The 134,862-nt window shown below is 25.0% G+C and overlaps 4 protein-coding genes across 5 annotated transcripts; 3 read left to right on the forward strand and 1 right to left on the reverse strand.

The window, feature by feature from the left end:
* The first annotated feature begins 5,266 nt into the window (after positions 1-5,266).
* On the forward strand, positions 5,267-93,953 carry LOC119677362 (nuclear protein localization protein 4 homolog). Of its 2 annotated transcripts, XM_038088670.1 has the most exons (10): positions 5,267-5,541; positions 5,600-5,724; positions 11,292-11,435; positions 11,511-11,600; positions 11,654-11,820; positions 13,838-14,363; positions 14,443-14,641; positions 14,711-14,871; positions 93,103-93,518; positions 93,599-93,953. In XM_038088670.1, exons 2-10 carry the CDS (start codon positions 5,701-5,703, stop codon positions 93,792-93,794), a joined length of 1,923 nt encoding a protein of 640 aa, XP_037944598.1. In that variant the 5' UTR covers positions 5,267-5,541; positions 5,600-5,700; the 3' UTR covers positions 93,795-93,953. The 2 variants fall into 2 exon arrangements, with proteins under 2 accessions (XP_037944598.1, XP_037944597.1); XM_038088669.1 differs by lacking the exons at positions 5,267-5,541; positions 5,600-5,724 and adding an exon at positions 10,580-10,840.
* On the reverse strand, positions 31,027-33,459 carry LOC119677363 (serine/threonine-protein kinase pakD). The gene is made up of 2 exons (XM_038088671.1): positions 33,169-33,459; positions 31,027-33,087 (listed from the first exon to the last, which is right to left on the reverse strand). Exons 1-2 carry the CDS (start codon positions 33,457-33,459, stop codon positions 31,153-31,155), a joined length of 2,226 nt encoding a protein of 741 aa, XP_037944599.1. The 3' UTR covers positions 31,027-31,152.
* Positions 93,954-102,294: 8,341 nt separating the features above from the next.
* LOC119681046 lies at positions 102,295-112,190 on the forward strand. Its single transcript, XM_038094110.1, has 7 exons — positions 102,295-102,445; positions 109,338-109,419; positions 109,487-109,520; positions 109,585-109,637; positions 111,396-111,484; positions 111,827-111,899; positions 111,967-112,190. The coding sequence occupies exons 2-7, from the start codon at positions 109,342-109,344 to the stop codon at positions 112,054-112,056; spliced, it is 417 nt and encodes a 138-aa protein (XP_037950038.1). The 5' UTR covers positions 102,295-102,445; positions 109,338-109,341; the 3' UTR covers positions 112,057-112,190.
* Positions 112,191-114,972: 2,782 nt separating this feature from the next.
* LOC119675840 lies at positions 114,973-120,589 on the forward strand. The gene is made up of 5 exons (XM_038087056.1): positions 114,973-115,143; positions 117,593-117,695; positions 120,203-120,295; positions 120,368-120,407; positions 120,465-120,589. The coding sequence occupies exons 2-5, from the start codon at positions 117,618-117,620 to the stop codon at positions 120,587-120,589; spliced, it is 336 nt and encodes a 111-aa protein (XP_037942984.1). The 5' UTR covers positions 114,973-115,143; positions 117,593-117,617.
* The last annotated feature ends 14,273 nt before the right edge of the window (positions 120,590-134,862 follow it).

The following is a 134,862-nucleotide window of genomic DNA, read 5'->3' on the forward strand; positions in this document are numbered from 1 at the left end:
AAACATCCTTATGTCACAATTAATCACATTGTGTAAATCAATTCTTTTACTGACCATCGACATTTTATTGTTGCAATTTTAATAATTATATTATGAATATATCATAATGATATATTTTGTTTACAAGGATTTTATAAAAATATTTTTCATCCATTTCTGAAATTGTTCGTTTGTTTTGATACTTAAATTGTTCTAATACTTCCATTTGCGTCTGATTCTTAGTCTTAATTATTTAGCAAACCAATGCCAATATCAACTCTAATCACATCACCACCATTAAAACAGTTAGTTACTCCTTGTAATGTTGCAATTTCACTGTGACTCAGCATAATTGGCCACAAAATGGTCAGTAAATAATATCTGACCTTGTGGTTGAAGATTCAGTGTCTGCCCTGGTGCGTTTATGGTGACAGTGTACGTGCCTTGGCTGCAATCTCGGCATCATCACAACTTGCCACTGACAACTTGCAACAAATCACTTTTAATCAAAACCAAATGAAACGATTTGTGGAGCACTAAAGGGCTGACATTTCTATGTGTGACCATTTCATCCCGCTATCCTGTCCATTGTTCTCGGCGTTGGAGTAGGAAGGGTAAAGGGTGGAGAGACGTTTGTATTGCATTATGTGACACAAATTGAATTTATTTGCATACAAATTCCTTTGCTATTTACTTTTGCAACCATAAATTCAATTGAAAAGTATCTACGCCATTTTGAATTTTATTACCACTGCCATTATGTGTGGGGTATGCACATTCAATTTACATAATATTATATACATATGTACATATAATATAAAATATGGTTATATTGTATATAAAGGTGTATGTTATTGAAAATATTGCAATTAACCCAGTTTTGTGTTAAGTGAGGCTAAGGTCTAATAATTATATTTATAGTCTGCGTCATTGGCGGAGGACTCACGCAGCCCCAATATTGACCCAAATTTAAACGAACTCCAATAATTGATATCCAAAATTTCCAAAATTAAAAAGTGTCATTATTTTGCCAATTTGCGTGTCAATTAATTCAATAAATTAAATTTACAAACCCATTGAGTGGCACAAATGCGCAATTATATATTTCTTATGATTTTTGTTAAAAGAAAAACGAATTTTCTATTTAATAAAATTTATTACTCCAGTTTAGTGTCGTTCTGGCTAGTAACCGGGACACCTGAATCAAGTACACTTAATGGTTTTCTTTTATATATAAAAGAAAATTTTAAAAGCACATTTTTATTCGAAGGTCACTACGGTAATTGGTTTCTCTACTTTAATTGGAACAAATAAACTAATTTTAAGATTGGCAAAGAAATTCATAGGTTAATAGTTATTATGGTCAGTATTTATAAAATATTCATTAATGTACTTTTCATCAATGTACTTTGTCAAATATAACTATAGAACTAGAGATATAGTACTATTTTTGTTGCCAATCCAAATTGTTTAATGCCAGTCCATCAATTTTTTCTGATCTTAAATACAATTCAGAGGCTACTATGATTATTAGATATAAAGTCATCATCATCATTAACATCATCATTATCATCATCATCATCTTCGGTTTTGATCTCATTGAACAAGTTCTTCAATCGACTTGGGTTGTGAGCTGATGTCGTCCAATAAGGTAAACACAGTCTTGAGTGTTCTGCTCTACGCCATTTTTTTAACGTAAAGTTGGTCTATTTGACTGCCGCTTAACATAAAATCTATTACAAAAAGTTTACCGAGCAGGCTTATTATTACTCATACAAGCCAAATAACTGCCAAACTGAATCTACCTAGCTTACTTTTTACAGATTGTGTTTGCGTGTGGTAGTTCGTTCGAAAGTACCCTTCCTCACATATAAAAAGATGATTCCGGAGGTTTTCATAAAAAAAAGTCAGACAAGAAGTCATAACAAGGTCTTAAAATGAGTCGAAGTCAAAATGATCACTTGTTTTACAGAAGAATAAGGACTGGTGGAAAAAATTGTGTATATTTTAAATATTATAATAAGAGACATAACGACCAGACCTAGATTTTAAAATTAGATCTTTAAGGTTGTGCTCACAATCTCTAAGATCTCTATGGTTCAAATAGGAAAAAAAGACTATAGATAAGAATACATATATTTCAAATACTGAGTCGTTTATACAAGTCAAAGATATTATAGACCATGTCATCTCTTTACAATATTGCCAACCATTGAATTTTGAAGTTCTATGCACCTTCAGTTGTTTTTTATTTTCCAATGTTTTCTTTTTTTTTCGAAAGGGAAGAGAATATTTTTGTCGTCTGGAAATTTATTTTTAATATATTCTTTCAGGTGTACTATATGGTGTCAGTTCTCTATTATCTTAAGTGGTTGCTTTAAATTCTTCTAAATTATTGAAAATCAGACAAGCATCTAGAGAAAAAAATTGTATTTTAAAAAGTCAAAAGAAAAAGAAAAATTATATTTAGAAAGTAATGTCAAGATTTCTTGAACTAACTTTACTTAAACTAACCTTACTTGAAGAATTTAACATATATATTTATTTGCTTAAAAATATATATAAAGTGAATTTCATTTTTATTTATGTACCAATATATACTCGTATTATGTCCCACTAATGACAACTAGTCAGATATCAAAAAATATATAACAGACTGTGTTCAAAGGGTACCGCGAATTTCTAAAGCTCGAATGTCTCATGAAAACTATATATGTTATCTATTCTACTACTTTTCGGTAGTAAAAGTCATCTAAAATTTATTTCACGCCTCCACATTTAGTATTAAGTGTGTGTCATTTACTGCCCTCAATAGAAGGTGTCAATCTAGTACCATGGAATACAGTTACCCGCAATACTTTGTTGTCTTGCACATTCAAATGTGCTCAGTAGGGGACCGTAATGGTTCTTGCAGTTGAAACCTGGAGTCATTTAGGTGCAATTGGCTTCACTAAATGTCTAAATGTGGTTAGTATTTTTATCCATATGCTATAACGTACAGAACAGAAAGAGGTTTAACTTCGTCCTCGCTTCTTACACAGGAGAAAGTCATACAGTGCTTCTATTTGTATATGCGGAATTTATTCCAATGGAAAGTTGATCTGCGCATTATACCGGTACGAATGATAAGAAAATTAAGCTATAAATGCAGTTGACCTCATAAATCATTGTAAGCGTTATACCTGTTCTAGGTATATCCGCAATGAAATTCTTTTGAAATGTGCTTAATTCTTAATTCAAATGTGCTTAACATATTAACCATGTCGAAACCAAGAAATCCAAACAGATTTTGTTTTATTGAAATACTAGTCACTCATTTCTATTAAAGGAAATAGAAATTTGTTGATATTTTTGAAATTATTGCTAACAATTTGTCGAATAACTCTTTTTTTTGGACCTCAAGACAGCCGTAAAGTGGGACGTCTTAACAACACATGGAGAAAAACATTGCAAGTGAAAATCGTGGGTCCGGATAAACATGGAACGAGCTGAAGATTTTGGTGACAACAGAACCATGTGGAAGTACGTTATTAAGGCCCTATGCTCCAATAGAAGATGCAGGAATTGATAATAATATTAACTTGCATAGAATTATATTGTTTAAGAAATTGTAAGGTAAAGTTGAAACTCGCACTAAAACCATATACATATATATATACTATTTATATATATATAAACTATTTATATATATATATATATATATATATATATATATATATATGTATATATAAGCTGATTTCGAAACACTTTTGCCTAGCACTCTCTCTGATTTCCGGAGATTAAGTAATATATATATATATATATATACAGTGGCGTCGCTAGGCGTCACCGATGTCGGCGACCGCCGACGGCCTCGCGCCCCAGGGGCCTCGCAAAAAGTTACCGACTGTGGATTCTAAGCACTTAATAAATATTTTGAACAATTTGATTTGATAATGGCATTAACCATATTCGAAATATTTCCGAATGTTTATATAGTAACCAGATTCATGTTCACAGTTCTAGTCAGTATAGCTCCGACGGAAAGAAGCTTTTCAAATTTAAAATTGATTAAGACATACTAGAAAAGTATGATGATCCAAGAGAGACTATCTCCATTCGAAATTCTATAAACTGAAGCGAAAATAGCAGCTGACGCAAATTATGATATAATTTTAAAAAACTTTGAGTAAAGCTAAAAGTAGGAAAATTCATTTATTTTAATTTGTGTTTATTTTAAATTGATTAGCAATAAAACTTTCAATCATGCTTTGTCTTCGAAAAGAAAAAGAAAAGAAAATATTAACTTTGTAGAAGTTAATCGAAAGCAGCTCAAAACGTATTAGCATTTGAAATCATGACGCCGAGTGAAGTAATTGGTTTTATTTCTTTCTTTTTGTTTTTTTTTTATTTTTTAATGATTGCATATTAATGACTGCATATTATAAATACGCAGTAAACCCTACAGAACGGTAGAGTGACGAGAATTGATAAAGAAAACTTTTTATGAGGGACAGAATTATGTTCAATAATCCACCATTCACAACACTGCAAAGCTTAAAGATAATTTATAGAAATCTTGGTACTTCAATTAATTGGTGACTTTCAAAAGCCCCAACGTACGCCTACTAAATCTGTATATGTAGTACTACTTCGTGTTTTACTGAAAATAACAAAGAGAAATCGTTGGATGAATAAAAGGGGCAAAGATCTGACACATATAAGTACAATAATAAAAACTAAATAATGCATTCTCTTTTTGATATATTGTTTCATATTCCATCGTTTCAAAAGGTCGTTTGTATAAAAGTTGAAGGATAAGGTTTTGATTTACATCTCCATTTTGCTTCTTATATTTATTAGTTATTCCAAAGACTATGAAATCAAAACAAAATATAAAAGGAAACTAATTTCCCTTTAAGAAATAAAAATGAAAAGTTCTGTTCATCTTTTCAGAAATTATTTCGCTTTAAGGCTATCAAAATGTTTACTAAGAATATACAAAGATATGCTATTAAAAATGGTTTAATGTTTGCATACAATATTAAAATAAAAAGAGTAATATATTAATAGTAATAAATTCGAAAACAAAAAATGGTACTGAAATTATTCTTTCCACTTTAGTTCAGCTGTTAACTCTTACTAAAGTAAACAATAAATACATAGACAATTCTATGTTTTTGTTCAACATCTGTTTAACAAAGCAGCATTGCTGTCATTTAAATTAAGGCTACCAATAGTCACAGTTTATTCTACTCTCCGCTAGAGCAAACAAAATTTTTAAAAAAATATATTAATTACTTGAGTAACATGTAATAAATGTTTTATTTCGAAACAAAGGATTAATACTAAATTGATAAGTAATCCAATTGATATATAATTTTGGATCAATATTCACTAAATTAAATTTGATTGACGATTCTTTTTGAAAAATGTTTGAAGAAATTATTGATACAGCGCGTACACTGAACACACTCAATTTGACAGTTAAGATTTTGGTGCCGGTGATTTGCAATATTTGTGTGCCCTTAGTTTTTTTTATGGTCGGTACTATTATTTGTTTACGTGTATTATTGCGTCGATGTAAGTGATAATCAATTATATTTAATTTAAAAGCAATATTAAAGTGTGTTTATTTTAGAAAAAGTTCTAAGCTGCATAGAGTGACGTGGATAATTTCACGAAAATCATTTCCAAATTCTGAATATTTAGAAACTCAAATTTGACAACAACAAAAGTGCAATGTCCCAACAAAGCGATAAAATTGTAAGTAAACGTGCTTAAAAAACAAACTCAAATTTCAGGTTTTCTCCATAAAAAACAATTAGTTGCCTAAAATATGGTTTAATGTTTAGAAAAAAATATAAATTGTTTTTTATGGCAATAAATGTGGATGTGAGCGCCTGTTGTACGCAAGGCCACTGCCGGCTGCAATTGTCTGACAATTGCCGGCTGTTAGCGTCACTGTGTGTTGTTATTGTAAATATCAATGATAGTAAAGCAAAAAGGATGAAAACGCATAAAAATGCAAAAAATGATCTACTTTTGTTGTTGCGTGCCTTAAACTCGACCCCAACCAAGCCCGCAGCTTCACACAAGTGCTTAGATTGATTTGTTTACATTGGAGTGCTGGCGAATGGTACTCATAACGTTATGTTATATTTTTTTTTAGCGTTAATTTTAATGAATTCAATGGAATTTGAGAAAAAAACAAATTTCTTAATATTGAAATATGTTTATTTTTGCGTTTGTAATTAAAACCTGCTTGCACAGTTATAAGCAATTAAAAGTGCTGTGGTCAAGTCAATGGAATAGATTGATTTCTTCAGAACTAAAGCAAACCAACTGAATAAATATTTTCACAGCTTAAATGCGCAACATTATTATTGCATTATATTTTATAGTTTTAATTTTTTAAATTTAAAACATTTTTCAATAATCGTAAACCCAGCCATTGTGAAATTGGATAGGAAGAGAACCAACTTCGATGTGAACACTGAATTAGTTAATTTTGGGTCTAGAATGTCATATCATCTTTATTTTCATATCATAATAAGTATTTTCGATATGAATATATTTGTTGTTATAGTAGCTGCACTAATATATAATCCATATTTTCAACAGGACTTTAAGGTTTCTATATAGGTTTTCTAGTAATTCTTGCTACATGTCATTGTGTTGTAAGTCAAAATTCAAAAGAATATCGTTTAAGGTTATTTATTTTTGTATTTTAGAAGTATTGATTAAACATTTTCGAGTAACGGTCTTCAGTCCACTGCTTGCTAGTAAAATTTCTGTAGCACTTAAACATTTCTATATAGGTTTCTAAGTCATTTTTCGTACGTGGCATTGTTCTTATAAGTCGGCAATAGAATGTCGTTTCAGATTATTTGTTTTTTGTATTTTAGAAGTATTGATTAAACATTTTAGGTCCATTGTTTGCTAGTAAAATTACAAGTGCTATTATTATGTAGTTTTGGTATAATGTATTGATCTTATCGATCGTCAGCACGATAATATTTTGGGTTCCTTCATTTTGGAAATGTTAATCAAACATTTTCGGTAAACGGTCTTCAATCCATATTTTGGTAGCAAAATAGTATATTAGCGCTAATACATAAGTAATTTTGTTAAAATATGTTTTTTGAACCGTCGATATAGTCACTGTGATTTAGGATAATGTCGATAGCTTCTGTAAGGAGAAAAATAATGCATTACGAAAAGTTAAGAGATTTACATTAAGACCAGGGAGATTTTGTTTGGGTTAGAATATGGTCAGTTAAAGAAAGTGTGAAATAAATAGGGACGATTGTTAGATTAGTTTCTAAGTAAAGATTATTTTTACTTTCTAAAATTTACTTATTTTATTATATGTAATTTTTTGGATTTCAATAGTATCTTAATGTACAAAAAATAGTCTTATTTTTGCCTGTTACCAAACTAGTTATCATTACACATTATTCTACCTTTAATAATTAAACAGGCTAATCTTTAGCTTTAGTTAGTAGTACTACATAATTTTAAACACACTGACCAACATTTAATAACGAAACTGTACTCTTATATAGCTTTTCAATATTAAAGGTTTGTAATGTTAACGCGTTTTTATTTTTTTAGTTCATTTTTAGAATTCATTTTTGTTCCCGTCCATATGCAAAATGAATAGCAATAAAATATAATTCCTTACCCTCAATACATTCTTACACCTAAATAGTCTCTTGCCGTCTCACTCTACCATCACCTATCTACATTTTATACCATGTATACGTCTTTTCATTTTATTTGTTTTATAGATCTCTGTGAGCTACAACAACAATAGCATTATTTCTCACAATAGAGATATCTCTTTTCTTAACTGATATACTTCAAGCTATATGCTTATATATTTGTTTACATTCTTATACTAAGCCTGATTACTTTACTTAATTTTACATTACGGCTGATCTGCGGCATCAGTTGGGATAAAACGTTGTTTACACAAAAAACAACACCGAGAATCCGTTACAAATATTCGCGGTCTTTTAAAGATATTTATTAATCTCTGCAGCATAGGTTACCAATATCATAATCGGAAAAGCTGACTTGGAAACGATTAATTCTTTCAAATCATAACAGTTTCGTTACCAAAACCTGCATGTAGATATTAACACTATGTCAGATTAATGCTCTTTGCATATCACTCAACTGAATATCGGCCAATCATCTTTAATTTTGGAAAACATTTAATCTCTTCTACACATAAATGTTGGAGAATAAAAAGTGATAAATTGAAAAAAGTAGATGGGATAACGATGGACTTATAGCGGACGAATTCGTTGTCTAATTGCTTGTGCTACATTATTACGATAAACAATAAATTATTATCTTATCTTCTCTATTAACTCTTAACTTCTGTGTTAATATAGCGGCAAAACTAAAGGTAATATTTTAAGTATTATAAATAAGCTCAGATTTTAAATTTATTTTATTTTTTCAGATCAATTGTTGTTGATATAGCCCAAAAGGATGTTTGAAGCAGATATTATCGTGACAAACTATTGCCAAAGAAAGCTTTTGAATTGATATTGAGATCGCATATCACAATGGGATATTACTCTATTTTAACAAAAGAATTTAACGTACATGGAAGGGTACTAAAAATCAACATAGTTTCAAAAATCTTGCCACAATTTGTAAAAAAAATATATGCCTCGACATGCAGACAACTTAAAGTCGTATTTTATTGATATTGGATTTATTATGGAACGTTGGAATAATCACAAGTAGTTATAGCCGTGTTAACAATAACTACAACATATTCTCAGTTGGATATGTTTAAATATCGTTTGTGAATCAAAGAATTGGCATATAAAATTTCTTATTCCACATTTAAACACTTATGACAACAACAATAGCTCAAAAAAATTAAGAAACATATAACAGTAACACAACTATTGGAAATACTTGTTTATCGTGTGGCACTTAAACATAATCGTTGAAATCGTTGCTGTCAGAATATATACATTATGTCGAAATGAAATAGTCAACAGCAAGAATTTGTAGAGTCTACATGAATGTAATAGATATTTGACCAATAACCGCAATTCTACAAACATATTAAATAAGAATAAGTAAGTTGAAAATCGGCTGGGTCTACGACAAAAAAAATGTCGGATCAGAGTGACTGAAACTCAAATGGTATTAAATGCAGTAAAATATTCAAAATATTATTGAAAGTCTTTTTCGACGATGCTATGTCACAACTACACATTTATAAATGATGCAGACAAATTCATGCAGTTCAAGTAGATAACAGCGGTCGGGTGTGCGTGCCAAAACCATTCGTCAATTTCGACAACCAAGTGCCGTTCACCATTCTTAAAAATGGCTATACCAGCAGATCTTCATGGGTCACCACAACCATATGCAAATTTTAAAGTCGGTTTTGTTTTTTTAAGAATTGTAACTTTTATTTCGAGCGTTATTTTTAGTATATTTGTTATTAGTTTATATAACATATTAGGAATTCTTCTGATGAAGGCAAAAGTGAATTTGCCGAAATACTTATAAAAATATACTAAAAATAACGCTCATTAAAAGTTAAAATTCTTAAAAAAAAACAAAACCGACTTTAAAATAGTTTCGACGCAATAACTGGAAAATTAAAAACAAAATTAACAAGCAAATATTGCTCTAACAGTATATGTACGTGTTTTTACCTATGAAAACCTATGAAAAATATGAACAGATTATACTTGATGTAATTATCATTATAGATACTTTTTAACAAATGGGAATGTCATACGGTGAAACAATTTTCACAAATACTTTGGACAAGCATGAATGGTGGTAATAAAATTTTGTTTTAAAATGACAATCTATATCGCGGGATCTATGCTATTCTCCAGAAATGACATCCTGTGACTTCTGTGTATTTTTCATACGGCGAAGCAATTTTTACTATTATTTTGAATAAAAAACAAGAGGCAATTAAATTTCTTCTGAAACGACTGGATTTCGCCGGAAGTACGTAATGCTCGACAAATGTCATGTTGTGGTTTCTTTATATTTTTAAAGCTAAAACGACATTTAAAGGACAGTAGATGAGATAAACGCTAAATCTAGTTGGTCTTCGACTTCAAGCTTTCTATATCTCCAACATCTCTACAACTAACAACGAAAATTTCTTAATTGTTTAGTACGCTTATAAAATCACCATGGTTAATTTTAAAAACATCTATCCATTTTAAAAACATCCATCTGAACTACATAATATATTTTCGATGTTAATGCACTACCGTTGCGTTGGTTTCCTACACTCTAATTTAATTAAGAAACACAATCCTTTTTTATGTATGTATTTTGATGCCACTTTCCATCATCACTGTGTCCTCAGTTATTGAACTTGTTACTCGACATCGTGAATACCATTAATATATTTTGGTATTGCGACTTATTTACTTGTATAAGTTTTTTCCATTTTTTAGTGTAAAATTCGAAAACTTTTTTCGTGTTTCTTAAAATGTAAACAAAATCAATTTAATTTTTTGCTTTTCATTGAAAGAATTGCGCATTTTCCTTTAAACTAAAATGCATTAAAAAAGCTATAACGGAAAATAATTTAGTTTATTGTTGGCTTTGATGATAGCAACAAGTGCATTAATATAAGACAAAAGCCTTACGGCTTTTAGTAGCTTCAAGCTACTTCAAAAAAATGCAATAAATTTATTTATTTCAATTCCCGAAAATTGGCCTATCGAAGTTTGTTTTTATTGAGTTGATAAAATTCTTTAATCCCTAACGAGAAATGGCTTGCATGGAATTAGAACAACTTTTTTACCGGAAACGAAATTTTTTATACTCCTTTGCGCGTCATCGTTTCTTCCTATTATGTAAAAGTTCGGTAAGGGTATTGTTAAAAAAATGTAATATATATAATAATGAAAATTAGTAGTTAAAACTGCTAAGTTGTAAATTATTTCATTATTTCGTTAACTACCATATCATTACTATTGTGTTTCTATGAAGCTGAATCATTACCATTTAAAGTTAATATATTATGTGTTTCTAATTTATTTTTTTATTTAATTTTTTATTTATTTTATTTCCTATTATATTATTACAAAACATGGTGTCACGTGTTTATTTTGGCAATAATTATTTTGTGTCTAATAAAATTGTACATTTGCCAAATAAAAACTTACTTAAAATACACTTAAACAAAGTACAGCAGAGGGAAAATAGAATGACTTCTGTGAAAAAAAGAATTGTAAACTTTCTACTATAACATTTATTTAATAACTGTTCACATTTATATATAAATATTGATTTATAAATTTTATTTTATATTTCAGCTTGTACGTGTCCAATCTGCTGAAGGAATTAAACGTATTGAAGTATCTCCAAATTCAAATATCAGGGAATTCTTTGATATTATACAGAAGAAACTTAAAGTTGATGGATTTGGTATATTTAGAGAACGAAATTTTATTACTGAGGTTAGTTCCTCATTTTTAATTAATTTAATTGTATTTTATTAATTACTTTTTTTTTTATCAATATTCATCTTATAGTTGCATATAAATACACCACAGAAGGTTGGGGCAATTCTCAAACATGGCGATATGGTTTACTTAAAACAAATGGCTGGCAACTCCATGAGGGTAACGAAATAAAATAACTAAATCTTTATTTTTTAATTTCAATTTTAATGTAGAGAACTAGTACAGTTGCTATTGACGATTTTGAAACCTCAACAGCTGATGATGTGCCGACAACAAGTGCTAAAGAATTTAGACCATCAGTAAATATTACTGAAGATGAGGTCGATCTATTGTTAGCAAAAATGGATGGTCTTATTCAACGTGAGCGGGATAGCAAATTGTACGTAAATTGATTTTTTAAATATGTCAAAATCAATACACTCTATATATATCACATTACTACTTAAACGTATACGTATTTTTTTTATAATTTAAAATCATATTTCATATGTTATCATATTAATCATATTTTTATAATTAATGACTTACGTATAATTTATATATTAGATGTGTCCTTTGCCTTTGCCGTATTTATAGTGAACTTTTGTTTTATTCTCGATTACGAAATCTCGAGCAAAATGTATAACACTTGAGATTATTTGTAATAAATTAGATCTATATATTTTGCCAGAGTAGCAAGATTTTCCTAAAATTAATAACTCTTTTATCTGACTTGACAGATAGAGTCTGATTTGATCCATCATATGTGTTTATAAAAAATGTAAATGCTTACAGAAATGTTAAATGTTCTCTAAAAACGTTCGATTAGGCAACAAATTTTTACAGATCGAGAGTAAATATAGATTGAATCCAGATTTACTAATCGAAAACGCCATTTATATGTATATTTCATTATATATTTGTTCATGCATACAATTTATACATACAATACGTATATAGTATATATGTAGTGTATATGTATATTTGTTGTCGTTATGCTTTTATAAAATTAAAAGTGATATATATATTTACACTTTGTTTAAATATTTGTATTTTAAAGTTTACTTATAAATAAACTTTATAAAGATTATATTTAACTAACAATTAAACAGTATATATTAAGCTACAATGTGTATCTGAATTGTATTAAGTTTTTTGATAATGTAATATTTAAAGTTTATACCTTTTGTATATTTAAATCGATATCTTTATACTTTTTTTTATTATTTTTTATATAAACATCTATATAGTTCATTTTTATATATCTTTATATATCTATTTTTCATATGTATTATTTGTATGAATATATTTTATAAACATTTATATAATATTAAATATATTTATTATATATATATTTGTATTATATCTATTTATATTACAAACATTTATATAATAATATTATATATATATATTTATATGTTTATTTATGTTTATTTATATGATATATATTTATATTATGCAGTATGTTATATATATTAATTTATATGCTGGTATGTTATATATAAATAATTTCAATTACCTGAATTATAATTATTTTGTTATTTATTTTTGTGTACCTATTCCATATAATATACTTGAATGCTTCTGATAATTACTGTAACATGTTGTTTATATTATTTATTTTATTTCTAAATTTTTTTTAATACATTATAATTTATTATAAATTTATTATTTATATTGTGTTAGTTATATTTCTTAATTTTAAATTTCAACTGTACTTTTGTCTAATAATTTAGCGTTAACATTAATTTTATTTGTGTTGATAAATTATTTATATATACCACATATATATTATATGTGTATATAATTTATAATTTTTATTATTATTTTTGAGTTAACACTAAAATTTATTTTAAAGTTATCTAAAAATAAGAAACTGGACTACTAATATAGGTCCATCGCCCTGTATATATTTTATATATATCACATATATATATATTGAATATATAATTTTACTTTTTTTTATATTTCTTTATATTACAGTTAAATTATTTTATTTAAATTATTACTTTAATACCATTATTTTAAACAAGTGTTAATATATGAGCGCAGTTCTTAATTTTATTAAAAACTGTGTTTTAGGTATTAATTTTAATTTGACTGTAGGAGGAGTAATTTAGTTATGATAAAAATTATTATCAATTCTTTTGGTATAATAATTTATTTTTATAAATTTTTTATTATATAAAATTATTTAATATTGTTGTTTACTTAATATAATATATTAAATTTATTTATATGCGATATATGTTTTAATATTTTTAGTTAATTTTTATTGTATTTTATAAATTATTATTATATTTATAGATGTGTTCTACTTGGTTATTCAATTTTGTTATATTCCATATCATAAATTTTTTATGCATTATTTTAATGTAGTTTTTTAATTAATGTAACTGTTTTTATTAATATTTAAGATGCCATCATAATGCTAATGGTCGTTGCTTACATTGTTCTCCTCTGGAACCATATGATGAAACCTATTTAAAAGATCATAAAATTAAGCATCTTTCATTTAACTCATATATACGTAAACAAAAATCTGGTATTGATGGTAAATATGTAGCGATGGATGATATTAATTGTCGCATTAAACCTGGCTGTCGTGAACATCCACCATGGCCAAAGGGAATCTGCTCCAAATGTCAGCCGTCAGCTATAACTTTAAATCGTCAAGTTTATAGACACGTTGACAATGTTATGTTTGAAAATACAACAATAGTGGAGCGTTTTTTGAATTACTGGCGTGCAACAGGTCATCAACGCTTGGGGTATCTATATGGTACATACGAGGTACATACCGATGTACCATTAGGCATACGCGCTAAAGTTGCAGCTATTTATGAACCACCACAAGAATCAACTAAAGATTCTATTAAAGTACTACACGACGAAGGTGCTAAAGATGTTGAGGAAGTGGCTGCAGCGTTAGGTTTAAAGAAGGTCTGTATCATTTATAATTTTTCATGTTAATAAATTGAAATAAACTAAAAAATAAATTTATTTTTAATTTGTATTTAAGATTGGATGGATATTTACTGATCTTATTACTGAAGACAGTGCAAACGGTACTGTTAAACAATTGCGTGGCATTGAGACTCATTTCCTAACAGCTCAAGAATGTATAACTGCTGGTGAACTTCAAAATCGTCATCCAAATCCTTGCAAATATTCTTCAAGTGGTTATTTTGGTTCAAAATTTGTTACAGTTTGTGTTACAGGTTTGATTAAAAATTTTAATTCTATAATTGTCTTTAATAACATTAATGTATTTATTTGCTTTGTTATAGGAGATAAAACTAAACAAGTGCATATGGAAGGATATGCAGTTTCTGCACAATGTATGGCTTTAGTGCGCGATAATTGCTTAATACCAACTAAGGATGCTCCTGAACTTGGCTATGTTCGTGAATCATCAGATAAACAATATGTACCGGATGTATACTATAAGGTAAGTGTAGTGAAGTAATTTAGGAGAGATTAAGTTTTTGTAATAATAAATAATTATTAATGATTATTACATTGTTTTTAATTATATTGTGTTGTACAGTATAGGTGTACATTATGATTATTATTTATAATAATTTAAATCATAATTATTTAATATTATTGACACATTTTCATATGTGAAAAACTACAAATTCCCATATTTACAGTAGCTTCTACACATTGATGCTTCTAATTAGAGTGTATATATTTATATATTATATTATACATACTAATATATTATAATATATATATTCATATATTGTATTATATATATTTTTATATGATATTATATATATTTATATATTATATACATATCATATAAATGAGACCTAAATGTAGATTTTAAATTCTGTTTAAGATTCGATACAGCTAAAGCTAACATCTGTACATATTTTAAATTTTTTTTATAAAATCAGGTTTACTTTTTCCGTATATATTTATTTTTTAATATATATGTATTAAAATTTAGAATAAATCTGTCTGTTATCTGGCGCTCCATGACCAGAAACCATCCATTACATAACATACATAACCATTACATATACTTACGAAATACTTTTTGAAGACGGTTTTCTATTGAGTTCTTCTTTTTCAGTGATATAAAAGAGGGGTCTAGTGTTCAGTATAGAAAAATAAAAATATCTGTTCACCTTTAAGGTTGGGAACATAAAAAAGTTTTATTTGCTCTTTATCTTTGAATAGTGTTGCCACACAGTATTTTATACTTATTCATTTACAAGAAAATCTTAATAAAATATATCGGACTATTTTACATTAGATATAATAGATTTTTTTCAATTAAATGTTTTCGTGGGAACTTTGAATTAGTTTTCAAAAATGTGTCTTTAAATTAGTGTGTCCACTCCACTGATCACTCTGCAGTTAAAATGTGATTCCAAAGTATATTATTTATAATATATATATTATATAACAGTGTTATATGTTATATAATAATATCGTTCAATAATGTGTGTGACTAACTATTTAAAACACATTTTTTTTGCCAAAATTCGTTTTTATTCGTTTATATAGTCCCCTTTTAGGGAGATACAATCATTCCAACGCTTTTGCAATCTTTCGATACCGCCTTTGTAAAACGATTTTTCTTTGCCTTCAAAATAGGCGTTAGTTTCGGCGATTACTTCATCATTTGAGCCAAATCTCTTACCACGGAGTATCTTTTTGAGGTCTGCGAAGAGCCAGTAGTCGCTGGAGGCCAGATCTGGAGAATATGGTGGGTGCGGCAGCAATTCGTAGCTCAATTCGTTCAATTTTGCCATCGTTTTCATCGACTTGTGACACGGTGCATTGTCTTGGCGGAACAAAACTGTTTTCTTCGTCATATGAGGTCGTTTCTTTGCGATTTCGTCTTTCAAACGCTCCAATAACGCTATATAATAGTCGCTGTTGATGGTCTTCCCCTTTTGGAGATAGTCGATGAATATTATTCCATGCGCATCCCAAAATACAGACGCCATAACCTTGCCAGCGAACTGCTGCGTCTTTGGTCGCTTTGGGCGGCTTTTACCGCTGCATGCCACTCAGCAGACTGCCGATTTGACTCTGGAGTGAAATGGTGGATCCATGTTTCATCCATCGTGATGTACCGACGCAAAAACTCCGACTTATTGCTCGTAAACATGTCCAAACAGCTCTTTAAATCATCGATTCGTTGTTGGAAAACACATTTTTCATACCCAAATGTTTGTGTATTATGGTGTGTACACTGTCTGCTGATATCTGTAGAATGTCAGCAATCTCCCTCACTTTCATTTTACGGTCGGACATAATGATTTTCAGTGTTTTTTCAACGTTTTCCGGAATAACAGCGTCATTTGGCCGTCCAGTAGATGGAATGTCATCGGTGTCTGTACGATCACGTTTGAATTCGGCATACCAATAACAAATGCTTCTTTTTGATGGAGCAGAGTCCGAATAATGTTTTTCAAGCCATTCCTGGCATTGAAGAGTGTTTTTTTTCATTAAAAAACAATGATAAATCAGCACACGGAATTGCTTTGAATTCATTTTTTTTTTGAAAACTCAAAAGTAGCGTCACTTAAAGCACTGTAACTTGTAAACAAATGGTCGGATTAACATATGATTTTGACAGTAAGCCTAAAAAGGTTGCCACTTTCGAAAAAAAATATTTATTTAGTATTAGTGCCGCCATCTATGTGTCAGTCACACACATTATTGAACGAATTGTTAATTTGGTGTATTTCATTTGTATCGTTCGTTTAATATAATATGTTAGTATTGTTTCTTCTACATATCTATACATTTTTCCAACTTGAGCTGTGTACCTAGGGATTCATACTGAAAAAGTTTGTTTATATATTTTTTGTAATTTATATATATTATATAAATATTATTAATTTTATTCCTTATCAGTTTTCTCTATCTGCTATTCACTTACCAATTTTCCTTTGCTGTTTTCTATTACAAGTGCAAATAAAAGAAAAACGATTTGTGTTGCGTTTGTTTTTTCTTTATTCGTAGTTATACCATCAACATATACATTTATAAATTTAATTATTTAGTAATAACTATTTAGTTTTATTTTTTCATACAATTAATAATTGCGATTTGAATATTATAACATCGAATATTTTATAAATTATTTTTGGTTTACTAAATATAATTTCCATTACTGCCAATTTGTTCAATTTATTTATTTTTTTCTGCGAATTAAAAAGTGGGATAGATAGTTGAAAAAATAAACCCATATATGTATTTTTGTTTAAATTAATAAAGTTTTATATTAATTGAATTTAAATTTAATTTTTTACTTTTTCACATGAATCATATTTCGTTTATTAATTTTTTTAAATTTTATTCATAATTATTTTCTTTAATTTATTTATTTTTTATATTTATTATTAATCTGTCACCAGTTTGCTTAATATCTAAAAATTATTTTCTTCTTATTCCTTCAATCAAATGAAATACATCCAATGTATTTGCTTTGTACCAAATTATCTGCGCTCTGGGATTGTCCATTTCAAAATGTCATAATCCGCAATTGTTTTGTGTAAACTTAATTATATATCAATAATGTTTACTCCAATCCTATTACACATTATTTTAGACATTTAAAAACATTAACATTATTAAATTTGTTGAAGTTTGTTAATCGATTTGTTTTTATATTTTATTTTATTATTTCATATTAATTTAAACGTATTTACATAACACCTAAAGCCTTTGTTATGATTATACTTTTGCTAAATATTTAAAAAATTTGCTAATTATTGTTTTTGTTAAAGTAATTCTTTCTTTGTTTATAATATATATTAAAAAACTAATTTTTAAAAAAATTTAAAAAAAAAATCTGCTTTTTTGTGTAACCAACGCTTACAATTTCAAACTTAAATCAACATCACAAGCCTTTTTTCGATATACTCACACATTTTAATAGTAAAATACAATTAAATAAATACATTTTTTTAAAATAATTTTTAAATTACTTTACTTTGAAAATAATAATTAGTTTTAATTATTTAAAATAAGATTTTAATTTTCTAAAAATTTTAATTTTATTTTAATAATAACATTATATTTGACTATATAGTTTTAAGAGGCAAATTTAAATAAAAATTAAATTCAATTTAAATAATTTTGTTATAAAGAAATTAGTTAACTTATAGTTGTTAATATGTAAACAAACAAATTATTAATTAAATGCACAATAATAATTTTAAAAATAATCATGTCATGTTCAATACTTTTAAATAAAAATATTATTTTCTGTATTTTTGTATTTAACTCTTGACACCTAATCAATCGAATCCAACATATTTTGTATGCAGTGCATTTTTCTTATATGGTTTTTGAGGTTAATTCAAAACTATCTCGCTTTAAGTTTAACTTAACATTTACTAAATTTATCTAAAAATTTTTGCTTTGGCTTCATTTAATTTCTTTCAACTCCCTCGAGTTCTGCTTAAGTATTTCGTTTTGTTATCGTTTATATCAAGTAAATACGTTGACAGTTTCAAATTATTTACAGTTTATGTATTCTACATAAAGTATCTTTTAATACAAATATTGTGTTTTTTATTAGATCAAGATTTTAAAGTTGGTTTGATGTGGGTGGGCTATGTTCTCATGACAGTTATAAACTTCATGCTTTTCTGCATAATTATTCCTGCAATTTGTTTCTTTACTTTTACATATAAATTTCTCCTTTTTTTTTAGTGGGTTAGTTCATTGTTTAATAATATATTAAGTATAATAATGATTTCTCTGTGGGATGTTTGGTAGTTATCTTGTAAAGATTTATTTTGAAATCTTTGCTTATTTTGGGATTTCGGTTTTTCGAATTAAGTTATTTTCTTTATAATCGCAGTTTCTATAATACTTTTTCTTAAATAATTTTTTCCATAATTATTTGGCAGTTTTAGCCACTTGTATAGAGATGTAGTACCAAAATAAATAAGTAATATATATATATATATGTAAAAATGTTTAAATGTTTGTTATTACTAAAAGTAATAATATCTTACTATATTATTTAAAAGTTTAAGGTCTTAGAGCCAATTTTACTTAAGTGTCGATTTGATACTAACGCCGTCTGCGAGTTTAAGTAAATTGAGGTAAAGTAAATTAAAATTTCCTAGGAATTTTTTTGCACTGCACTTATGTAAATATTTATTTATTTATTGCACATATTTATTATTTTTGGTTAAAAGTTTTCAAATTTATTCATTTATAAAACTTCTTTTAAAATGTTCACACTGATAACAGCTAGTTTACCTAATTTTTATCTAATTTATCCTTCTCGAAATTCTGGTAAATATTAACATTCGCTGCCATACCTGCATAATTTACTATTTCCCTCAATTTACCATTAATTTACTCGAACTCGTACACGACCTAAAGTAACATTTATCTAGGTTATTTTATGATACTCTAGTGCATCTTAAAAATGGATTTAGAATACATTAACACAAAGTAAAAAAAAAATTAACGTAGACCTGTTGAAAATTGTGTTGAGATATGATTGTGAAGATCAGAAAGTCTGCTGATATTATACCTTAGTAATTTTTTATCCGTTGCGATAGGAATCGATGTATTAATAATATGAAAACATCTATATAGCAATGGATGCCAACTATTCGATTAAGTATAAACAGTATAGACTCAAATAGTTCCGTATGTGCATAGATTCCACTGGTTCCGTATGTGTTCAGTATCTTTTCTTTATTTTTGTCTCAGGCAACATTGTTATGATCATTTAACCACATTGTTGCGACTCTTTAATGGACTGTATATACCAGTGGCATGTGCGAAAAATTAAACATATTATCAAGTACGACAACCAGGATTTTCGAATTCCTTAATGGAAATAAGGAGTCAAGGAAACCTCTTTAGTTCATAAAGTAAATATGAAAGCCAACAATTTAACTAAAGATAGGTGCAATATATTGAACGTTAATATATTGATAATATTTATATATATTCAAAAATATCCGATGAAATTACACATAGAACGATTTTTGTTGCTAGACTTTTGGATGACTAGAATGTAATTCCTTCAAAGAAAATTTAAAGGAATTGCAAAAAAAATAAAAAAAAACACCGTTCCGATGAAATTACATATAGAATGTACTTGTCGCTAGTTTTTAGATGACTATAATGTAATTTCTTAAAAGAAATTTTGAAGTAATAATGAAAATAAATTCTAAGAATATTCTAACTTAATAATAAACATGAAGTTTATCTGATTTCGTTCTAGAAATCTTTAAAGCTTTAAAGCAATACTATGAACAAATCTAGGAAATGTAAAGAACTCTTAAACATAAAAAATGGTAAAAACGTCCATCTGTCTAAACAGATAGCAGCGGTGGGTGCGATTTGAGAATTATTTAGATTTCGCTATTTTTCTTTATTTACAGCTTTTGCTGTGCTATTTTGTATAGAAGCATTCCATTTGTAGTGCCTTTTTTAGAAAAAGTGTTTCAATATTTATTCATTGCTGCCTCGTTCTCATTTCCTTATAATTGTTTTAATGTTTCAAATTTGCTATGGGATCTTATTTTCGAATTTTTCTATATTTGGGATTTATAAATCTTATGCACAATCTCAACGCTTTTCAGTATCTCTGATCTAATACATCGAAATTCAATTACTTGACATAAGTTAATATCATTATTAGCATTTACTATGCTAATAATTTTGGAACTATAATGTATTGCTGTAGTGGGTAATATCATATATAATATATATTTATGTATTTTAATTTATTTATTGCATCAAAAGCATTTTTGGAAGATCTTGATGCTTTTCTTTCAACTTGCTTAACAGCTTTTAAATAACTATTTTATGAAATAATATGATATATATGCGAAATAACATATTGTTATATATCATACAAACTTATATATGATTCGATAAGAGTTTTTATGATATATCTTACTACTTCCTTAATTTGGTACTACACCATCTTGACTATTGAACACATTAAATGCTGAACACAGCTACTCAATATAAATATCGTGGTTTTAGTACTAATGGCATTTAACTATAAGTTTACATATTTTTAGTACTTTTTTGTGAACCAATCATTATTATACTTTTTGATATTTTTTATCTATAATATCGTGATTATTAGTGTATTAAACTCGCAGTTTCAAATAAATTTTCCCTTTTTAAATTAATTCCGTATTTGTGTTAAACGTTATATGTGTTATTTTAACGTTAAACCTATGTGTTTTGCTTATAGGGAAAACTATTTTTATATACGTATATATTTAATTGCTGCCGCATTTCTAAACGATTTTATACGATTTCTATAAAATATTGTATTTGTTTTCTTATAGAATTTTTTTTTGTATTTCAATTAAAATTTTGTTTTTCACTTGTAAGTCTTTGTGTTAAATAAAAATTAGTTTTTTACGTAACGTTGTATAAATTTCGAGTTTAAAAACATTTCTTTTTCTAAATACGCAAAGAAATTTTTAATACATAAATTTTAATAAAGTTTAATAATAGTTGTGTATAGAATACGATAGAGACGCTAATGGTCGTTTCGAAATATAAATACATATTTTTTATATATACTTATATAAACATTTATAAATAAAAATAAAAATATATCGAAAATTTGATTTACACGCATACGAATACGAATAATAAATACTTTTTTTTTGTTATAGATTTTGCATATTAATTTTAACTATAATTAACGACTTTTAAATACTTGTAAAGCAACGTTTATTAATTTTAATAAATTTTTAATTTACACACACATTAAAAACATCGATATTAAAATTATTATTTAGTTTTGTAAATACTAATGAACATTTTTTTCATTCATATATATTATAATTTTTTAAATTTACTACTAACACATCGATTGTTTGCAATTAATTAATTAATTAATAATTTTCTAATAATAATATACGAGTATATATATTTCATTTTTAACTAAATTACATTTTGACTCTATGATTATATATATGTATATATTTATATTTATTTATATTTATTTGTTTTAGAAAAATATGTACTGTTTTTTCTTTAAATTTGGTGGCTATTTTAGTATTTTTTTATTACAATGTTTAATGTGAGTTTATATGTGTTTTTGCACTTTACTTAATATCGACACTTGCTATATACTATTTCGTATAAAACTATCCACTTTTAAGATTCCTTATAGAAGACACATCATTTTGTTGCTTTAGTTGTTGTTATTGTTTCTCATGTAATTGTTTCATGTTAAAATGTTAATCATTTATTGTATTTGAGTTCAAGTCAAATAGGTACTTTGCTGTTAATCGTGTATTTAATATATATATAATATATGTATATATATTGTATTTTAATAGTTCTATACAGTTGGTTATGCAAAAATATATGTATATGAATTCTTATAATGTAATGTGTTCATATCATAAATATATATCTTTAAAGTTTCGTTTTTTTTTTTGTAATTTAATATTTAAGCTAATACTAATAATAATTATGGAACGGCATTTTACGTTATTGTTTATAAAGTATTTTTTTTTAACGGAAGTTATATTTTTACCAATTTTTTAATTATTATAAAAACTAAGCGTAATATCAGCAAAATATTTAAAATAAACAAATGTCTTGTTGGAACACTGACTAGACAAATAACCGAATAAGTTCTAATTTATGAAATTAATTTTATAATTAAGACTTAAGTTTATACATAAAAGATATCCATACATATTACTTTTGCAAAAAAAAAATAGCAACTGATTGATTGATCGAAATGATAGCATTTCAACTAAGGTTGAGGAACCTTAGTTTTCTTAGTTAAAAAATTAATTATTTCAGAAAATTTGTAATAAAATGTATATTTAACATAGTTTGTATAAATATACTCTTTAATAAAAAATAATAATTTTGCTATATTATATTACAATTATAACATAGTAATTATTAATTACAAAAATTTCATTTTGTAGTTTTAATATGAATTTACTTACGTTCTATATACGATGAAACACAGTATAATGAAAATAATATAATTTATTTTATAATATAGAAGGTAAATTTTGTGTAAAATATGTAGAAATAAAAAAAAGTACAAGAAGAAAGAATTATTAAATTATTAAATTAAATGAATAGAAAAAAATAAAAAAAGAAAGTTTTTTTTAAAAAAAAAACTTAAAATAATATTAAAATGCAAAAACTTTAAATAACTAAAAAAGAAATCAACAAAATATTAAATAATTATAAAAAGCAATAAAAGAAATTAAATAAATATAAAAAATAATAAAAAAAATTAAACAAATATAAAAAATAATAAAAAAATAAATAAATAAATAAAAAAATTAAATAAATAAATAAAATAAATAAAAAAATTAAATAAATAAATGAATAAAAAAAAATAAAAAAAACTAAATAAATATAAAAAATAATAAAAAAAATTAAATAAATATAAAAAAAATCAAAATGCCATTATCTGGATTGAATTTAATAATTTTAAAAAATGAAAAAACACTATGTAATTAAATATAATTATATAAAAAAATCCTAATATAAATACATAGATATAAATTATATATTATATTGGTAAATAAAAGTTATTATAATACTGTTGCAATTTTAAATAACTAGGAAAACAATAAAATAATCAATTTTTAAACCAATAAAAAAAAGTAAAATACATAAATGTATTTTTTGTAAAAAAATATGAAAAAATAACTACACAAATGTGCCAGTAAACAAAAGAATTAAATAAAAAGTAAAGGTAAATATTTGATATTTGAATTTCAAATTAATTATTTAATAAAAAATTGTAATTAAAAAACATTTTAGAAATACGATATAAGACAATAGCAAAAAAATAAATTCCATTTATATTGTATATTAAGCATGTAGTTGGAGTATTTATTTGTATTTAATTAAATAATAAATATATATATAATTAATGAAAAAATAAATCAAACAGTACAAAATAATTTATAGTATCACAAAAAATAAAAAAAAAATTTTAAACCAAAAAAAAAAATGCAGTAAATAGTCACAAAGCATAATAAATAATAAAAAATAGTGAACTATTTTACTATTTTTCTGGTTTCTTTAGATATTTTTGACTGTATCCATAAAGTGTTCCAACAATTCTAGTTTGTATATTCTCATATAAATATATGGTAGCTTCCGTTTCGTAGCTTCACATAGGTCCTAATGGAGTTACTTCCATTGTGATAATACAAAAAAATAAATTTTATCTATTTTTATAGAGTAACATATATCAAATAATAGATTTTGTTACTAAATTATGATTATGAATTTTTTTCTCTTAGAAGAAGCTTCTTAAATTTTAAAAATACAATATTTCGTTATAACTGTTTTTAAACAACATTTAAAGCGTTTCTGTTTTTCAAGTTTTATAAATCTAAATTTTTTTATATAGATTTTAATATATTTAAATTATCTCTAATATTTTATATAATTCCTTTAAATCTAAATATATTTGTTTACATATAAATTACTTGTGTAAATTGCGAAAGTAATTTAGATCTAATTTTTTCTTTGACTTTAAATAAATATTTTGTTTTTAATTTTACTATTTTTAAATTTCCATAATATCAGGATATGTTTATAGATTATGTCTGAGTTAATAAGCGTCTCAATTTTTCATACAACATTAGTAAACGCTTCGCTCTCTTGAAGTTTTATTTTAAATGAAATTTCTTATGTATTCGCATTATTTAATCATTTAAATGTTATATTATTTGTTGAATTGTTTTGCTTTGTTAAGCATCATTTGCAAATTGTTATAGGGTTAAGCACTTTCTCTTTTTTTTTTGTTTTTTTTTTCTTTGAGATAAAGGAGACATTTTTATTCATACGCTTGACCAATATATACTATATATTTTTATAATTTATTTTTTTTTTTTAATATTTAAATCACAATAGAGTAGAAAGTTTAATTTTGTAACGTTCTTCAGATAATTTTATAGTTCTTTAATACTTTTGTTAAATTGTATTTGTTTATAAATTATTTAATTGAAATTGTTATTTATATTGAAGTTGAGTTCTTTGAATAAATAATATTAAAATATTTTTAATTTCAGTTTAATATTAAATATTATTAACTAAAAATATTTTTTGTTTGTGAACAAATAAGAATAATATTGAAGCTATTGTATTATGACTTTGTAAAGGCGGAAACAATGATATATATATACTTTGTATTAAACATAACATATATGTTATGTATATTAATAATTAAGTAATATTGATATTATGTATTTCCATATATAAACTTAGTTAAGGAAAATTAAATAAAATAAATAAATAAATAAAAAAGAACAAGAAATAAATAAAAGAAATAAAATAATTAAATAAGTAATTAAAAAAAAATTAATAAAAGACTTTTTAAAAAAAATAAAATAAACACAAAATTAAATAAAAACAAAAACATAAAAAATATGAAGAAAAAATTTTCAAAAAAATTAATTATCTTTCAAATAAAATCTGTCTTTTAAAAAAATATATAAATAATAAATTAATAAATAAATTTCATAAAAAAATTAAACAATAAATAAATTGAATAAGGAAAAGTTGTTAGTACTAATTACATCGAATGACTGTGTACTAATTGTGGTCAATAATAAAAACGCTATATCTAAAATATAATAAATAATTAATATAGTAGAGAAAACAATGAAAACTAATGCGCAACATACTTGTTATAATGATATAATGCAAAAAGAATATTATTATATTATCAAATATTATGAAAAAAAAACAATATAAATAATAGTAAATAAAAAATATGAATAATAAGAAAATCAAAATTAAAAAGAATCAAAAAAAAATGTAAAATTTTTATATAGGACTCTCGAACTTTTGTTTGTATATATATTCCAAAATATAATGTTATTAGAAGTGTATAACAACTTAAAAATAAAAACTAAATTAGTTAGAAGCTGTATAGATCTGTATAAAAAAAAGAAGAACCAAAACAAAATAATTATGTAGATATCTATATACTGTTATATATATATATCAATTAAATATTTAAAAAACGATTAAGATTTCAATAAAATAAATCTTCTCTATTTTTTTTTTAAATTCTTTAATTTATATCAAATTAAATTTGCAAATGTTTAAATTTAAAACAATTAATTTGTGTTGTATATAGTAGCATCTTATTTTTATCTTGAAAGATTGTTTTTGAGTTTTTTTTAACTGCAGACAGGTACACGTGTAGCGCATATATCAATTACAATTCTTAGAACATTTTTCTATATATTAAATTCAATTTGACTTGTCAGGTTCGTACTGTATATATTTAATAATAAATTATGTAATACTGTTTTATTTTTTTATATCATATAATAAAGTTATTCATTTGGACACAGATTTTAACACACATTTATTATATATAATATTTAATTTATAATTTTTAACATATGGTATGTTTATATGTATATATACTTCTTTAATACATATAAATATTTTTTTAATACATATAAAACTACTTTTATTATATATAAATTTTTTTTTATATATATGCATACATATAAATAATTTTATATATATACATATATATGTATATATATAATTTAATTTACGCACGTTTTAATAAATTTATATATATTTTAAAAACTACACATCGAGATTATATATTCAACGAATAAAATAATTTTTTTTTTCTTAATATGTATAAAGTTAATTTGTATTTTTATAAACGTTTATTTTTTAATATTAAAAATATCTTCTAAAATACTTGTAAAATGTATGTAAGTATTTGAGTGTGAGATTTATTTCACTTACGTTGGTATTAAAATGTTGTTTACGACTCCATGAGTAGAAATTCCCTAGATATTTTCACTTCATTTGTTTTTTAATAAAATTATTATTTTTTAAATATTCCTTATTATTATATATGTCATACAATTTTTGTACATATATATTTAAATTTTATTTTAGATGTTATTTGTTATTTTGAAGACTTAGATATTTTTTTCTTGATTTTACATATGCTAGTGAAATTGATCATAATTTTTTCTAATAAATAAAAAATTTTTATACTAATTTTATTTTTTGTTTAACATTTAAAATTTCATTTTGGCTGACGGTTTTGTTGTGTTCATTGTATTTATAATTTTTTTTTTTTTGAGAAAAAATTGTTATTGTTTGAAAAAAATTATTAATCAAAGGTTTTTTTAGACAGTTGAAATATTTTTTTATTTTGTTTTTAATTTTGATTTAATTATTATTATTATATTAGTTAATTGTTAAACGATTTTCTTTTAAATTTTTGTATGGGAAAAATGTTAAATCTCTGCTTGCAACAAAAATGTATAAGAAAGCAAACATCAATATATTTTTATTAGTATTTCTGATTATTTTTAATTTATTGCTTAATTATATTTCTCTAAAAGAAGTATAATATATAAGAAACTAATTTATTATTAACAAAAAAAAAATTTTTTTTTTGAACTGTGGTTTCAAGAGTTTTATTTGCTTAGTTAAAAAAAATATGAATTTTAAATTAATTTTTTTTTTTGCTAGATTTTAAACTTTTTTGTAGTTATTAATTTTTTGTATTTTTAATTTTTTATGCAAAAACGAACATGAAAAAATTATTTTAAAAATGTCTGTATTTTTTATTTTTTAATTATCACTTAATAAAATCGAAATATATATGTTTAAACATAACATAATTTGTTAAAATAATTTTATATATTTTTTTGCTATTTTCTTTGTTATTTTGATTTAATTTAATTTAGTTTTTCAAAATGGAATTATTTGTATTGAAAAACACATTTGAAAAAAAAAACTATCTAAACTAATTTGTGAAGTTGTAACACTTTTTACATTTTTTTTTTTGCATGTAAACAATTTCCTTATAGTTTTTCAATCTATCTTTAATTTTTTGTCTTTATAATAAAATTTATATATTTCTTTCTTAACTTCTAAACCTGAAGCCAACATATTCGTACTTTAGTTACCATTTGTAATTTTAGTGTGTATTGAGATTGATCCCATTTTATTTCTAAAAATAAGTTATCTGCTTTTCCTTTGTTATCTGTTCTCAGTTTATCTTTTTTTATTTGTACAAATAATTTAGCATATAAAAAATAAATAATTGCAAATGTTAGAAATATTAAAATAATACAAATTTCATAAAAATAATTAAATAAAATATCTAAAATAAGTTATATAAAAATTTATGATATTTTAAACAAGCTGAATATAACCGTTTATACTCGTAGGCAGTAAAAAAAAGAAAACTAATATAAAAAAATATCATCAGAACATGCTATAGATTTTTAGAATTAGTATTGTGATTAAATCGTTATAAGCAAAAGAATATTCTCTGTTCTTTTTCCCTTTGTCTTGTTTTGCAAGTGGGATATCTTCAATAGTGCCCAAGTATTATATAATTCCATTTTTCCATTCTAATAAAGAATGTATAATCCAGGAAATCAATGTCTTTCTTGTAATTCTTTTACTTCAGTTTCTTATAATTTAGCTTATTTCACTCTGTTCTTTCTAACTACACAAATTCTTACTCTGTTCTCTATCGCGGGTTTTTCAGGATATTCTTTTCGATACTGGTATATTTGATTCTATTATTTCTTTGTAACATTTTCTTTCTGCTACATATCTAATTCTTTTCTTTCATTCTCTTTGTCACTTGCTCTGTTCACTTTGTTTTCTTTTTTTAACTATTGTCGCTAATTTGTTTTCCTCCTTTTTTATTCATTTATAACTGTCTCTGTATAATCTCTTTCTATGCTTTCCAGGTTTTGTGTTTTTTTTTTTGAAATGTCGTTCTTTCGACTGAACAATTCTGAAATATATAAAAATTCAAACATATATATGTTTAATACTATAGCATAATAAGTGTAAATAAATAATTAAACAGTGGTTTTGTGTCGTTATTATTTGCTTTTCATCCACTCTTTTACTACTGGTAATCTGTGCATATTTGTATTGTTTTTATATCCTTCCTTTTTCTTGTTACGTCAGTTAAACTGTCTCTTTCTAGTTCCTGATGATTTGTCTATTTCATTATCTTGTTTCCCCAACTCTTTGGCTTAATTTATGTCCTTTTTGTCTAATAAATATATAACAATTAATATTAATTTTTTTTTATTAGTTCTGTCTGCTCTTTTTTATAATTTTTGATCATTAATAAAAAAAACTTAAACGAACTAATATAGTACTTAATATAATATTTCCAATACTAAAATTAATTATGTATTTTATATATAATAAATTGAAAATTTGGTAACATTTCGGTTCCAGCCCAGTTATTTAATAAACTTATTAAATATATGCTATACATATACATTATACATGAGATCAGTATTAATTAAAATATAATAAAATTATATATATAGCTAAATGATTGAGTTTGCTCGTCAAGAAAATATTTGCAATATATTGCCTACATATATATATCACTACCAATTTAACTGGCAGAAAAGGTATACATTTAAAATTTAGAAATTTTATACTATTTAATAAGTTTTTTATATTTAATTATAAATAAAAATGATAAATATTAAAATACTGTTTAAAGATATTTTCTTAATATTATTAAGCAATTTTATATATTGAGTAGGGATTTGAGTAGAGAAATTTCAAATATGAATTTGATAAACAGTGTATGGAGTTCATTATTAAGTTTATATTTTATCCATTGTTCGAAATAATATATTGAAATAAATATAAAAATTAAAATCAATAAATTAAAATTAACTTTAAATAAATAAAAATAAAATAACTAATAATATTTATTATAAAATTAAAAAATAAAAATAAAAAATAAAAATAAAAAAAAAAAAAATTAATAAATAAAATAAAAAATAAATAAAATAAATTAAAAAATAAATAAATAATAAATAAAGATAAAAAAATAAATAAATCAATGAAACAAATATAAATAAATAAAATAATAAAATAAATAAAAAAAATAAAATAAATAATAAATAAAATAAATAAAATAAATAAAATAAATAAAATAAATAAAATAAATAAAATAAATATAATAAATATAATAAATATAATAAATAAAATAAATATAAATAAATCATATAAATATAAATAAATAAATTAAAAACAAATAAATACAAATAAATAAATAAATGAAAATAATAAAAATAATATTCATATACGTTAATTTGGTGTTTACTTAAAAAAAAATCCTCTTTTAAGAGCTTTTTTTTACATTATTAATAACAAAACATTCATGACTGTTAAATTAAAAACAGTCATTAATTAAATTTGTTAGAATGTCAGTGTAACTAAAATTAATTACTGTAATTTAATGGGATATAATTTTGAGAACGTACTCGTAACATTAAATATATATCGTAATCTGATTTGCAGGAACAAATCAATGAATTATGTATGACACTATAAATAACTTTTGTAAGTTCATTAAGCCTCGTTTATAATAGTTGCAATTCGTCTGTTACATTACCAGATTATGTTAGTTATAATTAAAATCAAGGAATTGTTTTACATTTAATAGTTAAATTTCCAATGTTGAAATTTCTCAATGTTTAAATTTACCAATATTTAAATTTACCAATGTTTAAATTTTTCAATACCTATATATTTTGCTCTTTAAATAATATCATTTTAATAATAATAATTTTTTTGTCCATTACAAACTGTGAAATTGTTTACAACTTATAAATTTTTATGTGTTGCTTTTGTTTTTCGTTCCATTTCCGTTTCCGTCTCTGCTTTATCAAATGTACTCGTTTCATTTAATGACATCCCTTACGCACCATTAACCCAACTGATACTTGCCGCAACTAGCAATCACAACACTACTTTGTGGCTTACCAGTTGCATCACCCGTTTGAGATATTTTCTCAACTAGTTCCAACCCCTCAACCACGAATGCGAATATGCCAGTAAAACCACGCATTTCCCTTAAAATTATACGAAACTGTGAACCAACTAAACCCAAATTATCGTGCCGCTTTTGACTACGACGCATGCCAACCGAACCGCGTATTGCCAAAATTTTCGTATCATCAGGCATAAAGTAGCCTTCATCGTATACTGAACGGCCGCCACGTCCATTGTTAAGTTCAAAGTCACCTGTGATAATGCTCTCGTTTTCCCAACACTGAAAGATATGGCAACCTTTATATCCATAGCCCAGCTCGTGTGTTGCTAAGGCATTAAAATTCTTTGCCATTTTCGGTGCCGCATCACTGCGCACCTCAATCAGTATACGTCCGTTGTGTTGGCCATTAATTTCGATGTTGAAGTAGTAGATTGGATAAACGTGCACAGTCGGATTTAGCAGCATTGAAGATTTGGTTTGCTGCTGCTGTTGGGTTTGTGCTTGATGTTGTAAATGCAACAAACTTAAGCCCAAACCACTTAAATCGTTGCCGGCGAAGAGTTGAGACGTGGTATTACGTGCGACCGTTGTGACATTATTGTTTGAGGCTGGCGTCCCGATGGGTGCAAGCTCCGGAAAACCATTGGACGTTTGTTGCTGCTGCTGCTGCTGCTGTTGCTGTTGCAATAATTGTTGATGTTGCTGTTGCTGTTGTTGAGCATGTAAATTCGATTTATTATTTGTTGTGGTGATATCAGCATAACTTTTGGACACAGGGGAATCGTTGTTGTGTGATGGTTGTTGCTGCTGCTGTTGTTGCTGCTGCTGCTGCTGCTGCTGCTGTACTGTTGTGATTGATTGTTGATTCTGTTGCAATGCTTGTGCATATGTGGCATGTGCAAATGAGCTACTAGTGATTGTGCCATTTAAATTCGATGACAGATTATTGTGTGAGATCATTGAAGTGAGTAATCCCTTATTGAGTAATTGCTGTTGTTGTAACTGTTGTTGCTGTTGTTGCGCTTGCTGTTGTTGTTGTTTTAAGACTAACATGTGTCGTGAATATAATTGAGATATGCAATAATTGGCCAGTAATAAAACTGGATTTTGTGGCATCGCATTGACACCATTAAGCCCAACACCGAAACTATCGAAATTTCCTCCATTGACCGCGCAATTGTGCAGCTGTATTAGGGCTTGCTTTATCAAGTCGAAGTCGAAAACAAAGCCAAAATTGCGTATCAAGTCATCGAGCTTACACTGTAAGAAAATTTCTTGATACTTTGCTGTCAAACGCTGCTTTTCAGTATGCAACGTGTTAAAAAGTTTCAATGCCTCGGCTGGTGTTTGCTTGTCACACATTTCCAAGCATAAACGTGCTTTGCTCAAACTCTCATGCATTTCGGCAAACTCCAAAGTCGGTATGTGATTGATTAATTCGCTTTCGATTTGTGTCTTAAGCATAGTGCAACTCTCAAGTATTTTGAGCAAAAAATCACGTTGTTTCAATACCAAGCGCTGCATGTCATTCAACGTATTCTGTATAGTCTTCAACTCGTTTGTGATATCGTTGTGCAGTGCTTCCTTTGCCTCCAACTGATTCTTGACAGCGTGTGAGCGATGCTCCTCAGTGGCAGCACAGGCACGGCATAGCAACATACTGCAGGCATTGCACCATAAAGTATTCGGCATTGCATGGGTCAGACAATTTTCGCCTATCTTCATTTTATCGTTTAGGTTGGTGCTGCTGTTGGCAGTGCAATTCAAATTGCCATTGCTGCCATTTGTGTTGGCGTGCATGTGAATGTTGTTGTTGCTACCAAAACTACCGCCATTCGAGCCATTCGAAGTTATCGACGAGGAACGTTGCTTATCTCCAATAACACCATTGTTGTTGGTGTTATTAGTGCCGTTAGTATTGTTGTTGTTGTTGTTGTTTATGTTATTAACATATTTGATTTTAAAATTAAGCGTATTTAGATTTTGTGTTAAATATAAGATTGGTTTATATGTGCGAAGGTTTTCGGGTTTGGACTCTGGTCCTTGTAAATCGGTGCGATTATAACAGTCGCTACAATAAAGTTCATCGTTACCTTTACGTAGCAGTTGATTGACACATTTGAGACAAAAATAATGGTGACATGTAAGTAATTTCGGTACGGCATCGTGATCGTTAAATGGCAATTTGCAGCTCCTGCATAGTGTTAACTCTTCCAGTTCTGGTGCTACTGAATAGTCCATCTGCAAAAAAAGAAAATTAAAGTTTAAGAGTTAATAATAATGCGATAAAATTGTGTTAGATAATAAATATGGAATAAAATAAGACAAATATGTTACTTAGAAAACTATTAACCTCCTAAGCACTTCAGATATTTTGTGCATATCATATAAATATTTTATTTCTATATACTATATATACAATATTTTATTATTAATTTTTATTTATATTATATATACAATATTTTATATTTTTTATTTATATTAAATTATATTTATATTTAAATTTAATATAAAAGCTGTAATAAGTATAAATAGTTCGTAAGTTGCAAAGATGTTTTTAATGTTAGGAATCCTCCTGATGAAGGTAAGAACGACTTTGCCAAAATACGTATAGATATATACTAAAACAAACGTTCGATATAAAAGTTAAAATCCTAAAAAAACAAGAACGACTTTACTTTATATATGCAATAGTTCAAAATTGTATCATATATTCAAATTTCGTTGCTTCTCTTTTTGATAGAGATATGTTGTACAAATATGGACTTAGCACTGTAACATAATATGAATAAAAAATTTTAGACCTTGTTGCTATCTATCAGATTAAGAGAACTTACTTCTACAAATAATTTTGATTTAATATGCGTCAATTCACTTAAATACCATATATATATGTATAAAAATTATGAATATATAATTGAACTATACATTTATTATTTACTTTTTAATATATTACCATTATTACCATTACCTTACTTTTTAAATATTAATACTTTTATACATCGAAGTTAGTAATTATGTTAATTAAAATTCTTCTTTCTCCTCAAAAGAAAATCACATAATTTTATATTCCTCATGGTTATACTATTATAGTATGAAATTTATAACTGCAAATTTTTTTTTTCAAAAAACATTATAAATATGTTATAAAAAGCAAAGAAAAATATTATGCTTTAAAATCCAAGAAAGTTTTTTTTAATAAGATTAACTTGGCTCCCCTTGTGGGTATTTAAAGTAAATGTAGAAAATATATTTCATTTACAATCATATATATGTTTATTTATATATATTTCTTTATAAAAAGCATAATCAGCGCTAAATAAGTTAATTTCTTAAACGAAAGTAAATATAATGTAATTAGCAAATATTTCATGGAAGCAAAAAAGATCTGTTTGTATTCTAAAGATAATCAAGCTTTTACGGCTAATTATAGCATTACTCCAGCTACTTTTTAATAAAATAATTTGCTTATTAGTTTTTCTTAAAGACTTATTTACTTTTTGATAATTAGGTTGGAGTCGCTTTCATTGACATTTAATACACTTCTGTTTATTAGCATGGCAAAGCAATGGTAAAATTAATTTAAAAAAGGAAAATGCTTAGCTTTTATTTTTTAATTTTATTTATTTTTTAATTAAGTGCAAACTTGCGGAAATTAAAAGGATTTCTACTTCTTCTTCTTGACTTGCAGTCAATATGATTTCGAAGTATCGTAAGAGAAAGAAGTTGAAAGACGATAGTAAAATTATTGAAATATTGCAATATTACAGATTTAATCTTTGTTAAGATTAAAATTTGTTTCAATTAAAAAGGTTGATGAAAAGTGCTATGAAAATTTAATTTAGTATTGAATATAAATAAATAAAGTAAATAGGATTACACTAAAGAATTTTCAAATTTATTTTGAATTATTTAATTTATTTTTATCTTATGTGTTTATTTAAACAGTTTGCTTGTATAGTTTATTTGTTTATTTTATGTACAAAGTAAAGCTAAATTTATAATAATTTACTTTAATTTAACTTTAATTGTCCTTTATGTTATTCAATTTGATTATAGTGATTTGTGTGTAATAATATTAAGTTTTACATAAATTACGAACTCGTACTCTAGAAAATTATGAATTAATTTAAATTGATTTAATAAAATTATAATAATATATATTTATATCAAATTTGATTTCAACGTATGTATGCCGATAGTGACGATATAAACTCGTACTTTAGAAAATTATCAAATAATTTAAATTGATTAAATAATATAATAATAATCTGTAGTTTACAATTAATTAGTAGATACTGACGATAGGAACTGATTAAATTGATTAAATAATATTATAATAATTTATAGTTTATATTAAATTTAATTTTAACGTCAGTTATGACGATAGTAACTATATTACTTTATAGAAACTATTGTGTTTAAAGAGAAGTTTTGAAAAGTTGTGAATTGCAATAAAATTTTATTGCAAGTTTAATAAAATTTTATTATTTTTTATTAATTAAGTTTTTGGCTGATCATACAGCTGTTTTGAGTATTTTCGCTATTAGTACTTGCGGTCTCAAAAAATTATTTACAAATAATTAAATATAAGAAATAGACCACTACTGATGGGTATATGGTAGTACTAGAAATCGTAAACTTAGTAGTATGATTAGCTAAAAATTCAAGTAATAAAAATAAAATTTTGCTGTTGTAAAATGCACTACTGTTCGAAACCTTTCTGATATATAATTTATTAATTTTAAAAAGTTATTTTTTTAATTCGCTGAACGTTTCTATATAAAATATATAAACAGAGTAGCATAAGAATTATTGTTCTGATGACCAATATTATTTACATATTTTTACATGGGCTAATTGGTCAATGTTAAACAAGACACAATCTTTTAAAATAGTTTTAACAAATATATTTTATTGTCATCGATATTTCGACTATAGTCTACAGTTATTTTTAAGGTATTATAGTCGGAATTTCGATTATAGTTTATAGTTATCTTTACGGTACTATAGTCGAAATTACGATTATAGTTTATAGTTATCTTTAGGGTACTATAGTTGAAATTTCGACTATAGTCTATAGTTATCTTTAAGGTACTTTAGTCGAAATTTCAAATATAGTCTATAGTTATCTTTAAGGTACTATAGCCGAAATTTCGATTATAGTCTATTGTTATCTTTAGGGTATTAGAGTCGAAATTTCGACTATAGTCTATATTTATCTTTAGGGTACTATATTCGATATTCCGACTGTAGTCTATAGATATATTTAGGGTATTATGGTTGTAATATCGGTGGCAATAAAATATAAAACTAATGTAAACTAATGTAATGTAATTAATAACAAAATTATAATGTAAGAAGTTGTGTATTATTGATCACTCATTGATTAAGCCGTTCAAAAAATATATAAATATAATTATTTTATGTAATAATTTATTTATTATAAGTTTTATACAAGTTCTATTTTATACAAAGTTCTAATTCTATATCTCATATTATATATACACATAAATCAGAATTTATTGTTCATTCTTTTAAGTTTTTCGTACACAGATTTTTATTAAAATTAAAAACACTCCTGTGGCATTTACAAAACAATTGACACACAATTCAAAACATTTAAGTTAACATAATTTATATGCTTATGCACAACAAACAGACAACTGTACATTAAGTAACCTAAAGACATAAACATGCTGAGCAAAGAAAGAAATGTTATAAGCAAAAAAATAACTGCTTTATTTGTTTTTTCACTTTACATGTGCCTTTTTAAATATTTATAATATTAGCTTATAACAGAAAAAATACTTTTGCCCCTCTTAAACCCTGAAACCCTGAAACCTTTATAGCACAAACACAGAAATACACAAACAGATAAAGCAAAAGTATTACTTGTATCAATGGCACGACACACATAAGGAGCAACAAAGCAACAAAGTTTACATTAACAAAATTAAGCAGTTGAAAGCAACAAAAACAAAATGTTTTCAACTTCTGTTAACAACTTTCTTGCTTTCTTTGTATGTATGCGTAGCAGCATTTTATGCTAATGTTGAGTAAGGTTTACAGTCGTCGGTTGGGATGTGAGTGAACATGCTTTCTTACTTTGGTTTTATTAACTATGCTGATCCTTTTTGGTTTGCTGTTTGAGTTTTTAATTTAATATTTCAATTTTATACGCCTTTTTTGTTTTTTTTTTGTTTCTTTGTTGTGACATGCGTTTTGCATAGTAGTTGATAAAGAAATATTTTTAGTTGACCTTAGTACCTTACACACAATTTAAAGCTTAGCTCCTTATTGCATATAATAGCATTTTCATTTTCTTTTTTTAAACTGTTTGTGTGTGAACTTTATAATGCTTAAAAAAAAGAATAAAAAATAGAAAGAAAATCTCGACACAGAATGTAGTGTATTTTTTGTTTTTACTTTTCTTTGTGGTAACTAAAATAGTATCATGCAAATTTACTTCCTTAAACACTTTTTTTGGCGAACTTTCTCTGTTGTGTTTATGTTCTGCTTGTGTTGTTACAAAAAACAAAAGCTCATAACATATACTTGTATATGTTGATACATATGCTTATACATTTTGCACACTTTGTCACTGTAGTTGGTATTAATTCTTTTGTATATATTTTGTTTTTGCCAGATTTTTTGACATTGTCGCGCAATAAACTTTAAATATACTTTCAGACACTGAATATTAATAAACTTGTATGGTTTTAGTTGTAGTATGTGTGTGTGCGCGTGCATACTGTAGTATGTGTGCACACTATTTCCTACTACATGTTTCATTTACAGTGCTGTTGACATTGCACGATTTATAGTTCATACTTTTGACAAATCAGTTGTCTGTCTGTCTGTCTCCCTGTTAACTCTCTGTTAGCGTATGTATTTCCGTACGTCTATGTATTATAAACTTTGTCGACATATTGTCAAGCAAACAAAACCATAATGCGGCTTAATTACATGGCGCGCGATTATAGTCAGCAATTTAAGTTTATTAATTTAAAATCGTAAAGCGAAATAATTAAAACTTACGTACTGAAATTTTTGGGCGTAATTTCAGTAGGGAAAATTAAATTTGTAGTTTAATTTAATGCAATTAAGTACTGTATGCATATTATTATATTAACAATGTACAATAATTAATATATTTTGTTTTTCTTTTCAGGTGAGTGGCATGTGCTTGTATTTTTTGATATTACTGTGATAGTGAGCTCAAAGTTTTAAAAGTTGTAAGTAAAAGATTAAATATTATAATTAAAGAAAAATTAAAATGTTGAGGATGTTGAATACATTTCTATACTATATGTATAATATAATAACTTGATTTGTTTAGTCTATTTCTTTGCTTTATACATATTTTGTCATAGTATTTTATTGCGGCGTATGTGCCTAAATAAATACTTATTTACAATGAAACGATATGCATAATGAAATATTTGCTGCAACATATGTACCTAAATAAATACTAATTTACAAGGAGATGATATCCATAATGAAACATTTGCTGCGGCGTATGTGATTAAATACATAATATAGTTTCTAATCGGACATTTTAATTATTCTAAGATAATATAGTAGATATTAAAGATCATATTTGAACACATTATATTTACACTTAGACTTATCGAACGTCTTTAGCATAATTCTGTATGAATTTTATATGAAAAAAGACAAATTGCTGCCATTACAATAGCATTATAGGTATGTTATGAATAAAAGTAAATTGGAAATGTTTGAAAGGAATATAATGCGAAATTTTTTTTAAATAGACATTTAGTTTTGAAATTGAAAAATATATTTTTCCAATTAAAAATTAAAATTATCCTTGGTATATTTTCCATAAATATTCAAAAGGTTAAAAAAAATTTGAAAAATAAGAATATGAGTAGCAAAAGCCAACAAATTATACAGATGAGGATTTTTTGAAATTTCGGCAAATTAGATTTCAGGAATACATTAAAGTAAATCACTAGAAGTTTTACTACAGTCCTTTCTGTTCCCTGGTATTTAGGAACTTACGTAGATTCTTTGTAGATGAATAATGGTTTTGGATTTTGACCAAGAACTCTCTATTTGATAAAAATCTAGCTATAAGTTCTATCATTTCAACTATAATATCATGTTTTTTTTTAGTTTGACGAATAAACGATTATTTCACAACTTATGAAATGTCAATATGCCACGATATCAAACAAGACTATTCTAGTAGATTTCATTGAGAGTATTTTTTTTGTAGTTGATTTTTTATTTTTAATTTATGTTAATTATATAAAAAAAAATTTAAAACAACAAACCCTCTAAAAAACTCATAGCCCTCTAAAGTATTTTAAATAATTTGTTTAGCTTTTAAAGCTATATTAAATATAGGTTTATAGTAACATAAAAATTACAAATACTATGTTCATATATGGATTCTTTTCAGTACAAATATGCTTTTTTGTTTGTCGTAATAAATTATTATTTTTATAGTTTCTTTTCATATACAAATTATATAGCAAAAGTTGTTGTGTGCGTACCATATTTTAACATCAACAAATCAAATGCCTGACTACAATTTCTAGTTAATTATCCTTCAAACAAAATACATGACATCCATTTACTTGAATGTTTGTACAATTTTTTACTTCACTTCTGACCTTAATGTATCTATCTACAACGCTTTTTATACACAAATTTGCGTGACCAACATAAAGAGGGAAAAATTAATTATAACACTTTAGCAATAGAAAAGAATAATTCTTTACTACTTTGACTTCTTCAGCAATAATAAAAGCTATTTGGCCAAAAAATACACATAGCTTATATATAAAGCATATAAAGCAAGTCATTAATATTAAAAGTCAAAAACTCGCTTAAATATCCTTCGCAATAGCCAGTATCTAAAGTGTGTTCTTAAATTATTACTGCTTATTTATATACTCATACTTCATACTTATACTGGGTACTTACATTTATCTGAACCAAAATTTATTAATGCTTCTAATCTATTGTTCAGCAGTATTCGTATTATTTAATCGTTAATACCATAAATTATTTGCAATTACTACTAAGCAGTGTTTCTTCATAAATTATTTAAAAAAGCACATCCTTAAAATGACTAAGAAAAAGGGATTGCTGTTGTTGTTGTTGCTTTCGCTGCTGCTCATAACCACAAAATGTCATAAATTACGTCATCATTGTCAACAGCAACACATAGAATTGTGTTGATAAGCGCACAAATGTGACAACAAAACTCATCACTTTAAAGCTGCTGAATGAAGTAAAAGTCACTGAAGGATAACAAAGTTTTCAGTTATGAGGGTCCAAAGGAAAATTATCGATAAATCGATTTGCCAACAAAGCGCAGTGTACTGCGTACGAGCCACAAACAGCAATACGCACCACACTCGAGTGTTTGTAGATTTTGGTCCTGTTTATATTTTATTTAACATAAAAGGATGGTCGATGTCGTCGTACAGGATGGCATAGGATATTTGTTTGGTTCTCCTTTTGTGTGTAGATAAAATTATTGTGTTGAATTTTGTCTCTTGATTGTTGACAATTTTCATCTTAGTATTGTTTTAGTTTTCAGTTATAAAATATAAAATTTCTATTAAAAAAGGTAATACATCATGAGATGTTTACATAAAACATCTCATTTTATTCTATAGGCAATTACGGATATCTAGAAATCTCCAAAAAAAATTTGGTTTTTTAACCGAATTGAGAAGTACAAAAAACAGCATATGCTCATATTTTTAACTGTGTTTTGAGTTTTTCTAACTAAATCCCATCTCATTCTCTTCGACATTCCCTGACAAATGTTCTTTACTTAAGTCAAGTATGACTATTTAGGTGCTTTGAATGAAATTAACTGTTAAGTTATGGATTATGAAAAATGATTAAACGATTTACTTAGAGGAGTAGCTTATATGAAATATTATTAATTTGATATTTCTTAATATAATGAAAACCACAATGAAAAATAATTTAATTTATTGTAGTATAAAATATTATGAAGAACAATATGGCATCACGTTGGACAAACGATTCACATGGCTTAAACATGTTCAACTGAAAAGAATTAGCTGTACCAAAATTCTTCATTACCTCCAACCGCTATTTAGAAAAGAAAACCTCAATGCTAAGAACAGGAAACTGTTATATAACCAAATAATTTGTCCGTCACTTCTATATGGTTGTGTAGCGTTTAGCAAAGCTTCAAACACTACTATTCACCAATTAGAAATTGCACAAAGTCAGGCTCTAAGAAGACTTTTCAAAGTTCCTTGGTATATTAGGAAGAATGACATCCTTAGGGACCTCAAGATTGATCCCATCAAAAAATACATAAAAGATAGAGCCTTGAAATTATTTGCGAAATCTGACAGACTTACTAACACCGCGTGATCAAATCTCAGAATAGTTACAGGCTCCTCGGGGAGGTATGCAGATCTGAGATCAATTATTACTTAGTCTGATGATGAGATAAATAATAATCCAGTCAAGGCACAAAGAGGGGTTTTGAAGAAACCTCGCAGTTAATATAGAGTAAAAGTGCTCAGGTGCACTCTAACTCAACTTTCCTCAACATAATAATAATAATAATATGGCATCACCAGTATGAGTAGTTGTAGTTTGGATGCAGAAATTATGAAGTCATGTGTATAGAGCAGTAATCCTTTTAATCAATCGAGTATTATTTGTTCTTTTAACAATAAAGTATAAAAAAGAACGATAACATATATATATTTATCATACGTCGAAATAAGTTTATGATATTGCCATATCTTAAGTTTTTTGTAAGGACCAATATTTCATATACTAGTACTTTACGAGATATTACCTGTTAACGCAATTTATTGAAGTTGCAAATCTTTTGATTTCTTCTATGTTTCTTGGATTTTCCAAGAGATGACATAGCTCTTATAGTAAACGTTCTTTTACAACGACACTCACGATGCTTTGCAGAGTTGCCATTCCATTTTAAAACGCAATATGTCATTATTTCTGACGTGTAAACAAGATTTGTTTTTATTGTTTGTGAACATGTAGAATTTCACTCTAAAAAAACACTATTTCCGGAAAGGCATAAGAAAAAATACTGGAATAACTATATAAGAAATGCTTCCTAATATTTAAGAAGAAGTATTCAAGCAAGGCTTAACATGCAAACCTTGCTTTGTAATTTTACGAGAAGTATAATCTTCTGCTTTAAACAGTTTTTTTTTTGTAGTTTTATGAAGAATTAAATCTGAGTTAATGACAAATGAGTCATTAACGTAGTCCTTATCAACACCGACTAATTTGAATTTTTTTTACTAAAGCTTGACTTAGAGCAGCAATATTTCATTTTAACCCAAAATTTTAAAAGTTCCAAAGTCTTATTAAACCATTGAAATTCGTACCTTTATTTTAGGTTTCCTTTTTATACTTTATCTTTACTTTTTATACCTAATTTTGCCTAAAAATTGTTGTTTTATGGATATCAATTATCTTATGAACTTATTGAGGTTTGATTTATCGTCATTTCTTTTTCATTTTTAAAGCTTTTTTCTGTTTTCATGCTGTAGAGAAATGGTATGCTGTAGAGAAATAACGACGTCCTGCAGCAGAAAAATTGATTATATTATAAATAAAATTGTCTTGAGAAAATTTTTTTCTAGTATTAATAAGTCTATAAGTTATGAAATCAGTCAGCAGACAAAATGTTAAAATTAGCAAAATAATTGTTTTCTCCGAAATATATTTATATATAATATATATATATAATATATATATATATAATATATTTATATAATATATTTATATAATATATTTATATATAAATATTATATATATATTATATATTCTCTTAAATATATTTTATACATTACATTACTTATACATTACAGTTTTTTTTTTTATCAATGTTTTCTTCTAACTAAAATTGTGTAAAAATAATTGAGTAGAAGTTTATTTGCTGGTAGTAAAAATTTAACACCATTTTTTTTCTTTTGATGTTTAGTTAAGTTAAGTATACGCTATGTAGTCCATACCTGACCACACACAAAAGCATTGATTTTTATTCTTATTCTTTTTGTGATTATATTTGTGTAATACTTTCACTTTTTTTATGTTTTTATTTTCTTATCTTTTTAATTTTTTGAATTTATTATTTATTTATTTATTTATTTTTTACTTTTATTTTGGTTTTGTAGTACATAACATATAACATATATATTGTTTCTTTTCTTTTTTTTTTGGAAGTAAGTTCTTGTTTAAGTTTTGACTTTTACTACGGAATTGCGTGACTGAGCATAGTGATTTGCAAGGATTTTCTAATTTGTTGTTCTTTGTTGTTAAAATGTTTTGCTTTAAATTTTGTTTTGACTCTAGTTTTATGTGTTCTTTGCTATTTATTCTTTATTTTGTGTTTTAAAGTGAATAAATTAATTAAACTTAAAAAAATACATAATTCTTTTAAATAAATATAATGAAAACATTTTTAATAAATTGTTATTATGAACAATTTTCAATACTTTTTTTTATTATTATTGGCGTAGGTCTTTAATTTGACACTGAAAATGGTCTACGAAGAAGTAAACTGAAATATCTATAATACAAATAATTTATTAAAAAAATTAAAATACAATTAAATATTTAACACAAATTTATAAGTGTAATTTTTTATTTAAAAAAAAACAATATTTTTAATTTTTGTGGGTTAAATTAACGGCCTAAGCCCAGTAATAGTAAAAAAAATGTATAATAAAAAATATGAAAAATATGAATAATATAAATATTTTGTCTTTAGTTTTAAAATTCTTAGGATTGTATTTAAGAATAAAAATAATGAGCATTTATTTATTTTATTTTTGGGAACGTTTTATTTATTTAAATACACATATGTAAAAATAAATTCAATTAAAAATAATTTATTCATTGTCAGTTTACCACATACGCTTTAATAATTGCAAACAATGAATATGAAAAAATGAAAATTAAATAAATAATTGATTTAATTTAAAAAGTTAAATATTAATGGTAATTAATTTATAATCCTATTAAAAATAATATTCTGATTAATTGAATAAATATGTCATTTTTAATACTTTGCAGCTGATGAACTTCTGATTATTTTTCAATAATAATGTATTTTTTTATAGTAATATTAAATTAACATATAACACAATAAATTTATAGAAGTTGTCTTAATTACAATTCAGTGAAATAGTGAAATCAAATACCTGTGTATTTTATTTTCTTTAACATTGCTTTTAAAAAAATGACATTTTTACGTGTTATTTTTTCTTTCATTGTTGTTTTGTCGTATTTAAGTTGTTTTGTCGTATTTAGAGGTTTTTTATAATTACAATTATAATATATACAGAGTACATACTAACCATGAATTATGACAATAAAATAACTAAATGCACTTTATATACTCAGATACATTAGAAAACATTAAGTGGTTAGATATATTACTCTAACATCTAAAAAAGTTCTTTAAAGGGAATGAATATTTCACTGTCCTTATACCATATAAATCATTCTTTATGGTTTAAAGAATACTCTTGATCCACGTTGATTATATAATTATATTTGATATGCCAATATCATGATGGAAATCACAATATCTTGTATAAAAGTGGGCACTTTTTTTGCAAAGTTTCATTGGATTGATAGACTGTTTGAATATGTTATCGGGTCACATACAAAACTTTTTTTTTGTCAATTAATTTGCTTATATTAATATGTATGGTTTATAAGTTATCTGACATTAATAGAGACCACGTAAATACTACAAAGATTTCTTCAGTACCCTCTGGTCACTGGCGTATATAAATACACACAAAAAACTCTGTATTAATTTTAATAGTCAAACCAAAAATTGTGGAAAATTGCAGAAGAAAAAAGGATCAATTAAGAGTTTAATCTGCCCTACTTTGGATTTTAGAAAAAATAAAATTTTAGGAAACTACCTGTTTTTGGAATTACAGAAATATTAGAATTACTATCTTTTTAATAAAGAAATTTTTATAGATATTACCACTTTAAATATTTAACCTTTAAAAAAGACGCTTTTTTATTTATGTAAAAAAAATATTAAATCTAATTTCAAAATATCTATGTTCTAAGAACTGTTCAATGGCAGTCAGTAGTATTTTTAATAACTTCTACTATGAAGTAAAATATTTTCTTGAAATAAGAATTAAGTTTTGCTAACCACATTCCAACGCATGAAATTATCTCAAAATGAATTGAAATCTAAAATATTTCATTGTAAAATACTTGCTCTCTGCATAACTAAAGAAACACTGAAAAAGATACAAAAAGAAAAAGATACATATTACAAGTACATATTTCAAAATTTAATTTATTTGCATTTAACAATACATATTGTTTCATTCTATTTTAAATTTCTATTATATACTTAAATACATACATACAATACAATATATAACACATACTTTTTGTGGTATTAGCACCTCTGAATTGTGTAAAGTATTTCCTTTGTTTTCGCTAGTGTTTCATATCAAAGTAAACGTTTTCATCGCATACTTTTAGGTGCAAGAACATATTTGTTTGCGCAATTGAAGGCGTGTTACCTTGTTTGTTTATTTTCTTGCTGAATATACAAAAAATATGCTCAATATACTCAGTAATTAATTTGTGCTTTCTAAGCTTGTTTTCTTTAAAGTACATAAAAAGTATATAAATTTCATGCTGTAACGAGTGTAATAAAATAGGAACAAAAAATAAGTTTCGGTGGTTGTGGCATGTCTACTAATGTTGTAAGGCAAAAGTTCAACATTTTTGCATATTTTGTCGTATAAATTTCAATAAATTTTATTTTAGATTTTATTTTTAAACTTTTGCTGACCTTGTTATTTATTAGGCTTAAGTAACTTTATTCTAAAAGTGACGTAAAATAACAGACCAGAAAATGTGTCAATTTTAATTAGTGCTAATAAAGGAAAGTATTTGCTCAGCAAAAAATAATACTTTGCTCAACTTTTTACAGTGGCAGCTGGCTTTATACGGTTCTAAAAAAGTAAAAGAAGTCAGAAAGTAAAACTTACTGGCTTACAGTTTTTCCCTTGTAAAGTTGAAACTTACAGAAAACGTTTTTCATGTTTCATGCACTTATTTTTTTTCATTTTTGTCTAATTTTAACCTAATTTGACGTTTTCTCTGTGTCATACTGGCACGTGCCTCAAACAGTTTTTGTCTCGTAAGCATGACATTATAGTTAATTTATAAATAAGAAGCTTAATTCATGATGATTTTATATAAATTAAATTAAACTTTAAACTTTATTAAGTAGTCAATTATAACATTATTAAAAATTATTTATTTAAATTAAGCTAAATTAATTTTAACTTTTAAATTTAATTTTTAAAAAGCGCGAATATTAGATTTTTTTGTAAAAATTACTGAAATTTTAAACAAAAATTGTTTAAATTTGGATAAAATTTATTTTGAATTACTTACAAAAATATGCAGTTTCAATATTTTGTTTCAATTATTTTTATACATAGCAGGTATATGCTATCTATATATATAGTTTACTTATATGACATATCACTCTGCACACACACACACACAACAAATATCTGTCTTTATTATTTGTCACTCATGTAACCTCAAATATTCTTCCCCACTTGCCAATTTTCTCAATCAATCTAATTTAACTGCTTAGCTCATTAAGTATTATAAGTTACAATTTATGTGATTTACACTTTGTCACCAAACCCCATCAATTATTACTATGATTGTCCTTGAATATTTATCTTTTATAACTTTTCTTCTAATACACAATCATTCTGTCATTTTGTATCCAAAATCCTGTATAAAATATCTGTGTATGTTTTTTTTTATTTTGTCCTTTTTTTTGACAATAAATTCACTTTTAAAAAATTTTTTTCTTCCTATAACTTTGCCTCAGGATAAGGATAAGGATGCGTCCTTTTATTTTATTTGCACACAAAAGCTTTTATGTATCCGAGATTTCGAGAATTGTTTTAATGTTGCTAACATGTTGGTGATTGTCATTTTGTGGTGCTGTGCCAAGTTGAGTTCCTTCCTGTTTTTCCGATGTCCTTTTAATAAATTAAGGCGCAAAAATAATAAAGAAAAAATAGAGTTTTTGCTGATTTTCATTTTCAACATCAGCAACAACGCATCCATAGGCAATAGACATCAGCTGTAGGATGACAACTTGTATTTTCGGCTATATTGCCTTTAAAATTATTTTTCGTGATTGATATGCTTAATTGACATATTTTTCACTAAAATTAACTAAATTGAAATGTTTTTGAGTAGCAAAATTAATTGGTTGTCCTAAATAAGGATATTGTTAGAATTTTTTTGTAATTTTAATGGATGAGTTATAAGCATATAAATATGTCATGTGTTTATTGATACACGATTAAATTGCAATTAATTTCATACAAAAAAAAAATAATATTGTATTAAATTGTATAAGTTTTGAAGTTTTAATAGTTTCGATTCATTTTTATTATTAAACAATTTTCTAATATCATATTTTGTAATATCATCTACTAAATAAACAATAAAATCATTATAGAATACAGATCGATAAACAAATTTAAAGTTTAATAGACTAATATCATTTATTTACAAAAAATTGTAATTATATGTTGCGATACTCATATAAAGCTACGGTGTAATTAAATAATTAACAATAAAGGCAATAGCATAGCAACTATCTGCAAATATTACTTTCATATATAAACATATTCTTTATTTGAAATTTTTACTGTATATATTTTTTTATAATATGTTTACCATCTGAAATATTTCATTATTTATAAAAAAAAAAAATATGAGTTGTGACAACTTTTAGAACACAGCTTCCAATATAATCCATTTGGTTTCAATAAATTTTGAAGGAAGTAGAAAAAATGATTTGTTTTAAGAAAAGCATTCAAAATAAATAAATATTTAAATCAAACAAATGCAGATTTAGTTCAATTTGTTTGTTTTAGCAAATAGCACTGTAATTTATTTCAAATATGCAACTATTATTAAATAAATATTTTACAGTAATTTTATGCATTGTTTTATTTTTAAACACTCAAAATTTTTTATTTTACATTTTATTTTGAAATATAATAGAAATTTTAAAGATCTGCTTCATAAGTTCTTCATGTAATTTAATCATGTAAATGATTTTAATAAAAGGCATATAAGGTACAAATTTTAAATCACAAATGCTTCTTTACAGAGCCCACAATCTGGTATAAAATAATTAAGTATGTGTTATAAACACTTAAATTAGTATTATTAATTGTTTAAGTAAGATAAGAAATAATTTTACATAAAGTAAAGCTAGTAAATTAATAAATAATTTTATGCTAATGAAGATGGCCATATTTTGTTACTCATACGTCATGTGTAACTTTAATGTAATTAATATGAATTATTAAGATGTTTAAAAAAGATAAATGAAGTTCTTTGTATTATTAAATCATGTATATATAATAGTTAAGCAGTTAAATTTTGAATTTGTTTTTCGAACTATTTTTTTTTATAATGTTTTTATATATAATTTATATTCGGCTTTAGGTCACTTTTTGTTAAAATTAAAATCTCTCAAGAAGATTCGAAATATAGAATATATTGAAAAATATTAAACTAACGCTTAATCTTAATTTAATCTTAATCTTAAAGTAACCTTTAGCCAGATAGAAAATATTTAAAAAATATTAGTTCAGCGAGTATTATTAAATAATGTATTTCATAAGTATATATTAATATTGCATATAATAATAATTAACTTCCGTGTATACAATATATAACAGCGCATATAATATGCTTTTAACATTAATATTACGAAGTTTAGCTAGAACGTAGAGTTTGCAGTTTTAAGTTGGTAAAGTATGAATTTAAAACATAGTACTTGCAGCAATGAAAATTATTTACAAACAATTATACATTCTTTTACATACATATGTATAAAAATTCTATCCATAAAGACCACTGAAGTTTGGTAGTTACAATATTCAAAAAAGGTGCATAATTTTGTTATTGTGATTCACTACTATTCAAAAACCCTGTTCTTCGATACAATAGTTTTTTTGTAATAATTAACTAAAAATTAATATAAAATGCAAAACATTACAATAATTAGATAAAAATATATTTAGATAAAACTTTCATAATTTAAGCTTATAATTATTTTGTTAAAGGTGGTGTCTATGTGCATATATTGCCCTTATTATTTTTATTTTTATTATTTTTTTTATTATATTTTTTTTTTTTGATTTTAAGACAATTACTTTCACTTCAAAGCTCTGTTCAATCTCAGTACATAAAATTATTATTTTTTGGTTGAACCAACAAAAGACACAAAAGAAGATTTATGTGTATTTTACAAAGTAAATAATTCTCTTAGACATACACTTTTGGTATTTCATTTTCATACTGTATTCCTTCCAAAAAAAAATATTAAATGAAATAATAATAAAAAAATAAATAGCAAACATAAAGCAAAATTTAAACATTTTTGATGCAAGCCAGGCAGATAATTTCGTTTTCAGTTTTTACGTAAATATACCACACATATCTGTAAGTTATGTAAAAAATCTCATAAATTTTGTCAGATTTTTTCTGATATATTTCTGTTTGACTATCATTATTTTTTAATTTTTTTTATTTTATGTGTTTTTCATCATTATAACTTGCACATGATTGAATTTCTGTCAGTTTGTATTGAGCGAAAGCAAAAGTAATTTAATAACATATCATAAAACATATATATTCTGTCTTAGGAACGATTGAGCATTGCTGTTTTAAAAATAAATTGCTTTGATTTTTAGAGTAAAAATTCATCAGAAAGTTAATTTATCTGAAACTTATAATATTTATATATTGATTTTCTAAATTGACATGCAGTGCTATAACAAAAATTTTTTGAGTTATTTAATAGAGTTTTCAAGCAATATTGAAACTATTGCATAGTATTATTAAAATTAAAAAAATGTTTGAGAAATATCTGTTGATGAACTGCTTCACCAGTTGCAGTGGCAATAGTTAAAAACAATATTTTGAACATAATAAACATTGATATGTTTATATCAATGTTAAGATAAATATACGTTATTTTATTAGGAAGGGGATAGGTCTGAACATCTTCATAGTAATTTTTTTGAATATCTCCATTACAAAATTTACTGTATTGGATTTGCGGAATATTGGACTTGCGGAATACTCTGAGAATTTTGTCTTCCATATGATATTTTTTGTAAAATCATAAAAAAATTTGATTTGAAAATAATATCGCATGTGTTTTTTTTTCAGGGTAGATAATTGCTTTCTCGTTATCGAGAAACGATGAAAACATTAACCCTAATAATGTGAACTATGAAAGTTACTTTATAAAGTAAAATGTACTTTAACAAAAAGAGAAAAAAGTGAACTGACCTTTTCAATTTATACCTGAATAATAAATCAATTCTAAACTGGAAAAAGAATGCTGTTTGAAAAATAGATATTGAAATGAATGGTTCTAGTCTGTATAAATTATAATAAAACCATTATCTTGTATTACCGAACTGAGAGAACAGTTATCTCTTAGTTATAATTAGAGACTTTCAAGTTTATAGATTTTTCATGGTTCACTTTTATTTGGATGGTGGATCAGTGCTTTTCTGCGTTGCTTGTATGCTAACCATTTCGGTTGCTTTAGGAGTGCTTCTCGTATACATATGTAAAACACTAATTCGTGGTATCAAAATGAGTCATTACATGAGCTCAACCTAACTCAACTATCTTATATCAAAAATTAGATACGTTAAGGATACGTAGGATAAATAATTCTTTTCTTCTCATTACTGTTCTCTCCATACGTCTATATTTTATATTTGTTTCATAATAAATGAATATACAAATAGCAAGTATGTGAATGAATTTTGATTGAAACACTGCTTAGACTTCATAGTTTTATATTCATATGTTTATTTTATAAATTTTTAAAAACCAATTTACTGTACATGTCAAATTTTAAATCAAAATAAAATGCCAACATTAAATTTTTTGATTTCAGAACTAAACTGATATAAATAATTTTATTAATAAGACTTATACTTGCACTTGACTTATAAAAATGATATAAAATATTATAGCTTCCACTTTACACTTTACATTCCAATTTACTCTTATCCTTTACCAAATACCTTAACACTTCAATCTTTTTGAAATATGTCTAAGCCCTTTCAAATTTCACATCCTGCTGGGTTACGTGTGAGTATCCAAGACTAAGCTCAGTTGCTTGTTAAAAGTTTATCCTTTCCATATATATACGTGCCTACGTAATCTGCTTGGCCTTATTAAATTTTTTTTTTGTACATTTCCATATTTAATTTTTATTTTATATATATACATTTTAACTTAAGGGTAAATCTTAAGTGATTTTTTATTTTGCCTTAGACTGACAGCAATAAATGAAGACAACTTTACTTTACTGCCTGACTGCGAAGTACAATTTCTTAAGAGTTGCCGCGCCTCATGAGGGGCTTTAGTTTTGTATCTCAGTAGTAACCCACCCAAACGTGGTACATGCAACAATTCGAGTGACATTAAATCAAAACAATAAATCACTCAATTTTCCTCAAATTTATTTCGTTTATGTATATTTAATATGAATGTGTGTTGTATCTTTAGTTCAGCATGTTCTGTGTGTGCTCGAAAAAAATGGCCTTAATTTCGCCATGAATACCCATACAAATCTGTTAAAAATCCTTTTGGGAAAGAACATTTCTACATATTTGAAGAATGCGTATGGAACAATAAAATTAAAAAGGAATGTTTTTTCCTTTTTTTTTTTTTTGTTTTAAGAAACTTTATTCCACTTTATTTTGTTAATTTAAGTTTTCTTTGTTCTCATTTGTAGTATATTTTTATTTTATATTTATTCTTTTTTTTTTGGTATTTTTCTTATTGTTCTTGATTTTATTTATTTTTTTTCGTTTTACATATAACTTTGTATTTTTCTGTTTTATGTTATTTTTCTTTTTTCTGTATTTTTTTCACTATTATTTTTGTTTTTAAATTTTCATTTAATTTTTATTTTATTCTTGAAGTTATATTTACTTTCTTTAGGGGAATTTATTTGTCTTATTTTGTTTTAAATTTTTTTTTTACCTTTTTTGTTTGTCTTATGTTATTATTTTTTTTTTTATTTATTCCTATAAAGAAATTTGTATTTTGTCAGTTCATAAATTTTTAATCCTTACTTACAACTTTAATATGAAAAATGATTTATTAAATTTCTGCCACAAAAACAATTTTTGTATTAAAAATACATATTTTTTAAAATGAAATTGTTAGGTCGAGTGAACTTAAAAAAAAAAAATAAACGAATTTTTTGTGCAGATCTATAAATTAAAATTCAATAAATAATAATTGTGTTTTTGTTTTGAAGTAAATATGTACAGCAATTGAGCTTAATTTGTTTAAGAAATTAGCTATACCTCATAATTCTCATTGCATTCTCATTCTCTCTGTGAATGCCCGGCTTTGGCGTGCAGAAGTTATAGGTTCTTAGGAAAATACTTCTTTGATAGTTTAGCAGACTATTTATTGGTGAAGACGAAAGACGTATTAAATTACCTAAATTCGGCGGGTTGGATTTAGTCTCTACCCTTCTATATTAGGGTTTTTGTGAGGAATGTGGTAGCAAAACGGCGAAAAATTGCTAATTGAGGTACATGGAAGTAATGTAATGGCCTCCCACTGCAACTATTAGCTATCTTATAATAATAATTATTAGCTGTCCTAATAAGCTGAATATAAGCGTCGATAGTAAACAATGTTTCTTATATTAATATTTTTTCCATTTTCCATATTTTAAACATTGCTCTCTTCCGTATTCTATGCTTTTTTTCCATATATCGATATACATATATATATCAATACGTATTTGTAAGGATAGTATTACACTGACAATCATGGTAAAATCAATTTTGAAATTATAATTGTTTTCAATGTAAACTAAAAATTTCAAACTGAAAGGAAAATGGAGAAATTTCGATTTAAATATAATCGCGGTGACAAGCCTTTTGTGTATCTCGCTTCTTACATTGGTCAAAACAGTGTTGTTCAGTAATAAATGTGCAAAGCAGTAAATATATGTCGCGTTGGTGAAAACAGTGTTGCTCAGTAATAAATTCCAAAAGGAGTACATATGTGTATTTTTATGCGAATATGTATCCATGGAAATAGAATTATCTATTAAATTTAGGCATACAAAAAAACGTGTTGATATGATACCCTATATAATACCGAGCAGAGTGGTGAAATTTTTAATGTTTAAGTATTTTTCATGACGTTGATATAATCAAATTTTTTTAAATAAAAAACTCTACAAAATCACTTAATGGATGTTATATAGTAATTTTTTCTAGAAATGCTATTAACAGCTTCATTTTAATACACTCTTATTCACTTATATATATACACTATGCGTTCCAATAGGAGATATATTTACCTAGCTGGTTTAAACTGATACAGTTCTCTTACTTCACTTAGTATCGCTACGATTAGGTTATTTTTTTATAAGTTTTTCATGTGAAATAAAATTTCATGACTTTTATTTAACATTGTGTGCAGATTTATAATTATAATAATAGAAACAGTTCGCTAACCGAAAAATAATATCAAAAATTCGTAGCTTCGTAATTTAACTAATTAAAATATGTATAATTTCCATTCATTTAATAATACATAAAATCTATTGTGAAATTTCACAATGATTTAGTATTATAGTAGTCATTAGAACTCAATGTAATTGTAATTTGGAGACAGTTTGTTAATTGACCTATTTAGAGGGGATCTCTTCATCAAATCGACTGATATATGCTTTGTGATTCCTTAACCCAAAAAATGAAAAAATTTTTATTAATTATATTTACTGTATAGTAAAATTGCTATTTAGGTGTAAGGGAGATTGTGATCGAAGGGTACTTTTTAACTAAACATTTTTACCTTAAAATTTAAATATGTTCATACGTTTCAATTACAATAGAATGAGATTTAATAATAAGTTCACAACAACCAATAAATATTATTTATTATATTTATTTATTATAAATAGAAATATTTATTATACCAGCAGTAAGTCGCTCTTCTATAGACGCTGTTTTATACATTAAATAATAATGTAATATTAGAGTGTTTTGCAAGAATTTTTTTTTGATTTAGATATCAGTTTCTGGTATTTCCCTAATGTGTTGTATATTTTCAAATTCTGATATTATAGTATATATAATAAAAATACGATTTTCAATAATTGCAATATATTTTGAATTATTTTCTGATGGTCTGTATTCTGTAAGTTCCATTATTTAAAATACTTGTGCATTCACGCAGTAGTGCTTATGAATTACATGTGGTTATGAAGGTTTACAAAATGCATTGCATTGGTGCCATTCTCTAACAAAACTCATAAAGACAAAATACAAATACTTTTGTTATGCAAGTGCTGGCATAATAGATTGCAGTTCAACTTACACACATTTTCTATTTATTGCAAAAGTTAATAGGGGTCAAGGACAGTAACGCAAGAATGAAAATGGTGCCCTGTATAAAAATATACAAAAAAAAATAATATGTGTGGAATTGAAAAAAAAATCGTATGGTATCTGCTTTTAATATTTAATTTTAACTTTAAAAATGTAAATACAGATGTTACTTATAGATACATTTTGTGAATATATGATGTTACTAGCATTTTTTATATGTTCACGTTTGCCTGTAGGTTTGGCTGAGATACTTCGATTTTTGTTTATCACAAACAAATAATAATATAAATATATAGAATATAATATACATATAGAATATATAATATATAGAATATATAATATATAGAATCTATAATATATATAGAATATATAATATATATAGAATATTTAATATATATAGAATATATAATATATATGGAATATATAATCAAATATCATAATAAATCATACATTTGAACTAAGAAGAACAATAACAGAACTATTTGGTTGAGTGAAGTGAAGGAGTTTGCTTCGTAATTAGTATAAATTGAATTTAGTTGAAAAAATCATATGTAATGTGACATTCTCAAATATAGTGTGAAATTTTTTCAAAGCGTTATTTTGTAATATATAGTATATATTCTTTTTTTTATTATTGATTTTTCAAATTTTTTTAAACTTCTTCTTTGAAGCTTTTTATATTAATTACTGGTAAATCAAACTTAAATTCAAACTTAAATATTGCTTAAAAATATTAAAATTAATAAGAGAATTTCTAAAACGCAGTGTTTCAATTTTTCAAACATAAATTTCGTTTTTATTTGGAATAAAAAAAAGAAATTTTAATATTTAAGACTTCATAATGCTGTAAAAGTCATATAAAATATGACTCTACAATAAAAAGTTACGCTATTTATAATACGTTCATATATTATATAAAGGGTGTTCTCAATTTAATCGGTATATGTGCGATTAAGGTCCGAGAAAACCTTATGCGAGGAGATTTGTTTTAGAAATTGAGAAGAAACGTGGTGTCAAAGAGAGATTTAGTTAAAGAAACATTCAGTCAAAAGACTCTCAATATATCTATAATGAATCATTCGAATAGCTTAGTATATAAACACTTTTTTATCCTCAAATTTAATGCTTAATAAGTGTTTGTATTCAAATAGTTACAAAAATTATGGTAATGGTTCAAAGTGGATTTCTTAGTATAATTTTTAACAATTTTTGCGGAAAACTTCATTAATTTCTCAATTTTCAAGGAATTCATTTTGTTTATTTTTCCTATACTATAATATTCTGTCTAAAACGAGTAGACTGTAGAGCAAAATATTTACTTTAAATAAAAATATTATTAAATAGTTTAATTAATTTGTTTTACATTATTAAAATTAATAAGAATTTATGATATTTTGTTCTTATTTATACTCTTAATTAGCGCATTTAGTCTGATTTTGTCTTCTTCGTTTTCTTTTCTCTTGTTTTGTTTTCGTTCCTCCTATTCAAAATTGAGCCAGTCATTACTTAAGTTATTATTAATAATTTCCTTAACCAAAAGTCATTATAAATTTTTGTATGTGCATCAAAATTTCCGAATTTCCACAAATATTTTCATACATATGTACATATGTAAATCTGAATTGTGGTGTTCTTTTAAAAATTGCCACCAAATTAAATTTCATTACACGTCATTAATATTTATGAAGCTCTTTACCACTTCCTGTTATCCTGCTTCGCGCATTGTGGCTTTATTTCGCATACGCGAGCCTTTTGTGTTTTATGCAACGTACTTTCAGTATAAAAGTGAACATATCCCATTAGGAATTTCGAAATGTTTCCTTACTATACTCTAGAGGTTAGCCTATGTAGCAAGTTTAATTTTGACCTCGATCTCAAAGTAGAAATTTCGTTTGCACATTTTCTCAGGGTTGTGTTTTCACTACACTTATCTCCTATTGTTGTTAATTTGTATTTACAATCAATTCACCATTAACTTTTGTTATCTTTTTTATTTTTTTGAAAATTTTAACGAGGAGTATACTGGATAAAGTTACAACCTAAGAAACAGTGGAGGAATTCTGACATTCTTATGATACTTGCAGGTTTTATAAGACAACACATGAGACCACAAAACCCGCGATAGAAGTTTTTTTGGGTTTGATGCATAGCAGAGAAATGATATACGTAGGTGGATATCGTACATCCAATTAAAAAAAAATACTTGCAGTTCAAACAAATTATATACGGACTATAAACGATTTATTGAATATAATATAAGTCCACTGCTGATGAAAACTTGGTAATACTCGAAACAACGTTGTATGGTCAGCCAAACTTTAATAAATTAATGAAAATTTTTGTTGTTGCCTTTTCGTTTCTATTTTAAACCCTTTTAACTTTTAAATAGTTTCTTTTCGTCATAAGACACGTCACTTTCGGCAAAAAAAAAATTAACATGCTATATTCATAACTAATATATATATATCAAAAAATAAAGAGTTGAAGAAGTACTCTAAAGCCATGAAGGGAGCATACTAGGTCTCCAAAGTACAGTGAAAAATATTTCAATTTAATGATAATGATACTGGTTTAATAAGAACGTATTATTTTATTTTGAAATTCTTTAGATTTGATGTTAGGCTTCCATTGCAAATTCAGTGATGTTTTCTGAATTTGTGATTAAGTCATATTGCTTACTGGGTGCTATACATGAATGTGAACATACTGTTTGATATATCAAAAAAAAATGTTTTTACAGTTGACATATTTTCTGTTAAAAATTTAACTTTTGAACTTTCCAAAAAAGATCTTAATTATTGTTCTGATTTTCAGTATATCTTAAAAATATCCTACGCTTATTAAAAGCGAAAGTACCTTGTAAATTAATGAATTAAATATGCAATCGATTTGTGTGCTTACATCCTACTTACCTACAAATTTCTACAAATTTTTATGATATTTTTATTTTTTACATATTTTGATGCTTTTATTTTTGTTGCTTCACTCTACCTTCTATTCATATATCTTTACAGAATATATCATATATACGTACGTATGTTTAAAAAGTAAAATTTTTATCGCTATTTTTCGTGTGAATCCTTGCGTTTATGAGCACACTTTAAGCTTTCCTTTTTGACAGACCCCAGGACAAGGGTACAATTTTTTTCTCTGTGTATATTTCTTTCAATGCCATTTCATGTTCATTAATTTTTCTTTAGCGCGTATTTTTGTCGTCCCTTTATTTCTATATTTAACCTTTTATTACTGTCTTTATTTTGCTTAAACATTTGCTTGCAGATTGTCTGTCTTTTTTCACTTTAACTCGGTTTTGTAGGTTTGTGGGTGGTAACCACAAATACTCTGTCATTAAGTATAAAAACATAAAATTGTAGTATTTTTCTAAAAAAAAATAAACCATTTTGCTAGAATCCTGCATATTTGGTGTTAGGAGTTAATTGTTTCTGCTTAATTTTGGAAAGCAGCTAAGAATAGTGTTGGTTTGGATTTGAGTTATTTTTGGATATAAAATGTACAAAGTGCAAATAGAATGGGTTTTATTGCTGTAAAATCGTTATTTCTATTCTTCACACACATAGGGTTAAATTAGGTTTATCAAGATAACTGTGATTGGAGATACCCTAGAAATGTTTAAATCTAATTTCTCTCCATTGACTGTATGTATCTGTTAAATATAAAATATTTTAGAAGCGTAACTAAAGAATTTGTCAAAATATTCGTCGTCAATATTCTGTATTTTGTAATATAAATATAGTATAATAATATAAATAGAATATATAAATACATTCTGTTTAATAGTTATAATAGAAGTATTTGTTCTATATCTATGAATATTTTACTATATATTAACAACTATGTTTTAAATGTACACCTATTTTCTATAGAATTTCATGATTTCAACATTCAGTAATATGTTCCCGTTGTTACTTATAAGGCTGTTACTTATATATAAATTATATATATAAATTATAAATTGTAATATAAATTATATATATATAAATTATAAGTTGTAATATAAATTATAATTTATAATATAAATTATATATAAAAACATTAATTCGTACGTTTCTTGATGTTTACATACTGGTTGTATGTATGCTTCATCAGATCATCAGATTTCTTTCAAATTGCAGTTCGCTTGCAGTTTGCTTACAAGTCTTTAGAACTTTATAATTTATATATATAATATAAAGAGGTTTTTCGAACACTAGTAAAATACAACAACAAAAAATTTTTTTTTTTTATTTTTATATTATTTTAATTAATTGAATTTTTGGCTGACCATACAGCTGTTTCGAGTATTGCCAAATACGCATCATCATTATATATATATAAGATATCTAAGATATATATAAGATATAAGATATCTTTATAATTAATATATTTATTATAAGATATTTATAAAAATAAATATACTTATTATAAAATATATATATGAATAGATATTATAAAGTATATATAAAAAAATATATATTTATTTATTATAAAATATGTAATTATATATATATGTATATATTTAATTAATTCAAATATTTTACAGCTGGTCTATGATTTCGTTCTAATAAACCATATCAACTGAATTTGGTAATAAACTTTCAAAGCAAATTAACATACAAGTCAAGTACGGCTTTAGTTAGTTAGTTGGCTTATAAACATTGACTATGAGCTTTAAATTTGACAGGACACGAGTTCAATTCCTGGTACTTGCAGTCTCAAAAAATTATTTACGTTTAATTAAATACGAGAAATAATACCAAGACCACTGATGATGGGTATTTGGCATTACTTGAAACAGCTGTATGGTCAGCCAAAAATTCAATTAATTAAAATAATATAAAAAAGAATTTTTGTAGTTATAGTTCACTACTTTCCAAAACCTCTCTTGTTGGTATATATAAATATATAAATTTTATAAATAACTAAATATCTTCTTATAAAATAGATATATGAGCTTGAAAACTCCTTATTCATTTGTTACTTTTTTATTGATTAGTTTTACTAATTTTTTATTGCAAAATGTTTTGAAAATATTAAATTAACAAATAGTACTAAATTTAGAAATTTACCTTAAAAACTGTAAAGATAAATTAAAAGATAAAGTATCGATTACATTATAACTTTCCTGATTTTTCTTTTTTATCTTCATTATTTTTGTCAACCTTTATTAGTAAAAATCTGCAAAAATCGCAAAATAAAAATTGGGGCTCTTAAATACTCATAAATTTCAAGATTTATTAAAACCAAGAGGAGGCGAGCTATTAAAACAGATGTAATAAATATGATTTCATTAGTGCTTCATTAATGTAAAAGCATATAAAATTCACCAATATCCTGTAAAAGGAATTATTTAATATGGAATAATTTCCGGTATTTTGTGCTGAAATCGTAACGAAAAGCTAATGTAGGTAATATAATAGGCACTTTGTGGTTTCTTGTTTCAATAAAATTATGTTGCATAATTTTAGGTTAAATGAGCAAAGAGAAATAATCTTAGCACACAAATTCACAAGTACGAAATCCTGAAAATAAAGTAAAAATAAACACACACTAAAAGCATATTGAGATATTCATATTCACGGAATTCTATCATTGCCAGAAGCCCAAAATTTTAATATTCTCAAGCCAAAATGAGGAAAAATTTTCTTAAGCAAATATAATATGTCTTTGGGAAAGATGACATTTTTATGTTGAGGTTTATGCACACGTCTTGACAACTACTCACATGTCCTTGTCAATAATTTTGTGCCTGTAACTGCTTGAGCTACCCAAATTGACATCTATCTATATTATGCATTAAGTGTATTTTTGCAAACTTTTGCCTAACAAATTTGTTTTGTATATTTAGGTCACTTTTCGAATATTTTCATTTTCGAATATACATATTGTATATTGTATAGCCTTCGTACACTTGTGTATATAGTAGTTTTTTGACAACTCATTATAACTTTGTTTATGCTTTTTAGTGCAAAAAAATTTATAAAAATATGACAAGTAAATATAGGAAAAGCATGCAAAGCTTTATTAAATTTGCTAAAAGTCGAAATTAGTACAAATAAATGCATGGCACGTTCTGTTTATATAATTATGTGAAATGTGCACACAGAGGGGCACAAAGTCTAAATTAAAGGTCAAAGGATCAATTAGCACAAAAAGCAAAAATTCCAAAAAAAGGGGCTTTTTTCACAAATGACAAAGTTGCTCAATTAAGAAACATAAATTGAGAAATATTTTAATATTTAATTAATGCGGTACACACCTCACTCAGGCAGGATTGACACTTTGAAGTTTGAGTTTGGAACTATTAAAACGTTAGGACTGTTAAGGGACATAAGATAAAGAGAATTATTTTGTATGTTAAGGCGAATTTTCTTAAAACGCGAGTATTCATTGAATATATGTACCACGATTATAAGGACGCAAAAAAAAAAACAAAAAAAATTGAGAGCAATTATAATAATAGGAAATGGCAAATTTAAGTCATTAATTATCCTTAGTTGCTTTTGTGTATATTTTAATGATTTTAATATTGTCACACGCATACCCAAATTAAAAAAGTCAAAAGGAAACGTTCATTGAAATACATCAGGACAAGGACATAAGGATACACAAAAGAATTTACAAAAATTGTGCACCTGATGACCATAAAATCGTTATTTTAACGGCGCTCAAGGAATATGAAAATTCATTACCTATTTTGCTCGGCACATTAAATATTTAATACAAAAAGCAAAATAAAAGTGGATGTGGATCTGAAAGGAATGGAAGGGAAATGAAGCAAATTACTTTTGTCTGTCTTTGAGTGTTTTTCAAAAAAAATATAGAAAATTATTTAGTGAAAAAAAAAGTACAAGGACAATTGATACAAATCGTTAGGAATAGATAAAAGTTTAATGAATGAATGCTTTTGTGTTGAAAGTTTCTTGTTAAAATCGTCGACTACAAGGACTTCGCTGTTATGCCTTAATGTATTTTCCTCATTGAGCGGCTAAAGTATTTACGATTATATTCAAAGTGATAATTTTCGTAGCCATGTTGATGGATACCATAAAAAGAAGAGTTAAATACGATTTTAAATTGAAAATTAATTTTGTTTTCTTAATATAGTTGGACTACAGAAAGCAATTTTTAGAACTTATTTCCTACTAAAAGCGAACGAAGTCATCAGCTAAAGTATCTTGTGATTTGTATAACAATTGATTTAAAAAATTGTTTATTATTAGCATTCAGTTTTATCGCCAAAATTCTAAATTTGTTCCAACTGAAAGAGATTAAAAATATGAAATACGGTTAAATCATTGAATGTTTTGAGAATCGATTAAAGAAAACTTGGCGTCAATAGTTTGGGAACTATTCCATGAAACTAAAAGAGTGTTATAAAGATGTGCAAAAACGAAAATCAGTATTTTAGTCTATTAAACGCTAACTCCTTACTAACACAATATTATACATATGTAAATGATACTGTCATTCTTTAAACTATTTGGGAATTTCAAAACATAAATAAAGTACTATTATTTATCTTCAGCAATTAACTACATTCAGAACTAGGGAATTTATTATACATAAATAAAGTACTATTATTTATCTTCAGCAATCAACTACATTTTCTCAAATATATACCTACAGAATATAAAACATTATTTTAATGTGTATTTTGCAATACATATTTTTGTAATAAAATATAATAATAATTTCTATTTTGTAGAAATTTGTTACTTTAAAGGTTATTGACTTGTATTATGAGTTATCCATTTTGTGGTTCTAAGAAACAATGCAAATAAAACTCGTTTATAATAAACTTTTTTATTTAATTTTTATATCAATATTTTAACCTTCATAGTATTGGACATTTTAAAATATTGGATCATCTTAAGATCATTTTTGAATACTTATCAAAACTCCAAAACCCAAAAGCTGTGTTATGTTCTGGATATTGTCGGTTGTCAATACATAGCTGACAATAGCTGGGCCATTATTTAACAAATGTTCATTTTAAAGCGGCAAGAGTTTAAGGATTCTTTGCACGATCCTTTACGGAATTTGACAAATAAGTTTAATGTTGCCAAATCACATAATCTTAGTGGTAAATTCATATCAACAAAACGTAAAATTATACTTCCAAGAAATTTTGAAATTCAAAACAGAAGTTTCATTATCCATACATCTTGCAACATACGTAGATACAAGATCTATGGATCTTCTACATCCATATCAGCTTCATGCTATAAAATATTGTTAATCATCTTACTATAGCGCTTAGAATTTATTGTTTATGTTACACGCAACATTTAATTTTCAAAAAAGTACGGGTCTCTCACAACTCTAGACTTAATGCTACACCATATATTGATTTTTTTGCGGAATCAATGGGTTTTTCTCTATTATTTCTAAATTTTTATAACTTCAGATGTGACAATTTTGTTTGTTTACATACACATCAAGCTAAAAATGAGCCTCATTACTAAAAAGTGTCACAACTTTTGTTGTAAGTTTTAACAATTTTAACATGCTCTACGGTAGTTTAACGATCCATATTGTAAGATGGCGAACCTTCAACAAAATTCGTTTATGCCTTGAATAATAATTTTGTTTGACACAAATCAATGAACCGCTGCTGTCAAATGAATACCATGAAATGAAGTGCTCTTTCTATATAAAAGCAACATGTTCTTCGCTAAAGGTTATATTACTTTTATCGATTTAAGTAAGTTTCTTGCTTTTGGATATGTCATAAATTTTTATTTTTTAATATTTAAATAATTTTTAATTAATCAATATCAATTTGGCATCATAGGTCTATCGTTTATCCAAATAAATAATGTCAATTTAATTATAATCGTTAAAATGTCATATATGCGAATATAGTTTAAATAAAACAGAATAGGAAATTCAATAAAACTTACAACTTTTGAAATAAACAAGAATTACCTTGAAAGCTCCTTTAAATAATTTAAAATTTTTATAAGCCATAAACTAAAGCAATAAAACCAAGTATAATACCCTGACCCAAATCTAAAAAATTCCTTGATTTTATCATAAAAATTTATGACTGACTATAATTCCTTTAGAACCCAAAATTAAATATGAGTATAATTTTTGTAAGAAACGAGCACTACTTATACAGAAATTCAGCACTTCATGTATGCAAGTGGATGGACGTTAATAGTGGATGGACAGGCTAATAAAATTTTTAAGTTATAAAAATTTCCATTAGTTTTAATGTTCGTCCTTGACTTAGAGCACGAGCAACAAAGAAATTAAAAGTATGAAAATATAATAATAAACTTTATAAAACGGTAAAGAAATGCTAATGATAGAAAGTACAATAAAAAACTTAAATTATTAGTTTTATATTAATTTGCATAAACTTTCTTAAGTTTCTATGGAAATTAGTTGATGTTCTTATTCTATAAGCACAAGTCATTAAAGTCGTTTACGATTTATGAACCCCTGAAATTTCTACAATTTTTGTAAATAAAATTAATTTATTTATGCATTTGTGCTTTAAGTATTTAAAAAAATGATTTATATGTACCTATATTCTAATAGAACTTTTTTAGAGGTAAGTTGCAAACCAAAAAAAAATATCTTACAAGAGGAGTTTATTCAAGAACAGAAATAAGAAGGAAAAACATAATTCAGAAAAATATTTGAAAAGAAAAATAATTTAAAAGAATAATTACAAAGGGAATAAGAACTAGTTGAGAATAATATTGCAAAAAACTAAAGAAAATTATAAGTTTTGACAAGTATATCTCAATTTTAAAATATATATGGTACATGAATTTAAAATTAGAAAAAAATTTAAACAATCGTTTAGTAAAGTTTATAAATCTGATATTCAATATTTTATTGTAAGGGTTCTTCTTTATTACAAAGCCACAGGTTCGAATTCATCTTGGGTAAAGTTTTCATAAATATATGTATATATCTTTTGTTTTGTTTTGTTGTCTATCTTTTTATATAAAATATATTTTTGGTTTAAATTTTTTTTGATATTTATTTTTAAATCTATATAAAACAAAATATTTAGTAAAGAGGTTTCGAGGAGTAGTAAACTACAACAACAAAAAATATTTTTTATTATTTTAATTAAATGAATTTTTGACTGACCATTCAACTATTTCGAGTATTGCCAAAAACCCATCATCTGTGGTCTGTGAATTATTTCTTATATTTAATTATTCGTAAATAATTTTTTGAAACTGAAAGTACTAGAAATTGAACTCGTGCCCTGCCAAATTTAAAGCTCAGAGTCAGCGCACTATAACCAACTGACCCAAAGCCGTACTCGACTTGTAATGTCCTTACATTTTTTTTGAAGTTTTTGTTAATTTGCTGATAATATCAAGTGATAACAACATATTCATATTGACAAGTAATCAACTCATATCAAAAAATAGCACAAATAATATCAATTACATATTAAGCCACTTCACATGACTCATGCATGTAGTCAGCACTCAACTAATTTTCTGCATTTACATATATTAGTTGTAGTCAATAAAAAAATGAGCTTTTACAGCACACAAGAAATCATTATATTTATTACAAATTTTGTTTTTGATGTTTACTGTTTATTTGTTTTTTCTTTTTTTGTTTGTTTTTGTTTTGTTTTTTTGTTTGTTTTTGTTTTGTTTTTTTTTTGTTTTTGTTTTTTAAAGACTAACATTTTACAAAAGTAATAATATCGGCTTCGGTAAATAATTTTAGTGTTAGGCATACAAATTTTTACTGGAAGTCTCTGTATGAACATTTTCAATATTAAAACAAAATATTTTTCGAAAAGCCTTTAATCATAATTACTAAGTTACTAATTCAAATATAAAACATGCGTCCATGTTAAAATAAAAAGTTTTATAATATTAAATTAAGATTACAAATATCCAAACCATTACTTCATGTTTCTGTTTGAAGTATATTTCTTTGCCATGAATACAAAAATTTAATTAAAAAGTAAATTAAATTTCTTAAATAGTTAATGTAATAAAATTTTTATTTAATTTATCATTTCACACAATTATATTTGTCGCCATTGGTTTTATTATTGCTTATAGTTGCTGTAACTGAAATATTCGTTGCATTTAAGTTTAATACTGTATATGTATACTTTAAAAAAAAAAAAATTAACACAGTTTCATGTACATACTCTGGAATGAAATTAAAAATAAATAAAAGTAAGCTGACATCAATGTTTTAAATTTGCATCACTAACGTTTATGCAATACTAAAAGCCCACATTAAAAATTCAACAACTATTGGTTGCAGCAACATGTTGCCGCAAAAACTTCATATAATTCAAAAAATACTACAAGCAATGAAACCCCTCAGAGAAAAATGCACTGACAACAAATCCATTAGCAACAGCATTAAGTGCAGCTAGTTTAAAAATAGCCTTACGAAGCTTTAACGGGCAAAACAATCCTAGAATACTTGTCACTATCAACACATATTGTTTTGTTTTTATTTTTTATTTTTTTTTTGGAATATGACAATATAAACCTAAAAGGCATGAATGAGTTATGCCCCATGTACGACTTCAACAAATACGCTTGCATGAAATTTTATTTGGTACGCTACAACGTATACGTTATACTCATTCGTACCTAAAAAAATCTGTAAAGTTCATTTTGTTTATATGTACGGGAAGCAACAATAAACCAAATACTAACATTGTGAAGTGAAGATACAAGTGAAAACACAAAATTTATATGAGAGCAAGAGTGACAAAAGAGCATATTTGAGCACAAAAAGCTTTACATTTTATTTTTGCGTGAGTGCTTCTACCACAGCAGCAACGTTGATATTTACTTCCTTATTCTTAAGAACAAAATACCGTTTTATTCTGTTTTAATACCGTTTTGCTCTTGAGCTGTAATAAATAAAAACTCCTCTTGTACATATTTTGTTTTATGTGTGTCCGTCCGCTTTCTCCTACATATATTTATTTTTAAAGCCTGCTATAGGATATAAATGTTCTTTGTTTTTTGCTATGCAGCTTTAGGCAAATTGTCATTAATTTGTCAAACCTTCCGTAATTTGATGCTATAACATTGCTTTTCTTGTTTTTTGTTTTCTTTTCTTTATTAGCATTAAGTTTTTAAGTTAGCATTGCTGTTAAGCTGGGCATGTTAAGCAATTTCATTACATTTGCTTTTGTTATTTTTGACTTCAATTTGTTGGCCTTAAGGTTTTGCTTCATATATATATTAAATATTTTTAATTTTTTATTATGCTTTCGAGATTTAATATTAGTTTGTGTTTATTATTTAAACTTAACGCCAAATTAACTATTTTTTTAAACATATGGTATGTTTTATTGAATTTTATGTACTCCTGACTTTTTTTTATTCTTCGCTTAAGTTGCTACGGGTTTACTTTTTTGCATTGTAATGTTGCTGGTGGTTTTGTATACGCTTATGCATATTTGATTAGGGTTGTGTGTTGTTAAAATTTTTAAATCTTATTTAATACTCTTAATACTTCTCACAAAACTCTGCTCGGCGTGTGAAAATTGCTAAGAATTTGTGTGTTAATTGAAAATTTTGAGCAATTTAAGTATGATTATTTGCTTTAAATTTATAAATTTGCTTTAAAAATTTTGTTTTGTAAATTTGCTTTACAAATTTCGTTTTATTTTGGGTGAAAATGAATAATAAAAAAGTGATTAAATAAAAAAATAATTCAAATAATTTAAATAATAAAATATTAAGAGTGAATAATAAATTTAAAATAAATTAATAATAAATAAATTACAAAAAATTAAATAATTATTAAATATTATATTTCAAGAAAATTAAAACAAAAAGCAATTCTTAGCAGTAGTTTGACATAAAAAATTAAAGGAACACTGAAAAGTATTATACAAATTATAACCTTAATTATTTTATTTAAATTTAAAATTTTAATTTTATATTTTTATTTTTATATTAATTTATATTTTCTATAATTTTTTTTTATATTTTGTTTTTTATTTTTTTTAATTTTATTTTTTTTAATTTTATTTATTTTATTATATATTATTATTATTTTATGTTTATATATTTTATAAATATATTTTTTTTGATTTTTTGGTATAATTTTTATTTTTTTTTATTTTTACTTTATTTGTTTTCTTTTGTTTTTTTTTTTAAATTTATTTTTGATTTTATATTTGTTTTAATTTTATTTCTTTATTTATATTATCGGGTTGGTATCAACACAAATGGAATTATACAAGTTCTATAATAACATATATGTTAAAAATTACTTATTGATAAAAACGCTTAAAGTAGGATGATTTTATAATTTATTCCATTAATTTTGTTTAAAATATATATTTATTATAACTTAAATTAGTATTCGAACTCCTAAACTAACAGTTTAAATAACATTTAACTCATAGATGTTTTAAAAAAAATCAAATTAATATATGCAAACTTAGTATTAGTATTATAAAATACTTGGTATTTTAACCCTAGCGTGCAAATTCAATCTATTATTGTAGCTTAGTTTAAATATAATAAACAAGTGCAATATTTTGTGTACATATTTAGAAAAACTAATTTCGTTTATCTTTTAAAAAAGGTATTATGAACGAAAAAAAAAGAAAAACGTACAAGTAACAGCTTTTTGTCTTTTCATTTAATGTTTCCTCTTTCTAATCGTGCCCTTGTTGCATCGATTTCTTACAAGAAAACATAAATCAACAATTGCCGTTTTTTAAAATTTATACGAAATTTTTATTGTTGAAAAGCGCGCTTTTATTGTGTATCCGCACCGCCTTTCCCCACTCAACATTTTATGTGCCTAGCTATGCACTACTACACATCGCACACATTTCCCTGTATACCAGTAATTCATTGCGCGTTTGTTACTGTATTTTGTTGTTGTTTTTGTTTCTGTTGTTGCTTAAAGTGAACACGCGACTTTTTGCGAATGCTTGCTTGCAGCTTATTTTTTTTTATATATTTGCTACTAACTGTGCAAGCATATGTATACATACATAGTAAAATAGTCTATATGACCTTGAATTTTCTACACCACATCTAAGTGAGGTAGTTAGTCCCCCACACATTATAGTGTTGCATGGAAAAAAATCACACACACAAAAATAGTATATACGTACGTATTACAGACAGCTACTACCCCCATTTTCAAATAGTAAATTTAACTGCCGCAAGTGTATAGCTTAAAATTTCGTTTGATAATGAAATAATTTTGTTTTTTTTTACTTGCTTTTCTAGTTATATTTTACTTGCTTTTGTTGTTGTTGTTGTTGTTGTTGTTTTCTTGTTGTATTGTTGTTTCTATTGCTTTTCTTAGCTTCTGATGTGAGTCAGTTTAGAAACTATTTTTACTCTTATTTGAGTTGGGAAACTGTTGTTCTTCTAATTTTTTTTCTTATTATAGTTTTGAATTTGGCGAACAATTTAAAATTGCACATCTAACGAAATTGCTTGTTTGCTGTCTCTATTAATATGCAAATAATAACTGCTTGAGTGATAAAAATGGAAAGGAATTAAAATAGAAATTACATTTAAATGATATTATTAAATTTTTAAAACATTAAAAAATCTTTTTTAAACAATTTTTAAATAAGTTTTAACTGAAGTATTAAATAAATCAGTAAATTAAAAAAATAAACAATAAACAAACAAATGAGAAGTGACACAATCATACATTATCAATTTTATTCCTATTTAATAATTTCAAAGTCTAAATGTTTTTTTTAAATCGTAATTTTTATACAACAGTATTTGGTTTGGTTATATTTAGTCAATGCTTAAACGTTCGAAATTATTGCTTTAATACTATTTCGTCGTAGCTTTGTTAACGGAATAACAATCATTACGGATCCAAAGATCCTTTGCATGACAAATAGTGTCAGCCAGTTAACTTACTCCATGGGTAGGAAGATAAAGTAATAATAATCGTACGAAAGTAGTAAAGTTGAATGTATAAATAAAATCTATAATTTTTCTATAATATACCTAAACAAGTGTCTTAAGATACATATGTCGAGAGTTCTTCATAAAAGAATTGAGTTGATGCAACACTACTTCATTATTTATAATAAAAAAAATTGTATACATTTTTATTAATTTATTATATTTATTGCTTATATATAAATATTTATATTATAATATAATATATAAAATATCCTACCGTTTCTATATGTTTCTATACGTTATATCACAGCTAAATACCATATATTTCTAATAATTTATTTGAATTGTTGTTGCTTTAGCCGTTGTCTCTGCACACTGCTTATTATTGTGACTGCGCTCTGGTTTTTCTCTTCTAGATAAACGAAGCTATAATTTTTTGTTGTTAGTGTTTATGTTGCTTCATTGTTAATATTGTGCTGTTGACAGTTGTTGTTGTTGTATGCAACACATAGTAGTTAAATTGTTTAAAATTTGAAGCAAATAAAAATATTTAAAATAAAAATATAAATAATATTTTATAAATCGTTGGGTTTGTTTCACTATTTTAATAAGTTTACTTATTTATGATCACACATATGTACGTAATGTGTTTTAATATTTAATTTTCATGTATTTTATATTTAAATTGCAACAATATGCAACAGTTAATATTAGCAGCATGTTGCTCGCAACATTCATTTGAAACATTTGCTAGGAACTTTAAACAATTCTGCGAGCGCGTTTAATCGTTGGGCATAATTTGAGTAAGCATAAGGGAAGGCGAAAGCAAAAGTAAAAGTTACTTTGCCCTTAATTCGTCTTCAACATTTCGGCATATGTTAACCTGTGGTATGAGTTATCTTAGATTTTGTATGATATTTTTTTGCGTTAATGACATTTCAATAATAGTTTGCAGATCATACTTTTTGTATGGCAGCTTGTTTTTTTTATAAATTTAAATTAAAATTATTTATATATATTTTACATTTAACGAATTATTTAATGTAATTATTTAATTTTTTTTTATACAAGACTTTAGCATAATAATAGCGCTATTGTAGCGAATACAAAGGAATTTTATAGTAAATTTGTTATTAAAGAATGGAAAACATATTTAAAACTTTCAAATTTTTTTGTAAGCACAAAAAATACACAAACTTTATTGAATTTTTAATTTAACACCATATTTGCACTTAAAAATTTTTTTTCTTCTCTCACAAAATATTTTTATCTCTTTTGCATATTTTACGCAATATTTTTTAATTAATTAGCTACATTTTAATTAATTAAAAATTGTTAACGCTACAAAATGCTAAAAATCAAAAATTAACTAAAAACTTTTTCGCTTGTCCTCCGCACCGTTGGACAATTCGTTTGCAAATGTTCGGAGCCAAGCAAACAGCAAATTTTACTGCCTGCGAGAAAGCTTTTTTTGCATGTTTGCGTTATATATTATGTATGTATTGCTCGTAACTACAAGAACAAAATAAATGCAAAGAGTATGGTATAAGAGAGTATACGTACGTAGTCGACGTTAAAGCTTAACTTAATCGTTATCCCTCGTGTTTTTTGTGCATTTGTTTTTGTGCGCTCATATGGCCTTCTGTGTGTGTTGCGTGTGCCTTTGCTTTGCTTTGCTATTGTGTGTCAGAGTCAATGTCAACGTTAGAACCATTGGAGCCGTTATAATTGTTGTTGTTGTTGCAAATAAACATGAAATCAAAACAACAACACAAATACGTACGATAGCAACAACTGACTGTCTGAATGGTTAACTATACGTTGAAATAGTAGAAATACAACAGAAAGAAAAAAAAAACTAACGTGAAATAGACTTACTCAATAAAAGTTTTGTTGAGAGAAGCGTGCTCAACATTTTTAGGCTTCACTCTGTTTATGTAATTTAATTATTAAGTTCACATTTCAGCTGTGAGCGTTGTTAATTTTCATCTACTAGCATTGATACAAGTAATGACGTATGTTATTTAAATAAATTAACAAATTATTTTTTTTTGTTTTTAAGGTAACAAAAGAAATGCTTTAGACGGCGTATTGGCTCAGTTCTTGCTAGAAAATACGCAGCATTTATGTGGTAACTAAGTCTATCTTGGTGTAATTTGGCTTTGGTATGAATTTCTTCCTGACACTCCGAGGTCACGATGTTAGTCAGAATATCTCATGTACCGTGGCCCGTTTGTTACACACCGTAGCAAAAAATTTTGAAATCTTTAAATGATGGAAATTTGTGTTCTGCTGGCTGTAGTCCGGATTGGCTGCAGCTTTAGTTTGTTTAATACAAGTTTATTGAAAAGAGATAGTTTTGATTTTTTGCCGATAAACCATTTCCACGATTTGAATTTAAAATCTAATTTGCTTCTTTTTTTATGTGCTCGCTCCATCTTATTTTAGCGTCTTAAGTCATACCCAAGTATTTTGCAGTATTTGCGTGAGGGCTAAGCAGATTTTTTTTTCCTCAAGAGCTTTTTCTATTACATTGGTAATCCTATAGACTTGATCTATAGTGGAGTCATTGCGCCTAAAACCGAACTGATGTAAAGGTATTATGTTTTGACTTTCAATTAGAGGATGGATTCTTTTAAATAAGATTTTTTCAAATATTTTTGAAAGTACAGGCAGAAGTGCTATTGGTCTGTAACCACTAACGTCATTAATATTCTTTCCTGGCATAGGGACCATGATAATTTTAGATACTTTCCACAGTTGTGGAAGGGTTCGCATCTGTATTATATCATTAAATATATTCGTAATTTTGACTATGCATTTTACAGGAATTTCTTTTAACACTTCAGCACTTATTAATTCATAACCTGGGTTTTTTTAGCTTAAGTTCATTTTTAATAATCATCATTACCTCAAGCTCAGTGGTTGGTGGAATACAGGATGAATTTGCTGTCCTAGAAGGGCAGATTACTGGATTGTTAACGTATTTGTGTTTTCATTAAGGATTCCTCTGAAGTTATTCCAATCTGTGTATTTATTTTCAAGTTTTAGACATATTTTATTTATTAAGGCAGATTCGAAGAGGGTTATATAGAGTGGGGAATGGTCAGAACTTAGTTCTGCTCCATCTATTATTTTTAAATTGTAGAACGAAATTTGCTTGGTTATAAAGAAATCGAGTAGATTGAGCACCTTTGTTGAGTCAGTTGGCCAGTAGGTTGGGTTCCCGGATGACATGCATTCACAGCCAGTTTGTTGCATAGCTTTGAGGAGTTCTCTACCTTTTGTTGTAATTAGGCGAGAGCCCCAATGCGTATGTTTAGAGTTGAAGTCACTACCCATAATGAAACGATGCTTATGTGTTTCTATAAGATCTGTTTATTGTTCGGATTTAATTGAATGTCTTGGAGAACTGTATACCGATGTTAGTAGTAATTTGCTTTGTAAGTCAAGTATAACAGTTATTGCCTGAAATTTATCTTTGGATATTTTTATAGACTCATAGTGTTTTAATAATTTTTTAATTAAAATAGCACTTTCTCCTCAAGCGCAATTACTAGGATGAACTGCGCTATATACTTCGTACTTCTTTAGTTTAACATATGATTGGTTAGTAAAATGAGTTTCGCTAATTATATATGATTTATATATTCTTTCTTATGTATGGAACCTAATCTAGGAATGTAATACTGAGAAAGATATGTTAATGGTTCTCCACGAGTCACTAATTTCTTATTGAAAAAAAAGAAAGAAAGAAATAGTTAAAAATAGTCAACCATATTCAATATTTATGAAGATACAAGAAATCCTCAGTCTAAATCATATAATGGACCCAGAAATTAATTAGGTTTTCCTTTCTCGAAGTTTCATTTCCATTTACATACTGATAGTGTAGTAGTGTATAATTTGAGTCAGAAACCATTGAAGCATTTAAAATTGATAAGTGGCTTAAAGAATATAACAGTAAAGTTAACGTCACTATATCACGTTCTCTATAGGTAAATGTCCAGCTAATCATGAGATATATCTTATTCCTTCAGAATGTTAATGATCACTTATAAAATTATTTACAGAGGAAAAAAAAACACGTACAAATTAGGTTCTCTTATTTTTTACCCGTTGTTTTCTGCTTTTTTATTATTGTTATACAAAATTTTAAACAATATTGCAGTATTGAAATAGTTCTTTTCATTTTAAGCTGCTTCTACAAGTTGTTTTATCGTTTTTATTCCACTCCAATTTCAAAAAGTACGTTCCCAAAATATTTGCATTCTTCCTATATGGCGCTATTATTCAATTCTGTCTTACGCTCTTGGTTAAAGCAGCTCATGTTCAAACCTATGGGTTATATACCCGAAAGAATATAAAATATAAATTATTATTAAAGAAGTGGTAACACTTCAAATAAAACCTGTGTTTACGGATAATATTGTTTTGTTTTAAATACATATTGTTTTTGTTTTTTAATAAAGTTAGTGGTATCAATTATATTTGGATCTATTTTGTTACTCTTCTTGTGTCCCTGTTTTATATCTAAGGTCCTCTCTTTCCAGTAATAGGGAAAGAAAGTTAAGATTAAGAGGTTCAGTGCCTAGAACTCAGAATGTATCTAAGCTAGAAAACTGGAGCATGGTAAAGAGAAAAAAAAGGGAGTAGATGAAGTAGGTGGAAGGGGTAGATTATAAATGCGAGGGGTGAATTAGATGTAGTTTTTTTCATCAGGGTGACGAATACCTAAGGTACTTAATTTTATGATTCCATAGTCTGTACTTTCTCAGAAGTACAAAAGTTGAAAGTTTCTTTTTTGTGAAGTCATGGTTTTAGAATTGACCTCTCTAAATATGAAATATAAAAAAACTTTAAGTTTGAAAGTATCAAGTTGCTTTCTGTCAATTCTTTTTTTTTTTTTTAAATATAAGTCTAGCAATTTTTAATAATATGTTAGCTTGAAAACTATAAAGTTTTATCTTTGATTTATATTCTTTATATTAATTTATGTTTCAATATTTATGCTATAATTTCTATAAATTTAAACAAATTTTTTCTATAATATATAGTACTATATTAATAATCAATAGTTTCCATCACCTGTTGAAGTTGACTACGTTAAACTAACTTCTTTTTTTGTATTTTTATTGTCAATACATAAACTTTTTGCACTTTATTTTTTTAAAAGCTACGTTGTTGTATATAACATAACTGTACTGTATAAAATGTATGAAAACATCTAATACAAACTTTTTTTTCCTGTTTATTGGAGGATAGTATCTATAAGAAATACAATCCAAAACTATTAGATTTCTCCAAATTCCATTGAATTTTTCTGTACGTTGCCACAGTAATACACTTCTCCACACAAGAGACAAACAAAATTGATATAAATTTATTTAATATTACACATATGTACAATTTATAAAACATACACACACATATATATATGTTTATATATACTAATATGTATGTATGTCTGATAAGAATTTGACTTTCGCATACATACATAGATAGAATAACTGACTTTCTATTCTGGGAACTTTGTTGACCTGTGATTAATAATTTGCCCGTGGCTGTGCCGAAAACTTTACTTAAAGATTAAATAATTTTGGGAACTTTTTACTTTTAGTTTGAAATTGTGCGAATTTGTGTGAACTTGTGTGAATCCTGGTGCTTGGGAGAATCTTATAAAGCGCTTACTTAACACTCGTTTCTGTAAGTGTTTATATGAGAATTTGCGCGTTAGGTGATTTACTTTTATGGCTCGTTTGTTGCAACACTTAACGCATACATTAATTCCCAGATACATGTGTAAACATACCTTCTCTCCTATATACATTTACATTATTTATACGCATATATTTATGTGGGCCAACATGAAGCCAACACAAAAAGAAAAATACAGGAAATACTTCAACAGTGTATTTATTTTGATTTTCAATGACACCCAAGAGATTAAGGGCAAAATATGTCCTACTGAGTAAGCTGTTTGTTGTTGTTAGGAGTGACTACACATACACACACACACAACAGCAAGTGTTTTACAAAATAAAAACACAGCAAACCCTTTCATGACTCAACAATTGTATGTTTGTATTTTGTATTTTGTTTTTATGTGAATGTGTAAGTGTGCGTATTTGTTTGTCGATGGAACGCAATTACTAATTGTTTTTCTTTTAATTTTATTTTGTATTTTTATTTGTGTTTGCTTTTCTATTAAGCAATTATCTTTTATTTATTTTGATATGCAACCAACGTTTGATTTTGCTTCCAAACTAATGGCGAAAAACTATTTGAATATTTATAATGTATTGGTCGGTCATTTCAGGAGTTCAACTTATTTAAGTGCTATAATAAATTTTGTTACTGTTAATGTAGTTAGATTTGATAATTATTTTATATAAAATAAATTTATAATATTGAATTTGAAAATTTATTTAAAAACTACATAATTGTTACAACTACAACTTTATTGATTGCGATTTTTAATATTTAAATATTTAATAAAAAAGAAATAAAAAAAATAAATAAAATAAAATAAAAAATTAAATAAAATAAAATAATTAATAAAATAACATAAAATAAAAAAAATTAAATAAAAAAAAAATTAATTAAAATAAAATAAAACAAAAATAAATTTAAATAAAAAAAAATTTAAAAAAAAGTATTTAGCAATACTCGAAAGTGCTGTATATGGTCAGCCAAAAATTCAATTAATTAAAATAATATAAAAAATAAAATTTTTGTTGTTGTAGTTCACTACTGTTCGAAAAAACCTCTTAATAAAAAAAACAATAATTCAACAAAAAAAAAATAAAAAAAATAGTCTATATGTTCTACTTGTTAATAGACTACATTATGAGAGAAAGTGTAGAGCAAAGAGTACATAAGCTTAGAACTGGGTGAAACTGATGGTGTTCTTCTTCGAGCAATATGAATTTTTCAAGCAGTTCGAATATACGAATTTTCATAAAATATTTTGAATGTTTTATAAAAATTACTTTTTCATTTAATTTCTTTTCCATTTGTGTGAATTGGTGAGATTAATTCACTGATAAAAGCAAATGGCTTAACTATTACTATATAATATATAATTAAATGCAATTTTACTAGATATAATTATAATTGTATAATAAAATTATTCATTTTTTTAATTTAATTAATCTAAATTCAAATTTTACTTAATTCGAAATATAAATATTTATTTTTATTGATTTCTTTGTAAAATTGAACAATATAAAAATGGAAATAATGGATTTATAGTTAACTACAATCTTGAATATATCCATTCTTGTGTCCAATTTTGAAGCACCTCTGCAAAATCACTGCCAACAACTGAACATAAATGCAATTAACTTTGACCTATGAAACTTTTTTCCACTCGAAGTATTTGAGCTGTGCATTTTTAACTTTGTTTTATGATTGAACGATTTTTCACGGTAGAGTTTAATTCATCTGCCACATGGAAACGTAAAATTGATACATCGCTGAAAGTTGCAAAAAGAGCAAATAAAATTAATTTAGGTGAATGTTTCTGTAAATATTTAATAATTATATATAAAAAATTATTTGCTTTTAAAACCAAGAATTTAATATAATTTAAAAAATTTCTTTAAAAACAAAGTTTAATTTTCAAATTTTCTTTTTTTTTATTTATGATTTAATATATACTTGTTTCATATATTTTTTTCTTGAACTTGAAACTAAGGTTTTTTAATTTTAAATTTTTTTTCACCTATTTACATCATCATTAACAAAGCACTAGTTTTCATTTAATTGTTTTTTTATTATAATTTTCTTTTAATATTATCAGACTACAGCTATGGTGTTTTTTTTTTGTGCTTATGAAATTAAACTTACTTCCTCTATTGCTATAGATTATTTCAAGGGTTTTGTATTTGTTTATTATTAGTCTTTTACCAAAACGACCCCCACGGATTTTCTAAGAAAACTTTCTGATTACAGTTAGATAACATTTATTGGATGTCAGTAAACTTGTAGTCTGTCGCATGTTTCAATGATGCTAGTTTTAGCAACTGGGATGAAATTTCTGTAGAAACTGTAGTGATTTGTGAAACACGCGCATAAAATGCTTCCTAGTAAATGCTAAACTAAGTTACTACTTTGCACTAAATTGTTTTGTTGGTAACGCTATTGAGTATACTAAAATAACATAATTATTAAGTTTGTGAAGTTATTTTAAATTTAGTATAGGTGTACTAAAGAGCAAATTTTCGTTTATTAATACCACATCAATTTTCTATAGTTAAAATTATCATTTAAATCAGCAATTTTATTTATTTTATTTTAATTTTTTTCGTTTTTTTTTTTCGAATTGTTTTTGTCTTAATTATTTGTTTACCTTTTTCTTTAGTCTGTTTCATTTATGGTGTTTTTTTCTTTCATTTTCGTCAATATGTTTTTTTCTCTTTTCTTTTTCTGCTCTCCTCTGTCATTCTCCCCATATTCCTCCTCTCTCTTGTCTTTTTTCTCAAATCTTCTGTTCTTTTCTTACCGTTTTCGTTCTTTTATTTGTTTTCCTTTTCCTTTCTCTCCTTCCCTTTTTATTTATTTTCTTTTCTATTCTTATTTTTTCCTTTCTATTTCATTCTCTTATTTCCTATTCTTATTTTTTCTTTTCTATTTTTATCTTTTCTTTTCTACTCTTATTTTTTCTTTTCTATTCTTATCTTTTCTTTTCTACTCTTATCTTTTCTTTTCTAGTCTTTTCTTTTCTTTCTGCCTTTTCTTTTCTTTCTGCCTTTGCTTCTTCTTTTGTTTTATTTTTCGTTATTTTTTTTTATTGTTCTATTTCTTTCTTACTGCATGTTGTCTTCTTTACTTTATTTTTTTCTCTTTCTTTTCTTCCTTTAATTAAAATTTTTTTAATCTTTTCTACTACTTTGTTGTTTTTTAGTCTATAATTTTTCTTATTACTTATTGTTTTTTACAAAATCTTACTTCTAAATTATTTATTTAGTTCTTGAATGTATAATTTTTTCTCCTTTTTATACTAACTTTTTTCTTAATTTTTTTTTTAATAGAATTGAATTATTATTAAGAATATTAATAAAGTTATTTAATTATTATATTATGGAAAATTAAAATAAAAATTTTAAATGAGATCGTTTGCGATTAAATACTTATTTAATTCAATATTATTTATTTATTTTAATATATTTTAAATACCTTATTTTAATAATTATTGTTCCGTTTTTTCTTTCTTCTCTTATTATTTTCTTTTTGTGTATTTTGTTTGTATTTTTATTCTAAATTTTTTATTTATAAAATAAAATATTTTTATTACTGTTAAAAATGTATCATTAATGTCCCTCATTTATGTATTTTTAGCATTAATTACTACGTTTGATTTTATGTATTTTCTATGATTTATCGAATATTTTTGTTTAAAGTTTGTATAAAGTTATTACAAATATTTATAAATAAATATATATGCTTAAAATCCATTATATTGGTCTGAATGAATATAATAGATTCAAGAATACACGTACATACGAGTATTTTGAAAATAATTTAATATAAAATATAAAGAAAATATTTTATTTAAATGATATACAAAAAATGAGTTCGAAAAGTTCGTAAATTTAAATTCATTATTTAATAAAATTAGCGAAAGTAATTCGATTATTCTCAATAAAATTACAAAAAAGTTTTCCATATTTTAATTTAATAATGAAAAATTAAATTTAAATACTTTTTAAACGAAACATATTAAATTTTCATATAATGTTGAAAATTATGGAAAAGTTCTCATTAACTTTATTACGTGCTCCATTGAATGTTCACTTAATAATTTTGTTTGTTTTGTTTTTGTAAATATTAAATAAATTAAATTTTCATTAATAATTTTATTTACGTTTTGCCGAATTTATTATGAAATGCAAACTGCTAACTGCCAACTGCAAACTAAAAACAATTGTAAATGTTAAAACCTCGAAGTGGTTAATTACTCCGGAATAGGTACTATCAAGAGTTAAATGGCACAAGTCTATTCAAATACTCTACTGGGCTGCTTGCATTGCATTGCTCTACGCAGTCCTGTCCTACCCTATCCAAGCCAGCTCTTCCTACTGTTAATGTGCCAAATGAAACCGTCTGTGAGTGAAGTGCTATTTTTAGTTTACTGTGGTATAAATTACATTTTGCCACTGATGCTGAAAGTTATTACGATTGGGGCTTGGGGCCTGGGGTTGCTGCCTAGCGTTTTATGGTATGGATTTAAATTAACAACTAACGCTAGGGAACGCTTTAAGTGCTTCAATGGTTGATGCCAGTTTGACTGCTGCTTTAATGAAATTTCATTATACGAATAAATGTATATATGTTTATATATATTTGTATATAAGTATAGTATATTTGTATATATGTTTATAAATGTTGGTTTTTATTGTTGCGGACGTGGGTGGTAAAGTGAGTGGCGTTAAGTGCTAACGAAATTTAAATAATCCTTTAAGAATTCACTGTGCATTAAGAAATGTTTGCCTTTACTGCAGGTATTTTTTAAAAGTAGTAAAATATTCTATCAGCACTTTCGTTTTTTGTTTTATTAAAGGATTTTAATTCAAGTTTTATATTTTACACATTCTACATATGTTAGTTGTTATGAGTTCTACTGGGTTACAATTGATTTGATTGCTATAATTAAATTTAAATTTTATTTAGTTTATTAATAATATGTATTTAAAAGTTTTTACTTTATCGGATTCCGCAATGTTATGACAGCTGGTTTCAGGACTACTACATTTTATATATGAGAATGCCATAGTAAAGATAACATTATTTAAAATCCAGAAAACTTTCACTTCACTTGAAGCTAGATATCGTTGTTCCAAAACGTTCCAAAACGGTTTGTTAGTACCAGAAAAATCAGGAAAAAGTAGCCTTAAAAGTTCTCAACAAAACTGCGAGTAAAATTTAAATGAGGTTACGTGATTTCGTGTGAAAAACGCGCAGCATTGAAAATGTCACACACATAATGTGCAAATGTGTTAGCTATGCAAATGGCATGCAACCATTCTTTCTGGTCTTTTTGTTTTCTTCTACGGTGCAAAATTTCATCTCAGAACTCGTGACGTATGAGTGATGCAAAATGTCATATGAAAATTGCGCATTCGCTTGGGAATTAAAGTGCTGCACTTAGCAAAACTTTTAAATAAAAATTAGTAAAACTTTAAATTAAATTTTTGATTCAAAAGGAAAAGGAAATACTAAAACTAAAATTTATTCAAAAATTTTTCCTTAAACCGGAAAAAGGAAAAGTTGGTAATTTAGATTTCTATTCATACCTAAAGGAAATTTATTTTTGTTTATTTTTTTTATTACTTACAAAAATGTGTGCAAATGACGTTGGGCTTTGTGCGCCGAAATTTATTTGACTTTTTGACAGTTCATATGCCACGAGCTGTATCTTTTCTCAGTTGAAATTATTTTTAATGTGTATATATGTATTTTTTTTTTAAGTTGAAAGTTACTTGAAGAATTTAAGAACTAAATCTTTCAGTTATTCATATATTTTATAAACTTTTCGAACTTTATTTTGTCTTAAGATGAAAAATAAAGATAATTACTTACACGTAAAGAAAATTCAGTTCCTACTTCTTCATAAAAATATTCCTTCCATTAAAAATTTTAAAAATTATTAATGTTCAATCACATATAGTTCAAAATTGATTAACAAAATTTTTAACTACATGTACTATAATGACGTTTTAGGTAAGGTGAAATGGAAGGAGCAATAAATTGTCGTCAATTAGATAAGAAAGTTGATTTCACTAATGTGTAGTGGGTAAAAGGTTGAGTTAAGTCCAGATAGCTAGTTTCTGCTAAATTAGAATAAGATCCCTGCTAAATTAGAATGTCCAGCAACTTAAACTAGAGTTACCTTGGAACTACTGTCTAGTGCATTAATAAATCGTATACATTCGTGACTATCAGTTTATCTGACTGTCGTGACGTCTGATAATCTGTGAGAATATAGATATTCACTTAAAATTCTACAGTTTGAAAAATGAAATTATAAAAGTAAAAATTAAAGTATTAAGAATCCAAAATTATAAAAGTAAAATAACGCAAACATCTAAACAATAATATGAAAATATTAAATTATATAAATAATACGAAATCATACGTATTAAATATTATATTATTTATATTTAAACTATATATATATAAAATAAATATTAGAATTTAAATATATATAATTTTGAAATATAAATATATAAAAAATATATATTATATACAGTGACTCCATCGCATAATCGGACAAACATTTGTTCGATATAAATGTGCTTTAAACTTTAAAAGAAATCCTAAAAATATGATTTTTTTTTGCTTTAATTAATACTTAACATACTTATCTATCTAAATTATAAAAAAAAACAAAACATTTCTCATAATAACTATTAATTTAAAGTAAAAAACAGAACCAACACAATTTTTTTTTGCTCAACGTATAATCGGACAAAATTAAACATCCATGTTAAAAATGCAGAAATGTGGCATTTAATATTTTGTTGCATATCCTTTGTTATCCAGAACGGCCTGAATACGATTTGAAACTGATTTTACCAATTTTTGGCACACTTCTGGCTCAATAGAGTACCATGGTTCGAGTAAAGCCTCCTTTAGCTGTACTATTGTGTTAAATTTTTTTTGGTACACTCTCCTAGCTAATTATTCCCAAAGATGCTCAATTACATTAAGTTCTGGGCTCTATGCAGGTGCGTCTATGAGTTTGGGGCAGTTATAGATCAACCAAAGTTTTGCTACGCCTGACGTATGCTTGAGATCGTTGTCCTGATAAAAATTAAAATTTTCTGCGATACTCAATTTCTCTGCACTTTGCTATATATTCTGTTTCGGAATGTTTAGGTATTCAGATTTGCCCATTTTACTATCTATAAAATGCAAATTACCCACTCCCGCACTCGACATACAACCCCAAACTATAACAGAGCCTCCTGCATGTTTTATAGTGGTTTTTGTATTGTGATGATTGAATTCTGCATTTGGTTTACGCCATACAAACATCTTACCATCAGATCTATTCAGATAAAATTTACTTTTATCAGTGAACAAAACCTTAAAAAAATGAAAATTATCAATGAAAATGTGTTTAAGATGATTTACCACCAATTAATTTGATTCCAAAAGCTTTCTCTTCTTAGTAAATATTCCTTAACAAATTTTATTCTTTTGTTTTTGTTTTTAATACTTATAAACGGTTTCTTTCTGGCAATTCTTCCGTGATAATTGAATTTATGTAATGTATTGCGAATACTATTTAAGCATACACCTTTCCCAGTGCGCGATTTTAATGATAATTTAAGATCTTTTGCGGTTTTGAAAGGATTTTTCTTTATTTCTTTTAAATTCGAACGCTCTTTTCGATCATTTTATATTTTGCCTTGAGTTGCTCTGATCTTATTGGCCAGCCTAAACTCATCATGGGACCTCTTGATAATGTCTTGAATAGTAGATTGACTTATTCCAACTAAATTGACAATTTCTCTAACGGTTTTACCTTCGAAATTCAATTTAATTATTGCCTAATTGCCTAATTTCGACAGTAGATTGCTTTCCATTTGGTGCTATTTTAATACTAATTTATGTTACAATTATATAATTTATAATTTATATTTATCTTAATGTAAAAAACATTGTTCTGACAATTATTATTGTAGTTTTGAAGTGCATATTTGTAAAATAACAGTATTTTTAGCATGAATGCTTAATTTTGTCCGATTATACGTTGAGCCCAAAAAATTGTGTTGGTTCTGTTTTTTACTTTAAATTAATAGTTATTATGAGAAATGTTTTGTTTTTTTTTTATAATTTAGATAGATAAGTATGTTAAGTATTAATTAAAGCAAAAAAAAATTATATTTTTAGGATTTTTTTTAAAGTTTAAAGCACATTTATATCGAACAAATGCTTGTCCGGTTATGCGATGGAGTCACTGTATATAATATATATAAAATATATATATATATATATATATATTTAAAAAACTAATTTTAAAACAAAAAAATGTAGAATGAAGATATTGAAACTTGAAAATAATACAGTATTTTAATTCTTTTCGGACAATTATGTTCGAGGGATTATCGAAATGTTATTTTTTGGATACTATAGTTGCTATATATAGTCGCGATATCGGTGAAAATAAAATATATTTTTTGAAACTAACTTTAAAAGTTGTTCATTATTTAATATTGACTAATTAGCTCGCTGAAAAATATATAAATAAAATTTTATATAAATAAAATTATTATATTATACCTTCTGCTCAAAAAGTATTCGGATTTTGTAAATAAAACACACAAATTTAAATTTTATTCCAAATTTATTTTATCTCCTTCAAAATATGCTCCTTCTGAAGCGATACAATCTTCCCAATCCAACCCAATCTTCCATACACTTTTCATAGGCCCGTGCAGGTATGGCTTTTAGTTCCTACATGTAATTGTCTTTTTACCGATTCAATCGATTCAAAACGCTTACCATGGGGGGGCAATTTGAGTTTCGGGAACAGGAAAAAGTCGCACGGCGCCAGATCTGGCGAATATTTTTCAAAAAAAAACAGATCTGGCCGTATTTGGTCAAAAAATCGCGTACAACAAGAATTTTCCATGGTAAAAATCGCTAAATGCACTTGAGGTAGTCTCACATTAACACCTGCTGTAAACAAACTAATTAACAGATGGCGCTCAAGTTTGTACCATATGTCAAGAAAGGGTGTAAAATATAATAGGTCTATTACTTAAGAAGTAGTTAACAAACAACAAAATCCGGATACTTTTTGAGCAAAAGGTAGATAGCTTTTTTGTAAAAAATTATCTATTATATGTTATGTAATTATCGAAGAATAAAATTATTATGTCGGTTTATATGATATATCTATCATTTCGAAATGTTATTTTTTGGATACTATAGTTGCTATATATAGTCGCGATATCGGTGAAAATAAAATATATTTTTTGAAACTAACTTTAAAAGTTGTTCATTATTTAATATTGACTAATTAGCTCGCTAAAAAATATATAAATAAAATTTTATATAAATAAAATTATTATATTATACCTTCATTTTTGCTAGAAATGATTTTTTTGTTGGTTAATTTGGGTATTCATAATATCTTAATAAAGGAATACTCAATTAAACGTCATTTGTATATAAATATAAAACTTTCTGTAGATATAAAAATATTTTAAAACTTTTGGATATATCAGTTTTATATACAACCAAAATCAACTAGTTAAGTAGTTAAGCAAATTTACTTTTGTTAATACTTCCATTAGTTAGCCTAGTAATTCTTTAGTAGGCCTGTTTTTTTTAAATACGATTTATAATTTTCGGCTTAATTCAATTTGTTACTGGGCTTACTGAGTAAATTTATACGCAACTACCGAAATCCAACCAAGTGTATGGCCTTTTGTAGAAAAATGGGTCAAGGCCAAAATGCAACAGCGCAAGGCGAAATTACAATATCAAGCAACTGAGTAACCCGTCGTTTCCTTAACAATACCGAATAAAATACCAACAACTACAGCAGTTCCAAAATATTTTAACCCACACATTTATAATAAAATATTTCACCGAATTTCGCAATTGCTTCACTTAATGCTAGTTTAACTGAAGCATAAAATACTTGTGTAATATCGCAGCTGGCATAAAGGATATGTTTTCTATTGTATTTATTTGCTCTTAAGATATTGTGCAATTTTACGAGCATTTCTATAAAATAGTTTATTAATAATTCAGTTGCATTAAAGAATTTATTGTACAAATTCATTAGATATACTAAATATCCTTTTAGTTTTTATATATTATAGGTATATGTATCTTTAAATAGCAGATTGAACCAAAAATTAATATGTTTAAGGTTTAATATATATTATACCTTTTTCTACTACAAAACAATAGTTTCAAATCAAAAAAAAAATTTCAAATTATTTTATTTTCCATGTTATTTTTTACAATCTATTTTATTTAATTTTCATTCAATTTATCCTCGTAACCTGCCATAGCTTTTACAGTTGAAAGAGTTTGCTTCTAATTTAGTTTTCAAATAATTTATTAACGTTACAATGGTTGTAAGAATGTTTTGACAGCTGACATTTCGATCTACGTTTTGATGTTTGTTGTACTTTTATAGTGAGAAGCTTTAATAAAATTTTTTTAACCATCTTAGGTGGAAAATGCAGACAGCATAACATCGAGAAAATTGGATTTTGAAATGTGTTGGATTTAAGTTTCATTTCAAATATCGATAAAATTAATAATTCAATTTTTCAAAAACTAAAAATTACCATATAAAGTTAAATATAGTAAACCAACAATATATTCTATTTTCATTCAAGGATATATTTTCATATTCACTAACACAGATATAATAAAAAAGACATTATATTGTTAAAGATAAAATTATATGATTAAAATTGAGAAAAATTGAATCTTTAATAAACTAATTGCGATTTCTCTTGTAAATCTGAATTTATATAATCGTAATCATAGTACTAGTACGCGTTTGGGGCTCTGATTTGAAATGTGCCTGCATATTATCCGATCCAATTATGGCTTCTTTGCTAGGAGCTTTATTAAACATACATTCCACGTCAAAAGTATCTGAAATTTATAATGTAAATACTCGATACCATTTCACAATATTATACAAGATTCCTTAAAAGTTTAGAAAATTGAAGCATCCTATGTTATAGTTAATATTTTGCTAATAAATTATTATATTATGTATATGTCAATATACAGCTATTTGGGTAATATTCTATATAAATATGATTATTTTTAAAATGTATATTAGCCTCAACATTTTTGCTAATTTGATTTATTCCATCAATTATCATTATTTTTAGTTAATCTCATACAATTTCATTTTATAATAGTAACTGCGAGTTATTGTATGGTGAATATAGTAAAATAATATACATTCTCTTAGCGCCCAATTAATCGGGATCTAATTGGATTTTGTATTGAACATAAACTGCCCGATTTATATATATAGCTATATAGCACTACTCAAAATATTTGTAACTAAAATTCACTTTAGATAAATCTGCTTCATTGAAACAGGAATGGTCTCATATCAATAAAATTTTGTTGGTCTAAATCAAACAAAAATAATAAATTTCAATCGTTTTAACGCATATACTTAAATGCAAACATATTTTTTTAAAACAAGAATTTATTAAGTATGTATATAAAATAGAATGTTTTAATAAAATTTTTAAGTATGTTATTAAGAAAAAGTAAAAAGCATATTCCGCCTGTAAATATAAAAAATTTTTAGTTGGACTTAATTTTTGATAGCATAAACGCGTCTTATTCATGTCCTCTATAGGCATTGTCTTTCATTATTGTGACGATGTAATATTTTAGTTGAATGTTTTAATCCTCTTATAGTTATTTTGGTTTTTGAATGCCACACCAGTTTACAGTTCAACGGCTTCCTATAGATTTTTGATTGGATTTAGTTTTTATCTATCAAGCGCATATATCTTTCAATACTCTATCCACGTATTTACTATCTAGAATGAGTGCCTGGGGTTCTTATCATGATAAAACATTCAAGCTAGTAGTATTTTCCATGGAGTAATTGGTAGCATAATATTACAAAGAAGAGTTCAAAATGTCATTTAATGTATAAATTGGCCCACCTTCTTGTCAAAAAAAAAAGCGTTTCCTTATCCACAACCATGCTTGACCAAGTCTTTTGTAAATTTTAAGCTAAATTTGAATTTTGATTTATTTGAAATGAAGTTGCATTTAAAAGCAACTATATACTTAAAAAAAAATGCTATTACATCTGTATACACGAGACAATAGACTATAATTTATATTTGAAACAAGTTAAAACAATGTGGTTAATTATTAAAATCATCTTATATTGATATGTTTAAATTATAATCTAACCAAATCGATAATAATTGTAAAGCATTATAAAACACCTTTTAAAAGCAATTACACAAATATTGATTATCAAAACATTATTTTGTTATATATATAGCAATTTTGGTCTGTATGGATTATATGATATGAAAACAAAACCTAGATTCCATTTTAAAATATGTTATCTGTCTATTCACTTCACTACTTCAATAAAAGACAGCCTTAAAGGAATATATGTTGTTTTTGAAAATAACTGTAGAAGTCTGAAATGTTTGTTACAGTCACGAATACAAACTTGTTTATACGTTTTTTTTATTATATATTTAATATATTTTTGGCATTCCAAAAATGGTATACGCACAATTAAACCAATATATATTTTCAAAAACCACTGATGATGGATATTTGATGATATTCGAAACAGCTGTATGGTCGACTCAACAAAACACTTGATTTAAAATTGTAAAGAAAGTTGATTTTCAAGATTTCATCACTATTATCCCTTTGTTTATTCGAAATGGATTTTTTGTCATAGGTCACATAATTTATATTTAAAAATTCAGTATTTAGATAAATCAATTTTTTGCATTAAAGCTGATTACCATAAAAAACTATTTCATTTATGACTTCTGTGAACCTGGTTCCCTTTTTTATTAAATAAAATGCTAAAATTTTAGTTATTTCTTTCCTTTATTGGTTTTTTTTTAATACTTTAATTATTATAAATTTATTTATGTTTGAGACAATATATTTTTCTCTGTTATACAATTTTTTATCTTTTTCTTGTTTTGTTATTAGTTGTATCTATCCATATATTTCTATTTTATACAAAATAGTTGCTATTATTTATGTTTTTTATAGTAACAATAATAGTGCAATATTACCATAACACGAACTTCTCTAAACCAACTTTTTTCCAATTACAAGCATTAAAATCCATCAATCTATGTTTAACCACATTGCTTTACATATTTGCATATTTGCATATTTTCTACAATTGCTACTATTTCTTTCATTGCCATTCCTGTGCAATATCCGGTACATGATGTCCTTCAGACTAAATTGCATTTCAATTGCACCTGATTGCAATATTGACGTTGCTTAGCTTCTTTGCGACATAAAGCTCTTTCCCAAACGCCTTTAGTTCATGTGAGTGTTTGTATCCTGACTCGCCAACACGACACAGATACGGAGTTAATGGTTTTACTAATAAAAAAATATTGCAAACATAAAGTAGTCATTCTGCACATCATGGTCATTCATAAATTAAGTTATAAGCACTTAATGATAACGTAAATAAAATTGGCATACTGACAAACTGGCCCATAATTGAATTATAAATATATTTCTTCTGTGAATTCTGTACGAGTATATAACTTATTTAAACATATATGCAGGCCTGCCTGTTGCATATGTTAAGGCGCACATGCTCGGATTTTTGTAGGCTGCTAAAAACTCATCTAGCAAAGTAATGCTTTGCATGTGTTGTAGCTTTATATATAATTTTTTTTAGTATTTCTGTAAAAATATGCTTCAACCTTAGTTATGATATTTTTATAAAGTGGCTAATTTTTTTTAAATTTATTTGTGATTATTGCATCTCACAAAGCTCTTTGAAAAATAAGAGTACTTTTCGAAAGCTTTTTTCAAATAAAAATATTTCTCTTTTCTTAAATGTGCGTCACGAAAAGGAATGGCAGAAATGGTTTCTTTATTCTTGAAAGAACAATCAGTTTAAGTATTTAAGTTTAATGCAAGTAACTGATTTAGTCTTCAGGGAGTCAGAGTTTTATGCCAAATAATTGAATGTCATACATTCTAAATATTTATATTTAAAATAAAAAAAGTAAAATATTGGGGGTAATATAGTATTTCTTATGAACGCCAAGGTTGGTATATCAAGTCTGGAATATCTCCTCTTGCTGATATCTAGAGTGTTGGCATTAAAAATATTTCGGACTTATTAAAATGGCATACTCAAAAAAGGTAGTATCATTATCTAAAGTTCCTCAAAACAGCGAATTCTAAATCTCTAGTATCACAGGGTCTTAGTGAGTCGTACTTTCTACAAGAAAGGCTGCAATTTATATTTATTAATACCTTCATCACTTAAAACATTTTAGAATGATTCTATCATATATAGTGTACACTTGATATACAATACTTTAAGTACATTAATTATTTCTTACTATTAGAGTATAGTATATTAGAGTAATAGTAATCAATGATTTTCTATTATATACAAAAAGCTATTTATATATATGTACTCTTCGTACATATCGTGTAAGGATATAGTAAATCTGTTAAATATTTGTAATATAGTCAAAAAAATTTCTATGAAGTATACCTATATTACATATACTGAATTCGTTTTATGAGACCAAACCTAGACAGCCTATATGATACTATTTGTATGTTTCAATGTAAGCTTGTACATCAGTTTTCGAAATAAATAATATATAATAAATAGATACATAAATAGAATATGTTTTAAATTTATGTATTTATTTTTAGCTATTAAAATTTTTAGATAAAATAAATAGAATATAATTTTACAAAAATTCTTTTCAAAATTGGTTTTTCATGTATATCATGACGAAATATAAGGAATCAGTTGTCAGATTTTATCTCGTAGCTGTTATATGAAATAAACCATTAAAGTTAAAAGTAAATAAAGATTGTAAGATTATCAATGGATTTAAACCATTATTTCATATAACAGCAGTTATCTAAGTCTGTACGGATTTAAATAAAATACATATGTCCTTCGTTATTGTATTTTATTTAAATCTTAATGAAATTTATTATCGATGATACAATTTAAGAAAATATTTTGATTAATGCAAATAATTTTTTATCTAAACTTATTATCTTCTAACTCCTTTATACAACAATTTTTATTTACTATATATTTTCCTAGCGTTTGTCGGCTTTATTCGTTTACAGTTATTCATCCGATAGGCTTTTACTCAAAATATGCTATGTTATATTATACTACAATATCTATAGATTTTTAGTGATTTAGTTAAATATATTAAATATGAGTAAGTAGGTGTATGGATTTAGGTGCAACAGAATTCTGCTCCACTAATCAAACATGCTATTATAAATTTCACGATCTGGAGTATGAACTCTTGTGATTAAGTATTATTATTATTACGAAACATACCCACAAAAATATACAAGATATTTTGTAATTATTATCTCAGTCATGGTTTCGAGGTGAAAAATTTATTAGTTCATTCAGTAGTTAATTATTTATCCATCAATTTTTATTTTTTAGTATATTTTTAAATGAATGCTGCTTGGCCACAATATCACAAATAAATCAAATTATTTAAACCATAAATTGCAGGGTTAAAAAAAATGAAGAGTTTGGACTTTACTACATTTTTCAATGGTGATTTGCGCTCCTGGATTATATGATATCTCTTAATTCGTAGAACAACTTACTGTCGCAGATCGTATGCATAGATTTAATAGGAGTTTAAATTATGTTTTTCAATATGAAATTATTCAAATAATTAAAAAAGAACTTGATGTTTTATCAATGGTAGAATATTTGTGATACATTTATCTAAAAAATTGAATAGTATAATATAACCGTAATGCTTGAGTTGTACGGTTTTTTACATATGGCTTGGTATAGTATCCCACCCACTATACTTTCATTTTCTAAGAATTGGTATTAATAATTACTATCTGTACAATTTCTCTACAGTGCTTTGGTGAACGTTTTGAGTTTTGATAATATTTTTATTGAAAAAAATTACTTAAAGATTATTCATGATCTCACATAATGACAACAACATATTTTTCAAATATATGTATGTTATTGTTGGCATTTTACATTGTTATTAAATTACTGTGTTCTTTACTCGAGATCGTGAATAATTAATTCGATACAGGCTTAGTGATTTATTTCTGTGATCTATTTCAAGAATTCATGAAGTTTTAAATCAAAACTAAGAAAGCTTACTAGTTAATTTTTAATATTGCATTTTTAAGTTGATATTATTTATAATTGCTTATTTAATTCAATTCGTTTAAAATTTATTTTAAAATTTTTTATTTTATTACTAATTAATAGAGTTTTTAGTTAACCCTACGACTGTTTTGAGTTTTGCTAAATACCCATCATCAGTGGTCTTGGAATTATTTTTTGTATTTAATTATTTGTAAATAATTTTTTAAGACTGCAAGTACCAAGGGTTGAACTCGTGTCCTGCCAAATTTGAAGCTTAGAGTCAGCGCACCATAATCAATTGACCCAAAGTCGTACTTGACTTGTGTGTTCGAACTTGGTATTTTATTCATTTGCTGTGAATTAATAAAATTACTTGCTGCGTTATATTAGAATGAAATCAAAAACCAGCTGTCGAATAATTGAATTAATTAATTATATTTTTATTTTTATTTGTTGAATTTTAATACAATTCTTTTGTAGAAGCATTATTTACTCCTTATGGTCAGCCAAAAACTCAATTAATTAGTAAAGTAATATTTTATTGTTGTAATTTAATACTATTCGAAATATCTCTTCATTGAAAATAATAGTTTATTTAAGAATTTAATTTCTTTCGTTAAAACGACGTTAAAAATTCAGTTTTAAAATTTATTGATAATGATTTAAGTTTTTATATTATTTTGTTTCAATAAATAATTATAAATTAAAATTTATTTTTTATATAATTTTTTTTACCATATACTATGTGAGAAATCCTATCAAATTTTTATTTTTTATTTATTTTTATTTAATAAGAAATCATCTGCTATAGTTTTGGAATTAATTGTTTGACCTGTTAACCTTGAGCTTTTACTAAAAAGGAGTAACCTTGCTGAAACTTAAGAGTAAACTTTTTATTTCCGTTGCGTTCTTTTTCCTCTGTTCTTTTGCATTATTTCATTTGGCACTGTAAAAATACTTAGGCAATAATACCCGTAAGTATCTTAAAAAATTTCGTTATTTTTCTTTCTACTATGCCAACAATAAACCAATTGGCCCCGAAGTTTTCAACCTTGAGGAAGGCCATGAAAAAGTGCGCGACGCGGAAAATTCAAACAGGTTGTAAAAGCTTTTGCGGTGTACTGTACGCCCGTTTGCCCCACTAACAGTGACTTTGAAAGCTTCATATATGTTATCCTTATTTCTCATATAAGGTCTAACAAATTGCAAAATAAAGTAGGTCACTGGACCAAAATTGGTGTGATGCCAAACTTTGACATATTTTTAAATCAAACAAACATTAAATGATATAATTTGAAAACTCTAATGGCTTTAGAGAAGTATTTGCTCTTAAAATTTTACTTTTGCTTTACTCTTAATAAAGTTTTTATAATTTAAGTAAAGAGTAAATAATATATATTAAAATGCAATGGTTTGATTTATAAGTTCTATTTTTTCTTTGCTGTATTCTATATAAATATTATAATAAATTTTATCTACTTATATTTTATTTAAAAATCTTTACTCAATAGATTTATGAATCTATTGAGTAAAGCTTAAGCTGTAAGTCTATATTATCGATATTATCAATATCTATATTTATCTTTACATAAAAATTATTTTTGTTTATTTTTAGGAAAAGGATCAGTATGGTAATGAGGTGCAACGTCTTGCACGTCCACTTCCTGTTGAATATCTATTAGTAGATGTTCCTGCGTCCACTCCACTTCAACAACAATACACCTTTACTCAATATGATAAACGTGAACCATTCCCAGTTGAAAATCGTTATTTAGATGGACATTTGCAAGATTTTAATGCGCTAAGCACATATTTATCGCGTTGGTCAGATGAAGAGTTCCTAGAGGCAGTATCTGATTTTCATTTACTTGTATATTTATATAAAATGGATGTGCTACCAATACATGATCACATGAGTGATTTGTTTGATGCAGTGCGTTCGAAAAATCCTAATTTAGCACAGACTTTTAAGCAGCAAGAAGTTTGGAAATTGTTGGAATCATTGATACATGCTAGTTCATCTGGCAGCGGGTGAGTTTAATATAATATATACTTTATTGATTAAATTAAACTAATCTGTTTTTATTATTACTTCTTTTTTTTAAATACAGAGGTACCACAAGTTATCCCTCAAGGCAATCAACTGCTACACAAAGAGGTGCACAAGCTAGTGGTAATGGTAGCGCTAATTCCTTAAATTCAGCTGATGGTGGACAATGGACTTGTAATCATTGTACTTTCATAAATGGTCCCGAATTAAGTTTTTGTGAAATTTGTTCTCTTCCAAAAGACGATAAGGACAATTAAAAAGCTTAAAGGTTATAAAAAAAGCTCAATCATTCAGCAAATTGTTTATTTGTTGTTAAGAATGGCTCACTGTCCACTGTAAAAAGAAGACAAATATTATTAATTTAAAACAAAATTTCATAATTGTCTATTATAAATTGATCAAACAAAAAATTCAAATAATATGTATAATTAATTAATTTTAATTTATTTAGAACTAAACTTAAATTATATAAAACAATAAAAAAACAACATCTTCTTAAGTGTATCTAACAGCACAGGTACAGCAACATTCGCGCACTGGAGAAATTTTAATATATATATATATATATATATATATATATATATATAAAAAAAATAAATATTTTTTGTGTGACATTTGAAATTATAAATGTTTTTGTTTTTATTTTTAGAACTTTCAATCTATACATAACTTTTTTCAATCTCTGCACAATCAACATTATCTTTTGTTATATTGAAAGTTATATGGTTGGAGAAATCAGCATTTCCAGATTAATCACAAAATTTTATGTATTGAAACTGAAGAAAATTGGCACAGTTTATTTGCAGTAAATATTTGAAATAGGCAGAGGGAGAGAGAGAGAGGGACAGAGAGCAGTACTAAGGAATGCATTTTTTATGAGAATAAAACGACAATTAGTACGATTTACATATAACTATTATTCAGATTCAATAGTACCATCCAAAAAATATTACAAAAAAAACAACAAATTAATATTGAACTAATACAAAAAAATATAATATAAAGAATATAATATAAAGAATATAATATATATAAAGAATATAATATATACAAAAGAATGAACTTCCACTGGTCTTCCATTGGTTCCTTTGAACCCAATGCTGAGTTCCTCTACACTTAGTTTTTCTGATTGTTTGTACAGGTTGCATTAAGAGTAATTAATTTGATATTTAATTAAAAGTGCTATAATTTCAATTAATTCTAGTGAAATTCGGGATCAATTGACTTTTCGAAATTAATTTTTATTTATTTTATTTAAAAAATTAACTTCACAAAAATATGCGAAAATATAATGTAAAATACAATTTACAGATAGGCACCACACTGCTCGGTATTACCAAATCATTTATTGTGTTATAATAAAACTTTTATGAGGATTAATTTTATTTTAATTTTTTTTTTTTAATTGAACTTTTAAATAAATCAACCTAGAATTAGCAATAAGTAATCGCTGCTAATTACAGTACTAGAAAAGAATAAGAAAATAGATAATTAATTGAAAATATTTAAAAATGAATAAATTTATTTTTAAAAAATTAAATCGACCAAAAATAATAACTATAGATATAACGAATTTTTAATAAAATTAAGATAATAAAAAAAATACTAAATACATATGTCAATCAATTCAATAGCTTAAAGAAGCTAAATATCGACTTTGGTTCCAGTAGACCGGCAACCTATTTTATATAGAAATACTGATTTGTTATTTGAATGTTTATTGGTCCAGATCTAGTCTACATCAGGTAAGCATTTTATAAATTCTTCAAAGCTCATTCATATATTTTTTATATTACAAACACAATAGTTCTCTGAGTTCTCAGTTCTTAATTTATTTTTCTTTTTTTTTTAATTTATTTTTTTATATTTGTTTTTGTAATTTATTTTATCTTTTTGTTATATATATATATATACTATATTTTTTGAATTGTTTAATTATTTTCTATTTCAATGTTCACTATTTCATCTATTTGCCTTGTCCATTTCATTTTTTTCCATAAATAATATATAAAATAATTATATAGGTATATATTTTTGAATTTAGCTTTATTTTTTAAAAATAATTTTTGTATTTTCTTATTAATACTTTGTATTTTTGTGTTATTATTTTTCTGGTATTAATTTTTATTATTTTTTGTTTTCATTATATTTCTTTTTAGCTATATATCGATATATTATATATAATATATTATATTATATTTTTTAATTGCATCTAATATTTATTATTAGATTTTTGTAAATTATTTTATTTAATAAACAAAAATGTTTTTTGAGTACCGTTGTAATCTAGATCCTGAATATTCTCGGAATCATCTCTCTTTCTATATGACTAAGTTCCATTCGCATCTATTAAGTTTGATTAATCAACAATAACACATCTCTGGAACTGCGACATTCCTGGGTAGCGTACGATATGAACAACACATTAACGCTATGAAATTTTCGTATAAAATCATAAGTGATAAAGTTATCTTTTCATTAATTAAAAAAAAAATTTTTCGTTACTTTCGTCAACAGTATTAGTAAATATTAACACATTTATAAAACAATAGTTATAGTTTGTTGTATTTTTTGATCAATATTTTATAAAGGTAAGTCATATATAGTAATGTGGTCGAATATACATAAAAAAGTGGTACAAATGGCTACCTCCCTGTGATTTGTGTTTACAATTGGAACCTATCCAAGTTGAAAGCTTATAATATAGTACACTAGCTTATAACTTAAGTAGTAATATTTTATTTAACGTGGAATCTTAAATTGTAAAACTACTGTTATTTATTTATATATTAATATTTTAATTATTGTGTTCTTATTTATTTTTTATTTTTTATATATTTTTTAATTTTTCACCCTTTTATTTTCTTTTGTTTTTTTTTTCTTTTATTTTCTTTTGTTTTTTCTTCTAGTTTATTTTGGTTCATTTTCTTTTGCTTTTTTTTCTTATATTTTCTTTTGTTTTTTTTTATATTTTAGTGTTTATATTTTATATTTTTCTTTCATTTTTTTTTAATTTTTTTTCTTTTATTTGTTTACATTTTTTTCTTTTCTAGCCAGATACAGAGCAAACTTCTTAGCCAATTATGCCTTAACCTCTCTTACAGAAATGTTCAGCGCTAAAATTAGGAACAATCTGGGCTAAGATTTCAAATAACATATCCTATGCCTAATTACGGCATCGAAATGGTTTCATAATTAACTACCAGTTATAAGGCTGTGTTCAGTAAGGTCTAAGTGTGTTAGTCAATTATACTGTTACAGAAACCAACCCTGTATACTACTTCGAGAACAACTTTGATTGCGACAATTATAGAATAATATTATTTCTAAAAGGTTACTACAATATAGTATATAAACGGTTTGTACATATTTATATCAATAATTAATTGTTAATATGACCGATTCATTAATAAATTTCTTGATTTTCACCGGGATTAGGTCGTTTACTTAACACATACAAATGATAAAAAAATTATATATAATAATTTATATAATAGAAAGGCCCGGTAAAAACTAAAAAATTTATTTATATCAATACAATTCTAATTTTATTTAACATTATCATAACATACTGATATATTCGCTCTACAATTCACTCTATTGAAATTGAAATAATAATATTTTGTTTAAGAGATAATAAATAGTATAAGTAATAATATAATATAATATAATGATATATAAATGTAATAATAATAATATATAATGTTAATATATTATTATATATTAATAATATATGAAAGCATTTACTACCTTTTTTAAGGAACAATTCTGGGAACAGTTAAGAATTTTTATTTTTATGTTATATGAAACACGGGTTTCTTAAAAAGCTATAAAAGCTATTGCAGTAAAAGTTTCGATAGCAATGCTTTTTCTGAATGGAAAACTTTCATTAAAGCTTATTTATTAAAGCTTATGATTTGATTGTTTTGAATTTATATAATTCAACTATAATTTAGCTTAATTTTGCAAAAGCTTTTAAGAAAAACGTTATATTTAAATACACAAATTTTTAAAAACGCTTTTCTAAATGTCAAAGGACAATTGAAGGACTAAGACATAAAAATCAAGTTCAAGTTTATTTCGTGCCTGAAGTTATTTATATTTGTTCAAATACTATGCAATATTTAAAAAGCCTCAGTAATGTATATAAAACGAATTACATCACTCTTGTGTTTAGAACTACATATGTATGTTAGAAAATGTATACCTTGTGAATCATATTTTTTAATAGTAAAAAGTCGGAAATCGCCTAGGGAAGAACTTTTTAAAATATTCTCAAAGTAATTGTTAGTGTACGTGACTATTTGCACGCAGCTGGAGAATTATTAGTTAGAAAAAAAGCACAAACGAAATTTTTTTCTTTTTGTACAAAATGTCATAAAAATCGACTATAGATAATATTTGCAACCCAAACCAAACAAATCCAAAATACCGAGCTCCTCAGACGGAAATATACCCCCGCACACATAGTGCAAATTAAAGCTCAGAGCATTTTAGCTTTATTTCTGTTTATATATGCTTGCTTGCTGTTAATTTAATTTTATTGTTTGTTTATATTGTATTTATTTATCAAATATTTAGATAATTTACTTAACACATTGCTAGCAACAAAAAAATCATTTATAACAAAATTCGATTAGACATCAAAGTGCATAATCACAACTACATACATATGTACTTTAGTAGCTGTAATTAGTTTTCAAGAATCTGTAAATTTACTTACTTTAGTAATTACGTATATGTGTATATATGCTAACTTTTGAAAAAGTATGAGATAATTTAATAAACTTTAAGTTTAAAATGCTTTAACAATAATCTTTATTATTGTTTAACAGAGTACAGGTGCGTGATTATTTTAAAACCAACGGTAGCAACGTGACCCTCAATGGAAATGAAGCTTGTAGGAATAATTATGTATTGCTTTCTTAATTCTTAGTTTAATTCAATAAGATTTAATTATAAAACTTATTTATTGAAAAATATTTATGTGAACTGTTATAAATAAAAAATTTATTTTTCTGCTTTTTGAAAAGGCTTATGTGAATAAAAAGTTGTACTTTTTATTTTTATATAGTACTATGCATAAATATTATCGACGTTTCGAAGTTTAACTTCATCTTCAAGGCAGAGTATTATTACAAATTATTATTTTTTATATTTGCATTAATTTATATAATTCTTTTCTATATAAAATTGAAATTTTTTCTTTAATAAGTGCTCTTCCATGAAACGAAAAACTCAAAAACTTAATTAATATAGTAAATTACTTTATATATTGCTTTTCTATATAAAAATGCCGTCGTTTTGAACTTTTTTCTTTTATAAGTGATCTTACATGAAACTAGCAACTCAAAAAACTTGGAATCAGTACTACATCGGAAATTTCAATATATAATAAACATAAAGTTACCAATACCAGGAACAAAATATTGTCAATTAATACGATGACTAGTCAAAACAAAGGTAGTCTATTATAAATACTTCTAAGCATCTTAAAGTACAATATTAATATTTTTTTTAAATGTCGTTTTTGTTGTTTTTTTTATTACTTATTATTATTTTATATTACTTTAAATAATTTAAAAAATATATAAATAAAAACCAAAAATTTAATTTTTTAATTTAAAAGAAAAAATATAGATTATTTATTTAGAACAAATATATGGGTATACTTAGAAGGTGGTCTACCATCTGTAAGCAATTGTGGTCTATACAAAAATTTAAAAAATTTTTAAATATTGTTTATTGTAATTTACGAAGTTATTACTATATACATACATTATCCCCAGTCGAACACTTTTTATAATTCTGAATAATAGTAATTTAACCAATTATTATAAACAACCTACCGTGATCAAAAGACCTATATTATGAATACAAAATTACATTCATTAATATTTCTCATATTTTAACTTAAAAACTTTTTATGACGATATTAAATGAAAGGTATATTTATTATGTGTTATAATTTATTTATTTAAATAAATGATTTTTTATTTAGTATTATTTTTATTTTTTTTTTAATGATTACTTTTATTTTTTTTTCGATTATTTTTTTTTAATGATTACTTATTTTTATCTTATTATTAGTGAAACATGAGTCCACATAACTATGAAATGTACATTCACCTAACATTATACCATATATTAAAATAACAAGAAATCATCATTTACACTATTTCGCTGTGCATTATGTTATGACAATTAAATGATATAAAATCCAGAATTATCTGAAACAAAATATAAAAGTATTTAAAACAAAGATGCCACCTATAACTTCTCTCCGAAAGCATTTTAAATTGGCGTTATATAGAATGCAGAATGTATTGCAGTAAAATGAGCATGTAAGTAAAATATTTAATACTGTAAGAAAAATTTTTTGAAATTCATCTTTAACACATCAGAAATAAAAATAAAAACTGTACTTATACCTTTATTAATATATACCTTTACCAATATATACCTTTAGAAGTTGTGTCTTTCTCGTTGTTTTATCAACAGACATTGTTATTTAGTAATCTAATCCAACTTTTTAATGTCCAGACTGCATTGTTTGATTCACTTAATTTATTTATATAACATGTTATGTGAATGACGTAATTATGGTTTTATGACGTTGATCATTTTTACGGCTTATCGAGACAGTCATAAGTAAAAATAAATTGAAGCTTAAATGCATGCTTATAATTATATATGTTTTGATCAAAAATTATTTATTTTATATAAGCATTCTTTACTGATTAATAATATTTCAATGTCATTTTAAACATATATATATATATATATGTATATACTGAAGTATGTAGGTATATATTCAGAACAAATATTATCTCTTATATAAGCAGTTTTTACTGTTCAAAGGTTTTTCAATCATTAATCTATAAATTTTAAATAACTACATAGCATTATTTATATATTTAAATTATCAATGGTTTTTAATGTCATTTTATTTAGTATATGCTTTATCCGTAGGTCTTAATTACAATAAAAAGTAATATATATTGTTATCAATTCAGCCATACAAATGCTAAAAATAGTAAATAAGTGCATAGACCTTTTTGATTAAAATGGTATGTTGTGTATCTGTAATTAAGCTTACCATATAAAATTATTTATAAATGCATTTATACATTTTTGCAAATAATATTACGTACATATTGTTCAAATATATAAAGAGTTTATTTTGTTATCAAATGATAATAACTTTAATATTGATTTTTCTTGTCTAGCAGTAAATATTTCTATATACTTAACTTGTGGTGTTTGATAAAATGCGAGTTAGTGTCTGAAACACTTTTATTCAATAGTGACTCTAATGTCTTAGGAGATTCACTATAAGTTGTTCCTTTTGTATGCGATATTGGGTCATTTTGGTGCAAGCCAGTTTAAGTGCAATTTCTTGGGGGATCGATTGCACTAGGTGTTTATTTGAAGTATCACTTGAATTAATGTCTGAAGCCCTTTTATTCAGTTGTGATTGTAATCACTTAGGGAATCCACTACTCGGTGTTTATTTCAAATAGGATATTGAGCCTTTCAGGTAAATTTATAAAAATATATTTTGATGTTTAGCATATCTTTCAAACAGAATTTAGATTATATTTGTTTTAAGATTGTATAATGTGGTGGTATTCATTCTAACGCATGCAAAAGTATATTAATCACAAAGGAGAATACTTTGAGAAACAATAAAGCAATTTTCAACGACAAGTTAGTATTTTTTAATATTAGGCTTAAAATAAATATAGTGACCCTCGTATAGTATTGGAAAGATATGCTATCTGTCTGCAGAATTGAACAATTGCAGGTCTGTGATATTTTTTTTTTGTAATGTTTTTATTTGTTTTTTTTTTTGTTTGTTTTTTTTTTGTTTTTTTCAATGCTTTCGATTCTTATGTCTTTGTGTACTTCTTTATTATTGACATACCATGGCGCCTTTAACATATGACTTGAAGTACAATAGTATTACTTCAGAAGCATTACTGTGAGCTAGTTTAGGTTCTAATTATTTGTTTATAAAGTATTATTTTAGTAGTAGTAGTAGATCTGGTTATTAAAAAACCGAGAAACAAATACAAAATTTATTAATATTTTATTTTTAACGTTATCCACTTTATTATTTAACCTTATTAAGAGCATTCTGAGTTATATTCCAAACCTATTTTTTTCGATCTTTATCTTCTCTCGCCAAGTGAAAATGTTGTCTTATATGTCATATTTATTTTATACGTTTCTAGTATATATATATATAATTATATATATTTAATAATGCAAATTTTATATTTAATATTTTTTTATCCGTCACTGTTCTTTGTTTATAACAATGCCCATATCACAAATTAATGGCTTGAAAAATCAGCTGATTATGTCTTTTCATATGAAAATTTAGGAAATGCTTGTTTTTATGAGTACATAATTAAATCCCTTGTAAATAGAACAAATGTAACAGATTCCCTAACCTCAACTGCATACAAATTGCGCTATTTACATAGAATTCGCCTGCCCACATACAGCAATTGCCGTACCTTGTGTGATGTGATGTATGTTATGACAAACTTGAAAGCTGCTGCCTTTGGCAAACATTCACACACTAAACACTTAACGCAGCATTTGTGCTACGTTTCACACAAAATTTATGTGTATTATTGTGTATTCTTTTTTTTTTTTTTTTGTTTTTCTTTTGGTTATTGCTATTTTTGTTGTTCTTTTGTTGTTGTTTTTGTTGTATGCTTTGTGTGTTTTTGTTGCAGTGGGTAAGAAAACTTCTACAACCTTTCAGTGCTGCTGAGTGAGTGAGTGCTTTGGGTGAACAGTGAAAGACCGGCAGTGTTTAGTCTTTTGTAGGCAGTCAAAGACAACGTTTAATAAATTAACTCGAAGGATTACCAGGAACCAAAAACCAAATAAGGTATGTGAATCTTTGAGTAAATTGTCTCATGTGAGATAGTGTGTGCAAAATATAAAAGTATTTTATATAAAAAAAATGTTTTAATATGCGATTAATGTATTTTTGGAAATTATTAAAACTGCTTCCGCCCTGTTGAATTTGTTTTCAATAAAAATTGATTGGAATTTTTGTTTCTTCGTCGTTTATAAAATATGCGCTTTGACTTTGTTTGAGGTCAAAAAATAGGCAATTGAAATAATATTTATGGTAAATTATAAAAATTCAAAATTCTTATTAAACAATTTAAAAAAATTGAAGCTTTTTTCAATCTATATAAAATATATTTTCGTGCATATAAAAATACAACTTGTGTACATACCGAAAAAATTCTAATTATAATAAAAGGAATAGTAAGGAAATAATTAATATAATTACAAAAAAAATGTGTTATAATTTTTTTATGTATATATAAGTTATATGTATAAACATATATGTTATATTACATATACATAAATATCAAAAAATTTAAAAAAAAAGAAAATCATTATGTTAATTGAAATTAATTAATTATAATTAATATTAATAATGTATATAAATATAAATAAAAATATAAATCAATTAAATAATTAATAAAAATGTTATCTCCATAAAAGTAAATAATCAAACGTTTCTATCCTGTGTAAATACTAAACTTGGTGACACTATTTAAATGAACTGCGCTCTTACCAGGCAATTAATAATAATAATAATAAATAATTAATAAAAACTTTTAGATATAAAAATTACGTAATAATAGTTAACTCAAAATTAACTAAAATGTAATAAAACAACAAAGAAAAAATGAATTTTAATTAAAATAATACATAAATACATATAATTATTTATTATAAAAAATAAGAAATTAGTAACATTAATCCATTTGTTTTAAAGTCAAAAAATTAAAATGACGTAAATCGCGTTCAAAAAATATAAATAAAATTTTGTTGGTGAAACAATTAATTATTAAATAATTTAATAATGATAAAATAAATTAATATGGTTTAATACTATTATTAACTTTTATGCCTGCCTGTATTCAAATTGTTACTGTTATTTTTTTTCATTGATTTATTTATTGAATCCTTCTAAATTGTCTAAATAGAAATTGTTAATGTAAATTTAAAAAATAAATTTGTAAATATTATATAATAAAAATAATGGTAACAAATTGAAAAAAGTTTGATTATGAAGATAACTTAAATATTTTTAATAAAATAACACTATCAACAAAAAAAAATTAGTTGTATGCATTGAGGTTGATATTTTTGATAATAAAAATATAGAAGCAATAAATTTGTAGGAAAATTGATAATATAATAATATTAAGAGATTATTTAGTTGTATAACAAAAAAAAAAATTACGTAATATACTATAGATAAGAATAAACGGGGTACTAGCTCCCACTTGAGCAGAGCACTGCGACCACGTTTGATCTTTTGTGCTACAACAGACCCTAACCGAACAAAAAACATTCTGCCTTCCGAATGAAGGCCAAAATGTCGGCCGTTGATGACATCCTAATGTCGGAAGCTGAGAGCAGTTCCCGACCCAGTGTCCTCCTCCTAGTCCAGATCAATGCTGGGCAGTCACATAGAATGTGGTTGGATGTCTCTTCTGCTTTTAAGCAAAATCTACACTCTATCTCTTCGGATATCCCACCAGCATTCTAAACTCTGTTTTGCTGAAGAAGGATATCTAATTATAACTATAGGGGGCAACCAGCTTTTTAGCCTGACGGTTACCTCGACTGTCGCACCAGCAGCAACTTCTCTCGGTACAAAATATACTATAATGAAATACAACTAATAAATATGAAAATAAAAAGTGAATAAAGTTTTTTAATATTATAACATAACAATAATAAAAATATTTTATGAAATATTAAAAATATTAGCAAACTGAAACAAAAAACACAAAGATTACAATAAAAAGTAATATATTTTTTTAAGAAGTAATAAAAAAACAATATTAATGTACAATAAATCATTTATTTTTTAATAGTTATTGTATTAATTAATTCAATTTATTCAAAAATTCAAAATGAACGAGTAATTAAAGTATTTACAACGAACAGCTGAATAGTGATACGAATTTAATTTATTTATTATGAGTTATTATTTTCTAAAAATAACGTCATATTTTCCTATTTTACTATGTGACCCATTCGGTAATTGTTTTCATATTATTAATTATAAAATATCAAATAAAATTTGATGTCGCAACTCAATTTGTGCAAAGTCTGTTAGTTGCATATATTATTTCTTATGTATCAAAGAATTACAATCTTTACTAAAATCAAATCAGTTATAAAAAATAATAACTAATGTATTAATTTATTTTTTCAGTAATTTAAAAAACAGTATTTTTCACCTGAGTTAGTAAAGTAATTAAGTTAATCGTTGAAAATATCTGTACTGCATAATGAACTTACTTCCATAATAGATTTTTTTATGTTCGTTTCAATATTTAATTACGAAAATCAATTACGAAGTAAATACCAACACCCACTCACACAGTCAGCACTCAAAAGAGCTTATATATAGACATTAAAATACTATTTATTATCATTGTACCTACAATATTTACTAAAACAAAAATATTTGAAATATTTATATTGCCAGCTAACAGCACTTAAAAAACTAAAAAGTGTCAACTAAAAAATGAAAAAAAATTAAAATTTGTTTTTAAAACTTCTGTACAAAAATTTTTAGTGTTTATAAATTTAATATATATATATTTATATTAAATAAAAAATAATAACAAGGAAATAATATTAGTTTTACTAAATGATTTTATATACAAAATAATATATCTTTTTTGAGTTTCGCAATTTTTAAATAAATTATTTAGAATATTTTTGAAATAAAATATTTAATTAACACGTTTTTATTTATATTTCTTTATTAAAGAAAAATGTGTAGAATTGAAGAAATTGTAATTTAACAAAAAATAAAAAAATAATGTTTAAGTAGTTTTACGTGCAAAAAAAAATTTAGATTATTATTTGAGTTATTACTTATTACTAAAAATAATTAATTTTTAGATGCGCTTTTCGGTGAACAAAACAATAAAAGTAATTAAAATATATGAAAAGTTACATACTTTCACAGTGTTTCTAAGAACCATTAAAATGTATTTGTTGATGATTATTATTTATGGTAAAAAAAAAATTAATTATAATTACATTTTTATAGATAGCACAAGAGTGTATGTAATGTCATTATATACGTATACTGATAATACGTGATGAGCATTTGAACTGATCATATTTATGAAGAATTTACATCTTATTCCATTTTTAAGTATGATATACTTTTTTATTATCCTATGCATCTAATAATATAATAATAATATTTGTATATTTCTATATAATATATATGATATTTTGACTTATAGGTTTTCAAGAATAACATAAATAGGTATGGCTTACTCTTAGGTTGTGTTTATTCTTTTGACAAATTATCTGCGTCTAGGTTAAGCTATTGTTACTGCTACGTACTATATAGAGCTTTGAAGTTTACTTATTGTTAATTTAATATTAATTTTTTGTATAGCTTATTAAACGCCTCCTTTGTGTTTTGTGTTGTATAATTTTTAGCAATACATATATTTATATATTACTTATAACATTTTTAATTGGTAAATCTAGATTCAATCTAGATTAACTCTCGACCTGTCATATTCTGTTGTCTAATTGAATATTTTTAGAGTAATCTAACATTTTTTTAGTCGTGTTAGTAAACATTTATATTATTAACAAATACATATATCGAATCAAATCACAATTTATCTGTTTATACGATTTATTTAATCGTATAAAACAGCTGTTAATTGCAAGAAACTCTTGCTACTCTAGCAAAATATCTAGAGTGTTATAAATTAACCTCGAATGTTATACATTAATCTCAAGTGTTATACAATTTTACCAATCGAGATATTAATATAATTAATATTATATATCTGTTAATGCGATATCTCCACCTATTTTACCATTCAAGTAAAACACAAAATTTGATAAAATTGTTCACATACGTGATATATACATTATTTATACAAGGTCGAATATTAAAAAATATTATATCTCTATCACTGAGATAATATTTGGTCCGGATTAAATAGATTACAATGATAGAAAGTATAGTTTTTGGATTATAGTGATGTATAAGTTATTGATTGTCGAGAGCATATTGCAGAGCAAATTTTGCCAATTTTTTTACTAAGTAATGTAAAAATTTTCAGGTTGGTACTCGTTAATACTATTGCCTATGAAAATTTTTTAAATATTTTGAAAATAAATTCAAAACTTTGCAAGATGTCAAAAAATACTAGTCATCTTGGTTAAATTGATTTTAATTAATTATTGTCACTATTTAGCTTACGAAATATTATTTACTCACTGAGAATAAACTGATGAAATTTTGTATAAATCCGGTTAATGAAATTGTTTACCAAGTGTGAAAAAAATAATTAATAGTAACAGTTTTAATGTTAATAATTTGTCAAATTATTTGTAAATTGTGGTGTTAATTAGTTGTTAATTTTAGTAGGAAATATACTTGTGTATTTATAACAAAGAGAATAATACGGATGGCAAAGAAAGACATATAATAATAATTTAATTAGAAAAAGAATTCTATTTTTGAATGGAAAAATAATTTATTGATTTTAATTAGATCCAGTTTGTTAATATTATTTATTTGTTGAGCATGTGTTATAAAAGTTTTAACTATTATATTATTAACCCAAATAGTTAAATAGTTGAGTAGAGAATTGAATGGCAACTCCTAAAAAAATAGTTAAAATAAAAAAAATTAAAATTGAAAACTTTAAAACTATTGATATGTACCAGAAAACTTTATTTATGTACGTTAATATAAATAAATAGTAATTTATATAAACTTGTGTTATATAATGTAGAGATTATTGCTTAAATTGCTTTTTTTCTAAAAATAATATGTATTGTAGACATATATCTTATCTAATCAGATAAGGCTCATATAATGAGAGTCTATAATTAAATAATAAAATAAACAGAAGTACATGTTAAGAAAATAAAAAGAATTTAATAATAAAAACAAAAACATGTTTTCTAAAATAGAATACTATATTTACAATATAGCCACAAGTTCATAAAATTGGTTTTAATAAAATTGCATGAATTTACTTTAATTTGTAAATAAAATCAAAAAAATTATTTACTAGTTTTAAATGAAATATTTACAAGGTACATATAAGATATAAAACATTTTTGGAAAGTAAACAATTGTTTTATTGTTTCTTGTTTGTTGTTTGTAGTTTTATTTGAATATAAAATAATCTGATTGAATTCAAAATCAAAAAAAAAAAAAAATATGGAAATATATACGATTTGCAAACATTTCCATAAACAATATAATATTTTTTTCAAAAAGCAATAATGAAAGTTAAAAACTAAAACCGAAAGATTTAAATTCATAATAAATTTAAACACTTAATAACATTACTCTAATTTCTATATAGATACTTTTTTTTTAGATTGTTATTACTTTTATATTTTTTTGTACTATTTGTTTAGTACTTAATATATTACTCAACATGCGTTCATCTAATTATAAATACAGCAATATTATTTCGGTACTTTTCTTCAAAATTGTTTTAATAAAGCGCTTTACGGAATGCTTTTACTGTCATAAAAACTCTGTAATTTAATTGAGTTAATAATGAACACAACCACATCCAAAAAAGTCCAAAAATTTCTTGAAGACTTAATTAATTTTAATTTTAGTAACATTTCATTACATCAAAATGACAAAAAAAAAATTAATGGAATGAAGCCATGATAGGCATTTTTTATGACAGTCTCATTTGTGTGTTTTATCTAAAAATCGATATCTTACAGTATCAAATATTGTGCGGCTATAATATTACAATTAAATTGAAATAATTAAGGAATCAGTATTTACTGAATATAAATCGTATACTATGCACATTATATATATATATATATATATATATATGTATATATATACAGAGTGTTTCCAGAATGGTATGAATGCGAATAAAGTATGGGCCAACAAAAAATGTTTATCTATTATCTTAAAAACGGTTCAATCCAATAGCTTAGCTTATACCAATTTCGTAAAATACATATATACATTACTTAACCACATAAAAAAGTCCAGTGATGTTGAAATAGTATGCATATTCACATCACGTGGTCAAAATACATCACATGAAAACGTGTAATTACATATACCTACGTAAAATTTTTACCAAAAAAAAAAACGAAATAGGACCTGTTGCGTTGCTTAGGCACCGTCCTGTTGAAAAAACATGCCGGTGTAAAAATTAGAACTTACTAATTCTGTCGCACTCGTATTTTTAAAAATGAAAAGTTTTATCACAAATCCACACCACTCGACTACTCGATCAAACAATAATTTTTCCTGTCAAAGTTTGCCTCCAAACGCCGGTTTTCGAACACTCAAGCATGATGTTCCAGTTGTATACAATACATGGTCTTCAAGGTTCTTTACAGTATTGAAAATATAGTGCGTTTTGATGCACATTAATCTCGTGATGCACGAAGTAGACCAACTATAGAATCATTATTTGTATAGTTAGTTTTCATAATTTTAATACATTAAGCGATCTATATTGTAATATATCAAACCCTAAGCTAAACATAAAATGCCTTGAATGACAGTTCTGTTTGACAATTGTACCTTAAAGTTTGTTGTCTAATATCAACCACGGAGTGGATAGCAGTACATTTATGATTCTTTAAAATCATAAATAATTCTTTGACAGGTGTACTTTTATAATACGATTAATATTAATTCTATATTTTTAATATGAATTTGTTGTTATTTTCAATTATTTTTTCCTTTATAGCAAAATGTCTCTACGCGCAATGCTAACTAAAATCCCACAAACTACAAACCTAGTCAGACCAATACTGATCAAACCAAATCAGGTTAGTTTCTTTTTGTTGATATTAAATTTTTTATAATAATATTAAATTATATAATTTTTCCTTTTAGTATGTAGTACGTAGTCAACCAAAATCAACTACCGGTAAGTTTTTTTATAAAAATTATAAATCGTAAATAATATAAATAATATATAATTTGTATTTTAGGTAGAGGAGAAATGTATATGTTCACAGCACAAGGAATTAAAAAGTATTGGGAGGTGAGTTCAATTAAAATAATTACTTTAAATGTGTATACAATTTAAAGGTCCGAGTTAATATGTTAAAAGTTTAGGGAATATCTAAATTTAAAGTACTTTATATGGAGTGCACTCGTATATTTACTAGAAAAGTAAATAATTGCATTGCTTTGATTATTTTTTTTTTTTCAGCGAAGAAAGACAGTTACAAATGTTTGTGTAAATTTCATTTCGTTATAAATTATTCAAAAATTTAAATACCATATTTTTTTTTAAATTAGTTTCATTTTAGAGTTTACTTTACTGACATTACTTTTCTTAGTTCTATTTAGCTAACTAAACATTTTCATTCCTAATTATGTCTAACTTTCTGAATAACTTTCATTCTATTAAATCTGTTATTAATAATAGATATTTTTATTTTATATATAATTTTTACAAATTTCATGTTATTATTATTTATTTTATATTATTTATATAAATTATTTTTAATACCAAAAACCGATTTATCATTTACCTACACTCTAATTGTGAGATATTAATTGCATTGTCCGACCTTAAATAGTAATAATTCAAAACATTAAAGTATCATGTTTTATCAATTTTGTGGTGACTTAATACCTGTTGGAAAAAAAAAACGACCATTGGTCGTCTGGGTAAACTTTACTGACATTACTTTTCTTAGTTCTATTTAGCTAACTAAACATTTTCATTCCTAATTATGTCTAACTTTCTGAATAACTTTCATTCTATTAAATCTGTTATTAATAATAGATATTTTTATTTTATATATAATTTTTACAAATTTCATGTTATTATTATTTATTTTATATTATTTATATAAATTATTTTTAATACCAAAAACCGATTTATCATTTACCTACACTCTAATTGTGAGATATTAATTGCATTGTCCGACCTTAAATAGTTATAATTCAAAACATTAAAGTATCATGTTTTATCAATTTTGTGGTGACTTAATACCTGTTGGAAAAAAAAAACGACCATTGGTCGTCTGGGTAAACGAATGGTTTTAGGATGTAGATCCAGCTGCTTTTGATAATGACTTATTTACGCTGTAACCTTTAAACGAGAGACATTTCCAGTTAAAAGAAAAAATACAATAAAAAATATCGATTACATAGTTATCAATAATTTGACTTTTTTGCCAATATTAAAATACCTTGTATGGTAAATACTTATTTGAATTATTTGAGATGATAAATAAATTAAAAAGATACTTAATAATTCATTAAAATTAATATAATTGTTTATTGTTGTACTTTTTCTCTTATACAAGAATTGTGAGAACTTTTTATTTATGTTTTATTCTTTTTTTTTTATTTTATTTTTTTAATAATTTTTTTTTTCATTGTTTTTATTATTTTTTTCTCATTGTTTTTATTATTATTTTTGTGATTGTTTTTAATATTTTTTTTTTGTTTTTTTTTTTAAATTTTTTTTCTTGCTTTTCTTTTTTTTTTATTTTTGTATTTCTTTATTTTTTATACTTTTTTATTTCTTTTACAATCTGGTTTGTGATATGTACCTTATCACTTGTTAAGTTATCACAATAAACTCCAAGTATAAATAACTAAAATACTCAGAAATTTTGTAGTTATGTTTTTTAATTTTAAATATATATTTTATTATATAACATGTTGTAAGATTATATCACATACTATATATTAGTGCGAGTACTAACATGTTACGATAAATATAATAATTTTTTCGTTCACATTTCCATTCTAAAAAAATTAAAATTATTTTTCTTTGCAGGTAATTCCCCTATTGGTTATTGTGGGCGCTGGTGTTGTAGGTCTAGTATATGCTTCTGTACGTAGTGCCTTGACTCGCGATGATGTACGGTAAGTCTAATATCAAAAACTATGTGAAAAGTATAACTGAAGGCTTATTAGCTCATTCAGATATGAACGGCTTATTGTAGAAATATATTTAATTATTTGTCTAGAAATTGGTAAGACAGTATAAAAAGTAAACGCTATTGGAATTTTTATGGTACTATTAAGGCCATTATGCAACTTTCTTTACAAACTGTCCGTATGAGTATTTTGTATTTATTTATTCATTTATATTAATTTTTAATTATTTTGAAATCACAAATCAAATAAAGCAAATTTTTTTATTTTTTTTATTGTATATTTATTTTAATATATGAACTCAAATTTGTTTTGTTTTCTGTTTTATAGTTATAACAACAAATCGAAAATGCTTTGCGAAATTATTGATACAGACGAAAGCAAAATACCTAAGCCTAGAAAGGTTTGTGAACACATTTAAAAAATATTTTGCATTGTATGCAATAATGTAAAATTTATTTACTTTTCAGTTCTTGGTTTACAATCAAAAATACGAAACACCGAGTGGTTTAATTGAAGCTGGTCAAGCTTTGAAAGATCCTGCCACTGAAGCCAATTAGATGCTCTTACTTAAAATTATAACGTTGAACAATAATATATATTTTTAAAATAAAGTAATTCCAAATGTACCTCAAATAATTATGAGATAAATAATTAATAATTTTTATGTATATTTATGTATGTAAGTGTAAATGGCAAAATTATAGTTGTTAAATATTTAAATTTTAACATTCAAATAGTTTATGTTTGATTTACTTTTAATAATTAAATTGTAATTGTAATTTTATTTTATATGTTGTAATATTAAATAAAATGTATATATGTATTTTCAAATCTAACATTTAATTTTTTTTTTCAAATAGTTTTGAAATATTAACATTAACATTTAAGTATTGAAAATTAACTAATACTAATACTATAAAGGTAGAGAGGTTACTGGTTTATTATAAATTTTTGCAAATCAAAGAATTCATTTAAATTAATACAAATGATTAATTAATTTAAATTCCACTTTAAGCTAGATTGTTGGAAGTAAATGTTACAAAATGTTGGAGAAAAAATAATAGTTGCACGCATTGATTAAAATACTATGTATGTATCATCTTAATTATTTCTAATGTTGTCTAACGTTATTAGTAGAAATAGTTTATTTTTCAAATCAGAAAATCTACTCTAATTACATATTAATTTTCTTTTTTATTTTTTGAAAGATGCAGTTATGGTGCTTATGCAGATAACAGTCTAACAAAGTGTCTTCGATGATCAATATCTCAAACAATTCTTTTAACACATCCATATGCAAAAAATAATTAAACTAAATACAATTATGAGCATAATATATTATAGAAACATTCAGTGGTATAACTAAAATATTTGACTACAAATTTTTGTATCAACCTACTGGGTAAAATCCAGTCACGACTAATCATAACTAAATACAAGAAATATTTTATTTTGTTACAAGTAAGAGCAAAATTCAGTCATACTGCTCCTCATAGTTCAGCTAGTAAGAGATTTTTTGGATAATATGCAGCTTCTAACACAATACTAGATTGAAATCGTGATTACTTAAAATAAAAGCAAAATTGGTTATTTTATCTATATATATATATAGAGGGTCCTGCCAAAGATGCGTTCAAAAATATAGTTAAAATTCTGTATTCTTGCATGGTATGTATTGACATTGTGGTTTTTTTTTGCTAACCCATATAATTAATACTAATTTAAATTATAAAAGTGTAGAAGAAATATTTGTTGCGATATAGTTTATTTGATAAATATAGATATATTTTACCTTTGAAACTTCAATTATTTTAAACTATTTGTAGGGGTCTGAAATTATAGTTATTTAAGAAATATAGTATTTAATTGAAGTAAAATGATTATAGAAATCCCTTCTTTTAAGGTTTAGTAAAGTTTTAGGCAAGATTAATCTATACATTATAAAGTTCCTGGTAATTGCAGTGGAATTAGCTTTTTCAAGCTAAAGTGATTGCTATTAGGAAAGCTATAGCTTGTCTGGAAGCGAATAATTTATTGAATAGGCACATATTATCAGACAGCTAAGTTGCTATGAAGTCCTTGAGTTCAGTTCAATTTACATCCAGGACGGTTTCTGACTGCTATACATCTCTGCATAAGATTCTGGCGCAGTTTGACATTTCTCAACTCTCTTCAAAAAAAAACACAAACACCGAAATATGTAAACTGTGTGCAGAAGCTGCTGATTGTTAGATGGAGAACAATTGAACTCGTGTTACATTTCCTGTTGTACGTCAAAATGATTCCATTATCACGGATTCCATTATCATGATTCCATTAGGTACACGAGATTGCCCTATCTTTACTGCAAAAACTCACAGTAAAAAAATCTGAATAATAGCAGCGAACTAAGTGGCGCTATCAAAAATAACTACATACGTTATCCTAACTAAATTAAAATCATGTGGTTTCCTGGGCACGCAGGAATCAAAGGAAATGAACTATTAGATTAAGCTACATATGTGTCATCTGTTCTTATTCTAAATATGGAAGATAAAAAAGCATTGGAATGGTCAGCGTACAATCAACATTATGAAATAATAATACCAGTGTATTAAAGGTAATATACCCACTACTCAAAATCATGCGTTTGTCAACAATTCCAAATTTTTATTTTATTGCGTATGGTACATTTAAAGTTTCTCATGAGTACCTATTAAATGGCCTATAATAAAATTGGATCCCCGGAATTCATCAAATAAGACCACGTGAACACTGCAATGCTTACTGCATTTCTTTCTGGTCATTGGTGTATAAGAACCCATGCAGAGAAACTGCTTATTCCTCATAATTCGCACTGCAGAAGTTGTGGAAACTTGCAAGAAAAAGAAACCATAATACATTTTGTCTGTGAATGCCCGACTTTGGCGTCCAGAAGTAATAATACTTTGACAGTTTATCAGACTGTTCAGCGGTGATAACGAGAAGCCTATTAAATTATCTAAATTCGACGGGATGGACTTAGTCTACTCTTCTATATTAGGGGTTCTTACTTGGAATGTGGTACTAAAACAGCAACCAATCAATCAACGAGTAGCTATTTTAATATCAGTTTTGTCAGTCACCATCCATAGATAATGTATCTAAAAATTGCTCTATTTTTAATTCTATTCGAAATATCTTTTCAAATTTTTTACGTACCAGTCTAAAAAAAACCATAAAATATAATTTTTATATAAAAATCTATTAAAGTCTGTAAAATTTAATTTATAATATTCGAGCTGAAAGCAGCTACTGCAGTTTTCTTATTTTATTTATAAGCTTTAATATATTGTAATTAATTATTTTTAATAAATAAATGAAAGGTAATTGTTACAATATGTGGGTAAATTTTTTTTCATGAAATGCTTAAATTGATTATTAATCACATAAGCATTGCAATTGTTTTGATATATCATTTAAATCTAAATTTCATTTTTGATACATCATTTATTTTTAAATATTTTGAAAAAGTTTCAAATTCTTGTTTGTGCGTAAAGAAAACTCAGTTATAAAATATATTTTTGAGTATCATTTTCAAAATTGCGCATAACAGCGTTTATTATTGCAATAGATTTTATTGCAATTTAAAATCTTTGGACGTGTCCCTGAGTTATTCTTTGATGGTAAGTGGAAGCATTAAATGATATTTACTCGATATACATTCTATTAGAAGCTTTTTGTGATGTCACATGAAATTGAAGTCATACCAAATTAAATGCTGTGCCATATTAGTGCCAACAAACAATTACCTAGACTTAAGTTTTTACTAAAACTCCACTGCTAAATTAAGCGTTGGATTAGTTTAAGTAAGGAGTTTATCCAAAATAAGAATAAAATTGAAGTAGCAATGTCTATGTTATAGTCTATGTTATAGCACAACCTATAACATTTTAGAATCCATTAGAAACTTTTCGCTTTATATAAGCACTTTATTCTCACAATAATACTAACTGATTAGTACCAAGTAATACCAAGAAGTTGGTCTACGTGACCATTTGCAACCAAAAAATACTATTTTTGTTATTTGCGTAATTTGTAGAATTATTCTAATTTAAATGTCATATTTTTTCCATAATTTTTTTATTTAGAACTTTGATAAACAAACTATTTCGAGTGTAAATTGTCAAAATGTTTTTTTCTCTTATCTAACATAATTTCGCGAATTGGCTTACGTATAATTTTGTTTATACTTTCCATAAGTTTTTGTTTTCTCCACAATTTCTTTTTGCAATAATAAATTCAATATAAACAAAAGTTATAAACAAATTGATAAACACAATTAAGCTATCATTAGGTATATAAAGTAGACATGCGAATAATGTTATTTTATCTTTCATGGCGAAGCTTATATAGATTACCTATCAGCTATGTTAATCGAAATTCCAGTTAATAGTAATAATAATAATTGTAAATAATAGATTAATATAATTTATATATGTAGGTCAAAATTTAACACTTTGTTTTAGAGGCCAACCATTTATTTGATGTAGTAAGAGATTATTGACATCGGCACATATAACTTTATAATTATATTTTACATACGCTTAAGTCTTGATAATATATAAATAAGTATTATTATATTCTATTCCTATATCGAGAAAACATATCTACAAATGACTCAATATTTTCAGTTTCTTTAATTTATTACATAATATTCAACTTAATGACGGAATTTCTCTATCGACAATGCTACATGTTAATCATTTTTGACTTTTAAAAGCTTTTATTTAAATTTAGTTCTGCTGAACTCAACTTTGCAAGTCGCTATTCTTCCAGACATATAACAGGTTAAGATTAGACATTTAGGTTTTAAAGACTTAATGTAAAATTATTATTTTAATATCTTAGTACGTACGAATAGTAGATAACTTTGCCTTAGACATCTTTCTCTAAATTTGTTTTCTTCCATTCTTCTGTGAAAGTGGATGTTTCTGTGGAAAAATTGCACTTTGAGAAAAATTTGAAAAGTTCTCTTTTTTCACAGAAAAAGAAAACAATTTGGGAAAGAGTATATAAGGTTAAAATATTTCTCAATTTATTCGTATGAAATTTATTCTCTTAAAATAGAAATATTTTATTTACATTTTAAATTCTCAGTTTTATAATTTAAACTCGTTATAGTCTGAGACCATGTTGTCTAGAAGAAAAACGAATTACGGATTTGAGTTCAGCATCTCCAAATAAAAAGTAAAAAGGGGCACAGTATAATTTATGAAAAGTTTAAGTGCCTACATTTATAAAAAAGGAGTCAACTTTTTACCGATTTATCTCCTAATTTATGTAGCTCTCCATGCATTAGTATCGTATTACAACATATTTTTGTGCGGTGCTCGAACCTCCAGTTCTCATAAAAAACTGGAGTTTCGTCACTGCCATGCCATTGCAACCAAACCATGGGTATAAAACTTTTTCCCTAACCATAATATCATATATTTTCCACATATCTCGTTCACTATCTTCCTTGGCTTCTTATCTCCAGCAATAAATACTCAGCATCATATATTATCTACATAATTAGCCACGGGATAAGAAATTAATTAATATTGTTTTTTTTTTTGTTAAATAATTCCTTACATTTTTAAACATTTTTATCCCAAATTTAAAAATATTTTAAAGCAACTTCTTTTTAAACAGTTTCCTAAGATACTTTTTACTTGTGAATTTTTCGATTTAAATAATAAGATTTGTAAGCTAATTTATTTTGTTGTCGCCATTAAAAACTTAATTAGAAACATTTTTCCTGATAACTGGGACACAACAACTTATTTCAACATCAAAGGAGCTGTCTTGAATGAAATTTATGATGCGAATTACTTACTTTACAGAAAGGATCCCAATTAAAAACCAAATTAATAAAGTCATCATTTACTATAAGTAGCGCATTGTTGTTATTGTACGCTACACTCCGCAATTACTTACAACTATTTTAGAAATTAAATAAAATTACTTTTAAATACTAATAAAATTATTTTTTCGTTTATTGTATTTGTATTTACTTTATTTAGTTTAATATCAATAATTTAATATTAAATAAAACATATTATATTAATATAATATTTTTATTAAATATAGTGACTTCACTCTTCAACTACTCAAAATGGCTTTGCGTGCTGCACTTATCCAATTCCGGGGGCTTGTCACCTATGCCAGACCACTAAATATCAAACAACAAACAGTAAGTTGAAAACATAAAATACCTACATTAAGACCGAAAAGTTTTCGGAAATTCTCATTTAAAATTCGCGCGCTGTATATTTTTCGATATTTTAAGTTTATGTAGTTTGGCAGCACTGTCCTTAATTACTATGCCAAAAATGAGCGCGATCTGTCAGACAGTTCGTTTACGGCAGCTGTTGAAACCAGTTCACCTCAGTAGGGCGTTGCGAAAAAAACAATGGAAAAAAATATTGAACAAAGAGTTTGCATCAAATTTTGTGTTTCGAACGAAATTTCGTGTGCAGAATCGTTGCGAATGCTACAAAAGGCTTATGGGGAATCAGTTTTATCGAAAACTCAAGTTTATGAGTGGTACAAAGCCTTCCAGGACGGTCGTACGACCGTCGAAGACATTTCGCAACGCACTACTGAGGTGAACTGGTTTCAACAGCTGCCGTAAACGAACTGTCTGACAGATCGAGCTCATTTTTGGCATAGTAATTAAGGACAGTGCTGCCAAACTACATAAACTTAAAATATCGAAAAATATACAGCGCGCGAATTTTAAATGAGAATTTCCGAAAACTTTTCAGTCTTAATGTATATGTTTATATATAGCAGGGAATGACAAATATTTATCGCCAGCATTATATATACCATAGAATTTTACACATATTTGAAAAACGATGTGAAATAGAACTTAAAAATCAGTTTCAGTTTTTTTGAAGTCAGCCTTTAGTTAAACAAATTGGATTATAAACATGTTATTGATGTATAAAATAAGCTACTTCGATGAGTTGGTTTCTATGAGAGAAGATTATTCGGCAATACTTCTCTTTGATAATCTTTATCTTAACTAGCAATTATTTCGTTATAGGTCAAATTATTACTTTATCTTCATTTATTTAAAGTATTAGCTGGAAGAAAAAAAAAGACCTTTGATCATATATAACTTTTATATATATGTATTCTTTATAAAATATATATACATATTTATATATATAACATAACGTTAGTGAAGTTTAAAAGCACTTATATTCAGAGACATCTACTGCTTATTGCGATGCTGTTAAAGATGGCAAAGGAAGGTAAACTATATTAATTATTAAATGTTAATTTTTTTTTTGTCAAATGTGACGAAAAGAAACTATTTATAAGTTAGAAGGGTGCGTTGTATTATGGTCAGCCAAATTTCAATATATTAATATATATTGTTGTTTCTTCAATAATTTTTGAGCCCTTCTACATTAATTATTGTTTCTAAAATGTCTTCGTTTGTTATCCTTGCTAAACTATTTGGTATTCCAGACAAAAAGATGTGATAAATCACTTTCTTTAACTTTGACAGGGCAGGAAAGAAATGGTTTCTTAGATATATTATATATATAATATATATATTCTTAGATATATTAGTCAATTCATCTCTAGTCTCAAACAAAAATATAGAAATTGAATGATATATTCTGATTGCAAGTTCCGTATAGTCCGTAAGCATTATTGCAAGAGAACAGTTGACGCGATTAGTCCATAAGTTTTTCATCTTCTATCCATCTCATCTGATCGTATATTCGATATCTCTACAACCCAATAAAGATCAGGCTTGTGATTGGTTGTGACTGCCTTTAGATATAAGCCGACTGTAAAACAACAAATTACTTTTCACATGGGGACAATTTATCTTTTCCAATATTATTAACATTGAGAATTGGTCGTTCCGTTTGCATGAGCACGGAGAGGAAAGGCACCTGCTTTTCGTTTGTAATGTTGTAATTTTTTACTTTAATATTTAATTTGTAAATATAATTTGTTTTTGTGTTATTACTATAGACAAAAACCTAAGTGTCAATTCATTTATTTATAATTTCTTTAAATTATATCTATTATTCACTTTAAAGTTATTTTATAATTATTTTTAATCTATATTTATTTTAATCCATAATAAAATTTATATTTTACATTTTAATAGAACAGTGGGAAAAGAAAGCTTATTTATGTAGTAAGACATGATATAGTATGGGGTAAGGTATATGTTACTGTTCTTTGTTTTTATATATTTTTATATTGTTTTTATACTGTTCCGTTGACCTGCCATCACTGTGTCCGGGCATTGTTGGTGTCGCTTAGGTGTGTTTGTATTGTGTTGAGAGGTGCCAGCTTAATGTGCGGAACAGCAGCCGATCTGTCTGCATGAGCACTGAGAGATGAGAAACCTGATTAAAAAATTTTAACTATAATAGTAGATGTATTCATATACCCATTAAGATGGTTATAAGTTCATAAGGATGACGGAGTTTGGATCAGCCAACTGGTGACTGAAGGCCTGGACATCAAATTATAAAAATGAATAAATGTTAGAACTCAACTTAACTTGATAATAACTACTCTTTACAATACTTAAATAATAACCAAAAATAATGTTTATATAACTTATTAGAGTATCAAAATTAAAAAAATTTATAATTTTAAATTTTTATTTTATTATTTTTGTGTTTTTAAACTATCTTTATTTATTTGTATTTTTTTCAGAATCCTGTGATCAATAGTAGTATTTTTATTCGGCTAGCCAAATTTCATCTGATGACCAGACCAAACAAACCTCTGTTGACGAAACAGAATCTTGTAAGAGATTTATTTCAAATTTTTAATCTTTGGGTTTTAATATTTGATTTTAATTTTATTTTTACCCAATAGATGCTGTTTATCAAAAAAAAATTTTCGTTAAAAGGAATAAGTAATACGAGAAACATATACGATTAAAGTTAAAATTTTAACAATATTTAAATTTTAGTTCCTCAACAGCCTAATTGGAATTCTCCTTGTATGTTTAGCGTTGAAGTTATTGGGAAATTCTATGAGGTAAGTGAATTTTCTTTATTTCTATTTATTCGGATCCTGCAGTGCGAGTATTATTAATTTAACATTAAAGCAATATTTTCCCATTACATAAACTATTTGATTTTTATAAAGTTTACTAATCTGATCAAAAATAACTGATCAAAAATTTTCTATATAAAAGGTGTATTTTATTTATTTTATAAACTTCAATATATGAAACATATTTATCTACTACAAATTATATTTAAATAATAATCTTATATATTTCCAATTAATATATTAATATATACATTTACTTGCTAACAAATTTTTTAAAGCAATTTTCAAAAATCAGTACAATCTACCTAATAGATTTCATTGTATATCAGTTACACATTTTTCAAATTTTCAGATAGTTTCCGCCACACAGTGGAGAAATTGGTTAGACATTTTTCCAACTTTTAATTAAATAAACATTAAATGTCTGATACACCTTAAACACGCCGATCTTATCTCCCACTTTTCATCGTCAATACTTAGTCATGTAAATAAGAAAGGTTGTTACAAGAATATTAAATTTTTACGAGTATTATGAAGAGAATATAAATGCTATACTTGGAATCACTAATACGGTATTACTTTTCCGGTTGAGTGTTCATAGTGGGTACAAAGGATAACTTCAATTATATCGAGCGCCATGCTGATCATAATAAATGTCAGGAAGTGATATAATAGCAACTATATTGGCATTAGTATTTTTAAACATTTCTTCACATTTTAGATCCTTTTTTGTGTCTTCAATTTAATCCTCGCCAGTAGCTCAAAACCATGCATTTAGTTTGACGAATATTAAATCAATGATCCATAAAAGCAAATATTTTTATAAACAGTGAAAATAAAAACTGTTTCTTGAATTTTTATAAGAAATCAATAAATCCGCCAGTGCATATTATACTCCCTTTATTCAATCGATCTGGTTCTATCAAAATTTGTTTGTCATTTAGTTAGTTTCTCTTCTCTTTTATATATTGTTTGCATATTTCGTATGAGTTGTATTATTTTATTGTTTTTGTTGTTGTTATTTTGGTAACCCCACTCCCACCTATAAAACAAAGAACATAAAAGGAATTATAAATAAGTATGTATAGGTTAATATATGGTTAGATAAGAACGTGTGGAAAGTGGACAGGACTTTTTGGAAACGGAAATGAATTGAAGTTGGGTAGATGCGTCAATTTATGAAATCTCTTATTCTTATTGAATGATAGTCATTATCTCGATATTATTTACATAACTTGTATGGACTAGTGATTTAGCTTCGTCGCGTGCACCTAAACTCGAATATAAAGAAATCATTTTTCCTTTCTTTTTGGATTTACTTCGCATTTTTTAATATACATATTAATAATGTATAATGGCGCATAATGGTGCATAAGGTCTCGAGTATACATATAGTCCCATTGCAAGCTTGTGAAAATTATTAGGTAAAATAACTAACTAAAAGGAAAGTTTTAAGAGGGTATATAGTGTATTCTCTAAACTATTTGACGCCTCGTTCCTGTTTGCAATAAAGAATTGCAAAGACTATTACTTAGCTATTTTGCTAATATATAACATTTTAAAGAAGTATTTTTTATCTTTGTTTTTCATGTAAAATATTGTTTCCCATACATAAAAACATATACCCTTGGAAAATAGTCATAGATATATAGATAATATTTTGTGTATACCATTATATTATTGAAAAAGTGCTAAATCTTATATTTTAATTTTTATAGGTTATTTTCAGATCCTTAGAACTAAGCTGAGTGCTTAATTTGATTTTTTGCTAGCTTGTTTTAATGTTTTATTTTTTTACGATTCTTCTCATCATTTAATTTTGTAGAATAGATCTAAAATCTATCTACAATATATATAATACATTCATGTGTTATGAATAACTTTTATTGGGATATTCGGAATGTAATTTTACTATTTTCAGTGATAATATGTGCTTTATAGTGTGTAAATGTCATTTAATTTAACCTAAGATATGGTCGTATGTAGATGTATGAACCTGCAGGCAAAAATTAAAAGTTCATTAGAGGGCTTTGTATTAAAATGAGCTTTATTCTTTCAAATCGTAACTTGTAAGGCTTTTGCTCTCAGCTGTCCAACTAATTTCGTTTAAAACTCAAAGAGGAGGTAAGGTGAGCACTACTCCGTTCGCCCTATATCTTATATTGCCGTCATATATTCCTCACACATACGGAATGAAATTTTATCTCATTATTCTTCCATGACCAATCATTCACTGAATTGGGAGAAAAGATTTGTTAAAACAATTATGTTATATATTGCTTTTATTATTATTAAGTGGGGAATATTAAATATCGCAATTTAAATGATTAGGCTTTTAGTGAAAGTAATCGGATTTGAAAGTTTTGTATTGTTTTATATATTATATGGTGCAAAGAGTCTGTAATGAATAGTCTCTGAATAAGTCTGCCGCTACTTATTTTAGGGTATAATACAAATGTCACAAATAGAGGTCTCTGATGGGCAGATTTTGTTATGATGATACGTTTGGCTATAATACGCTCTCGGTACTTTTTTTGATAGCATTTTTTGTTTTTCGATACATATATAAATTGGGTATCTTCTTAGTATATGGGTTTTTCCGCTCTGCGTTATTTCGCCTAGATGCAAAATGGCATAGGTGTAATTGTAATTGAGTTTAAGATTTGTCTTTCATTGCCTTCATGTTCTTTATAACCCAAAACCCACTTAAAAAAAACTCGATAATGTTTTCATTGTTAATTGGGAATCGTTAAAAAGTTGTACATCAAACCTTGTATAAAGTTTGACATTGCTTAAAGCCAGTATGATCGATGGCTATAACATTATTATGTTGGTTGTCTTTTTTCTCAGACAGGTAGCTTTGTTTGGAATATAGCCAGATATTTGCTCATGGAAAAGTCTTTTCAGAATAAAAAGTGCTAGTATAGCTGCACTAGTATAAATATAATCAACTTCGATTATTCGATTCAGATTTTCTATTTTACGTTCTCGATTAGGAATGGTAATCTTAAATTTTTTTTTAAATAACAATTTTTTGTTACTTAAGTGAAACTGTAAATCTGTTTTTATTATGCTATCATTGTTTTGAAAACGAAGTGAAGCATCCATCGTATGCAACCTTTCAAGCCTTTCAAATAATACCCATTGGATGCACTAGTCTTACCATCGTCTTACGAGACTTACGAACCTTCATTTATTTGATGACGGTTTTCTGCCCAACGTTCTCGATGAAGAATTATTTCTTCACATAATTACTTATTGAAATCCTTTTGAATTTGAATTGCAAGCAGAAGAATGTCTATGATAATTCCGAATGAATCTATGCCGAAAATCTATGATTTTTATTAATTAATATTAATTTTTAATATAATGGAAACCATGAGAATTATTAATACATTTCTAAAGTACAAGAGAATATGCTGGGTTTTGAAATATAGCTCATATAATTATATTTGCAGGAATAACCATCAATATCAATCATATATATGCCCTTTATTTCAAAATTATGTTTATTTTCAATTATCTATAATATCGCTATAAGCTGTGATTTTTATTAAATTTTCATTGTTTTTAAAATGAATGAAATAATTAATAATTAATTTAATCATAAGTGAAGTGTATATATGACAATTTCTAATGATGTAAACTACGAAATTTTTTTTTTTTAATTAATACAAAAATATAATTAAATAATATGTGTACTGTAAAATTTTCAAACAAAAACGTGCGCTGTTTTGTCTACTCTTGCTTTACATAATAATATTAATTTACTATTAAACATTAGTGAATTTTCTTATTAAAAGCCAAACTACATAAGTGAATAGAAATGCTAACTAAAATCAAATTAAACCACTGACTATTTATTAGTAAAAAAAAAAAGTTCCATAATAAATTAAAGAACTACAAATTAATTAATAACTATATTAAAAGATTTATTTATGCAGCTTGTTTATTGTATTTATATAATTATATTTGTTATAATATCAATATTTAAATAATTAATTAATTTATATAAATTCATGTACGTTATTTGTATTTCCTTTTTAATTAATAAGAATATAAACACACATATAAATATTTACTTTGTTCTGGGTGTATATTTTAGTGTTATGTACTTCTATTTATGTATGTATGTAGTACACTGTGTATTTGGTTGATGTTATTAGATTTTTCATTTCAAATACTAAATGCTAATAATTAACAAGGTTTCAACATTACAATTACCACGTTACTTTTATGTATAAATGAAACTTTAGAGCGGGACTGGCTAATCTTTTAAAATGCACAAAAGATTTTCTAATTAAAAAAGTGCCACTGACAATCAATGCAGTTAAGCGGTAATCAATTAATTAGCCATGCCCGCTTTGAAGTATTGCAAATCTACCAGTACAGCAAAATATCATAGTTTACTTTTAGGCAAAATGAATACGTTTGTGTACTTGCAACTCAACTACTTTAAATAGTATAAATTATGTAAATATTTTAATAAGTATAATAAGCTTATTTAATTACTTTAATTTTATTTCTACGGAATATTTGCTGCAAATAATACTTCTTTTAAACGCTTTTTCTAAATAATTATAAATTAAACATTTTATAAATTAATACAGACACATTATGTATTCTTATAAACAACTACACATAATTACAGTTTTATTTCAAGTAATTATTTATGTTCATAAATTATATATTTTACACATATATTAAGACAATCAATACTGAAAGCATTACACAAGTTCACAAAGGCTTTATTAATTAATTGAATATTTATACTCATAGTTATTATGAATAGACTTGGTCTATTTGAGAAATGCTCCACAGCTTTAGCAAAATCAATATTTATCATACATATAGATGAAAAATATCTCATTATTATTTTATTACATTAATTAATACATGAAGCTGATAAATGAAATATTCTTGTTCTTGCCTCTTAAAATACCAAAAGTGGTATTCCTTCACTTTATTTTTTAATTTTATATTTTTGCAACGCTAACATTTTTAAAGGTTTTCCAAACATTTAAATCCTATTTTTATGTTAATGCTTAATACAACTGAACTTATTTTCTTTTAAAGTATATAATTGTATTTCTCTTAATTTACTTAGTTGGAAGTATCAAATTTTTATTGCTTATCTCGTTTACTCAATATTACTTTAGCTTGATTAGGATAATTTAGTTAAAAATGTTTGTCATTTAAAAAGTTTGATATTGTCCTTTATATTTCTTTATAATATATGATTTGCTATTTTATTTGATATTTTATATATATTAATAAATATATATGTTTTTTGTTTTAACATTGGTAAAGAATTACTTGAATTTATTTTTATATAGGAAAGGCATTTATTTTTGGTGATATCAATTTAATAATTAATAATTTATTAAATTAATTTTTTTCTGTTTTCATATATGTTATTATACACAATCTTATATATACTTTTTATAAAATATGGTAATTACTTATGACTATAAATATATATTACCAAAAACTTTTATTAAGTTCTCGCAACTACAATTAGCAATTGTGTCATGCTTTAAAAAAAATATATGAGTAAATAAAAGGATTAGTGATATTTACAAATTTAATTAATAAAAAATGAATAATAATTTATAATATTAAAATATTAAACTATATTTTTAATAAATATAACTAATGTACGTTTATTTTAAATATTATAAAATATTAGTATTTTATAAATTTACTAAATAATGTACGTTTATGACAAATAATATAAAATAATAATATATTATAACGTAATTATAAATTTATGAAATAATGTACGTTTACAACAAATAATATAATAATTGTTTATAACGTAATTATAAAAAAATCGACAAATTGAAACTAAGGTATACTTTTTGGCGCAAAATTTTATATCTGAAAAAGTAGTAGAGTCAGCAAACATATATATACGTATATGACGACAAGAATATTAGTATTTATATTTAAATCAAATTTTTTTGATGTGATAGATAACCAAATTAATCAGCAAAGAGTCGTAAATGACATGTTCATCTATCCATTGTCTAAAAATTTGTATAATATTTGCCAGTGTTTTTCTGACAATAAAAAAACTTACTTCGGCTTTTCAATATAGTGTTGTAGAAACTAATTTTTTTCTCGACAAGTTGACAAATGGATTGCGGTTTCAAGCAAGATCTCGTCTTTCTTGCCAATATTATTATTTTAAATAACGTATAAGTCTACAGACTTTGCAGCGTCTATCACCTGATTAAAATTTTATATTGCAAAATACTATACTAAGTAATTTTAAAGTAATCATGATAACATGATATACAGACGGCTTCCTCACCATTGACGAAGCTGGAGCTTGTGTTTATGGACCAGCCAAACAATATTGGGAAGCACTGGGAAATAATGCATCCATCTTTTAAGCGAAAATATACGCGATAGATAGATGCGCCAGTTGCAACCTACCAGGCACTCATATCCTACCAGGTAACATCCAAACTAGTATGGGAGTGCTTTGACAAGCTGAACATACTCGGCTGGAACAATCAGGTGCACCTAATATGGATTCTGGGACATGCTGGAATCCAAGGCAATGAAATGGCAAACAAACTTGCAAGAAGAGGCGCGGCTTCAAGAATGATAGGCCTAGAACCATTCTATGGTCTAGGCAAAGGATTTCTATCTATTGTTATGAATGGCGCAGAGGAAAAAGAGAGAGAACTCTATTTGGGAAAGTCTACCAAGACTCTCACAATCTAAAACGCTTTTAGGGAATTACAACATAAAACGCTTCAAAGAATACATAGCACAATCAAAAATTAACCTTAGAACGGGATTATTGACCAGTCCCTGTAGATTGAATAATGTTCTATCGAAGTTAGGAATTCAATCCAACTCAGACTGCAGATACTGTAGAGAAGAGAGAGAAACTGCATACCATGTGTTTGGGGAGTGCCCGGCACTGATGCACAAGCGGAATAAACACCTAGGAGGGTATTTCATGAATAATAACGATTCAAGACTAAGAAAGATAGGCTCTGTATTGTCTTTCATTAAAGATATCGGACTTGGAGAAACACTCGAACCCATTTGTCTAACTCATTTATCACTGAGTAAATTACATAATTTATCCGCACAGTTTTAGAGTTCCGATCTCTATGAAGCGATAAACTGTAACAATTAAATAATTTTTCGTTGAAATATTTTCATATAAATTTTGAACTAGTTTTTACAAAATCTCTTTAAGAAGTGCAAGTGACGCTCATAATAATATGTTTATTTAACAAATTCGATATTGTTGTAATTCTTAATCAAGTTAATCTCTTTAGACATATTTTTATTTTCAACTTGAGGATCTCTGTTTGTTAAGTCATATCTCTATAGCTACTACAAATTCAATCTCAAAATCGCTAAAAAAAAAGAATAGAATGAAAAGTATCAGTTCTACCGCAAAGAATAATACGAACTATACGAACTATAAATAATTTTAAAGTAGCATAAAGCTGCTGGCAATAGGTATATGGAGGATTTTTTATATAAATCATATTTATTTATTTTTTTTTTAATTTGATGGATTTTAGTCTCAATATGTTGCAGTAGTTATAATTTGAAAGAAAGCTGCATTTTATGATTATACAATCATAATGAAATTACTACAAGTATTCAAAAATATTTAAAAAAAAATTATTTGTTTAAAAAAAAAAAGTAAAAAACTAGAAGTTTATCTCATTTTGTTCTGAAAAAAATTTTCAACTCTACATATACTTGTATCGAATATCATGTTCACATGAAATTGTAACTTTTAATTAATAATAATGTTAAAAAAACGACTATTTATTGAAATAAAAAAAAACTGTGGTCTTACAAGGGCATATTGTGAAAAATTATAGATACTTCATTTAAGAATCACTCAATGAGCGTAGACCTAGGATTGACTACTTAATACATCAACCCACTCAAGGTAGCCTCAAATAATTTGTTGTATTAAGAAGAAGAGATATTAAAATTCTTACAAGATTTTTGACAGGTACTGCTAGTTAAATTATTATCTCAACAAAATAGATGTTTCAGAGACTAATATTTGTCGCTTCAGTGAGTGTAGCATATGTCGGAACATCAGAATATATGATCTGGAAGCATCAAACTTTTTCAACTTAGAAATATATTCATTGTCCTAATAACAGATTACATTAATTAAAAATCTAAGGATAGGTAAGGAAGTGGGATTTATAATATATCCCAACTGTGTTGACGTAAATAGGATTGTCTCAGTAATACATGTCGTCATCATTTCTCACAGAACAGACTTCGAAATTTATTATATTTATCGTCATTAAAAATAAATGATATTAAAAATTTCAGTTTAAAATGAACTTTTTAAATATATTAATTTAATTTTAATTTAGTAATAAGTCAATATATATATATAAAAAATAAATAAATAAAAAATTTTGTATTAATAAAACTTAAAAAAACATAAAAAATTAATTTGTGAATTCAAATAATACATTTACATACTACAAATGACTACTTTGTATATAAAGAAAAATAACATATATATAACATGTATGTTAAAAATACATTCATACATACATATACACCTATAAGACTACATACGGTACTACACTACAGCGCTCTATGACGGTGGTGGTGATTTACGTTAACTTTACAAAGTTTACTTTTTACAATGTATATATATAGTATATATCTATATATAATATATAAATTCATTTTCTATTATATTTAGCACACATAAGTTTTTATTTCTTATGACTACGTACAATTTTTACTTTTTGTTAAATAAAATACAAACTAAAACAGTGCAAACTACTTAGTACTACATATGCATATTACGAATTAAAATGAGTTTTCAATATATAAATAAATTATTTTTTTTTAAATTTATTTAAAATAAAAATAAACCCACACTTCTTGTATTTTTCCAAAAAAGTTTTGCATTTATTAAGAATTTTTCTGTTTATTTTCTTTTGATTCAAAGTAATATTAAATTAAATATTTTTATTATTAGCTAAGAGTAAATAATTAATTATATATATACCAATATATGTTTGTATATATATAATATAAATATATATATATGTATATATATGTATTATATAGTAAATACGCTAAATAAATCACCATTTTTATATTGATTTCTGAATAATTCAATTCTTATATAATATACAAATACAATAAATATATTTGGGGTATATAGGTATATAGATATATGATTATATACTTCTTCAAAAGGGAGTTTTACTTGCTAATATAATTTGCATGTAAACATGTTTTAACAAATTTTAAAATTGCTGTTTATACACAGGATTTCCTAATAATAATAATTTTTTTTTTATTTTATGTATATACGAATATATTTGTTTTCGTTTAAAAACTATACTTTATGTATATAAGTATTTATACTATAGATACTTACTAACATAAATATTTTTCAGTATATATAGTTTAATTTAATTCAAAATTTTTATAGAACATTATTTTTTTTTAAATCTTTTTTTTAAATTTTTAAATTTTTATATTTTTTATTTTACTTAATTGTTTTTTATTTCAAGTTTTTATGGTTGCGTATATAATGCACTTCTTATAAAATAGCAATTAAATTTACTTTCTATTTTAATTTTTATAGTTTTTCCCGTAGATGCAATTAATATCGTTTGTATAAAATGATAATAAAGAGTAACCGATATAAATTAACTATATATAAATTTTTATTTTGTATCAAAAAAAAACCAAATTGCATTTAAATGGTAAATAAAATAATAAATTATAAATATATTGGTTAAGGTATAATTGTCTTACAGCATAATGTATGAAATTGCTGTATTTAGAATGTTATATGTTTAGGTTTAAAACAAAATACAAATATAATTATATATACCATAATAGTATTTTATTCAAAATAATAGATGTATATGATAATATTTATACATTGAAATTTATTATTAAAATACTGATCAAATTTTATTTTGTTTTAATAATAATAAAATTTAATATGCAAATAAAAATGATTTTAAAATAATTTCGTGTTAGTGTTGTTAGTATATTATGTATTTTGATATATACATATATTGTTTCAAATAAATTTATTAATGTGTTAATAATAACAGTGTTATTCAATTTTTATATGTCAATGTTTTTATAATTTGTTTTTATATTATATTCAATATACATTTATTATATTCTAAATTACTTTCAGATTTTTATATATTCTGCTTTAATTTTGATATATATTTATTTTTATTATTTTATATCATATTCTATTATACTATATTATATTATATTGTGTTATATTATATTACCATATATTATATTATAATATATTATATATCATATATAATATATCATATATTATATATCATATACTATATATTATAAATCATACATAATATGTAATATATCATATATAATATGTAATATATTATATATTATGTATCATATATATTATATATTACATATGATGTACTATACATTGTACATTACATATTGTACATTACATAATATATATATTACATAATATATTATATTATAATATATTATATAGCATATATAATATATCATATATATGCTATATATTATAAATCATACATAATATGTAATGTTTCATATATGTAATGTGTAATATGTTATATTACATTCATATTATATACACATTACATATTATATATTATGTATCATACATATTGTATATTACATATGATGTACTATACATTGTACATTACATATCTTATGTCATATATCATGTATATTATATATTACATATGATGTACTATATATTATATATTATACATTATATATTAAATATTATATATTATGTATTATATATTATATACTTTATATCATATATTATACATTATATATTAAATATTAGATATTATATATTATATACTTTATATTATATATTATACATTATACATTATATATTAAATATTAGATATTATATACTTTATATTATATATTATGTGTTATGTATTAGATATTACATGCTATATATTAAGTTATAAGTTTGAGTAGTAGTTACATTTATATTATAATTTATTTTATTTATTTATAATAGCAATTTTATGAACACGTATTAATGTGCAACATTTATATTTTTATTTATACTATTTTTATGTATATCTTTTGTTTATAGTGATATTCTTGTTAATACGAATTCATTTTTTTTTGGATAATTTTTAAAATATATATAATTTGTTTATAATTTTTTATATCATGAACTTTAACAACATATTGTAAAATCGAATGTATTTTTCTTTATTGCTACTTTGAAAATTCCTCGTTGCAATACTTGTACTTTTTTAATTTTGTCCTGTTCCGAAATAGTTTTTTATTTTTTATTTAACATTTTTTATATTAAATATTTTACAAAATTTTCATATTTTAAGTTGAAAGTACTTAGGATGTTCAAAGAAGTATGTACTAGAAATTTGATAATCCATGGAGATGGACATTTCAATAGATGTGTGAAATAGTTAATGTATATGTTTTAGAATTTTTAAACAAGTTATCAATCCCTTAAGTATAGAGTGGGAAAATGAGATTCAATATAAGCTAATGAAAATTAAATGTTGTTAGTATTTTATTACAAAACAAATAATTAAGGATAATTATTTGTAAGCGAAGAGAAAGGAAAATTTGGAAGACGAGCTGTAGTTGTTTTTAAGAATTATTTATTTTATACAATAAAATATAATTCGAATGTTATTTAAATTGTTTTTTTTTTATATTTGCAAAGTATAATTTTTTGCTATAAATAAATATATTATTTTTGTTTTAAATTTATGTTTTATAATATTTTAACATAGCAAAACAAGTTGTTTTTTGTTGGTATTTATTATTTTTAATTTGTAAAGTACGTACTATATTCATATATATTTAGAAATTATTATTAATTTTATGTTTTTATTTATATATTTTATATATGTATTTATATATGTATTTATTTGCTGCTATTATTCGTTATCCGTTTTATTTACTGTAAGCTGCTGGATTTAAAACTGTTCTAAAATATTCTATTTCAGTCGAAAATACTATTTTTTATTTTCCTTGTTTGTGTTTAAAAATTATATATTTTAAAATGATATTGTTTTTTTTTTTGTTTTTATTGACAATAATTATTACCTTATTTTGTTTCTTTAATTAATTTTGAATTTATTGTTTGCCTATGTTGATATGTTCTGTAAATTGTGTTTATTTTTAAAACACAAGATTAAAAATGTTAAATTAGGGTTTAAAACTAATAGATTATTAGTGTAAACATTTAAACAATTATAAAACAAATAAAATAAAAAAGCAGCAATTAGTTAAACAAAAAACAATAAGTCAATACTTTACTTTGTTTTTTAGTGTTATTTATAACAATAAAAAAATATAACGTATGCATTATAATATATATAAGAATCCTATAATATTATAAAAGTATTATTATATTATTTTATAATTTTATTATATTATTATAATATAATATAATATTATTTTAAAATAAGAGCAAGCATATGGAAACTTAGAAATTATTTGTATGTAAAAGAAATTTTAAATTAAAGAAAAATTTAAATTAAAATAATAACCACTAGAAAAACAGTAATTTTCTTTAAACATTTTTATTTTTTTTATAAATTAAATTTTAAAAAAGAAGATTGAAGTATTAAAGTATCTAATGTTAGTTATAATTTAATTAAAATTGTATATGCATGAATTATTTTTAATAAAAGAAGACTGTTAAGAGAGAAGAAAATAAATTTAAATAGATTAATAATATATATAATAAGATAATATAACTAAATATAAATAATATAAAAAATTTTATATAGTTATATATTAAAAAGTTGAAATAATAATCTATATTGAAGAATATAGATGATAATATCATATTGTATATATGATATAATAATACAAAAAAAACCAAAAAAAAATTAAACAGTATTAAACAATATCTTAAATGAAGTAAAAATTAAAAGTTAAATGTAAATGTGTTATAAATGTGTGTGTGATAAAAAAAAAATTAAAAAATAAACGAAAAATTTTTTTTGTACATAAAATGTATTTTATATAATATTGTTTTTATTTAAATATTTTTTAACTGAATATATTTAATTAGAATAATTTAACAATTTTTTTTAAATAAATGTAGGTATAAGTATTTAATTTGGATACAGAATTTCATTTACACTTTAAAATAAAAATTGTGAAAGCAATAAATATTAATTTTATTTAAATACATATTTAATTTAATATGAAATGTATTAATTAATGTCTTTAAATTGCTTTTTTGTTATCGTTGAACCAATGAATATGAAAACGTCATCTGTATACAAATATATATATGTATACACTTTCATTGTTTCTAAATTTCTATACTTTATATTTTATTATTTCTATATCATTATATTGGATTTAAATAAATACAAATATTGAATATTTATTTTTATGGTTTCAGCAATTTATTAAATAATTTTTCTTACTTAAAAACTATAATTAAATTTTAATTAAATAAATTTTGTTGTATTGTTTTTATATTTGTAAACTATTTGAAACTATTGCTTTGCATGCACTTTTATTGTTATTTTTACACTTAACTGTTAAAATTTCTTAAATTAATTTTTTTTTCTTTATTTATAATGGAATTTTTTTTTCTTATTAATTAAAAATATTTTTACTTAGATGCAAATATTTTAAAATTATAAAATAATTATAATTTTTTATATTAATTCATATAAATTTAAATTTTTGAAGAAATAATTGCTTTTAATCTTTAATTTTTTCTTATAGAATATCGTCGTCCTTAGTATTATTGTTGCAGTTATTTTTATAGTTTATTCATATGTCACAGTTCGAAATTTTAATTTATTTATGATTTATATATATATAAAAGAATTAATTATAATTTTATTATTCATCACCAAAAATTTATTAAATAGAAATGCATGTAAAGGCGTTTTATTGACAAATATTGTTTTTAAAATAACTTTAATAATATGAACTATTAATTATGAATAGTAACCATATAAACATTTAAATATATTTTTTAAAATTATATGTTAATTAAAATTTAAATATCATTTTAAAGTCAATTATAATGAAAGACTATTTTCTAAATAGTAAATTTTTTGAACAACCGGTTAGAACCTTTCTGTTTATTATTTGTATTTGTTTTATTAATTCAATACAAGTATTTATGTATATAATAACTTGGTTCTTATTATTTGTTATCCGTATAAAAAACTTTAATATGCTTTTTAAACTTAAACCATGAAATTTTCCGTGATGAATAATTAATTATATATATTATAAAATTGAAGTTTTTATTTTATATATAT

This window comes from Teleopsis dalmanni, chromosome 2, assembly GCF_002237135.1.
Source record: "Teleopsis dalmanni isolate 2A chromosome 2, ASM223713v2, whole genome shotgun sequence".
In the NCBI taxonomy this organism is placed as follows: Eukaryota; Metazoa; Arthropoda; class Insecta; order Diptera; family Diopsidae; genus Teleopsis; species Teleopsis dalmanni.

Coding starts and splice junctions, on each gene's coding strand:
- LOC119677362 (XM_038088669.1), top strand. CDS start 10,745: ATGGCTTGCATGGAATTAGAACAACTTTTTTACCGGAAACGAAATTTT. Junction 11,601..11,653: donor TGGCTGGCAACTCCATGAGG/GTAACGAAATAA, acceptor ATTTTAATGTAG/AGAACTAGTACAGTTGCTAT. Junction 11,821..13,837: donor CGTGAGCGGGATAGCAAATT/GTACGTAAATTG, acceptor TTAATATTTAAG/ATGCCATCATAATGCTAATG.
- LOC119677363 (XM_038088671.1), bottom strand. CDS start 33,459: ATGGACTATTCAGTAGCACCAGAACTGGAAGAGTTAACACTATGCAGG. Junction 33,088..33,168: donor TTAATTTTAAAATCAAATAT/GTTAATAACATA, acceptor ATTGGAGATAAG/CAACGTTCCTCGTCGATAAC.
- LOC119681046 (XM_038094110.1), top strand. CDS start 109,342: ATGTCTCTACGCGCAATGCTAACTAAAATCCCACAAACTACAAACCTA. Junction 109,521..109,584: donor TCAACCAAAATCAACTACCG/GTAAGTTTTTTT, acceptor TTTGTATTTTAG/GTAGAGGAGAAATGTATATG. Junction 111,485..111,826: donor TTGACTCGCGATGATGTACG/GTAAGTCTAATA, acceptor TCTGTTTTATAG/TTATAACAACAAATCGAAAA.
- LOC119675840 (XM_038087056.1), top strand. CDS start 117,618: ATGGCTTTGCGTGCTGCACTTATCCAATTCCGGGGGCTTGTCACCTAT. Junction 120,296..120,367: donor TGTTGACGAAACAGAATCTT/GTAAGAGATTTA, acceptor TTTACCCAATAG/ATGCTGTTTATCAAAAAAAA. Junction 120,408..120,464: donor ATTTTCGTTAAAAGGAATAA/GTAATACGAGAA, acceptor TTTAAATTTTAG/TTCCTCAACAGCCTAATTGG.